This window comes from Oryzias latipes, chromosome 7, assembly GCF_053564925.1.
Source record: "Oryzias latipes strain Hd-rR chromosome 7, Olatipes_Hd-rR_3.1".
Lineage (NCBI taxonomy): Eukaryota > Metazoa > Chordata > Actinopteri > Beloniformes > Adrianichthyidae > Oryzias > Oryzias latipes.
Window position 1 is genome coordinate 28169288 of NC_136243.1, and position 111334 is coordinate 28280621.

A 111334-nucleotide genomic window follows, 5' to 3' on the forward strand; every position below is an offset into this window, starting at 1 on the left:
GTTGAACATTTTAATAGTTGAATGGTTAAAATAGGTGAAAAATTGTAGCCGTAAGACGGCAAAAAGAAAAAATAAAGAGAAACAGGAAAACAGCATTCAACAGCATGCCCCTTACACTACAAAAAGTCTGCTTTAAAAAACAAGAAAAAAAAGTACAAAAATAAGGTAAATATAACTTAAAATAAGAAAAATTATCTGCCAACAGAACAAGAAAATGTGGCTTATCTAGACTTTTCAAAACAAGAAAAAAAATCTAACCTCATAGGATTCACATATATCTTAAAATTTGTATATTTTTACTAATATCAAGCAACTTTCTACTGATATAAATAGAATTTATAAGATTATTTTTCTCAAAATGTTAAAAAAATATTCTTTAATTAAGATTTTGCTAGAAAGGTTTTCTTGAAATTATCCAAACCACTAGGGATGCATTTCTTGAAACCATCCAAATATACTACAAAAAACTATAGTACTTTTCTGAATACTAAGGGAACAGTTAACACTATTCTTTTCTCATTATACATAATAATTTACTTGAAATTCTTGAAATAAGGCAAAATACCTGCATTTATATTGACCATAAAAATGTCGCAAATGTGTTTAAATGACGATATGAATCCAGCTCCTTTTAACTGCTTTACTGTAGAGAAGCACATGAATGGAAAGAAACATGCTTATTGCTTGTCTAGGTTGAAAGACAGACATATGATGACTACAAACAGGGCTGTAAATAGCATAAAATGAGTATCACACAGGAAAGTTTAAATTGATACTGTGAAATGCCAAACAGGCCACATTTCAACACAGTTACATTGTAATATAGTCGAAGTCTACTCAGTAAAAAACTTTTTCCACTCTGCAATAGCTTCTTTGTAAGAGGAAGTCATGTCTTGAGCATGGATAGTGTCCATAAGAACTTATGTCTGCGGCACAGATAGGAGTGTTGCACTTGGAATACGTCAGATGAAAGGTGTAGTAACATGCCATGATATACATCACACTATCAGATATGTCCTCCTTTGGGAAGATCAGCACAGGCATGGTTCCAATGGCTACTATGCAGTTTGTTTCAAAGACTATCACCACGGGACTCAGGAGAGGTCTTGATTGAAGAAAGGTGTTGGGGTGTTCTGCAGACTGAAACACAAAAAGAAAAACAATGCAAAAAATAAAATAAAAACTATAAATCAAGTAAGACTAAAACCTGTTGTTTACCCATAAACATCTTACCTCTAGGATGTGAAGCATCACCTCACTCGACTGTTCTAACTTCTTGGATGAAGCGACAGGTGATGGGAACATGTCTGGCAAAGCCTTCATCAAGGCAATCGTTTGATTTACTGTGAAAAACAAACAGCATCATTTCATTTAGTGCAAAAAAAAATACAAATATAAAAAACAAAATAAAATTAAGATTTAAGGATGTTACACTAAACACATTTAGCCACCAGTTAATAAAAACACTGGTTTTACCACACATTTTTATACAAATATTTTCTATAAAACAAAATGACTGCTGCACATATACAACAGCACATAACTGACACTGTCTATGAGTACAACTGTGGTTAAGCTTGCAATTACCTTTATGTCCCTTTGGAGGCCTCATCATTTTTTTGAAAACTTTTGCAGCGATTCTTGAGTTCAGGAATGATGGGGGGCTTTCCTTGATTGAGGCTCCGATGCACATCTGACATAAAGAAATAATATATACATTTTATTTCAATCAAACTCCTGCTAATCATTAACTTATTAACATAATTGTCAAAATCCTATGACTTTTATAAACAAAATTCCAACATTTTACGATGAGTACGACTTATTTTACTAATGCAAACATTAACCATCTGAAAATCATTTGCTCACATGATCTAGATCTCTGAAGCAGGGATATGCCTGAAGAATTTTGGTGGTTCTGTCCTTTTCCTTCATAACATCAGGGTCAATGTAAACCCGTCTCGATTGGTATTCAAGGTCCAGCAGCTGGGCTACATCCTTTTTGTTGGGTGTGGGCCTAGACTTGTAAAGCTCCTGCAGAACTTTGTTATGTCTTGCCTGGTTCTGTCGGCTGTCAGGTTTTTCACACTCTTCTGATGAAATGAAATTACAAATCTGTGTTTCTGTTTGAAGAAACAAATGTCTACAGTTTTAAAATACAACAACTATTATTCCATTTTTAAAATCAAACGTGATTAAAACTGGGCTGAAGTTGTTACCATAGCAAAATTAATGCAAAATTAATTTAATGATCAAAAGTAATTGATAATACAAGTAATACAAGTAAAGTAAAATCTTGGTATTTGATTTGTAGTGAGTCAAACACACATTACCCCCATTTTTAGATGATAAATCTTTATTTAGTTGGTTGATGGTTAATGATCTATTATTAACAAAGCTATGAAGCTGGCCAGGAAAAAAAAGGTTTATATTAGCATACTTACTTATGATATATTTTTAAACTAGGTTTTAATAGATGAAATTGTAAAATGACACACATTTCCCTTGTCAACATTAGTTTTAGTTGTACAACAAAACACAATATCAATATGTGATCTTACCAGCCATCTCCGTAGCCTCTGGACTGCTTCTTGATTCTGGGGGTGATCTTTCCAAGATCAAAGTAGAGCCACTTGACTCTGTGTCATCAGCAAATGTCTCCTGACTGCTGCTGCTACCAAGACGTATGTCCCGGCGCCTCTTTCTTAATGGAGTTGCTCCCTGTTTCTTTTTGGTAGGATTCACATTCTGGACCCTTTTCAAAAGCTGCTTCTTGACAGATTCCTAACAAAAACACAACATATTGTTTAAAAATAGTTTGATTCTAAACGAAATTAACGAGCACTGATCTAGAATAAATCATATGATCCTACCCACTCGGCCCCATAAGCTGCAGATTTGTCCTGCAGCTTTGGAAAATACTCAATGAGACGTTTAGCTATCACGGTTATCTCATGGCTGCATGGATACTGGAAGTCATCTCCTGCAGCTCTTTTGATTTCGATCATGCTTGTTACTGTATTTCTTATTAAGCGACAGCAAAGTTCTTTAGAGAGTGTATAGTCTCCTTCTTGGCCATCCCTCTGCTTTTCAAAATAAGTGAATCTTGCATGTTCCAGCTCTGTGTAAGTGTACACAACATATCTCACAGATTTGACTCACAAGCTGAACAGTTCTGCTGATGCCATGTTGGTCTCTTGAGTTTGAAGATGGGTTAATGATGGAGGATGAAGACAGGCTTGAAACAGGGTTTGTTCCAGATGAAATAGTGCTGGCATCGCAAAGTCCAGAGGAGGTGCCTGGTTGGACCTGGTCTGACTCTTCACCCTTAAATCTCACAGAAATTACAAGTAAATGGCAGTGTTCTAAAAACATTCAAAGGAAAAGCTTCACTGACATTATATATGCCATGATTAAATATCACCACAACATTAAATTAAAATATCACCTCATTTTCAACATGTGCCATTCTCCAAATGGCTCTCCTTCTGAAAAAGGGCTCTGGCCCAGGAAAGAGATCAAGCAAGTCCTCTTCAGACAGACTGGGAAGCATGTCCGTGATAATATTGGCAGCTAGAAAACACATAGAACCATATTGAAAATAATGTCTAAACACCTCTGAAACAGGAACAGACTTAAAGATCAAATCTGCCTGCCATTTACATTAAATGTATAAATCTGATTTTATATCAACAATGCTAACAACTGATATTTAAATAGTTTCTGTTCAGTTGAACACATGCAGACACATAAAAGCCCCCCTCACACATCCATATTTTGACCTCAGTGGCCATACTTCAGTCTGTCTCTGTGGCTTCAGCTTCCAGGCCGTCCAAAAAGAACTCAATTTGTTTTCTGGGTGCACTGATTCCCATCAAAAATATTCCTCAAATTTTTTTTTCCAGGTTATCTATTTGTTTTAAAAAAATTTCCTTATGTCACTAAAAAAGATATTTTTAAGTATAGTTTGATCTAGCTGGATTTCAGGTGATCTGCTTAGGAATCTGCTCACAGGTGGAGGCGTGTCTGCCTCCTCCTCTGTTTGAACTGCACGTCTCCCCCAACGGCAGCGGGCCGTTCTTCGCGATGAACTGTGGCGTTTCCCCAATATTAGACAGCGCTGGTGCTCGTTGTTCTAGAAAAATCCTGTGGCTTGCCATCCCAAAATTAAATAAAGATGCTTCATTGCACCTTATTGTGAAAAACGCGTTTCCCCTCGGCGGCACAGCACGACGCGGCTCAGTCTATTGGCGGAGGGATACAGAGCTGGAAGTTCCTTCTTTCTACCTTAAAAAGTTTTACAACAATTAAAAAGTATATATATATACAACTTTGGAAGCATGGTTGTTAACGTACATTTATTAGCAAGGGATACCCATATCACGGGCTGACCAAGTAAAACACTTCAAACTAGCATGTGATGCCCGTAGCTTACTAGCTAGCTTTCTAAAGTCCATCCCCTAAGACAGAAAAAAATCCACATTACCTTTAAATATTGCTGTAGTTGTAGGATCCATATTTAAAAAAAACGTTCTTTCATCTCCATCCATGGCACCGGGAATGTGGACCTTTCTCGCGCTTTTTGATTTTGGAACGTACCATGTGATAAAATTGGGGTAACATACATGTTATGAACATTTTCAAACCAGAGAATATTAATAACGTATAGAGTGAGAATTCGAAATCCATACAGTATATAAAAATATAGATTATTGTAACAAATTAATCCCATATTTATTTTAAAATTGTAAAAAATTAAAAGTTAATTTGTTAAACTGCCCTATGCTGTTAGATAATGTAGTGACTTAACATTAGAATTTCCTTGACCCCCCCCCCCCCCCACCCCTCCCATCTTCTACAGAAACAGGTGGTGAAGTATAGCCAAACCTAGTTTGTACAGGTAAAATACTATCTTGGAGATGTAATAGGATTGTATAGCAGTGAAGACTCGTTTTGTGTTTCAGACATCATGACTTGATGAATTGTTCTTAAAGTGGTTTGCAGTTTGAGCTTTGAAGATCATAGAAAACATAAATATTTTATTCTCTGAATTTTATTTTAAATTTTACACAAATTAAATGTTAAAATGTTAAGTGTCAATTTACACTATTACTGTACTACTATTCATATTTAGTATTGTTGACAGTAAAACAATGGACTAAATATGTTTATTTTCATTACATTTTGGAAGAGACAGTTTTGCCAATGTCACAAATTCTTACTTTTTTGCTTGAAACAAGAAAATAATACTTTGAACATACAGTTTTGTACCATAATGTTACTTTGTCGCTATTGAGATTCTAGTTTCAAGTGTTTTTTTACTCATAATAGGTGATGAAATCTTAGTAACAAGATTTAATATCTTATTGAGATAATCAAGTATCATAACTCTTAAAATAAGAAAAATTATCTAGTATGAAAGCTACTGATTGAGAAGAATTATCTTATCATTAAAAAATAAGCATGTATATGCTTGATTCAAGATATTTTATCTCACTTAGATTTCAGTTTTTGCAGTGTACTTGAACTCAATTATTTTGGATTACTGGAGTTATAGGTGAAACTATTAATACATTTTGTGTTAGGTCAATTAAATGTAGATACATTCTTTTAAAATAAATATTTTTAAATAAAACAAACAGAATTTTATTGTGTTACATGAAAGAGGGGCTTGAATCATTGAGTGATAAAAAAACATTGAACCATTCAAATTTTCCTCCCCTCTGTTCTCTTTCTTCCTCATACAATTACCAATGACACAACACAAAATGTGCTCCACTGATTCTTCCTCTTTCCTGCAATCACAGCTGCAGTGACAAAGGTGAATCAAATGCACGGGCTCAATGTGGGCGGGGTTAACATTCCACAGCGTGTTCACATTCCTCAGCATTCCACTATGTTGACCAATTCTGCAGTCTGCAGCCAGGGCTTACTCGTTTAATTTGGCTGTTGGGCCTCGTTAAAAGTTCTGGAGTTCATTGAACGCATCAAACAGAGATCTGATTGGCCCTCAGTTCTGTCGCTCAGCCTGTTGTTAGGTAATTAGGCCCAATGGGGTTCAGCTATGGGCCGAATAAGGGAAATGGGAGGGCAGGAGCAGGTGAATATAAAGTTGGGAGAAGCGCTCTCGTCTCGGCGGGAGAGATTCAGGAGTTGCTGAATTAATTGTACGTGGTTTGTTGTGGTCTGCAGTAACCAGAATAAAGAACCCTAAAAGAGGTTAAGTCTCCGTGCTTCAGTGTGGGAAAGGGACACTACATTATTGTATGGCTCTTTCTAAATTACATTTTAAAATATGTGGCGTTTATGGCTCTCTCAGCCAAAAAGGTTCCCAACCCCTGTCTTAGAGTGAACCAGGGTTTTTGAGTAATGCAAGTTGTAGACGCGTCCTTATCTTCTCACTTTAGGACTTTTTCCCCAAACAACTCAAAGGCAGACAAACATAAGAAAACTGTACTAAACCAGCTTTTCTGAAAATGGGAAAATTTTGGGAAACAAAAGATACTTACCAATCTTCCATTATTCTGAACATCTGTCCCTTTCCGTTCTCCTCATATATGGTTTTAACATTTATGTCATGGTTTGGGTTTCTTTTGTAAAGAAAGAGTCCAAGGCTTAGGACTCCTCGCCGGTACCTGAACGGCCAACGCATCCTGACTTAGCCACACTGGCCCCAGACTTTATACCGGACCCGTCTCATCTGTCTCGCCGAACTGCGCGGCCTCCCGGCCACCTTACTGACCTGCCACGCCGGACTGCGCTGCCTCGCGGCCGCCCTTCGAGCCTGCCTCGCCGATCAGCGCTGCCTCCCGGCCGTCCTCCGGACCTGCCTCGCCGGACAGCGCGGCCTCCCGGCTGTCCTCTGGACCTGCCTCGCCGGACAGTGCGGCCTCCTGGTTGTCCTCCGGACTCATGTTCTCGGTCTCACTGGTGTGCCAGGCCCGGCCTCCTAGGAATCTGTTGCCTGTCAGTTTGTCTTACAGGCCCCCTCCTCTTTGGTTGACTCTTTGGTTGGAATTTTTTCAACAAGTGTCAATTTGCATGAGCCATGTTTACACAGAGGCACCTCGCTACAGTTACTTGTAGTTGTTTCTTTAACTTTTGACAATTTTTCAGTGCGGTTCCTTGAGCCATGTTTACACAGAGGCACCTCACTACAGTTACTTGTAGTTGTTTCTTTAACTTTTGACAATTTTTCAGTGCGGTTCCTTGAGGGGAGGGGTACTGTCATGGTTTGGGTTTCTTTTGTATTGGTTTTTCCTTTATATCTTGTTCTGTCATGTTTGAGTTCTATTTCCTGTTTTATTTTGAAAGGTTTCCTGTTTTGTCATGTTTTTGAGTTTTACTTCCTTTGTTCCAATTTGTCCTGATCATGTTCACTTGTGTCTCGTCTGCCCTGTCTGTATATAAGTCTTGTCTCTGCCTTCCTCTTGTGCTGGTCCATTAACGTCATTAATGTCTCTTCCATGTACGTCTTCTGCCCTGTTTATCATGCTATGCCCACAGTGAGTTTTTGTTTTTGTTTTGTTACCCTGCTCTGCAGAACTTTTTGTAAGTCATTAAACCCTTTGTCCTGGAACCGTGTGCTCCTGTCTCTGCATTCTGGGTCCTTCACGCTACCACAGCCCCCCCAACCTGACAATTTAACACAAAAACGAAACAGTACGGCAACACATTTTCATTCATGCTTATTTTGGGTCACTTATTGCAAATTAAAAGTTGTCAGAAAAAGAAGTAGCTTATCATTTAGGCATCTAGTTTTTCCATGGATTTTTGAGGACACTAACCATGGGATATTTGCAAACACAAAGAGGCTTTTTCAGCTTTGAATATTGCCTGAGGTTCTATAATTTCAGTGGAATTTTTTCAACAAGTGTCAATTTGCATGAGCCATGTTTACACAGAGGCACCTCGCTACAGTTACTTGTAGTTGTTTCTTTAACTTTTGACAATTTTTTGATAATTTGATAATTTTCTTTTGATAATTTTTCATCTTTCTGCACACAAACTTCCCATTTTGTCATTTTTAAAAAGCACAAAACTCTTGTGCTTCTGGTCAAATGGACCTAAACTTAATCCCTCTTTTCTTCAGGAAACCTTTTTACCAGGAAATAAATGCAAATTGATTTCCATGCTTTTCTTTAACTGTAACTGTGTTTATGACATCATTCCTAATTTAAGTAATTTCTATTCTAACGCAACCTGATTCATTCAGAGGAGTCTGTTAGAAAAGGGAGTCTCTAGCTGAGCTGGAATTCACGTTAGCATACCAACAGCTATAGCCATGTTTATATTGATCTTTCTTTATCTGTGTCTTCTGTGTTGTAACTTGCATGCAGAGACTGAATGCTTCCCCAAATCCTCAGAGTTTAAAATGAAAGGAGATTACCTGCTTGGTGGACTTTTTGGTGTTCATTACGCCTTTTCAACTCTCCATCAGAACATCCCAGAAGCCATCATCTGTTCCAGGTAAGTTTTACAAAAATATGTAATCTGAAAAAAATATCATGGTGTTCTGAAAAAGGTCATTTAATTGATTTTTGTTGTTGAACTCAAGTTTTTTTTTTAAGCTTACCGTGAATCTGTGTAGAACAACAACAATAAGAAAATATCAATAAATTAATCTGTAGCACTTTTCCTGTCTACAGTCAAGAGTTTTCACTGTCAAGTTACCGGAGGTTTCAGATGATGAGATTCTCTATAGAGGAAATCAATAATTCTACCAGTCTACTACCCAATGTTTCTCTTGGCTATGAAATATTTGACCATTGCTCAGACACAAAGAATTTTCCAGGTATTTTCAGCCTGATGTCTGTTGATGGTTCAGTTCAACCTTGGAAAGAATCTGTAAACTTCTCTAAAGTGATTGCAGTGGTGGGTACAGGCACAAGCACAGCAACAATGACTGTTGCACCGCTGTTCATGATGGACCTCATTCCGATGGTATGTCTGCTTTCCTGTTTGATGTTCTCATAAAGTTCTTTTTAAATTGTTAAATCAAAAGGCACATTACTTTTTCTTTTGAACAGGTGTCATTTTTTGTTTTACAGATTAGTTATGGAACCTCCAGTTCAGTTTTCTCCAGAAAACAGAATTTTCCGTCTTTCTTACAAACAGTGCATCCTAATAAAGACGTCATAGAAATAATTTTGAGGTTTTTGGAAGAGTTCAAATGGACCTGGGTGGCTTTCCTCTACATTGATGATGATTATGGAAGAGATGGCCTGGATCTGTTTGTGAAAAAGATAAAGGACACTGAAATCTGCTTGGCATTCAGTCATGGTCTCAGAGAGGACACAAATTATACTAAACTTATCAACCAGATGGAACAACACAGGATAAACGTTATAATTGTTTTTACAACTAAGTGGACAGCTGAAAGACTCATTATGTCAGCCATCCAACAAAATCTTACCAACAAGGTGTGGATAGCAGTGGATGCCTGGTCTCTTCACAAAGAGCTCCCTAAAAAAACAGGAATCAGAAATATTGGGACTGTTCTTGGGATTGCCGAGCCAAAACTAAAAATCCCAGGATTTGATGACTTTGTTTTGTCTATTAAAGCTCAAAATCAGTGTGAAAATCCAGAGCAGGATCCATTTTGTGACCAGAAGTGTAACTACAGCTGCGTGAGCGTTGAAGATATCATTACAGCAGATCCCTCTTTTAATTTTCCTGTTTACTCTGCTGTATATGCCGTTGCCCATGCCTTACATGCAGTGCTGCAGTGTGGAGCTGGCAGCTGCAACAACAGCATTAAAGTTTACCCACACATGGTAAGGAAGCAAAGATGTCTTTTCTGCATTTAAAAAAGTGATAACCAAGAAGAATTAAATAATTTTGTTATAGACTAATGAAAGTGTATATTTATTTACATTTTTTCCTTGTTTTCACCTGAAATACTCCTATTTTTCAGCATTTTAGCCCGTTAGGTGTCGATGCTTGATGAAAATATCAGCAAATAGGATATTTAAAAATGTCTTGATTCCATTGCCAATGTTTACAGTTTTGAGATTCTCTGTTATGTGTCATCAGACAAACTTTGACTTTATTGTGTTCATTACCTCATAATAACAAATATAAACATTTGATTACGGTGTTTTAATATTCTGACAGATCACTTGAATTTTGACAGATTATCGTTTTTGTTCCATAGGTCCTGGAAGAACTTAGAAAGTCAAAGTTCACACTTTTAAACCAGACAGTTCAGTTTGATAAAAATGGTGACCCCAAGTTTGGACCCTATGCCATAGTTTTCTGGAATGAGATCGGTGATGCAGAAGAGATCGGTTCTTATACATTTCACCCAAAACATAACTTTGACATTGACGAGTCTAAAATCCATTGGCATGGAGACAAAAAGGCAAGGTTTCCTTCCTCTCTCACTAGTATACAGTTTACAGCACATAAAAATGTATTCTTATACTTTAAGTCCATATATCTAAAAATAAACAGCAATTTTTATTGGACAGAAATTACTTTCTATGACGGTAAAAAAATATAGAACATATGATGCCAACTTTTGAGGGTTACTTAAAAATGGTGGAGTAAAGTGCAATGTTAGTTTTGATGGTTGCTTAAAAAGTTTAATCAATATGATTACTTTTAATGTTGTTACTCAGCTATTGGTTTATTTTGCAGCCTGAATCCTTTTGTTCTAAAGAATGTCCTGATGGATATATGAAAAAACAGGAAGGAGTCCACAAATGCTGCTTCAGTTGTACAATCTGTCCCAAAGAAACTTACCTGAACACTACAGGTAAGCTCAGCTAGTTAAAAAACAGTGAAGCTAACTTTAGCACACTAATGCTTTTTCATTTATGTCACCAGATCCTTATAAGTGCATCAAATGCAAGGACACAGAGTGGTCTGCAGAGGGGAGTACAACATGCAATATACGGCAGCTGGATTACGTAAAATTCAGCGATCCTGTGGCAATAGGTATCATGATTGGGACCATCATCTTATTGGCCTTCATTGTAGCCATATCTGTTCTCTTTGCCCTCAACTACAACACACCGGTTGTCCGATCTGCTGGAGGTCCAATGTGCTTCCTCATTTTAGGATGCCTCAGCCTGTGCAGCATCAGTGTTTTCTTTTTCTTCGGTGAGCCCAGTGTTGCGTTTTGTGTCTTAAGGTATTTTCCATTTCTGTTGTTCTATACTGTTTGTGTGGCGTGTTTTTTTGTGCGCTCCTTTCAAATTATTTGTATTTTCAAATTATCCGAAAATTTTCATAATATCTCTGGGATTTGGACTAAATATAATGTACACTGGATGTTTATTTCTGCTGCATTTTTGCTCCAGGCCATTTTACTTATCAACCGTTTTTCCCTTGACCCCCCAAAACTATTCAAACATAAATTTTACTTTGACAGAATTATACTGGGCTGTGAGCTTAATACATTTGTAGATGGCTCACTCATCTCATTTATTTTAATATTTCTAATGATTTTTCTTAGTTTAGCAGGAAAGAACTTTCCAAAAAATTACAATGAAGCCAAAACAATAACCATTTCTGTGTTATTGCTGATCGTTATCTGGGTTAGCTTTTCAACTTTGAATAATTTTGCTGATGTAAAGTTCATTGATGTTAGTCATGCTGTGGCAACACTCTTAAGTCTTTACTCTTTTCTACTTGTTTATTTTTTTCCAAGATGTTACATAATCATTTTCAAACCTGAAAAAAATACTGAGCAGTACTTTCAAGATGTCATTCAGTCCTATACCAGATCAAATAGCCAGTAATTATAAATGCACAACTCTGAGTGGTTGTTGACATGAAGCTCATGGCTTTAAGCCTTCTGAGTACCTTTAACTTTAGAATTTAGACTTTTTTCTGCTAACTGTTGTTCCCATATCGGTTTATCCCTTCAGGGGTTGCCACAGCATATCAGATTTGCAGGTGGTTTGCAGAGATTTTTACACCAGATGGTAGGTAGGCTCATGTTAGGTACATGGTAGGTACATAAGTGTACCTACATAAGTGTTTAGACTCATTTTACTCACTTTGCGTATAATTTCTTGTGTTCTTTGTTTTGTTTTCAATTTTTAATCATTTCAAATATAATAAATCTCTGTAGCTTCATCTATAGTATATTGATTGATTTACAATAAAAAAAAATATGAGCCACATATGTATTCACATAATAACCTGTATACCTTAAAAACGTTTTCAACATTTTTTTTGTCATATCTGCCTGCTGATTAACATCTGTAACATAAGAAAGATAAGTGTTCATTTATCATTTTGTTGATCTACTTTTGTCGATTAAATTGTTTTTTATTTTTTTGTCAGATAAAGCAAATGTGACACACTCAATATATACGAAAAACCGTTTTTGTGTTGGTTAAGGTACCGTTAGTTGGAGGTTTATGCCCACCATACACATGAACTATTGTTTTTTTGGGAATAAATTAGAATACAGGAATATACAGAGAAACATTTCTGTTGTTTTTTTTTTCCTTTTGACAAAGACACATCTAAAATCCTTTAGAAGATAAGTCACCCTGTGCCACACAGGATGATTACGTTGGAGCATCTGAAGTCAATGGAAAACATTTTAAACAATGCAAATCAAAAATCGCATTTTCTATTGCTTTACTTTAGGTCAGCTATAACCCTTGTGCTATCCTAGGCACTTTAACGTTGGGAGTTGGGTCATTTAGACCCACTAGACAGTGCGCTGAACCTTTTTTCTTCAATGATTTGTGATCTTCACTGGTGTCCATGGATTACATGAAATCTTTCCACCTTTATCCTCCTTTGTCATGGTAGGCAGAACACATCAATGTAAGGGTGGGTTCATCTAAGATAGCACAAGGGTTGAAAGGCCACCATAAAAACATGGGAATGAACCACAGGATCAAAATGAAGGAAAATGCAGTTTCAGCCTTTTTCCATTCATCCATCCATCCACCCCCCACCCCCATCTCCTTCCCTCTCCCCTCATCACCATCATCTAGTTTGGGGTGATGATAGCATAAGACCAACAATGGTAGGTTTAGCATTTATGAATCAGTCATGTTAAAAATTATGAGAAGGGTAATTTTTTAGAAAAATGAAAATAGCAAAAGATTTTAATTTTTTATGATATGCGTTTTTTATAAAAAGCAACGCGACTATAATAGGCCACACATACATCAACAACCACATACAAACCAAGACAAAACCCAAAATGACTGTACTTAGACAATAAAACAAACATTCTCAGCTGTCAGTATTGTACTCTGGTTTGTTTTGTTTTTTTTTTTGTTCCTTTAAGGTAACCAGAGTATTTAGGAGTCTGGTTTCAGTTAAGTTTTGTAATCTTTTTATTTTATGGTTTTGTCATGTCATTGTTAAAATATATTTTTTCAGATTATGATCAATTTTCTGTATTTGTCAAAAGCCCAGTCTACTAAAACCTGCATCCTATATCACCTTTTTGGAATAAGACACAATAAGACACAATGTTCCTTATAGGTATACTTAAACTATATGAGACAAAATGTTAAAAAAAAAATTGACAGATCTGTTACTACTTTTTTAAGAAATATTTCTATCCTCCACTCGTTAGGTTTTAGTCACAGCGGCCCTTAGGGGTGGATTCATGCTGTCTGCAGGCAAAAAATACACAAATCTATAAGGGGCATCTAAGTAGACTGCCCAGAATTTCTCGTTAAACCGGAAGAGCAAAAATGTTCATGCACAGTTTTTCTACATGCAAGTTGCAAGCCACAGGTTGTGGCGAACACTTAACATGTGTAGCCAAGTGGAGAAAAAGCAAAGATACATGGTTATGCCACTAGAGGCCGCTCCCTGCATTTTAGATGACCAGTTCAGCAAGGAAGTGGTGAACTCTGGGTAAAGAGGGAATACGGTCAGACAATTCTTTTGATCTGTGGATTCAAGACGGTTGAAACCTGTCATTAAGAGCCGTTAACAGACATTCAAAGTGCTCGATGAAGCTAATGTGGCCGGTGTTCAACTTCGCCGTCATCCCCATCACAGTTCGGGCCAGAGAGCACCCGCCCAATGATATAAGAGATTCACAGTTAAAGTTTTGTTTATGTTTTTTTTTTTTTTTATCCTCTTTATCACCCTGAGTCACTTTTTATTTATTTATTATTATTATTTGGGGGGGTTAAAGAACCCAAAGACAGTTCTGTGTCCTGTGCAGACTACACATGTAAGTGTGGTGTTCACGTTTGTGTGACATGTTTGGTGTGAAACTACCCCATCTAGTGGCAAAAAGAAATATATACTCTAACAGGTATAAAACACCGCGAGACGGTTCTAGAGAGATGTAATGAGGCGTGTTCGGAAATAAAGCCGATACTTGGTTGCAGTCCGTTGTCCGTTTTTTTTTTTTTTTAAGCATTACGGACATTACATTGGCGACGAGGAGTGAACTCTGGATACTTTTTTTTTTTCTCTCAAGAGAGCAAGAACAGCAGCATTAAAAAAAAAGCAGAAGAAAGACAAAAAAGGTGCATCGACAATGGCAGGAAACATGGCGACTCTCCTTCCTTTTGACACATAAATGGATCCAGGCACTGTTGGACCTCGTTGGACCAAGTGGGTGCAAAGGTTTGAAAACTATACTACTGCTATGAACATAACAGGAGATGCCAGGCTGAAAGCATTATTGTTGCATGTGGAAGGAGAAAGAGTCCATGATATTTACGACACAGTAGCAGCAGAAGATGATAAATATGCAGACACAAAACAAAAGTTGACAACTTATTTTTCTCCAAAGAAAAATATTTAATATCAAGTGTTCATGTTCTGAAAAGCCACACACGAACCAGTAGAAAATCTGGACAGTTATCATACAAGACTGAGAATACTGGCAAAAAATTGTGAATTTACGAACTTAACAGCAGAGATTAAAACACAAATTATACAAAGCTGCACATCATCGAGGTTGCGCAGGAAGGCTCTAAGGGAGCCTGAATTAATCTTAAATGACCTCCTTGATTGTGGAAGAGCACTCGAACTGTCTGAAATGCAAGCTACAGGCATGGGAAAAAAAACAGAAGCAGTAGTCAACAAGGTGTCTCCCAAAACATCAGCCACGCATGCTAGTGAAAGCAAGTGGTCAGCAAAACAACAGTCCAACAACCGCTGCAGGAATTGTGGATATTATCCTCACACAGGAGAGTGTACCGCCAAGAGCAAACAATGCAGAGCCTGTGGCAAATTAAACCATTTTGCAAGACAGTGCCGCTCTAAGCAGACATATACCACCTCAAAAGCACCACGATGCAGAAATGGTCAAAACTCCAGGAACATTCACTTCACACAAGCGGCTGCAACAAGTAAAGACCCGGATAATTCTTCCAGCAGTGATGATGCATACGTTTTTGCAGTTGATGCTGAGAAACTTTCACTTGCCACAAACTCAGATCAAACTGAATGGATTCACTATATCCGTTCTGATAGATTCAGGAGCCTCAGCAAACTGTCTCAGTCAAACATGTTTTGAGCAACTGAAACCACGCCCACAACTTTGCCACACTGAAACAAAAAATTATCCTTTCCGTTCTACTGTTTCCTTACCGGTCAGTGGTGTATTTAAGTGCTGCGTGGCAAAGCGTAGCAAAAAAATTATGTGCACGTTCTTTGTGATTAAAGGTGAAGGATGTAATATTCTCAGTTACAAGACATCCACAGCGCTTGGACTAATCAGTGTGGTCACTGCAGTTTCAACTTCAGGACCAGGTGGTTCGGTTGCAGATACACTTGTGGCTAGTCACCCAGAACTGTTCAAAGGCATCGGGAAACTGAAAAACTTTCAGGTAAAGCTTCACATAAATCCTGACATCAGACCCACAATAAAACCACATCGACCTGTACCCTTTCATATTCGAAAGAAAGCGGACGAAGGGCTTCACAAACTTGATGCAGATGACATCACTGAGGATGTTACTGGACCAACACCATGGGTCTCACCTATTGTCACACCACCAAAGCCCAAGGACCCCAATAAAGTTAGGATCTGTGTCGACATGCGTCAAGCAAACGTGGCTATTGAGAGAGAACGCCACATCACCCTTACCATGGATGACATAGTTCATGAGTTAAATGGAGCTACAGTTTTTTCGAAATTAGATCTGAGAGCTGGATATCATCAGTTGGAGCTAGACCCTGACAGTCGATACATCACCACATTCACCACCCACCAAGGACTCAAGCGCTACAAACGACTCAGTTTTGGAATATCATCTGCTGCTGAGGTATTTCAGAACGCCATCTGTCAGACTCTCCAAGGTCTGTCTGGTGTGAAGAATTTCAGTGATTACATCATAGTTTTTGGTGCCTCACAGGCTGAACATGATGACAACCTTAGAGCTCTGTTCCATAGGCTAAAGGAAAGTGGCCTCACTCTTAACAAAGAAAAATGTGAATTTAACAAATCCAAACCGAAGTTCTTTGGTTTCATTTTCTCTGCTGATGGTGTGTCCACAGACCCAAAAAAAGTCGCTGCTGTTCACCAGGCCTCTGACCCCAAGACTCCCAGTGACATCAAAAGTCTCCTTGGCATGGCCAATTATTGTTCCAGGTTCATCAAGGACTTCTCGTCCATCACTGAGCCACTACGCAAACTCACAAGAAAAGATGCAACTTGGGCGTGGGGCCCAGACCAGCAGATTGCACTGCAAAAACTGAAAGACGGTCTTACTAGTGACACGGTTTTGTCCTACTTCTATCCAGGCAGAGAGACAGAATTACTGGTGGATGCTAGCCCGGTTGGCCTGGGTGCCATCCTCTGCCAGCGAGATGAAACAGCAGAAAGACATGTCATAGCCTATGCAAGTAGAGGTCTCAGTGATGTTGAGACCAGATATTCTCAGACAGAGAAGGAAGCACTGGCTATTGTCTGGAGCTGTGAGCATTTTCACCTTTACCTCTATGGTCATCCATTCACACTTGTCACTGATCATAAAGCTTTGGAAGCCATATGGAACGATCCCAAGTCAAAACCACGTGCCAGAATTGAAAGATGGGGCCTGAGGCTTCAGCCCTATAACTTCAGGGTGGAGTACAGAAAGGGAGCTGAAAACCCGGCTGACTACATGTCTCGTCACCCCATGCTTTCTCCATCATGTGAGAGCACACGTGCTACTAAGGTGGCTGAGGAGTACGTGAATTTTGCCGCAACTCATTCAACACCTAAAGCTATGACACTCAGAGATAAAGGCTGAAACACTGAAGGATCCTGTGCTTCAAGAGGTTTCCACTTTCATCAGAGACAACAATTGGCATCAAAGCCACAAGTCCCTGCATGCAGATATGCTGGACCGCTTCAAACGAGTGAGTGAAGAACTGACAACATCGCCCTCATCGGACATCATTCTACGTGGTACCAGATTAGTGATTCCGGCTGCCCTACAAGATAGAGTGATTCAGCTCGCTCATGAGGGACATCAAGGAGTAGTTAAGACCAAAGCACTGCTCAGATCCAAAGTCTGGTTTCCAAATATAGACCAGAAGGCAGAGGCTGCCGTACGTGATTGCATTGCATGTCAAGCTGCTACACCAGTTACCAATTATGAACCGTTAAGAATGTCGCCTCTTCCTGAAACTCCGTTGCACCGCGTGAGTGCAGATTTTTGTGGACCATTTCCCACTGGGGAATATTTACTTGTTATTATAGATGAGTATACACGTTACCCAGTCGTTGAAATTGTGAGGTCAACCTCAGCTAACACAATCATTCCTGTCATGGACAAAGTGTTCTCGTTGTTGGGGATTCCTGCAGTTGTGAAAACTGATAACGGCCCACCATTTAATGGTGATCAGTTCTTCCAGTTTGCAAACTATCTCGGGTTTCATCATCATCGTACAACGCCACTTTGGCCCCAAGCCAATGCTGCAGCTGAAAGATTGATGCGCACGCTAGGAAAAGCCATAAGAGCAAACTCACAAGGAATTCCCTGGAAACAACAGCTAAACATCTTTCTACGAGAGTATAGAGCTACACCTCACAGCACAACTCAGAGCTCTCCTGCCGAGCTATTGTTTCAACGCCAGATGCGCACGAAGATACCTTCACTTCCTTCTTCCACAGGAAATAGTTCGGACTGTAGAGTAAGAGCAAGAGATAGTTTGGCTAAAGCTAAGATTTAATCTTATGCAGATGTGCGTCGTAATGCTACACCACATGCTCTTGCTCCTGGTGACGTTGTGCTGCACAAGCAAACCAAGCATTGCAAGCTTACTACACCATATGATACCAGACCATACAAAGTGAAGGACATCAAAGGATCCATGATCACAGCCACCACAAATGGACACTCTGTGACAAGGAACTCTTCGTTCTTCAAACGGATAACCCCACGGGTTCTGGAGATGCCACTACATCCTGATGATGATGCCCCAGAGCCCGGTGAGAACCCTTCCATCACTTCATCACCACGCTACCCTAAAAGGAGCAACAGACATTCTCCGACTTACTTACAGGACTATACTTAGCACACAAATACATTTGTGTTGTGTAGTAACATCTAATGCAGACGAACAGAAATCAAAATGTTTATCATTCCTGACTTAATTCAGTTTCTTTTTATTTTAATCACTGACTGCATAGTTTTTTTTTTGTTTTTGTTTTTTTTGTTTTTTTTTTAACTTGTCCTGTCCAACAGCTAGGCAAACAGATGAGAGCTGAGGGCCTCTTGTGTTGGACATATTTTATTTTAACAAGAGGGGTTATTCATCTTCAGACAAACCAAAGGTATGTCTGAATAAACCCCTTTTGTAATTGAGGCCAAACTTTATTAATTTCAATCATGTTTGAAAATCTTTGGTGTTGGACCGGACGGAAAAGGAAAGAGGGGAAGAAGAGAGAGGGACGTTAGAGAGAGGGGGGGGTAGGAGGGTGATAATAGGAGGGGAAGGAGGGGTAAGACCATGAAGCAGCATAGAGCAGACAGGTTTACTGGTTGTTTATCGTTACGGTACGGTTCAAATGTAGTACAAAAAGGGCGGGGCCTGTTCACACACACTCAAATATTATCAACACACCTGCTAGCCGCAAAAATGTCCACATGTCAACATGCACACAAAACAGATAGTGTTCACGAACGCATACCTATGCCTTTAAACCAACTAGTGTGAAATCTTTCATTCATTCAATCATGCAAACTATTAGTGCAAAGGTGAGCTAACACCTGTGCTCAGGTGAGTGTTTATGTTCTTCTAAAATGGATGGTGGAATGTGAAAAGAAGGAGGAGGAGCGCCCAGCCACCCCAACACCCATACCCCCGCCGCAGCAGCAGCGGCAGCCGGAATTCCCCCAACGCCACACGGGAACAGGCAGGGAACAACCGCCCCCCGGGCGACCAAGACCGCCACCCAGGCCAGGGCCAGCAGGACCGCCGCGAGGCCCCCAGAGCCAGAGAGCAGGGAGGCGCAGAGGGAAAGAGAGCGCCGCCCCAGCCCAACCAGGAGAGCAGCCCCCCCGCCGCGCCGGGAGAACCCAACGCAGAGCCCCACCGGAGAAGGACGCCCACAGCCCCAAACGAGCACCCCACCACCACCCAGGAGTTCCGGGCATCCCCCTGCCCCAACCCCAGGTACGAGCCAGGACCCCCCAAGGGAGACCCGCTCCGCACTCCAGGCAGCCATCCGCCAGGCCCACAGTTGGTCCAGGGAGGAGCGAGGCAGGGGGCCCGCCGCCCCCGCTCAGGAGGGGGGAACCCCGGGGAAAAAAAGAGGGCCCACAAGGGGTGTTATAAATATGGCCCGACCAGGCTCGGCCACAGTTGGAAATTTGGCGGGGCCCAGCACTCAGGAGCAAGGACCAGAACCCACCCCCAAGGGACCAGCCCCCCCCCCCCGGCTCAGATGTAATGTGAACTCCCCCACCGCGCGGAGAGAGCACCGCCGGGCCCAGGAAGCCGGCACCCAAGGGACACGGCCGCCATCGCCAAGGGGCCCGCACCCCCCACCAGGGAAGGGGTAGGGGACAGATGGACCCAGGTCCCACCTTCCTTGTAAAATGTGTGTGCGTGTATGGGTGTTTGAGAGGGTGTTTGTGTGCATGTGTGTGTGTTTATGTTTGAATGTATATATTGAAGGGGGAGGGGTGTGTGTACTAAGGGGGGTGCAGTTAAAATTGGCGAGTAGGGCACTAAGGGGACATCTCCTGATTACTCACAGTGATGTCCCCTCACCCTCCACACCAAGGGGCCCTAAATGTCTAAGGTGCGGTTAAAATTGGCGGGTAGGGTGCCAGGAGGACATCTGCTGCTTGCTTGCAGTGATGTCCAAGCACCCCCCCTATCAAGGACCCTACATGTCTAAGGTGCAAATAAAACCGAAAGAGGGGGGTCCCACTCCATACGGCAATCATAGGAGGGGGGCCACTCCCAAGTAGCCCCCCCCCAAGGCGCATCGCAGGCTAGACCCCCCACCCCCTCACCCTAATATGAGGTTATATAAGGAAGGGGGTAAGTTGGGGACAGCTGGTAGACTGTCCCCCGGTGGTCAAACAGCCGTCCCCCAGCCCACCCCCAGCAAAGGGGCCAGGGCCACCCAGCCCAGGGGCCCACCCCCGGAGGCGCCGACACCCCAGGCCCGGCACCACCCACCCCACACAGAGAGAGAGGAGCCAGAAAGCGTCGCCCCCCCCCCCCCCCCCCCCCCCCCCCGGAGCAAGCCCAGGCCCCCACCCCCAGACGCCGGCCCTAGAAGAGCTCTGGTCAGGCCTCGACGGGACCGAGGAGGCCAACCGGCCGAGGCAACCACTGATTGCCTCAGCGGAGACCCCGACCCGCTAGTCCCCCCGACCCGTACTAATAATGGGCCCCCCCTCCCCCCCAGAACGCCCCCCCCACAGGACAGGGCCGACAAGCCCCCCACCCCACCCCACCCCAGACCCCGCAGCCGAAGCGGGTGACACCCAGAGCGACCGGGGGCCCTGAGAGGGTTGTCCCGCCCGTCCCAGAGCCAGGGAAGGGCCGATCCCAGCCCCAGGTGCAGATGGGCAGCCCATCCGGCGCCGCTGGGCCCCCCCCACCCGAGCAGGGCCCCCCGCCAACCCCCCCCAGCACAGGCAAAGGGACCACTGACTGCATAGTTATATGTTTAGGACCATGATTTCTTTCTTTTGTCGGTTCAAAATTGGTTGTTGACTAGAATGCACACATGTTTAAGGTCACACATGTTAAAAAAAAAGAGCAATGTGGCGTTCACATTTGTGTGACATGTTCAGTGCACAAAGGGCATGTTGCTCCAATCCTCCTGATGATCTCAGGTTCTGATTGTACCTCAATAATGAACAATACTCTACGATCCTTAAAAATTCTCCACCTGGGACAGGAGCACCTTCACCCAAAGAAGATAAACTACTGGGGCTCTTTCACATGGACCCTAGTCAGATCTAGCCCAAAGAGATGAGGTGAGATCCCTTCCCCTTGGGCCCACCACCAAGAAGAGCTCAAAAGGAGCCAGTGCAAAAGGGTTTGGGTTGCAATCAAAGGCGGGTAGCTTGGAGGCTTATCACTGGTAATGGAACTCTAATCAGTTGTTCCCAGATTTTTTATTTTAATGGGAATTTGAGTCACACTCCTCTGATTCTGAGCCATAAAGCTGTTGTTGACCTGAGTAAACCTCTCACTATTGTACTATAAACCTGGGGACATTTTCTCTCACCTCATATTTCCTCTACGTCAGTGGTCTACAACCTTTTTCACGGCGCGGACCGGTATGACGTTTTCTTTAAGATGTGACAGATGATTGTTGTAGCGACGCTACTACGAAGGAAGAAAAGAAACATGACAAGACGAACTTTGAGCTTTTCTTTTGATAGGCATGTCATTGTACATTGCAGAGGTGTCATTATCCTCTCCCCTTCCCACACTCATGGTACAAAATAGAAGTACCGGTACTGTCTCTTAAATGTAGCTTTTTTTTTTTTTAAAGTCGAAGGCTCCTCTTCTATCTCCTGTCTGGGCGTTTTCCCTTTGGCAAAGAAACTTTCCAAAAACGTTTGCGTGACCAAAAAAAATAAAGACAAGAAGAGCGCCTTGGCCTGCGTCAAGAGTGACATAGACGGACGTAACAGAAAATCAGGCAATTTTTCAAAATAAAACAACTTTCAGATTCCGAAATAAATAAAACGGTAATGTTAGTTATTTATTCTTTCTGTGCGGCCCGTCACCAAATGACCCACGGACCGGTACTGGTCCGCGGGCCAGGGGTTGGGGACCACTGCTCTATGTCACATGTGTCAAACTCAGGCCCACGGGCCAAATTTGGCCTGCAGTGTAATTATAAGTGGCACACGAGATCATATAAAATGTGCATTAAAGTTGGCCCGCTGTATATACTGTACCGCTATACAAATCCCACAATGCTTTGCTAATATGTTGGGGCGCAGTCGAAACTGGCCAGCACTCCTTTTTTCTGTTGACAGTCATGCTCCAGTCACATGGACAAATTAATTTCACCCTCCACACTAATGGCCAAATGAAAGATGGACAACAAGAGCTCTCAAGAAAGGGGAGGCAGATTATCTGTTCACGAATATAAAGGACAGACCTGTTTGTCTTGTGTGCGGAGCTGACATGGCCATAAGGAAAGACTATAACATAAGAAGACACTCTATGAAAAGGTTAAATATTACATATAAGTTGCAGTTAATTTTCAATAAATGTTGAGTTTGGCCTGTGACCTTAATTCACTGCTTAATTTTGGCCCACTGAATTTGAGTTTGACGCCCGCTCTATGTGGTAAGAAATAATTCAAGCTGGCAAAAAGTAAGGTAGAAGGGAAGGGAAATTTCTTTGTGTAGCCTCCGTCTCATATTTACTAGGAAATCTAAGATCACCATAAAGTACTCTTCATTTCAGTGTTGGAGGTATTTTTCTTTGCCTTAAGATTCAAGATGATCAAACCATAAAACAGCCATGCACAAAGTGAGTTTAATATGAAGCACTGATGGGGGACCACCCTTAAATTAATTCAGTTAAGTCTATAAACTTTATCCGATTGGTCAAAAGTCTTATTCTAAATATTTAAAAGAGAGGAAAAAATAGACAGTCTCCCTCAAAAAACAAACAAAAAATCCCAATAGAATAAAGGTGACATTGCCCTTATTAGTCTACAACAACAAGAAGAAAGAGGTTGGCTCTGGAAAAAAAACTAAAAATGTAATTAAAATTCTAAAGTCATTAATCAAGATCTTTTTTGCTTGCCGTTTTGAACAATTACATTTTAAGCAGTAAATCAATAGAAATGCAAACATTGATCATGTGCTGAGGAAATTGTACAGTTATAGTACATTTAGATGTATCGGCTGGATTCCAAAACGACGTTTTTATTATTTGTTCAAAAAAATACAGGAAAACATTTGATGCAAAAGACTATGGAAAATGAATGGAGCAAGTGTCATGCCATCATGCAAAATGTAGATGTGTCACGAACGGGGGTTGAGGGAAGCAGTGACCTATGGAGCAGCACAAGAGGAAAGGAAAGACAGGACTTAAATACATACAGACAAACGAGACACGGGTGGAAACACTCAGGACAGGTGGGGACCAAAAGCTAAACTCGAGACAACAACAAAACAGGAAACCTTACAAAATAAAACAGGAAGTGAACTCAAACCAAGACAGAAAAACAAAGAACCAAAACACAAAGGCAAACAAACTGAAACTGTGACAAGATGTGCATATTCTGATCTTTTTTTTTTCAATTTGTAAAACAGAATTTTGGCATGTAAGATACAAAAGATTACGGAAAAGGAATGGAAAGAAAATGAATAAGTCAAGTATTTTGCCTTTAAGCAGCATCGAAATGTTTAAATTCTGTTTCTTTTTTCCATTTGTATATTTCCAAACCGCAAACATACAAAAAGAAGAACAAGAGGTTTCAAACTAACAGGTTTTCAAAAATACACAAAAATTATAACTCAGGCATTTATTTGAGTCAGCCTGTGCGTCATCAGTGTCTTATTCTTCTTTTTTTGGATAACCCCCGAATGTTTCCTGCATGCTGAGCTACACCAGATTTTTTTTTTTGTTTGGTTCAGTTTGGCATGTTTTGCAGTATATATAGAAATACCAATTCTATATAGTTACAAAGTATCACGGATCATGGCTTATCATCTCTATTGTCTTTATTTTTTTTGTCAGGCTGCCCAACTTATATCTGGCAGTATCCCACCCAAAGCCGTTGTGGGTACCGGATCCGGTACCCACACCGTACCCTGACACTCAGACAAATATATCCTCAGGTGTAATGTTTTCAAAGAAAAGCACAAAGCATCATTAAGCTCCTGTGTTTTCTTGTTCATATTGTGGCTTATTATTCTCTTTTTCTCATACACAGGAAGAAATCTTCCCAAAAATTATCTTGAAGTCAGAGCAATAACTTTTTGTATGCTGCATCAGATTCTTATATGGATTTTCTTTGCAACCGGATACACACTTTATCGTGGAAAGTACTGTAGTGATCCTGTCGATGTGGCTATCCTGCCCATGGCAGGAATGCATTATGGGAGTTTTCTGTCTGCTTTGTTGAAACCATGAGTGAGTTGGGTATCTCCAGTAAAGACATTTGCAATGTTGGTCTGTTCTGTTTAGTTCTGAAAAGGCCTAATAAATGGTTAATCTGAGGACATTGGACTCTGCCATTTCATTTGTGCCTCCTAAAATAACAGCTGCCTGGGGTCGTGCGGTGTAAGGGGCACGGGTCAGCTCACTTTTTAGCCTGCTAAAACAGTTTAGGCGACAGGCACTAGCACCTTGCTAGTTAGCATAGCTGAGTTCTGCTCCATCCTGACCTACGTGAGAGAGAGCAGCCGCCACATTGGTGTCAGAAGTGGGATTTTGCTGCTGTCAGAAAGACGCAATGATGGAGCAGATAGCTAGTGATATAGAGCGACTTACCCTGGAGAACAGCTTGCTTCGGGAACGCCTGCGACAAGGCACAAGACAAAAGGCCTCGGTACACCGTCAACCGGATGGTACCAGTACTCCCCGCTTAGCACACCCGGTGACTCGAGCAAGACCTCAAGAAACCTCAATGACTGTTCGAACCCCTCCGGTTGCAGAGCTGAGGAGCAGCATTACTCAAACCCCGGCAAAGCTACCGAGATTTAGCGGCCTGACTCCTCTTGAGCCTTTCCTTGCCCAAGTGGATTTAGCTGCCTTGCATGATGGACGGAGCAGCAGAGAGACGGCTATCCACCTGGCCCTTGCTCTGGAGGGTCCAGCACTTCAGGTCTTAGTAGACTTGTCTGCAGAAGTACGTAGTGACCTACAAGCCATTACTGGGGCCCTAAACAGAAGGTTTGGCCAAAGAGTGTCCAGTGAGCAGAGCAGAGAGCAGCTGATCAGACGACAGCGACGTAGTGGAGAGAGTCTGGGAGCTTATGCCGCTGACATTCAACTACACATACGACATGGCTACCCTAACTTTTCAAGTGCTGCCAGGGAAGAGCTAAGCCTTCATGCATTTCTGCGGGGTCTGACACCTGAACCTCTGCGCCAACACGTGCGTCTCTCCTTTCCCACTAGCCTGGGGGAGGCGCTGAAAGGAGCTGAACAGGCGGAGGACGTTTTGTGTGCTGGGTCAACTGAGCGATCTCCACTGGTGAGGGCTGCTGACCATGAGTTGGAGGACTCTGCGCAGGACGAGCTCAGTCAAGCTCAAGCTGTTCGAACCCAACGGCGCCGGATGCCGCCCAATTGCTGCCACCGCTGTGGAGAACCAGGACATTTTGCCAGAGACTGTCCAGCACCCAGTCCCAGAGCCAGACCTCAGGCCCTTCAGGGAAACACCAGCGGGGTGAAGCAGTAAGGGGATCCTCACCCCAAACCACAACCCCCCTTGGAACCATCACTCCAATGGTAGGTCGCTGTGGCCCAACACGTGGATTATATTTGGACTGTTCCATTGGTGGCCAGCCCTGCAGTGCATTGGTGGACACAGGGTCCACCATCTGTCTTGTGAAGAAGGGACTATTGCCAGGGACATCAGGCTCTTTCCCAGAGGGTTGGATTCATACTGAGACTGCACTGCTCACAGTGACAGGTGAGCGAACCATCATGCCAGGGAAGAAATTGTTGTCGGTGGCAGTTGGGGCTATTAAGTCTAAACATGAGTTTTGGCTGGCTGACATCCAAGATGACTGCATTATAGGGCTTGACCTCCTTGGTCGCTGGGGGGCATGCGTTGATGTCCCACAATCCTCACTCTACATCAGGGGTGGGCAATTCCAGGCCTCGAGGGCCGGTGTGTCTGCATGATTTCCAGATAGTCTTGCCCTACTCATGGCTGATTACCTGGTTCAGGTGTGTCCATCCAATTAGAACATGCCAGAGCAGGGTATGCTGGAAAACATGCAGGAATGCGGCCCTCAGTGCCCACCTCTGCTCTACATAGACACTGAGGTCATTCAACTGCGACCCGGAAGAGACCACAAGGGAGAGCAACAGAGCACTGCAGCCCAACACAGCGGGACACAGAAGGAGCAGCTTGGGTGCTTACTCCAAGAGTTTTGGGACATCTTTGCTGCTCGTGAAGAGGATTGCAATAGAACAGGTCTAGTCCAGCACCACATTAACAACCTTGAGGCTAATCCAATCCGCCTTCGCCCTCACCGTCTGCCGCTAGCAAAGCGCCAGGCGGCTGAAGAACTGATCAAAGACATGGCAGCTAATGGCATTATCGAGCCCTCTGACAGCCCCTGGGCTGCACCAGTGGTCATGGTGCGCAAGAAAGGCGGAGGATGGCGTCCATGTGTGTGGCGGGGCCCAGCACTCAGGAGCAAGGACCAGAACCCACCCCCAAGGGACCAGCCCCCCCCCCCCCCCCCCCCCCCCCCCGGCTCAGATGTAATGTGAACTCCCCCACCGCGCGGAGAGAGCACCGCCGGGCCCAGGAAGCCGGCACCCAAGGGACACGGCCGCCATCGCCAAGGGGCCCGCACCCCCCACCAGGGAAGGGGTAGGGGACAGATGGACCCAGGTCCCACCTTCCTTGTAAAATGTGTGTGCGTGTATGGGTGTTTGAGAGGGTGTTTGTGTGCATGTGTGTGTGTTTATGTTTGAATGTATATATTGAAGGGGGAGGGGTGTGTGTACTAAGGGGGGTGCAGTTAAAATTGGCGAGTAGGGCACTAAGGGGACATCTCCTGATTACTCACAGTGATGTCCCCTCACCCTCCACACCAAGGGGCCCTAAATGTCTAAGGTGCGGTTAAAATTGGCGGGTAGGGTGCCAGGAGGACATCTGCTGCTTGCTTGCAGTGATGTCCAAGCACCCCCCCTATCAAGGACCCTACATGTCTAAGGTGCAAATAAAACCGAAAGAGGGGGGTCCCACTCCATACGGCAATCATAGGAGGGGGGCCACTCCCAAGTAGCCCCCCCCCAAGGCGCATCGCAGGCTAGACCCCCCACCCCCTCACCCTAATATGAGGTTATATAAGGAAGGGGGTAAGTTGGGGACAGCTGGTAGACTGTCCCCCGGTGGTCAAACAGCCGTCCCCCAGCCCACCCCCAGCAAAGGGGCCAGGGCCACCCAGCCCAGGGGCCCACCCCCGGAGGCGCCGACACCCCAGGCCCGGCACCACCCACCCCACACAGAGAGAGAGGAGCCAGAAAGCGTCGCCCCCCCCCCCCCCCCCCCCCCCCCCGGAGCAAGCCCAGGCCCCCACCCCCAGACGCCGGCCCTAGAAGAGCTCTGGTCAGGCCTCGACGGGACCGAGGAGGCCAACCGGCCGAGGCAACCACTGATTGCCTCAGCGGAGACCCCGACCCGCTAGTCCCCCCGACCCGTACTAATAATGGGCCCCCCCTCCCCCCCAGAACGCCCCCCCCACAGGACAGGGCCGACAAGCCCCCCACCCCACCCCACCCCAGACCCCGCAGCCGAAGCGGGTGACACCCAGAGCGACCGGGGGCCCTGAGAGGGTTGTCCCGCCCGTCCCAGAGCCAGGGAAGGGCCGATCCCAGCCCCAGGTGCAGATGGGCAGCCCATCCGGCGCCGCTGGGCCCCCCCCACCCGAGCAGGGCCCCCCGCCAACCCCCCCCAGCACAGGCAAAGGGACCACTGACTGCATAGTTATATGTTTAGGACCATGATTTCTTTCTTTTGTCGGTTCAAAATTGGTTGTTGACTAGAATGCACACATGTTTAAGGTCACACATGTTAAAAAAAAAGAGCAATGTGGCGTTCACATTTGTGTGACATGTTCAGTGCACAAAGGGCATGTTGCTCCAATCCTCCTGATGATCTCAGGTTCTGATTGTACCTCAATAATGAACAATACTCTACGATCCTTAAAAATTCTCCACCTGGGACAGGAGCACCTTCACCCAAAGAAGATAAACTACTGGGGCTCTTTCACATGGACCCTAGTCAGATCTAGCCCAAAGAGATGAGGTGAGATCCCTTCCCCTTGGGCCCACCACCAAGAAGAGCTCAAAAGGAGCCAGTGCAAAAGGGTTTGGGTTGCAATCAAAGGCGGGTAGCTTGGAGGCTTATCACTGGTAATGGAACTCTAATCAGTTGTTCCCAGATTTTTTATTTTAATGGGAATTTGAGTCACACTCCTCTGATTCTGAGCCATAAAGCTGTTGTTGACCTGAGTAAACCTCTCACTATTGTACTATAAACCTGGGGACATTTTCTCTCACCTCATATTTCCTCTACGTCAGTGGTCTACAACCTTTTTCACGGCGCGGACCGGTATGACGTTTTCTTTAAGATGTGACAGATGATTGTTGTAGCGACGCTACTACGAAGGAAGAAAAGAAACATGACAAGACGAACTTTGAGCTTTTCTTTTGATAGGCATGTCATTGTACATTGCAGAGGTGTCATTATCCTCTCCCCTTCCCACACTCATGGTACAAAATAGAAGTACCGGTACTGTCTCTTAAATGTAGCTTTTTTTTTTTTTAAAGTCGAAGGCTCCTCTTCTATCTCCTGTCTGGGCGTTTTCCCTTTGGCAAAGAAACTTTCCAAAAACGTTTGCGTGACCAAAAAAAATAAAGACAAGAAGAGCGCCTTGGCCTGCGTCAAGAGTGACATAGACGGACGTAACAGAAAATCAGGCAATTTTTCAAAATAAAACAACTTTCAGATTCCGAAATAAATAAAACGGTAATGTTAGTTATTTATTCTTTCTGTGCGGCCCGTCACCAAATGACCCACGGACCGGTACTGGTCCGCGGGCCAGGGGTTGGGGACCACTGCTCTATGCCACATGTGTCAAACTCAGGCCCACGGGCCAAATTTGGCCTGCAGTGTAATTATAAGTGGCACACGAGATCATATAAAATGTGCATTAAAGTTGGCCCGCTGTATATACTGTACCGCTATACAAATCCCACAATGCTTTGCTAATATGTTGGGGCGCAGTCGAAACTGGCCAGCACTCCTTTTTTCTGTTGACAGTCATGCTCCAGTCACATGGACAAATTAATTTCACCCTCCACACTAATGGCCAAATGAAAGATGGACAACAAGAGCTCTCAAGAAAGGGGAGGCAGATTATCTGTTCACGAATATAAAGGACAGACCTGTTTGTCTTGTGTGCGGAGCTGACATGGCCATAAGGAAAGACTATAACATAAGAAGACACTCTATGAAAAGGTTAAATATTACATATAAGTTGCAGTTAATTTTCAATAAATGTTGAGTTTGGCCTGTGACCTTAATTCACTGCTTAATTTTGGCCCACTGAATTTGAGTTTGACGCCCGCTCTATGTGGTAAGAAATAATTCAAGCTGGCAAAAAGTAAGGTAGAAGGGAAGGGAAATTTCTTTGTGTAGCCTCCGTCTCATATTTACTAGGAAATCTAAGATCACCATAAAGTACTCTTCATTTCAGTGTTGGAGGTATTTTTCTTTGCCTTAAGATTCAAGATGATCAAACCATAAAACAGCCATGCACAAAGTGAGTTTAATATGAAGCACTGATGGGGGACCACCCTTAAATTAATTCAGTTAAGTCTATAAACTTTATCCGATTGGTCAAAAGTCTTATTCTAAATATTTAAAAGAGAGGAAAAAATAGACAGTCTCCCTCAAAAAACAAACAAAAAATCCCAATAGAATAAAGGTGACATTGCCCTTATTAGTCTACAACAACAAGAAGAAAGAGGTTGGCTCTGGAAAAAAAACTAAAAATGTAATTAAAATTCTAAAGTCATTAATCAAGATCTTTTTTGCTTGCCGTTTTGAACAATTACATTTTAAGCAGTAAATCAATAGAAATGCAAACATTGATCATGTGCTGAGGAAATTGTACAGTTATAGTACATTTAGATGTATCGGCTGGATTCCAAAACGACGTTTTTATTATTTGTTCAAAAAAATACAGGAAAACATTTGATGCAAAAGACTATGGAAAATGAATGGAGCAAGTGTCATGCCATCATGCAAAATGTAGATGTGTCACGAACGGGGGTTGAGGGAAGCAGTGACCTATGGAGCAGCACAAGAGGAAAGGAAAGACAGGACTTAAATACATACAGACAAACGAGACACGGGTGGAAACACTCAGGACAGGTGGGGACCAAAAGCTAAACTCGAGACAACAACAAAACAGGAAACCTTACAAAATAAAACAGGAAGTGAACTCAAACCAAGACAGAAAAACAAAGAACCAAAACACAAAGGCAAACAAACTGAAACTGTGACAAGATGTGCATATTCTGATCTTTTTTTTTTCAATTTGTAAAACAGAATTTTGGCATGTAAGATACAAAAGATTACGGAAAAGGAATGGAAAGAAAATGAATAAGTCAAGTATTTTGCCTTTAAGCAGCATCGAAATGTTTAAATTCTGTTTCTTTTTTCCATTTGTATATTTCCAAACCGCAAACATACAAAAAGAAGAACAAGAGGTTTCAAACTAACAGGTTTTCAAAAATACACAAAAATTATAACTCAGGCATTTATTTGAGTCAGCCTGTGCGTCATCAGTGTCTTATTCTTCTTTTTTTGGATAACCCCCGAATGTTTCCTGCATGCTGAGCTACACCAGATTTTTTTTTTTGTTTGGTTCAGTTTGGCATGTTTTGCAGTATATATAGAAATACCAATTCTATATAGTTACAAAGTATCACGGATCATGGCTTATCATCTCTATTGTCTTTATTTTTTTTGTCAGGCTGCCCAACTTATATCTGGCAGTATCCCACCCAAAGCCGTTGTGGGTACCGGATCCGGTACCCACACCGTACCCTGACACTCAGACAAATATATCCTCAGGTGTAATGTTTTCAAAGAAAAGCACAAAGCATCATTAAGCTCCTGTGTTTTCTTGTTCATATTGTGGCTTATTATTCTCTTTTTCTCATACACAGGAAGAAATCTTCCCAAAAATTATCTTGAAGTCAGAGCAATAACTTTTTGTATGCTGCATCAGATTCTTATATGGATTTTCTTTGCAACCGGATACACACTTTATCGTGGAAAGTACTGTAGTGATCCTGTCGATGTGGCTATCCTGCCCATGGCAGGAATGCATTATGGGAGTTTTCTGTCTGCTTTGTTGAAACCATGAGTGAGTTGGGTATCTCCAGTAAAGACATTTGCAATGTTGGTCTGTTCTGTTTAGTTCTGAAAAGGCCTAATAAATGGTTAATCTGAGGACATTGGACTCTGCCATTTCATTTGTGCCTCCTAAAATAACAGCTGCCTGGGGTCGTGCGGTGTAAGGGGCACGGGTCAGCTCACTTTTTAGCCTGCTAAAACAGTTTAGGCGACAGGCACTAGCACCTTGCTAGTTAGCATAGCTGAGTTCTGCTCCATCCTGACCTACGTGAGAGAGAGCAGCCGCCACATTGGTGTCAGAAGTGGGATTTTGCTGCTGTCAGAAAGACGCAATGATGGAGCAGATAGCTAGTGATATAGAGCGACTTACCCTGGAGAACAGCTTGCTTCGGGAACGCCTGCGACAAGGCACAAGACAAAAGGCCTCGGTACACCGTCAACCGGATGGTACCAGTACTCCCCGCTTAGCACACCCGGTGACTCGAGCAAGACCTCAAGAAACCTCAATGACTGTTCGAACCCCTCCGGTTGCAGAGCTGAGGAGCAGCATTACTCAAACCCCGGCAAAGCTACCGAGATTTAGCGGCCTGACTCCTCTTGAGCCTTTCCTTGCCCAAGTGGATTTAGCTGCCTTGCATGATGGACGGAGCAGCAGAGAGACGGCTATCCACCTGGCCCTTGCTCTGGAGGGTCCAGCACTTCAGGTCTTAGTAGACTTGTCTGCAGAAGTACGTAGTGACCTACAAGCCATTACTGGGGCCCTAAACAGAAGGTTTGGCCAAAGAGTGTCCAGTGAGCAGAGCAGAGAGCAGCTGATCAGACGACAGCGACGTAGTGGAGAGAGTCTGGGAGCTTATGCCGCTGACATTCAACTACACATACGACATGGCTACCCTAACTTTTCAAGTGCTGCCAGGGAAGAGCTAAGCCTTCATGCATTTCTGCGGGGTCTGACACCTGAACCTCTGCGCCAACACGTGCGTCTCTCCTTTCCCACTAGCCTGGGGGAGGCGCTGAAAGGAGCTGAACAGGCGGAGGACGTTTTGTGTGCTGGGTCAACTGAGCGATCTCCACTGGTGAGGGCTGCTGACCATGAGTTGGAGGACTCTGCGCAGGACGAGCTCAGTCAAGCTCAAGCTGTTCGAACCCAACGGCGCCGGATGCCGCCCAATTGCTGCCACCGCTGTGGAGAACCAGGACATTTTGCCAGAGACTGTCCAGCACCCAGTCCCAGAGCCAGACCTCAGGCCCTTCAGGGAAACACCAGCGGGGTGAAGCAGTAAGGGGATCCTCACCCCAAACCACAACCCCCCTTGGAACCATCACTCCAATGGTAGGTCGCTGTGGCCCAACACGTGGATTATATTTGGACTGTTCCATTGGTGGCCAGCCCTGCAGTGCATTGGTGGACACAGGGTCCACCATCTGTCTTGTGAAGAAGGGACTATTGCCAGGGACATCAGGCTCTTTCCCAGAGGGTTGGATTCATACTGAGACTGCACTGCTCACAGTGACAGGTGAGCGAACCATCATGCCAGGGAAGAAATTGTTGTCGGTGGCAGTTGGGGCTATTAAGTCTAAACATGAGTTTTGGCTGGCTGACATCCAAGATGACTGCATTATAGGGCTTGACCTCCTTGGTCGCTGGGGGGCATGCGTTGATGTCCCACAATCCTCACTCTACATCAGGGGTGGGCAATTCCAGGCCTCGAGGGCCGGTGTGTCTGCATGATTTCCAGATAGTCTTGCCCTACTCATGGCTGATTACCTGGTTCAGGTGTGTCCATCCAATTAGAACATGCCAGAGCAGGGTATGCTGGAAAACATGCAGGAATGCGGCCCTCAGTGCCCACCTCTGCTCTACATAGACACTGAGGTCATTCAACTGCGACCCGGAAGAGACCACAAGGGAGAGCAACAGAGCACTGCAGCCCAACACAGCGGGACACAGAAGGAGCAGCTTGGGTGCTTACTCCAAGAGTTTTGGGACATCTTTGCTGCTCGTGAAGAGGATTGCAATAGAACAGGTCTAGTCCAGCACCACATTAACAACCTTGAGGCTAATCCAATCCGCCTTCGCCCTCACCGTCTGCCGCTAGCAAAGCGCCAGGCGGCTGAAGAACTGATCAAAGACATGGCAGCTAATGGCATTATCGAGCCCTCTGACAGCCCCTGGGCTGCACCAGTGGTCATGGTGCGCAAGAAAGGCGGAGGATGGCGTCCATGTGTGGACTACAGACGCCTCAATGCAGTGACTCGTAAAGACTCATATCCCTTGCCCCGCATTGATGACGCACTGGATTATGTGACTGGCTCATGTTGGTTCAGCTCATTGGATTTACGCAGCGGGTACTGGCAGGTGGAGTTGGCACCAGAGGCCCGGCCTAAAACAGCATTTACCATTGGCCAAGGACTATGGCAGTTTAAAGTAATGCCATTTGGGCTGTGTAACGCCCCGGCTACTTTTGAGAGGCTTATGGAACGGGTTCTTAAAGACATTCCCCGCACACGCTGTGTAGTATACCTGGATGACTTGCTGGTCCATGCCCAGAACTTCACAGAAGCAGTCCACAATCTGCGTGAAGTATTTCTAGCCATTCGCCAGGCTGGGTTACGACTAAACCCAGCCAAGTGCACCCTTTTGGCCCGCCAAACACAGTTCCTAGGGCATGTCATCAGCGAGAGTGGAGTGGCAACTGACCCTGCTAAGGTCGTCGCAGTAAGGGATTGGCCCACACCATCAAACACCTCAGAGCTACGAAGCTTTCTTGGCTTGGCGTCGTACTACCGCCGCTTCGTAAAGGATTTTGCCACCATTGCCAATCCCTTGCACCGGTTAACAGACAAAGGCAAGCGTTTTGAATGGTCTGAGGGGTGCGCAGCAGCCTTTCAGCGGCTAAAGTCTGCCCTTGCTGATGCTCCTGTACTGGCTTATCCTGACCCTGGTCAGCCGTTCACTTTGGACACTGATGCAAGCAACGTGGGGGTAGGAGCCGTACTCTCCCAGCAGCACGAAACTGGTGAACGGGTTGTGGCCCACTACAGCTTCAGCTTAAGTCGGCCCGAGAGAAATTACTGCGTCACAAGACGGGAGTTGCTGGCTATAATTTTGGCAGTGAGGCACTTTCGGCCTTACCTCCTTGGCACAAAGTTCACGCTTCGAACTGACCATGCCAGCCTTACCTGGATGTTAAACTTTAAACAGCCCGAGGGCCAGGTGGCAAGGTGGTTGGAGATCCTGCAGGAATATGATTTTGAGGTCCAGCATCGCCCAGGACGTCAACACAGCAATGCTGATGCTCTCTCCAGGCGCCCCTGCTTCACTGATGAGTGTCGCCATTGCCTTCGTCAAGAGGAACGAGAACTGGGACCCTTGGCAGCTGCAGCCTATCCAGCTATCACCATCCCTGAAAGGGAACCATTTTCTATAGAACAGCTCAAAGAGCAGCAAAAGGCTGATCAGGTGCTGGCCGAGGTGAGGGGTTGGCTGGAGGCCCAGAGGCGACCAGACTGGCAAGCTGTGTCTTTCCAAGGACCAGAGCTGAAAGTATTGCACTCCCAGTGGGGCAGTCTGGAGCTTCACAACGACGTTCTCTACAGGCGGTGGCAGGCACCAGGTGCAGGTGTTGACCGTGTTCAACTCCTGGTGCCCCGCAACCTTCGCCAAGATGTCCTCCATTGGATTCATGGTGCAGCTGGGACAGGGCATTTTGGAAACAACAAAACAGTGCGACGGCTCAGACAAAGGTTTTACTGGCCAGGTTGTCGACAAGATGCTGAACTGTTCGTCCACTGCTGCGACACCTGCACTGCGCAGAAAGGACCTAACCAGCGTTCCCGAGGGGCCCCTACAGCAGTACTTGGTGGGAGCACCAATGGAGAGGGTTGGTGTGGACATTTTAGGCCCTTTTCCTACCACTGAGACTGGCAACCGATACGTCCTGGTAGCCATGGACTACTTCACTAAATGGCCAGAGGCATATGCGGTCCCAGATCAGAGTGCCACCACGTCTGCACAAAGGTTGGTGGATGAGATGTTCTCCCGGTTTGGAGTTCCTGAGGAGCTACACAGTGATCAGGGACGGAACTTTGAGAGTCGGCTGTTTGCTGAAGTGTGCCAGCGCCTGGGGATTAAAAAGACTAGGACCACACCTCTTCATCCCCAAAGCGATGGGTTGGTGGAGCGGTTTAACCGCACTTTGGCCACTCAACTTGCTATTCTTACCAGCCGTCACCAGAGAGACTGGGACCAGCACTTGCCCCTTGTGTTGTGGGCTTACCGCACTGCTGTTCAGGAGTCCAGTCAGTGCACTCCAGCGGCCCTAATGTTTGGAAGGGAACTACGAACACCGGTGGAGTTGGTGTTTGGGCCTCCAACCTCCGAGCCTGAGATTGCGGGTGGCCCTGAACTGGATTATTTGCGGCGGTTGAGAGGGCGGCTTGATGAGGTGCATCGAATGGCGCGAGAGACTCTACAGAACACTGGAGCTCGTCAGAAGCGGGCGTATGATTCCAGGGCACATGGACCATCTCTTGCACCTGGGGACCAAGTCCGGGTATACTGCCCAGTGAGGAAACGGGGGCTTTCCCCCAAATTGACACATCACTGGCAGGGACCTGGGGAAATCATGGGCCAGATCTCTGATGTGGTGTTCCGGGTCCGCCTGCCAGGTCGTGGACGGCAGGTGGTTCTCCATAAAGACCGGTTAGCACCATACAGACCCATGGCCCCTCTGCAGCGGACTGACGGGGTTGTTGAAAGCTCCATGCCCCTCAGCATTGATGCAGAGAATGGTGGAAGCAGACTCAGGGCTGGTCCTGGTGACACACCAAAGAGAAGACCAGTGCATGTTCGCCGCCAGCCTGTATACTTACAAGATTTTGAACTTGATGACATTTAAGGGTTGTGAGGACACTTAACCCTCTGAGAGGGGGGCTGTGTAGTGATCCTGTCGATGTGGCTATCCTGCCCATGGCAGGAATGCATTATGGGAGTTTTTTTTTATTTTTTTTTCTTAACTTGTCCTGTCCAACAGCTGGGCAGACAGACGAGAGCTGAGGGCCTCTTGTGTTGGACATATTTTGCTTTAACAAGAGGGGTTATTAATCTTCTGACAAACCAAAGGTATGTCTGAATAAACCCCTTTTGTAATTGAGGCCAAACTTTATTAATTTCAATCATGTCTGAAAATCTTTGGTGTTGGACCGGACGGAAAAGGAAAGAGGGGAAGAAGAGAGAGGGACGCTAGAGAGAGGGGGGGTAGGGGGTGATAATAGGAGGGGAAGGGGGATAAGACCATGAAGCAGCATACAGCAACAAGTTTACTGGTTGTTAATCATTATGGTAAGGTTCAAATGCAGTACAAAAAGGGCGGGGCCCGTCCACACACACACTCAAATGCTAGCTGCAAAAATGTCCACCTGTCGACATGTACACAAAACAGATAGTGTTCACACACGCATACTTATGCCTTAAAACCAACTACTGTGAAATATTTCAGTCATTCAGTCATGCAAGCTATTAGTGCAAAGGTGAGCTAACACCAGTGCTCAGGTGAGGTTTTATGTTCTTCTAAAATGGATGGTGGAACGTGAAAAGAAGGAGGGAGAGTGCCCAGCCATCCCCACCCCAAGACCCCCACCGCAGCAGCAGCGGCAGCCGGAATCCCCCCAACGCCACACGGGAACCGGCAGGGAACAACCGCCGCCCGGGCGACCAAGCCCGCCACCCAGGCCAGGGCCAGCAGGGCCGCCGCAAGGCCCCCAGAGCCAGAGGCCAGGGAAGCACGGAGGGAAAGAGAGCGCCGCCCCAGCCCAACCAGGAGAGCAGCCCCCCCGCCGCGCCGGGAGAACCCAACGCAGAGCCCCACCGGAGAAGGACGCCCACAGCCCCAAACGAGCACCCCACCACCACCCAGGAGTTCCGGGCATCCCCCTGCCCCAACCCCAGGTACGAGCCAGGACCCCCCAAGGGAGACCCGCTCCGCACTCCAGGCAGCCATCCGCCAGGCCCACGGTTGGTCCAGGGAGGAGCGAGGCAGGGGGCCTGCCGCCCCCGCTCAGGAGGGGGGAACCCCGGGGAAAAAAAGAGGGCCCACAAGGGGTGTTATAAATATGGCCCGACCAGGCTCGGCCACAGTTGGAAATTTGGCGGGGCCCAGCACTCAGGAGCAAGGACCAGAACCCACCCCCAAGGGACCAGCCCCCCCCCCCCGGCTCAGATGTAATGTGAACTCCCCCACCGCGCGGAGAGAGCACCGCCGGGCCCAGGAAGCCGGCACCCCGGGGACACGGCCGCCGTTGCAAAGGGGCCCGCACCCCCCACCAGGGAAGAGGCAGGGGACAGATGGACCCAGGTCCCACCTTCCTTGCAAAATGTGTGTGCGTGTATGTGTGTTTGAGAGAGTGTGTGTGTGCATGTGTGTGTGTTTATGTTGGGATGTATATATTGAGGGGTGTGTGTACTAAGGGGGGTGCAGTTAAAATTGGCGAGTAGGGCACTAAGGGGACATCTCCTGATTACTCACAGTGACGTCCCCTCACCCTCCCCACCAAGGGGCCTAAATGTCTAAGGTGCGGTTAAAATTGGCGGGTAGGGTGCTAGGAGGACATCCGCTGCTTGCTGGCAGTGATGTCCAAGCACCCCCCCTACCAAGGGCCCTACATGTCTAAGGTGCAAATAAAACCGAAAGAGGGGGGGCCCACTCCATACGGCAACCATAGGAGGGGTTGCCACTGCCTAGTAAACCCCCCCCCAGGGCTCATCGCAGGCTAAGCCCCCCACCCCCTCACCCTATTATGAGGTTATATGAGGAAGGGGGTAAGTTGGGGACAGCTGATAGACTGTCCCCCGGTGGTCAAACAGCTGTCCCCCCCCCCCCCCCCCCCCCCCCAGCAAGGGGGCCAGGCCCACCCAGCCCAGGGGCCCCACCCCCGGAGGCGCCGACACCCCAGGCCCAGCACCACCCCCCCCACACAGAGAGAGAGGAGCCAGAAAGCGCCGCCCCCCCCCCCGGAGCAAGCCCAGGCCCCCACCCCCAAACGCCGGCCCTAGAAGAGCTCTGGTCAGGCCTAGACGGGACCGAGGCAGCCAACCGGCCGGGGAAACCGCCGATGGCCTCAGCGGAGACCCCGACCCGTCAACCCCTGGGTGGGAGTTTTCTGTCTGCTTTGTTGAAACCATGAGTGAGTTGGGTATCTCCAGTAAAGACATTTGCAATGTTGGTCTGTTCTGTTTAGTTCTGAAAAGGCCTACTAAATGGTTAATCTGAGGACATTGGACTCTGCCATTTAATTTGTGCCTCCTAAAATAACAGCTGCCTTGGGTCGTGCGGTGTAAGGGGCACGGGTCAGCTCACTTTTTAGCCTGCTAAAACAGTTTAGGCGACAGGCACTAGCACCTTGCTAGTTAGCATAGCTGAGTTCTGCTCCATCCTGACCTACGTGAGAGAGAGCAGCCGCCACAGTACTTTCAGATTTTCAGTGTTTTTACAATGCTCTTCAGTCTGTACACTTATTTATTTAATTATTTTATTTCCAAATGTTACATAATCATTTTTAAACCTGAACGAAACACTCAGCAGTACTTTCAAGATCTTATTCTGGATTATTCTATGCATTCATCTTAGCTTGTACCGCATCATATTAAAATCATTTTTACAGTAGTTGGTGACTGGAATAAACTGTTTATTTTTAAGATAAAGATTTCCAACAAAATGTTTTTAAGTACTCAAAAAGGTTGAAGCAATCAGGCAACAACAACACAGAAACATCATAACAACCTAACGGGAAAACAAGAATGTCAGAGAAAGAGTTCTGACAAAAGCATGAAGACTTGACCTCCAGATGAGACACACTTGGATAATTTATAAAGGAAAGGGTAGCCAATGAAAAATAGGGTGGGGAGCGGGGTGTCTTACAATAACGCACACTTTGACTCAAAAGTTTTAAATGAGTTCAACACTGGAAAAACTACAATAAAAAAATCACTTTTACAAAATAAATTAACTCAAATCATATACAGTGTATTTAGGATTTGGAATATTGCAGTGTTCCCCCCACCTCAAAAATGCTTTGGCCCGGCTTCCACCAGTCAGCCTGAATTGATCATCTCAATCATTTGGGTTAGGGTTAAGGTAGACCTCGTCAAATGTCTGCACCCATGGAAGAAATGAATCCTTGAATAGGCAGCTTGATAAAAATGTTAATGCCTGATGGATAACTGCTGTAGGGTTTGCAGAGGCAGACAAGGACAGTCAATAAAGTACACACAATATCAATTTCTTGGTAAATAAAAACAAAACAAAAAATCCCCAAAACATCACAAGAACTCATTATTGTTACTCCACAGAAATCCCCAATATCATTAATCTTTATCTTAGAGTGAATGGCTGCTTGAGTAATGCAAGTTGTAGACGCGTCCTTATCTTCTTAATGTAGGACTTCAACTTTTGTACTAATACTAACATGAGCATCACGTCTGGCTGAAGTACAGAGAGATGCTTAAAGTATTTTTTTCTCCAAGCAACTCAAAGGCAGACAAACAAAAGAAAACTGTACTAAAACCAGCTTTTCTGAAGATGAGAACATTTTAGGAAAAAAAGATACTTAACAATCTTCAATTATACAAATTATACAATATACAATTATAAACATATTTTCTATTGCATTCTCATCATACGGTTTAAACATTTAACACAAAAAAGAAACAGTAAGGCAACACATATTTTCATTAATGCCTATTTTGGGTCACTTTTTCAGCAGGTAGTTTTTCCATGGCTTTTTGAGGACACTAACCATAGAATATTAGCAAACACAAAGAGGTTTTTTCATCTTTAAATATTGCCTGAGGTTCTATAATTTTGGTCAAAGTTTTTCAACCTGCGTCAATTTGCATGAGCCATGTTTACACAGAGGCACCTCGCTACAGTTATTTGTTGTTGTTGTTTTTTTTACTTTTGGTGTTTTTTCATAAACTTTCTGCACACAAACTGCCCATTTTTGTCATTTTTAAAAAGCACAAAATTCTTGTGCTTCTGGTCAAATGGACCTAAACTTAATCCCTCTTTTCTTCAGGAACTCTTTTTTTATCAGGAAATAAATGCAAAATAGTTTGCATTTTCTTCTTTCACTGTTACTGTGTTTATGACATTGTACCCAATTCAAGTCATTCCTGTTCTAACAGAAGCTCATTCATTCAGAGGAGTCTGTTAGAAAAGGGAGTCTCTAGCTGAGCTGGGATTCACGTTAGCGTACCAACAGCTATAGCCATGTTTACATTGATCTTTGTTTATCTGTGTCTTCTGTGTTGTAACTTGCATGCAGAGACTGAATGCTTCTCCAAAACCTCAGAGTTTAAAATGAAAGGAGATTACCTGCTTGGTGGACTTTTTGGTGTTCATCATGTCAGTGCAACTCTCCATCAGAACATCCCAGAAGCCATCATCTGTTCCAGGTAAGATTTACTAAAATATGTAATCTGAAGAAAATATCATAGTGTTCTGAAAAGGTCATTTAATTGATTTTTGTTGTTGAACTTAAGTTTTTTTTTTTAAGCTTACCGTGAATCTGTGTAGAACAACAAAAATAAGAAAATATCAATAAATTAATCTGTAGCACTTTTCCTGTCTACAGTCAAGAGTTTTCACTGTCAAGTTACCGGAGGTTTCAGATGATGAGATTCTCTATAGAGGAAATCAATAATTCTACCAGTCTACTACCCAATGTGACTCTTGGCTATGAAATATTTGACCACTGCTCAGACACAAAGAATTTTCCAGGTATTTTCAGCCTGATGTCTGTTGATGGTTCAGTTCAACCTTGGAAAGAATCTGTAAACTTCTCTAAAGTGATTGCAGTGGTGGGTACAGGCACAAGCACAGCAACAATGACTGTTGCACCACTGTTCATGATGGACCTCATTCCGATGGTACGTCTGCTTTCCTGTTTGATGTTCTCATAAAGTTCTTTTTAAATTGTCAAATCAAAAGGCACATTAGTTTTTCTTTTAAACTGGTGTCATTTTTTGTTTTACAGATTACTTATGGAGCCTCAAGTTCAGTTTTCTTCAGAAAACAGAATTTTCCATCTTTCTTACGAACAGTGCATCCTAATAAAGATGTCATAGAAATAATTTTGAGGTTTTTGGAAAAGTTCAAATGGACCTGGGTGGCTTTCCTCTACAGTGATGGTGATTATGGAAGAGATGGCCTGGATCTGTTTGTGAAAAAGATAAAGGACACTGAAATCTGCTTGGCATTCAGTCATGGTCTCAAAGAGGACACAGATTATCCTAAACTTATCAAACAGATGGAACAACACAGGATAAACGTTATAATTGTTTTTACAACTGAGTGGACAGCTGAAAGACTCATTATGGCAGCCATCCAACAAAATGTTACCAACAAGGTGTGGATAGCAGCAGATGCCTGGTCTCTTCACAAAAAGCTCCCTAAAAGACCAGGAATCAGAAATATTGGGACTGTTCTTGGGATTGCCGAGCCTAAAATCACAATCCCGGGATTTGATGATTTTATTAATTCCTTCAAAGCTCAAAATCAGTGTGAAAATCCAGAGCAGGATCCATTTTGTAACCAGAGGTGTAACTGCAGCAGCGTTAGCGCTGAAGATATCATTACAGCAGATCCCTCTTTTAATTTTCCTGTTTACTCTGCTGTATATGCCGTTGCCCATGCCTTACATGCAGTGCTGCAGTGTGGAGCTGGCAGCTGCAACAAGAGCATCAAACTTTACCCACACATGGTAAGGAAGCAAAGATTTTTTTTATCTGCCTTTAAAAAAGTGACAACCACAAAAAAATAAAAAGTTTTTGCTTAGACTAATGAAAGTTTATATTTATTTATACTTTTTTTTAACTTTTTTTCACATGATGTTTTCCTATATTTCAGTATTTTAGCACATTAAGTGTAGATGCAAAGAGAACATCAGCAAATAGGTTATTTAAAAATGTCTTGATTCCATTGCCAATTTTTACAGTGTAGAGATTCTCTGAAATGTGTCATCAGACAAACTTTGACTTTATTTTCATTACCTCATAATAACAAATATAAACATTTGCTTAGAGTGTTTTAATATTCTGACAGAGATCACTTGAAGTTTGACAGATCCTTGTTTTTGTTCCATAGGTCCTGGAAGAACTTAGAAAGTCAAAGTTCACACTTTTAAACCAGACAATTCAGTTTGATGATAATGGTGACCCCAAGTTTGGACCCTATGCCATAGTTTTCTGGAATGAGAGCGGTGATGCAGAAGAGATCGGTTCTTATACATTTCACCCAAAACATAACTTTGACATTAACAAGTCTAAAATCCATTGGCACGGAGACAAAGAGGCAAGGTTTCCTTCCTCTCTCACTAGTATAGAGGTTACAGAACATAAAAATGTATTCTTATACTTTAAGTCCATATTATTATTATTATTGGACAGAAATGACTTTCTATGATAGTTACAAAATGTAGAATAAATGATGCCTACTTTTGAGGGTTACTTAAAAATGTTGAGGTAAAGCGTGATGTTAGTTTTGATGCTTGCATAAATATTTTCATTATTGTGATTATTTTTAATCCTATACTCAGTTATTGGTTTATATTGTGGTTTTATGTCTTGCAGCCGGAATCCTTTTGTTCTAAAGAATGTCCTGATGGATTTATGAAAAAACAGGAAGGAGTCCACAAATGCTGCTTCAGTTGTACAATCTGTCCCAAAGGAACCTACCTGAACACTACAGGTAAGCTCAGCTAGTTTAAAAACAGTGAAGCTAACCCTAGCACACTAATGCTTTTTCATTTACGTCACAAGATCCTTATAACTGCATGAAGTGCAAGGACACAGAGTGGTCTGCAGAGGGGAGTAAAGCATGCAAGCCACGGCAGCTGGAGTACGTCCAATTCAGCGATCCTGCGGCTATATGCATCATGACTGGGACCGTGATCTTATTGGCCTTCATTGTAGCCATATCTGTTCTCTTTGCCCTCAACTACAACACACCGGTTGTCCGATCTGCTGGAGGTCCAATGTGCTTCCTAATTTTAGGATGCCTCAGCCTGTGCAGCATCAGTGTCTTCTTTTGTTTTGGAAAACCCACCATTGTTTTCTGCATCCTGAGATACACCCCCTTTTTTTTGTTTGGTTCAGTTTGTCTGGCATGTCTTGCAGTGCACTCATTCAAAATTATTTGTATTTTTAAAATATTTGCCAAATTACCAATTCTACAACGTTATTGGAGAAAGTATCACAGATCCTGGCTTATCATCTCTATTGTCTTTTTCATTCAGGCTGCCCAACTTATTTCTGGCACTATACTTTCCCCCCCAGAGCCGTACCCTGACACATTTTGGTACTCAGACAAATATATCCTCAGGTGTTATTTTTTCAAGAACCACAAAGCATCATTAAGCTCCTGTGTTTTCTTGTTCATATTGTGGCTTATTACTCTCTTTTTCTCATATACAGGAAGAAATCTTCCCAAAAATTATAATGAAGTCAGAGCAATAACTTTTTGTATGCTGCAGCAGATCCTTATATGGATTTTCTTTGCAACCGGATACACAATTCATCATGGAAAGTACCTTCAAATTTTCAGTGCTTTGGCAATGCTCTTAAGTCTGTACTCTTATTTATTTAATTATTTTATTAGCAAATGTAACATAATCATTTTTAAACCTGAACAAAACACTCAGCAGTACTTCCAAGATCTTATTCTGGATTATTCTATGCAGTCATCTCAGCTTGTAGCACATCATTTTTACAGCTGTCTGTGACAGGAAGTAAATAGTTTATTTTTATTATAAGGATTTCCAACAAAATGTTTCTAAGTAGTCAAAAAAGGCTGAAGCAATCAGGCAACAACAACACAGAAACATCATAATGTCTGCAGACATAAAATCGAAGAAAACTATAAACTCTGTTTCCAGAAGAACGGCTATAAATCAGCAGAAGGAATACCGACCTTGGTCATTCGACAGATTATGGACCCTTTTTTTTATTTCACACCTTATTGTAAAAAGAAGTTTAATCAGTTATAGAAAATGGTTAAATTGATTGATCTTAATGATATTACTTTACATGCTCCAAAAATTGATTCATGATTTTTCCTAATGTAATATAATTTTGCACATATTTTAATTTTTGATACTTTATCAATTTTTGCTATGAAAATTTTTGAAACAGTGTAATGTCTATTTTACTGACATAGTATTATTTTTTGAATCATATACATGATTTTTATCATTAATATTATCTTCATATATTTTGGTTAACAGATCTGCATTTGCCATGATGATTTCTAAAAGTTATTTTTTACATGATTTAAGTAATTCATCTTTTTCATGCGCTTTATTGATATTTCAGGATTCTTGATTCTGTCTGATAAAAGTTATGAACCGGATATTGATAACTCATGTGATAAAATTGTTACGGTAGAACAGGGGTGGGGTTATATAAGTTTGCTTCCGTCCACTCCCTTTCAAGCAATATTTAATAATATGTCTAATTAACTTAAGTTTGATTTGTCATTGTATGAATGTATAACTGATGATTGTATTGCTTTTGTGTATTATTTTTATTTTTTATTGCTTGAAATAAACCATTTCAAATCAAATCAAATCAAATAAGAACCTAACGGGAAAACAAGAATGTCAGAGAAAGAGTTCTGACAAAAGCATGAAGACCTGACCTCCAGATGAGACACACCTGGATTCTTTATAAAGAGAAGGCTGGTCTTCTCGCGTGGCGTGCCTCTCTGCGATTACAACTATCTTCAAATTACTTAAAAAGTTGATTTTTCTCCAAAAAAGAGAGCTGACCATGCCCCCGAAGAAACCCCAGGAATATGAAGAACTCAAAAAGTCTCTTGACATTATTCAAGAAACGCTGAAAAGTTTTATGGATCAAGTCTCGGCTAAGCTAACACCGCTCTGGGATATGATGGAAGAGTTCCGAAGATTTCGGGCTCAAAACGAGCAGCGAGAAAACCAGGTCGGGATTCTGGAGAAAAGACTGGACGATGTGGAACAGCAAGTAAGGATGAATAATGTCATTCTCACTGGATTACCGATCAAGCCTCAAGCCAGCACTGCTAATGCTAGCGCTAGCGTAGCTGGCAGTGCTAATACGGAGGTCAGTGGAGAGTCTCTGGAACAGCAAATACATTCATTTCTCACATCTAAAGGGATTTCCCTGGATCTCAATACCATCGAGACCTGCCACCTGCTCCCCAGGAGAAAGGAGACGGATAAACCAGCTATCCTCATCAGGTTTGTGAATCACAAACACAAGCTAGCTCTGATGAATCTACGCAAAAACCTCAGAGGATCTGCTGTTTATCTGAACGACCATCTGACTAGAAGGAATGCTGAAATCTCAAAACATGCACGGCTTCTCAGGAAGCGTAAGCAGATTGAGAACACTTGGGTTAAAGGCTGCAGGATTTATGTCAAACCACTCGGTCCAGAGGACCGGACCAAGGTTCTGGTCGTGAACACCATGAAGGACTTTGAGAAGTGCTTGATTACGGTTGTCTGAAACAACGTGGAGTAATAAACCAAAGAGCCAAATAATTTCAAGAAATATGACACCAGGATTCATCACTTTCTCCATCGTCTGACGTAACCTGAATAACAGCAGAGTTCTGAGCTGCAGACAACTTGACCTCAACTTTCACCGCAGCTGATATCAGCTGAAGAAGGATATGGACCTGAATCTAATGTCTGCAGTCATAACATCGAAGAGAACTACTAACTCTGTTTTGAACCCAGGAGATCAGCTGTTATCAGTAAAAGAAGAAATACCAACCTTGGATAATCGACAGTTATGGACCCTTTTTATTTTTCCCCAACAGCATTACTTTATTATAAAAAAAATAAAAAAATAAAAATAAAAATATATAAAAAGAGTAAAACAAATGATTAATCACTTTTGAAAATTGTTAAATTGATTGACTTTTGATGATATTACTTCACTAGCTCCTAAAATTGATAAATTGATTCAAAAATCTTTCCTAATGTAGCATAACTTTACAAATGTTTTTAACTTTTGATACTTGATGAAATTTTGTTATGACAACTCCTGAAACAGTGTTGTGTCTATTTTACTGGTATAGTATTATTTTTTAAAGCATATGAATGACTTTTAAAAGTAACATAATTTGCATATATTTCAGATGCTGCATTTGCCATGTTAATTTCTAAAATAGTTATTTTTGACGTAGTACTTAAGTAATTCATCTTTGGCATGTGCTTTATCGATACCTTATGATTCTTAATTCTGTCTGATAAAACCTAGGAACCGGATATTGATAAATCATGTAATAAAATGGTTATAGTATAACGGGGTGGAATTATATAAGTTCGCTTCCTTCCACTCCCTTTCAAGCAATATTTATTAATTATGTCTAATTATCCTAAGTTTGATTAGTTACTGTATGAATGTATAACTGATGTTTATATTGCTTTTGTGTATAACTTCTATTTGATTGCTTGAAATAAACCATTTCAAATCAAATCAAATCAAATCAAGGCTAGCCAATGAAAAAACATGGTGGGTAAATGGTGTATACTTAAATAGCGCTTTCTACCTTCTTTTGAAGGCCCAAAGCGCTTTACAGTCACAGTCCCATTCACCCATGCACACACACATTTACACACTGGTGGTGGCTCCACTGCCAAACACTGGTGCCAACCTCCCACCAGAGGCAAGGTGGGGTTCAATGTCTTGCCCAAGGACACTTTGACACATGGGCGTGCAAGGCGGGAATTTAACCTGCAATCTTACGATCATGGGTCGACCGCCCTACCGCTGCACCATGGTCGCCCCAGGGGAGGGGGATGACTTACGTTAACACACACTTTAACTCAAAAATTTTAAATGAGTTCAACACTGGAAAAACTACAATGAAAAAATCACTTTCACAAAATAAATAAAATCAAATCATATATTTATGTTTTGGAATACTGCAATGCTCCCCCCACAGCAAAATTACTTTGGCCCAGCTTCCACCAGTCAGCCTGAATTGATCATCTCAATCATTTGGGTTCCCTTGAGGCTTCACCGAAAACAAAGCTGAATAAACGTTTTAAATGAATTCAAAGGTAGACCTCAAATGTCTGCACCCATGGAAGAAATGAATCCTTGAATAGGGAGCTTAATAGAAAAGTCAATGCCTCATGGATAACTGCTGGAGGGTTTGGTTTTGTTGAACACATTTTTTACAGAACTTCGTGTTTTCAAGTGCAAAATGTCCCAATGTACCCAATTCTTTAATGAGTAATGTACACATACTTGACGCACAACATACTATGTACTTAATAACACACACTCTGATTTTTCTGAGCTAACTGTGCAGCATATCTGAGGGTATTTTTAACCTTCAACTTAATGCATGTCTATTGAACTGTTTGAGATTAAATCCCAAAAACAATAATGCTGGTATTAATTGTTTTCCAGCAATGCAAGTCAAATGATAAGTAACAAGCTATCCAAATAAAGCTTTAAAAACATGGTGTTCCAGTGCTTCATTCTGCTGAAATTCCTGCCCAGTTCAGAATCCTTTGTTGAGGAAAACTGATACTTTGTGTTTGCAGAACTGCAATACTGCAGAACGTGTTGATAATCAGTTTGTAGTGAAATGTGCTTGCTTACAAGTTTATATTTTTTGTTTTAAAATTTCTCATCCTAGTCATATTGAAAAAACGTAGATCTACAAAGTAAAAAAAAACAAAAACTGTTTGTTTAACACGTTATTTTTGGCATTTATTGGCAACTTTTAAAAGTATGATCATTAAGAATCCCCTCCAAGAAAATCATGTTTTCTGTGTTTTCAACATGTTCTGTGACATTTCTTTATTTACATCATTGTGAGTCATGAACATACAATAAATACCGTTTAAAAAAAGCTTGCAACTGTGACTTACTATAGAAACTACAGGTGGGGGGCCACAGGTTCCGTGCTCTGCTCCTTTCTGATAGATCCACTTGTACAAAGACATCCATGTACACTTTCATTTTCCTCGTCTCAGCTGGCATCTAGCTCAAAGGTGTATCACTGGATAGCTCCAATATTGCACAACATTTTGTTGCACCGGTAATGTTAGGTTGGGGGTGTGAGGAGCTGTAAACTGGTGCGACAGAATGTAAAAACAGATGGATGATGTGAAGTGTGAACTCCATGCCAATGGTCCCTCCCAAAACTCAAAAGGGAAATATTTCTAATGAACTACTGCCTCTCTGCAAAGACTATGTCCTAGAAAACAACACTTTTTTTTCAGCAAGCACTGCATAGTTGATGAGAGTGGGACTTTAAGTATGGAAAGGGGTGGGGGGTGGAGTCATTAATAGACTATGTGGTTTCAGAATGTAGCTGGAGTTGAAGCTCACAGACCCACTTCTGATTTGAGGAACTGATTAAGTGGTATGGCAGTGGCAAAGGGAGGCTTTAGGTTGTAGAGGTCCAGGTGGTGATCTGTCGTGGGGCAAGAAGCAAGTTTGAGGAGAATCTAATATATGATGATCCAATTCCAGGAGAGGGGAGATGGTTGAGAAGATCTGGTCTAAGATATAAATTCAAAACAGCTCTCAGTCAATGCAGAGGTAGGGGGTAATCCTGAAAATGGTCAGCGACAAACATTCCAAAAACCTAAAGAAAAAGAGATTGACTGAGACCTGGAGCAAAACAGTCCAAAAAAGCAAAGAACTGTCAGGCTGGGCACTAACCTCATACATCTGCTCATGAAAACTAAGAGAAAATGCAATCAAAAGTTGAACAGTCACAATTTGTCTGTGACATGTTCATGTTCCGTGTCCCTTTTGTTTATTTGTTCATCACAATATCTTCAGCCTGCTTTGTTCTGCCTACTTACGTTATCCACAAACATAACACGGCTGAGGAAGTATTACTTATTGTACAGCATGAACTGATTATTTTTGTTTGTTGTGATGCAGAAAGCAAGGTACAGTCAGTTTCTTGATAAATAAGATCTGCCTGTTCTGAGCTGTGAATTTTCCTTGATACTTGTGAAGCTCATTATTGTTCAATTAAACACCACAGAAATCCACAATATCATTAATATTTCTCTTAGAGTGAAACAGGGTGTTCGAGTAATGCAAGTTGTAGACGCATCTTCTCACTCTACAGTGGTGCTCATAACATCGATTGCGATCGACCGGTCGATCTTCTAGGACAGTGTTTTTCAACCTTTTTTGAGCCACGGCACACTTTAACCTATCAAAAAACAGAAAATTGTGGCCGGAAAAGCAGAAAGTTGCGGCTGTTTTTTCTAAGAGATGAAATGAAAGTTAAATTAGAAAATTTAGAAACTGTTTGTTTGTTGTGGTTTCAAGGCGTTTCGCAAGGACAACTCATTGCGCGCTGGGACACTGGCCCTTTAAGCCAATGCATCATGGGAGATGTAGTGTGAAAACTGCCGAAAACTTGCAGAAAGACTCGCGTCTCTGAGCTTCATTGTATTGTCCACTTGTTTCACGGTCTGATACCGGATTCTGTGGAAAGCTACACCGCTAAAGACGAGCTTTAGCTGGTATTTTTGTTAGAACTGAGAGACTTTATCAGCAGAATTAAGAACAAGGAAGTGGAGACTTTAAGCACTTCTGATTGGTCAGACTGATGACATGTGATTAAGCCTTCAAGAATGATTGGTGGAGACAGTTAAAGGGACGGGACTTTTCCGCAAACTGTCATAGCTGCAGGTAAATCGCAGTAATGTCATTCTTATCAAAATTTCTTTAATAGAATTAAATAAACACAAAGAAAAAGTAATTTTAAGATCTTTTATATTCCTAACTACTCAGTGTTTTATCAGGGCCTGTTTGGATGAACAAAGAGCTGATATCCTGGAGATGGGAAATGTTTTTAGATCAGTGAATGATTAATGAGGGCAATTTCTCCACGGCACACTTGACCATCTTCCACGGCACACTAGTGTGCCGCGGCACACTGGTTGAAAAACACTGTTCTAGGACATGAGGGTAGATCGATATGAAAGTAAATATGTTCCAAAAAGAATGCACTTGTAGATTTGATCTGAGAACTTGTATTATAGAATGTGAGAACTTGAACACCAAAAATCTGCATCTGTGTGTAAAAATCTTCTGCTGTGAACTGACAAATTCCCATTTGCATGTGTTCATTTAGATCTAATCTATTTTTTCAAATGTTAACACATATGATTTATAATGAAGGTGCTCAATAGCCCTGGCCCTATTGTCCTGCTACAACAAAGATGATTTTCCTGCTGCTGACGGTCCGTTGGTAGCTGTCTTGATGCATGTCTGCATTTATTTATTTATTTTTTTTTTTTTACCTGTCCTGTCCAACAGCTAGGCAGGCAGATGAGAGCTGAGGGCCTCTTGTGTTGGACATATTTTACTTTAACAAGAGGGGTTATTAATCTTCAGACAAACCAAAGGTGTGACTGAACAAACCCCTTTTGTAATTGAGGCCAAACTTTATTCATTTCAACCATGATTGAAAATCTTTGGTGTTGGACCGGACGGAAAAGGAAAGAAGGGAAGAAGAGGGAGGGATGTCAGAGGGGGGGGGGGGGGGGGGGTGATAGTGAGAGGGGGGGGTAAGACCATGAAGCAGCATAGAGCAGACAGGTTTACTGGTTGTTTATCGTTATGGTACAGTTCAAATGTAGTACTAAACGGGCGGGGCCTGTTCACACACACTCAAATATTATCAACACACCTGCTAGCTGTAAAAAATGTCAACATGTACACAAAACAGATAGTGTTCACGAACGCATACCTATGCTTTTAAACCAACTAGTGTGAAATCTTTCATTCATTCAATCATGCAAACTATAAGTGCAAAGGTGAGCTAACACCTGTGCTCAGGTGAGTGTTTATGTTCTTCTAAAATGGATGGTGGAATGTGAAAAGAAGGAGTAGGAGCGCCCAGCCACCCCCACACCCAGACCCCCGCTGCAGCAGCAGCGGCAGCTGGAATTCCCCCAACGCCACACGGGAACAGGCAGGGAACAACCGCCCCCCGGGCGAACAAGACCGCCACCCAGGCCAGGGCCAGCAGGACCGCCGCGAGGCCCCCAGAGCCAGAGAGCAGGGAGGCGCGGAGGGAAAGAGAGCGCCGCCCCAGCCCAGCCAGGAAAGCAGCCCCCCCGCCGCGCCGGAAGAGCCCAACGCAGGGCCCCACCGGAGAAGGACGCCCACAGCACCAGACGAGCACCCCACCACCACCCAGGAGTTCCGGGCATCCCCCCGCCCCAACCCCAGGTACGAGCCAGGACCCCCCAAGGGAGACCCGCTCCGCACTCCAGGCAGCCACCCACCCGGCCCACGGTTGGTCCAGGGAGGAGCGAGGCAGGGGCCCGCCACCCCCGCCCAGGAGGGGGGAACCCCGGGGAAAAAAGGGTGGCCCACAAGGGGTGTTATAATTATGGCCCGACCAGGCTCGGCCATGTTGGAAGTTTGGCGGGGCCCAGCGCTCAGGGGCAAGGACCAGGACCCACCCCCCAGGGACACGAACACCCCCGGCTCAGGTGTAATATGAACCCCCCCACCGTGCGGAGAGAGCACCGCCGGGCCCAGGGAGTCGGCACCCAAGGGACACGGCCGCCATCGCCAAGAGGCCCGCACCCCCCACCAGGGAAGGGGTAGGGGACAGATGGACCCAGGTCCCACCTTCCTTGCAAAATGTGTGTGCGTGTATGTGTGTTTGAGAGGGTGTGTGTGTGCATGTGTGTGTGTTTATGTTGGAATGTATATATTGAAGGGGGAGGGGTGTGTGTACTAAGGGGGGTGCAATTAAAATTGGCGAGTAGGGCACTAAGGGGACATCTCCTGATTACTCACAGTGATGTCCCCTCACCCTCCCCACCAAGGGGCCCTAAATGTCTAAGGTGCGATTAAAATTGGCGGGTAGGGTGCCAGGAGGACATCTGTTGCTTGCTTGCAGTGATGTCCAAGCACCCCCCCTACCAAGGACCCTACATGTCTAAGGTGCAAATAAAACCGAAATAGGGGGGGCCCACTCCATACGGCAACCATAGGAGGAGGGCCACTGCCAAGTGGCCCCCCCCAAGGTGCATCGCAGGCTAGACCCCCCACCCCCTCACCCTAATATGAGGTTATATGAGGAAGGGGGTAAGTTGGGGACAGCTGGTAGACTGTCCCCCGGTGGTCAAACAGCTGTCCCCCCCCCCCAGCAAAGGGGCCAGGGCCACCCAGCCCAGGGGCCACACCCCCAGAGGCGCCGACACCCCAGGCCCGGCACCACCCACCCCACACAGAGAGAGAGGAGCCAGAATGCGTCGCCCCCCCCGGAGCAACCCCAGGCCCCCACCCCCAGACGCCGGCCCTAGAGCAGCTCTGGTCAGGCCTTGACGGGACCGAGGAGGCCAACCGGCCGAGGCAACTACTGATTGCCTCAGCGGAGACCCCGACCTGTTAGCCCCCCCGACCCGTACCAATAATGGGCCCCCCCTCCCCCCCAGAACGCCCGCCCACAGGACAGGGCCGACAAGCCCCCCACCCCAGACCCCGCAGCCGAAGCGGATGACACCCAGAGCGACCGGGGGCCCCGAGAGGGTTGTCCCGTCCCGTCCCAGAGCCAGGGAAGGGGCGATCCCAGCCCCAGGTGCAGATGGGCAGCCCATCCGGCGCCGCTGGGCCCCCCCCCCCCGAGCAGGACCCCCGCCAACCCCCTCCAGCGCAGGCAAAGGGACCACCCCCCCAAGCCAAGCCAGACCACCACCCCACCCCCCCACCACGCACCCCCACACCTAAGCCCAGTGGACCACGCAGCGCCACAGCCCGCCCCACCCAGGCACCGGACCCGACCCCCCGACCAACGGAGCCCCCACCGCCCCCGCCAGGCACCGGAGGCCCCGACCCCCACCCCAAACCACGGCAGAAGGGCAAGGAGCAGCGACGACCAAGCCCCCCACCCCCTAAGTCATGGAGTCAACCACAGGAGACCAGAGAGACTGAATTCTTTCAAAGTTACTTGAGCTTTGGGCTGACATTTTTTCCAAGCTGATTTGATCAAACAGCAGATTTCTGTGTTGACCTATGTTTATATTTTTCTTGTTTTTCCAATTTATTAAAATAGTTTTTTTGGCAATACAAAGAGTTGTGAAAATGATAGATGCTAATCCTTCTTCTATATCGATGGCACTCATGTCACCAAGCACACAAAGTGACGGTGAGGCCGTGATTGAAACCTTAAGCCAGACTGATAAATCGGCACATACCTGCTGCCAGAGAGCCTGGACAGGAGTGCAGAACCACAGTGCGTGCATGTAGCTGTCGGGTAGATTATTATCACAGTGCTCGCAAATGTCTGAGTTACTGAGACCCATCTTGAACATCCTCTGTCCAGTGTAGTAAATTCTGTGAAGAGTTTTGAGATGGATTAGCTGCAGATTTGGACTTTTTGTCAGTTTAAAGGTGTTTAGACAGAGTTCTGACCAGAAGCTTTCATCTGTGCTGATGCTCAAATCTGCATCCCATTTTTTTTTTTGGAAGGGCAATATTTTTATCTAAATTACATAAAAGTTTGTACATTTTGGAGAGAGTTCTATTCATTGAAAAATTAATCAGAGTGGTAACAACATCTGGTAGCTTTAAATCGTCGTCTTTAAATTTATACTTTTTAGTAATACTTGATTTAAGTTGCTGATATTCCAAGAAGTTATTTATTCCATGTTTGTCTTGAAGTTCCTGGGGAGTTATGAATCTTCTATCAATAATTACGTGCTCTAGTTGTTTTATGCCCCCTGCTTGCCAAGCTGGGAAGTGAATCATTTTTTTGTTAATAAGGATGTCTGGGTTGTTCCAGATGTGTGTCATTTTGCACGGTTGAATTGATGATTTTGATATTTTGAGAAATTCCCACCAGGTTTTTAAAGTGGCATTTATATTAATGCTTTTGAAACAATCCTGTTTTTTAACTGTTTGGCTAATAAATGGTAGCTGTGACAGGTTGATCTTTCCACATAACGCCTGTTCCAAGTCTAACCATGAGTTGGTTTCTGGATTATTTTTTAACCATTTTAAGATGTATTGCAATCTATTTGCAAGAAAGTATTTGTGGAAGTTAGGTAATTCTAATCCTCCACAGCTTTTTGCAGATTTTAAAGTTTTTAGACTAATTCTTGCAGGTTTGTTGTTCCATAGAAAGCTTGATATGGATGAGTCTAATGTTTTGAACCATTTTAATGGCGGTTGTGTGGGAATCATTGAGAAGAGATAATTAACCTTGGGTAAGATTTTCATTTTAACCGTGGCTACCTTGCCCATAAGTGACAGAGGCAGGTTGGTCCAGCGTGTTAGATTGTCCTGTATGCTTTTCAGTAATGGGGTGTGGTTTAGCTGCACCAGTTCTGATAGTTTGGGGGAAAAGTAGATACCCAGATATTTGATATTTCCTGTTTTAACTGGAATTGTGAGTCTTTGTTCCATATTCCTGTTGAGTGGTAATAAAACAGACTTATTCCAATTAATGGAATAGTCTGATATGGAGGAGAATTCATTTATGATCATTGCTGTTTCATTTACAGAATGTAAATTCCTTAAAAACAGTAATATGTCATCCGCATAAAGACTAATTTTATGATGGCTGTGTTTGGTTTTAATTCCAATAATGCTCTCATTCTGTCTTATTGCTGCAGCCAAAGGCTCAATGAATATAGCAAAAAGAGGAGAGAGTGGGCAGCCCTGTCTGGTTCCTCTTCCAAGAAAAAACCTGTTTGAAGTCTGTTTATTAGTTCTAACTTATGCATTGGGGTTGTGATATAATATTTTGATCCAATTGATGAATGCTTCTCCAAAACCAAACTTATGGAGGGCGGCAATAAGGAACTTCCAATTTACTCTGTCAAAGGCTTTTTCAGCATCCAGCGATAGTACCGTCATCTCCTGGTTTTCAATGGTGGCAAAGTCTATTATATTAACTAGTCTACGGACATTATCATCCGAGTGTCTGCCTTTGATGAATCCAGTTTGGTCGAAGTGAATTATGTGAGGAGTGATTTTTTCTATTCTCTGTGCTAGTGCTTTGCAGATAATTTTTACATCTGCATTGAGTAGAGAAATGGGGCGATAGCTTGAAGGACTAGTGGGATCTTTGTCTGGTTTTAGAAGAAGAATTATGTTGGCTGAGTTCATGTGAGGTGGCATTGATTGGCTCTCATTAATAGATGTGACCGTTTTATAAAATGTTGGTGCCAGTTGTTCCCAGAATTCTTTATAAAACTCAGCAGGAAAGCCGTCAGGCCCTGGTGCTTTACCATTGGGCATAAGTAACAGAGCTTCATGAAGTTCAGACGGCGAGAGCGGAGAATCTAAGTTTGTGATTTGATCCTCATTTAGCCTGGGTAGGTTTACATTATTAAGAAATGAGTCAATACTTTGCTCTGACGGATTGATCTGCGGTGTGTACAAGTTTTTATAAAAGTTTTCAAATTCGTTATTAATTTTGACCGGGTCATGAGTGACATTTCCTGTTTGGTCCATAATAGAGGTGATTGATGATTTTTCTCTATTAATTTTAAGCTGATTAGCCAGAAATTTGCCAGATTTATTAGAGTTTTCAAATCTTTCAAGTCGTAGCCTTTGTATTTGAAATTGTGTTCGTTTATTAATGATGTCATTTAACTGCAGCTTTAAATTTTTCAGATCTCCCAGAATGTGTTCCTGTGCAGAAGCAGCAGAAGCAGTCTCCAGGGTTTTGATTTTATTTTCTAATTCTAATAAATCTGCTTTCTCTTTGCGTTTTTTGTGCGTTGAATAAGAAATGATTTTCCCTCTCATGACTGCCTTTGCTGTTTCCCAAAGAATGCACGGTGGGATGTCTGGAGTATTGTTGCAGTCTAAGAAGGTTGCCCACTCTTTTTTAAAGAATTCAAGAAATTCCTGGTCCTTTAACAGAGACGTATTAAACCTCCAGGTTGTACCAGAGGGTGTGGATTTTTCCCTAGAAATGTTTACAGAGACTGGTGCATGATCACTGATAATAATTGGATGGATATTGGAGCTTTGAATATTTTTTAAAAGAGAGTTACTGATTAATAAATAGTCTAAACGGGAGTGTGAGTGGTGAACTGGAGAGAAAAAGGTGAACCCTTTAGTGTTTGGGTGACATGAGCGCCACGCATCGCAGAGACCCAAATCATTCATGTACTGCTTTAGAATACTTGCAGACCGCCATGTACGCTGATTTGCTGCTGTGCAGTCTGTCAAGTTCAGGGTCCAAAACAAGGTTGACGTCTCCTCCTATATTGATTGTGGAGTCAGAGTGAACTGAGAGTGAGGTGAATAATCTGTGAAAGAAGGAAGAGTCGTCAACATTAGGGCTGTAAACACTCGCTATACAAAAGTCCTTATTCTGAATGGATATATTAATGATTACAAATCTGCCTTCTGGGTCAGTAACTGTATCCTTATGAGTAAAATTAAGATTTTTATTAATTAAAACAGCAACTCCTCGTTGTTTGGAGTTGTAACTGGCAGAGTATATAACTGGAAATTGTAAGCAGCACATAAGGTGGTTCAAAGAAATCGATAAATGGGTCTCTTGCAGTAGAGCTATATCTGCTTTTAGACCATCCAGGTGATTTAACACTTTCAGTCTCTTTGGCTCAGAGCCAAGTCCACGCACATTCCAGCTAACGATGTTAAGACTGTTCATAACTGCTCTGACTGAAAAGGTGTAAAGCTAAGTAGTGTTTGTGTATCAGTCCGTGTGCGCGTGCCCGCATTGAGAAGCGCTGTGCACGTGAACGTTTTCTGGCTATGTGAGCTGCGTGTCGCGTGCGTCCTATGAGAGCCTGTGTGAGGTGTTTGCAGTATGTCGGCGTGTGTGCGGGATCGCATGTGCACGCCCGTGTGTGCGCTTCTGTGCGCGCGCCCGTTCCGTGCATAAATAAATACTTACCGAGGATGAGTTGCTTCCAGGTGATTTACATATGATGAGGGGGGAGAGGGGGGGGGGGGAGTAAAGGAAAGAAAAAAAGAGATAGAAGGGAAAACGAAAACAACAACAAAACAACAGTAGAAACATGAGTGGGACTGGGGTGAAGAAGAAAAAAAAGACTGTTTTCCTGAGATCGAGGTGTGGATTATTGATGATCCGGTTTTCCATTCATTGAAGTAAGTTTAGCGGGTTTCTTCTGGGCAGCGCAGATGTTCTCAGCGCGGATCTGAAAGCCTTCAGCACAGCCAGGGGGTGATCTCCGGGTCCCGGAACAGCCGGCCGTCCACGTAAAGTTTGTCAACGGCCACAATCGCTCTCGAACCAGCAGACGAACCAGCATGTCTGCATTTAAAGCACGAAGAGATAATTTCTCAATAAAATGCAAGAAAAAACTGACTTTTTTCTTTAGAAATGCATTTGTAGTTCACTCTCTGTGTTAGTACAAAATGATTGAGATACTTGCTGTCACATTTGAACGTTTATCAGAGGAGTTATTGAAGCAGGAAGTCAGAATCTGTGAATATCTTTCTATCTTTACTAAGTTCTCCGAATCCTTCACTCTGATTGGTTGACTTGCACTCTGATTGGTTGACTCCGTCTCCTCTAACCCTCCCTCCCCCCCTAGTTCCATTATCGGACACAGATCAGTTTTGACACAGGTTTCTCGCAAGGAATGTGTCAGTATTCAGAGCACAGTTGTAGCGCACTTGTGATTTGCGGCAGCAGATTCGAGCACACGCTGAAGCACCTTTGAGCAGTTGTTATCACAGATTTGAAGTTGTAACTCTAAATGAACACATGCAAATGGAAATTTGTCAGTTCACAGCAGGAGATTTTTACACACAGATGCAGATTTTTGGTGTGCAAGTTCTCACATTCTATATTACAAGTTCTCAGATCAAATCTACAAGTGTGTTCTTTTTGGAACATATTTACCTTCATAGATCGCAGGCCCCAAAGATGATTAACAAACAAAAAAAGTAGTTCTTAAAAATCCACCAGCCAATCAAAATCCTCACAGAGAAGTACGGGACTTGATTGACATGCAGAACGGCCAATCGGACATCTTCTGAAACATACGTCACTGCACATGGGTGTGTAAATTCACTGAGCGCAAATTCTGTCTGTTATCAGAAAGGCGTTTTACTGGGTAGTTTTTAATCATCATTACATAAACAACAATGTACAAATAAACATGTAACTAATAAACAAACAGTAAAAAATATATATATATAGATATAGATATATATAGATATATATATCAATATATCAGTGACGTGTGGTGAGGTTAATGGCTGGTGAGGCACTGACGTCATCAGTCAGATTTACAAACATATGAACCATTACCATACTGAGTAACTTATTCACCATTTGATTGACAACAGTTAACGTGTTTTGTTTAAAATATCATTTCAACATGTTTTTTTTTTCATATACAAACTGCAGCATAGAAAAAAGCACAAACCTTATTATCGTCTTACCTTTACTTGTAAATAAAGTCCATACGCCGCTCCTTCTGAAGAAAACGACTTGCCGCTTACTATCACTTATTCTATTATTTTTTAGCGTCATAATCTCAGGGCTCACCGGCGCCCCCTAACATGAGGCACGAGAACTGCTGGCCTCACCCAGCGGCTTTTTTGCCGGCGTTTAGCGCTCAGCACAAGAAACACGTCCCTCACATACATTTATTTATAAAAACAAACACTGTACATCATATACATCTGCTAAATTATGTAAACTCAGCTAATATAGTACAAGTGATTGAATCGACATACAGAGAGACAGCAGTACCGTCTGACTGCATAGGTATTGCGCAATCCAAGGTGAGGCTCAGCGGGCTGGTGCCTCATCGCACGTCACTTAGTATCTGAACGGCAAATGCGGAAATTCAGCGATTTTGAAAAGAAAAAACACCCGAAAATGGTATATTTAAATGGAAAATGACTGCAAAGCACAAATTACTGATTAAATATAATAATTGAATTTATGTTTTCTCTTTTCTTCCCATAATGACAGGTGAGGCACAGCCTCACCTGCCTCTCCTGACTGCACGTCACTGCTATATATATATATATATATATAAATGCACAAAGGTAGATCTTCAAGACATCGTCGACTTAAAAGTAGCTCACATGCCAAAAAAGTGTGAGCACCCTTGCTTTAGGTCTACAACTGTTGAACTAATACTAACATGAGCATCATGTCTGGCTTAAGTACACAGAGATGCTTAAAGTATTTTTTCCCCAAGGAACTCAAAGGTGGACAAACATAAGAAAACTGTACTAAAAGCAGCTTTTCTGAAAATGATAAAATTTTAGGAAACAAAAGATACTTAACAATCTTCCGTTATTGTAAACATCTTTTCCTTTACATTCTCTTCATATACGGTTTTTAACACTTAACACAAAAACGAAACAGTACGGCAACATATTTTCATTAATGCCTATTTTGCGTCACTTTTGCAAAGTAAAAGTTGTCAGAAAAAGAAGTAGCTTATTATCATTTAAGCAGGTAGTTTTTCTGTGACTTTTTGAGGACACTAACCATAGAATATTTGCAAACACAAAGAGGCTTTTTCAGCTTTGAATATTGCCTGAGGTTCTATAATTTCAGTGGAATTTTTTTTCAACCAGCGTCAATTTGCATGAGCCATGTTCACACAGAGGCACCTCGCTTAATTCGTAGTTGTTTTTTTTAACTTTTGATGTTTTTTCATAGACTTTCTGCACACAAACTGCCCATTTTGTCATTTTTAAAAAGCACAAAATTCTTGTGCTTCTGGTCAAATGGACCTAAACTTAATCTCTCTTTTCTTCAGGAAACCTTTTTACCAGGAAATAAATGCAAATTGATTTGCATGTTCTTTTTTAACTGTTACTGTGTTTATGACATTGTACCCAATTTAAGTAATTTCTGTTCTAACAGAAGCTCATTCATTCAGAGGAGTCTGTTAGAAAAGGGAGTCTCTAGCTGAGCTGGAATTCACGTTAGCGTACCAACAGGTGAAGCCATGTTTACATTGATCTTTGTTTATCTGTGTCTTCTGTGTTGTAACTTGCATGCAGAGACTAAATGCATCCCCAAAACCTCAGAGTTTAAAATGAAAGGAGATTACCTGCTTGGTGGACTTTTTGGTATTCATCACGTCAATGCAACTCTCCATCAGAACATCCCAGAAGCCATCATCTGTTCCAGGTAAGGTTTACTAAAATATGTAATCTGAAGAAAATATCATAGTGTTCTGAAAAGGTCATTTAATTGATTTTTGTTGTTGAACTTAAGTTTTTTTTTAAGCCTACCGTGAATCTTTGTAGAACAACAAAAATAAGAAAAATATCAATAAATTAATCCTTCGCACTTTTCCTGTCTACAGTCAAGAGTTTTCACTGTCAAATTACCGGAGGTTTCAGATGATGAGATTCTCTATAGAGGGAAATCAATAATTCTACCAGTCTACTACCCAATGTGACTCTTGGCTATGAAATATTTGACCACTGCTCAGACACAAAGAATTTTCCAGGTATTTTCAGCCTGATGTCTGTTGATGGTTCAGTTCAACCTTGGAAAGAATCTGCAAACTTCTCTAAAGTGATTGCAGTGGTGGGTACAGGTACAAGCACCACAACAATGACTGTTGCACCACTGTTCATGATGGACCTTGTTCCAATGGTACGTCTGCTTTTCCTGTTTATTGTTCCCATAAATTTTTTTTTTTTAATCGTTAAATCAAAAGGCATGTGAGGACGTTGCTTTACGGTGACCGAGAGGTGCAAGACACGCTTACATTTAAGATACAGCAACAGCAAATCCCAGTACAAATGAACAAATCACGAAACACAATGGCAAATCATGAAACACAACAGCAAATCACGAAACACAACATCAAATCACGAAACACAACAGCAAATACGGAAACACAACAGCAAATCATGAAACACAACAGCAAATCACGAAACACAACAGCAAATCACGAAACACAATAGCAAATCACGAAACACAACAGCAAATCACGAAACACAACAGCAAATCACGAAACACAACAGCAAATACTGAAACACAACAGCAAATCACGAAACACAACAGCAAATCACGAAACACAACAGCAAATCACGAAACACAACAGCAAATCACGAAACACAACAGCAAATCACAAAACACAACAGCAAATCACGAAACACATCAGCAAATCATGAAACACAACAGCAAATCACGGAACACAACAGCAAGAACTGAAACACAACAGCAAATCACGAAACACAACAGCAAATCACGAAACACAACAGCAAATCATGAAACACAACAGCAAATCACGAAACACAACAGCAAATCATAAAACACAACAGCAAATCATGAAACACAACATCAAATCATGTAACACAACAGCAAGAACTGAAACACAACAGCAAATCACGAAACACAACAGCAAATACTGAAACACAACAGCAAATCATGAAAAAAATAACCCTGTTACAAATGACCAAAACCAGAAACACAACAATGAAAGCGGAGACATGGCTTCTAACAGAAATGGACGTTATATAAAACTAATTGTGTATGATTTTTTAAATGTTATTAATTACTGTTTTCTTTATGTGGACATTTTAAATACATGAAACAGTCCTGAAGCATTCTTGCTAGAGTGGTCTTAACGGAGAGGGAATACCCTTTATACCGGAAAAGCAAAAACTTTACCTTGTTAAACGTTGTTGTAATTTTTATTGTAGTAATACAATTGAAGAAATGCTTTTGGACTTGTCTTTTGGACAATTAGTTTTATATTACGTCACTTCCGGGATTCAGGACGTTCCGTTTCAGTTAGACGCCGTTTCTCCGCTTTCCTTGTTGTGTTTCTGGATTTGTTCATTTGTATCGAGATTGTTTTTGTAATTCAGTATTTGTTAGTTTTCCCCCAAAATTGCTTTTGTGTTTCAGGACTCTGTTATTTGTTCCGTGGTTTGCTGTTGTGTTTCAGTATTTGTTAATTTGTTCCGAGATTGTCATTAGTGCTTTGTGATTTATTAGTTTGGGATTTATTGTTGGTTGTGTCCTAAATATAAATGTGTCTAGCACCTCCCGGTCACCGTAGGTTTCATGATTTGCTGTTGTGTTGCGTGATTTGCTGTTGTGTTTCATGATTTGCCGTTGTGTTTCAGTATTTGCTGTTGTGTTTTGTGATTTGTAGTTGTGTTTCGTGATTTGCTGTCGTGTTTCATGATTTGCTGTTGTGTTTCGTGATTTGTTCATTTGTACTGGGATTTGCTGTTGCTGTATCTTAAATGTAAGCGTGTCTTGCACCTCTCGGCCACCGTACTTTGCAGACCACTTCATGGGTAAAATCAATGCTATAAGATCAAACATTTCAACTATGCAATACACTGGTCTTAACAGACCTCTAGCATTGTTTTTACAAGAAGAAACACTGGGGAGGTTTGTCCTGGTTGATGCGGAGATGCTTGGTCGAGTTGTATCCCAAGTAAACTACAACCTTCCCCCCATGCCTCCCTGCTCTCTGGCTCTGGGGGCCTCGTGGCGGCCCTGCTGGCCCTGGCCTGGGTGGCGGGCGTGGGCACCCGGGGGGCGGTCGTTCTCTGCCTGCTGCCGCGTGGTGTGGTGGTGGCTGGTTGCCCCCCCTCCGTCTTTCCACATTCCATCATCCATTTTAGAAGAACATAAACACTCAACTGAGCACAGGTGTTAGCTCACCTTTGCACTAACAAATTGCGTGAATGAATGAAATATCTCACACTAGTTGGCTTGTAGGCATAAGTATGCATGTGTGAACACCATCTGTATTGTGTACATGTTGACATGTGGACATTTTTGCAGCTAACAGGTGTGTTTATAACATTTGAGTGTGTGTGTGGACAGGCCCCGCCCCTTTGAGATTTGTATTCTATCTGTACCTTACCGTAATGATAAACATCCAGTAGCTTGTTGCTTTATGCTGCTTCATGGTTTTACCCCCCTCCCCCCTCCTATGATCACCCTCCTATCCCCCTCTTTCTAACATCCCTCTCTCTTCTTCCCTTCTTTCCTTTTCCGTCCGGTCCAACACAAAATAATTTCAAAAATAATTAAAATGAATGAAGTCTGGCCTCGATTACAAAAGGGGTTTATTCAGACATACCTCTGGTTTGTCAGAAGATTCATAACCTCTGTTGTAAAAGTCAAATATGTCCAACACAAGAGGCCTTCAGCTCTCACCTGTCTGCCCAGCTGTTGGACAGGACAAGTATAAAAAACAAAGAAACAAAAAAAAAGTAAACACTACAACCTGCCTTTTAGATCCCATTCCCACTTCACTTTTTAAAACACTTTATGGATTCTTTGAGTCAGACCTTTTAAACATAATTAACTGCTCTCTTTAGATGGGGGTCTTCCCCTCTGCCTGTAAGACGGTGGTGGTGAGGCCCCTTCTGAAGAAGAGTCAATTAGATTAAAAAAAATCTGGATAACTAAAGACCCGTATCCAACTTACCATTTTTAAGTAAAATTATAGAAAAAAGTGTCGCTACTCAACTGCATGAGTTTTTAAATGCCCAAAAAATTTTAGAAAAAGATCAGTCTGGTTTTAGGACAAACCATAGTACAGAGACGGCCCTTTTAGAGATAGTTAATGATCTTAAATTAAACTATGACTCACAGAAGTTTTCTGTTCTGGGGCTACTGGATCTTAGTGCCGCTACAGTAGATCACCAGATTTTGTTAGACAGACTTAGGAGTCTAGTGGGCCTCTCTGGAAATGTTCTTAAGTGGTTTTACTCTTACTTTACAGATCGACACTTTTATGTAAGTATGGATACGTGCTCTTCAGTAATCCATGAAACAAGTTGTGGGGTTCCCCAAGGGTCGATTTTAGGGCCAATACTGTTTAATGTTGCCTCTTGCAGAGGTCATCAGGAGACACGGCGTTGATTTTCACAGATATGCTGATGATACACAGCTTTACATCGCCGTGTCTCCTGATGACCTTGAACCTGTTAACACTCTTTTAAACTGTATTTTAAATATAAAGTCATGGATGGCAGAAAATTTCTTACAGCTCAACCAGGACAGAACTGAAGTTTTAATCATCGGTTCTGAAGACGAGAGAGAGATGATTTTACCACATCTTTATAATTTTAAACCTTTTCAATGTGTGAGAAACCTGGGCCTACTTTTTGACTCTGAGCTAAATTTTATCCAACACATTAAAAATGTCGTTAAGACAGGATTTTATCAACTCAAAAACATTGCCAGAGTCCGCCCGTTCCTCTCTCTTGCCAGCAAAGAGGTGCTGATGCATGCTTTTATTTTCAGTCGTTTAGATCATTGTAATGCCCTGCTCTCTGGTTTACCCAAAAAGTCGATCTCAAATCTACAACTTCTACAGAACTCTGCGGCACGAGTTCTGACAAGGACCAGAGGGCGGGAACACATTACACTGGTTTTAAAATCGCTGCATTGGCTCCCTGTGCGTTTCAGGATTGATTTTAAAATTATTTTAATGGTTTATAAATGTTTTTATGGTCTTGAGCCTTCTTATTTAAATGATATTATTTTAAAATATGAGCCCTCGCGGACCCTGAGGTCCTCCAGTGCTGGCCTTTTAGTTGTTCCTAAGGTGAGGACCAAGACACACGGTGAGGCTTCGTTCTGCCAATCCGGTCCCCGCCTGTGGAACAGCCTGCCGCAGAACCTCAGGGCCATAGAGACTGTAGAGGTTTTTAAGAAGAGGCTCAAGACCCACCTTTTTAATTTAGCTTTTAGTTGATTTTAACTGCTAATTTATTCTATTAGTTTTAGTATAGGCTATTTTATGTATTCATTTTCATTTTATGCATCTTATTCTTAATTTTATGTTTTTATAAACATCTTATGTTTTTAATTTTAGTATCTAATCTTGATTTTAGCCCCAGTGTTTCTTGTGGGGATCTTTTCCTCCAGGGCTTGCCGGCTTGGTCAGCGGTTGTTGCTGCAGTTCTTGGCCTTGCTGGGGCAGCTGGGGTCTAATTTTGCAGCTTCACGGCTGTGAAGTGGACCCCAGTGTTGTCCCAGTCTGGGTGGGTGCTGTGGCGATGTTCCAATGGCCAAGCTCGCTCATGGTATTAAAGGATTCCCAAATACTGTTTCCTCACAGCAGAGCCAAGCCATACTTGTTTGTTTGTTTGCTTATTTATTTATTTAAAGTTACATAGTCATTATTCTTTGTACGTGGGGGCCATGGGTCATGTGTTTTAATGGAGGGGAGTGGGAAGGGTGAAGGGTGGGTTGGGTTTTTACTGTAATATTGTGTGTTTTCTGTTTTTAATGCTAAGGCGCTTCGAGCTGTACAAAATGCATGAGAAGCGCTATTTTATTAATAAAGTTTGATTTGATTAGTTTTTCTTTTGAACTGGTGTTATTTTTTGTTTTACAGATTAGTTTTGGAGCCTCCAGTTCAGTTTTCTCCAGAAAACAGAATTTTCCATCTTTCTTACGAACAGTGCATCCTAATAAATACTTCATAGAAATAATTTGGAAGTTTTTGGAAAAGTTCAAATGGACCTGGGTGGCTTTCCTCTACATTGATGATGATTATGGAAGAGATGGCCTGGATCTGTTTGTGAAAAAGATAAAGGACACTGAAATCTGCTTGGCATTCACTCATGGTCTCAAAGAGGACACAGATTATCCTAAACTTATCAAACAGATGGAAGCTCTAAGGATAAATGTTACAATTGTTTTTACAACTAAGTGGACAGCTGAAAGACTCATTATGTCAGCCATCCAACAAAATGTTACCAACAAGGTGTGGATAGCAGTGGATGCCTGGTCTCTTCACAAAGAGCTCCCTAAAGAAAGAGGAATCAGAAATATTGGGACTGTTCTTGGGATTGCCGAGCCAAAAATAAAAATCCCAGGATTTGACGACTTTGTTTTTTCTTTCAAAGCTCAAAATCAGTGTGGAAATCCAGAGCAGGATCCATTTTGTAACCAGATGTGTAACTGCAGCAGCTTGAGTGCTGAAGATATCATTACAGCAGATCCCTCTTTTAATTTTCCTGTTTACTCTGCTGTATATGCCGTTGCCCATGCCTTACATGCAGTGCTGCAGTGTGGAGCTGGCAGCTGCAACAAGAGTATTAAAGTTTACCCACACATGGTAAGGTAGCAAAGATTTCTTTACTGCCTTTAAAAAAGTGACAACCACAAAAAAATAAATAGTTTTGTTTACACTAATGAAAGTTTATATTTCTTTACATTTTTTACTTTTTTTCACCTGATGTATTCCTATTTCAGTATTTTAGTACATTAAATGTAAATGCAAAGAGAATATCATTTAAAAATGTCTTGATTCCGTTGCCAATTTTTACAGTTTTTAAATTCTTTGTAATGTGTCATCAGTTAAAATGGCGCTGCCCTGTGCGGCTGCATGTAGTAGCAGCTCCCGGCTACTTTGTCATATTTTTCTCTTTTTTCTATGTGTTTATGTACGTCTAGTCATTTTTTGTTTTGGCACCAAGCTAGCTTTTTATAACCATCGAAGCACCCATCCAACATCACTGGAGATTTCTGGATACGTTTTCCCTTTTCCCTCCTTTTCCGCCCTCTGGGGCCTGGACTAAATCATGGCCCCCCACAGCATGCTTAGAAAGCCCCCTACATAGTTTACACAAGCGATCAACTCTTGGGTCTAAAAAATCCACCTACGTTCATAATTGAAGAGAAAATTTTACTCCCGGAGGAACTAAGGAGGAGACGACGAGGGTGCAATGCAGGAGTTAAAAGGCGGACGAAGAAGAGGCCTTTTTAAACCCTGCATCCCCGCGATCATCACTGGGAATGTCAGATCCTTGCCTAACAAGATGGATGAGCTGGAGTCTCTCGTACGGACCCAGCGGGAGTATCGAGAGGCCAGTATCATGTGTTTTACTGAAACGTCCCATCACGAACTGACACCAGACACTAACGTGACGATATAGGGCTTCCATACAGTGCGAGCGGACTGACACACCACCGCAAGCAGCAAGAAGAAAGGAGGGGGGCTCGTTTTACTCGTAAAGAACAGGTGGTGCAAACCGGAGCACATCCACTTCAAGGAACGTGCAATCCCGACGTGGAGCTTTTTGCCATCGGACTTCGCCCATACTACTTGCCACTCGAATTTACAAACGTGATCGCCATCAACGTCTATATTACTCCGACCGGCAAAGCAGACAGGGCCTGTGACGTCATCCACTCGGCTACTGCCGACCTGCAAACTAAACACCCTGGTGCCTTCATCTTCATCACAGGGGATTTTAACCATACCTGCCTCTCCTCCACTCTCCCTACATTCCATCAATATATACAGTGCACAACAAGGGACAAATAGACTTTGGACTTACTGTATGCTAATGCCACCAATGCATACACATCCACTGCACTTCCCCCACTGGGCAAGTCTGACCACAACCTCATCCTGCTCTCCCCATCATACACACAGGTGGTTAAACAGAAACCAGTCACTGTGAGGACCGTTATAAAATGTTCTGACGGTGCCACGGAAAGCCTGCGTGATGCCCTGGAAACCACAGACTGGTCTGTTCTGTATGAACCTCATGGTGACGATCTGGATGGACTAACAGACTCTGTTTCGGATTACATCAAATTCTGCATGGACAACTCCATCCCATCCAAGAGGGTGTGATGTTACCCAAACAACAAACCCTGGGTTGCCTGTGAGCCAAAAGCCCTTCTGAATGAGAAGAAGAGGGCCTTTATGGCCGGGGACCCCATAGAGCTCATTAGAATCCGGAAGGAGCTGAAATGCAGCCTGAAGGAGTGTAAAGACGCCTACGGGAGGACGCTGGAGGAGAGACTACAGAGAAACCAGACCAGGGATGTGTGGAGTGGCATGAGAGTGATCACTGGCCTACAGAAGAAGGGAAAATGTGCATCTGAAGGAAATGTGGATCGAGCTAATGAGCTGAACAAATTCTTTAACAGTTTAGATTCCAACTCCCCCTCCTTCAGCTGTCCCCCCACTCCTCTTTTGACTGATCAACAGTCTTCCTCTCACCTTCCAGGGCCATTAACACCTCTGCTTTCCCCACCTCCCTTCCCCAGCTGTCCTGCATGGCACCTGAACCAGTTTTTAAACAGGATAAACTGTACTGGTCCACTGACACTGAGGCGGTTTACAAGAAGGGCACGAGCAGACTTTACTTCCTGAGGAGACTCAGGTCCTTCTAGTTGGCGATAGGATGCTCCACATGTTCTACCAGTCTGTCACGGCGAGCACCATCTTCTTTGCTGCAGTGTGCTGGGGTGCTGGCATCAAAACAAAGGACGCCAACAGATTGAATAAACTCATCAGAAAAGCAGGGTCTGTTATTGGCTCCAAGCTTGTCAATCTGGAGGAGGTAGTGGGGACAATCCCTCCCATCCCTTCTTCAGGGAGGTGGACAAACTGAGAAGCAGTTTCAGCGGCAGACTTATACACCCCAGCTGTGCCAGAGAACGATAGAGAAAGTCTGCCATCAGCCATTAGACTTCACAATTCATCTGCCAGACTTGGATGTGCATAAGATTTTTTGAGAGTTCTAGAGTTTTCGACTGTATAGTTATTTTATTTTGATTTTTCTCCTTTCTTCCCTGTATATTTTGTGTCTCGTGTTAATCTTTATCCCCGTATTTCCGTGGTTTTGCTACTACAACCACATTTCCCTTCGGGGATTAATAAAGTTGATCTTGAATCTTAAATCTTGAATCAAACAAACTTTGACGTTATTTTGACATGTTCGTTACATCGTAATAGCAAATATAAACATTTGCTTACAGTGTTTTAATATTCTGACAGATCACTTGAATTTTGACAGATTATTGTTTTTGTTCCATAGGTCCTGGAAGAACTTACAAAGTCAAAGTTCACACTTTTAAACCAGACAGTTCATTTTGATGATAATGGTGACCCCAAGTTTGGACCCTATGCCATAGTTTTCTGGAATGAGAGCGGTGATGCAGAAGAGATCGGTTCTTATACATTTCACCCAGAACACAACTTTGACATTAACAAGTCTAAAATCCATTGGCATGGAGACAAAGAGGCAAGGTTTCCTTCCTCTCTCACTAGTATACTGTTTACAGCACATAAAAATGTATTCTTTGACTTTAAGTCCATATATCTAAGAATAAACAGCAATTTTTATTGGACAGAAATTACTTTCTATGAGAGTAACAAAATATAGAATAAATGATGCCAACTTCTGAGGGTTACTTAAAAATGTTGAGGTAAAGCGTGATATTAGTTTTGATGCTAGCCTAAAAAAGTTTCATTATTGTGATTACTTTTAATCCTATACTCAGCTATTGGTTTATATTGTGGTTTTATGTCTTGCAGCCTGAATCATTTTGTTCTAAAGAATGTCCTGATGGATTCATGAAAAAACAGGAAGGAGTCCACAAATGCTGCTTCAGTTGTACAATCTGTCCCAAAGGAACTTACCTGAACACTACAGGTAAGTTCAATTTTTTTCTTAAATGGTAAATTCAACAAACTAATGCTTTGGCATTTATGTCACCAGATCCTTATAATTGCATCGAATGCGAGGACAAAGAGTGGTCTGCAAAGGGGAGTACAACATGCAATATACGGCAGCTGGAGTACGTCCAATTCAGCGATCCTACGGCTATAGTTATCATGATTGGGACCGTGATCTTATTGGCCTTCATTGTAGCCATATCTGTTCTCTTTGCCCTCAACTACAACACACCGGTTGTCCGATCTGCTGGAGGTCCAATGTGCTTCCTAATTTTAGGATGCCTTGGCCTGTGCAGCATCAGTGTTTTCTTTTTCTTCGGTGAGCCCAGTGTTGCGTTTTGTGTCTTAAGGTATTTTCCATTTCTGTTGTTCTATACCGTTTGTGTGGCGTGTTTATTTGCACGCTCCTTTCAAATTATTTGTATTTTCAAAATATCACCAAATTTCCCAAATATTTCTAGGATTTGGACTAAATATAATATACACTGGATATTTATTTCTGCTGCATTTTTGCTCCAGGCCATTTTACTTGTCATCCGTTTTTCCCTTGACCCCCCAAAACAATACAAAGATAAATTTTACTTTGACAGAATTATACTGGGTTGTGAGCTTAACAAATTTGTAGATGACTCACTCATCTCATTTATTTTAATATCTGTATTAATTTTTCTTAGTTTTTGTTTCTCATATGCAGGAAAGGACCTTCCAAAAAATTACAATGAAGCTAAAGCAATAACCTTTTGTATGTTACTACTGATCCTTATCTGGGTTACCTTTGCAACTTTTGCCACAATTGTTCATGGAAAGGACATTGATGTTAGTAATGCTGTGGCAACACTCTCAAGTCTCTACTCTTTACTACTTGTGTATTTTTTACCAAGATGTTACATAATCCTTTTCAAACCTGAAAAAAACACTGAGCAGTACTTTCAAGATCTCATTCAGTCCTATACCAGATCATATAGCCAGTAGATTATAAATACACAACTCTTAATGGTTGTTGACATGAAGCTGATGGCTTTAAGCCTTCTGAGTACCTTATACTTTATGATTTTTAGACTTTTTTCTGCTAACTGTTGTTCCCATTTCAGTTTATCCCTTCAGGGGTTGCCACAGCAGATCAGATTTGCAGGTGGTTTGCAGAGGTTTTTACACCAGATGCTCCTTCTGACACAACCCTGTATTATATCAGGGCTGAGGACCGGCAAAGGGGATAAATTGTGGCATGTGGCTAAATTTGTCCAAGGATCCATGTGACCTAGCCCGCAAAAACATGCAGGAGCTGGTTTACAAACCGAATTACCCTGTGAAAAATGCAACCAGTCTGCATAATCTTTTTTTGCATGTTTGCTTTGATGAACACGCAACACGGGTGTTTTTGTGAGAACATGCTCAAAACAGGAGAACACACATGCGAATAGAAAATATAGTATCCTCAAGTGAATTTGCTACATTTGAAAATCAAAAATTGCTGATGGTAAATTTATATTTTGTATGTTTCTGAAAGACATCTGCAAACTGGCAAGAAGAAATTGTTAAGACAACGAAGGAAACAAATCTTTTCTGCTTGTGTTAAACTTTTGAAATGCCAGAGACAAAGTTTACAGACATAGCTGGTAATGCCAAGGTAGTTTGCCATCTCTGGGCGGGTGGAGTGTCCCTGCCCCAGGTGGAGGAGTTTAAATACCTTGGGGTCTTGTTCACGAGTGAGGGAAGACCGGAGCGTGAGATTGATAGGCGGATCGGAGCGGCGTCCGTAGTTATGCGGTCGCTGTATCGGTCCGTCGTGGTGAAGAGAGAGCTGAGCTGAGCCAAAAAGCAAAGCTCTCAATTTACTGGTCAATCTTCATTCCAATACTCACCTATGGTCATGAGCTAAGGGTCATGACTGAAAGAACGAGGTCCCGAATACAAGCGGGTGAAATGAGCTTCCTCCGCAGGGTGGCTGGGCGCTCCCTTAGAGATGGGGTGAGAAGCTCGGTCACCCGCGGAGAGCTCGAAGTAAAACCGCTTCTCCTCCACATCGAAAGGAGCCAGTTGAGGTGGCTCGGGCATCTAGTCCGGATGCCTCCTGGACGCCTCCCTGGAGAGGTGTTTCGGGCATGTCCCACTGGGCGGAGGCCCCGGGGAACACCCAGGACACGTATCAAGTGATGCAATTTAGAGCTATAATAAATGTGCAAATTAGCCACCTTGTCATAATTGCTATATAAAAATAATAAACATTTAAAAGTTGTTTTCATCATGCTATAAACATCTCTTGGTTTGTACTCTGACATTAACACAGGGGATTCAACATGAAACTTTTTTGTTCCCTTTTTGTTTTATTATTTTTCTTCTGGCATTAAATGTGAACCAATATGAAGCATGTGCTGCTCCCTTTCAACACCAGCCTCTAGTGGTCTTTTGTGGAACAGCAACATTTAATACTACTTGTTTTGTGTCAGATGAGGGAATGATTATACAAATAATTATTTTTACTTGGATGGATTTGTTTTCTTCACTTTCTGCAGGACAAAACTAGTTTCTCTAAGAGGGAGCCATCAGGGTTCCTCTCCTTAGAATGTTGCAAAGTCGAAGCATTCTCATGTCAGAGAGATTGTTTGTGGCTTTAAAGTCAAAATGCTTCTGCATTTAGCAAAATGTGCGGTAGTTGAATTTTAAACTGTCATGACCCTGATTTATGATATCAAATGTATCCCAGTAAACAAAATAACAAAATACAAACATTTCCTCACAAAATATTTTAAAATAATAATATTCTACAAAACATTATTGCAATTGTCATGTTTGCATCGCCATCTAACAATCCATCTTTTTATATATTTAAAGAAAGTGTGATTTATTTATATTTCTCGTTTCATCTAAGAGAATCTAGGCTTTTGACGTCAATAACAAGTTATAGGAAGATGTATTGAGCTGTCATCATTTCCTTTTGTAAAATACCAAAGTCCTTTGTTTTGTCATACATGTCAATTTAAGTAGAAACTTCAAACTCAAACCTTGATGAGGCTTTGTCTTATCATCTGTAGTCATCTGCAAGTCCATGAGTGTCTGCAAACAATCAACCAAAGTTAAATGAATCTTCATTTGTTATCAAATTTTTGACATAGTCCTACAATACACCCACACTTTATCAATATTAAAAAAAACACATTCTCTATCTATAATTTGAAAAGGTTTCCCAAATGAAGAGAAATTATATTGTTATGTCACAAAATCTTGAACTTTTTTCATTTTTTTCTTATCAAGTTTTAAATCATTAAATTTATGTATATTCTTGCATTTAGCAATATTTAGGTACAGAAGTGTTTGGACTCCTTTTACTCACTTTGTGCAAAATTTGTTTTCTTTGTTTTTTTTTAAATTTTCAATCATTTCAAATATAATAAATCTGTGTAGCTTCACCCATAGTATAGTGATTGGTTTACAGTAAAAAAAAATAATAAAAAGTATAGTCCACATATGTATTCACAAAATAACATGTATAACTTAAAGATTTTTTACAACATCTTTTTTTGTTATATCTGCCTGCTGATGTACATCAATTTCAAAAAGATAAACTTTCATTTCTCTTTTTGTTGATCTACTTCTGTCGATTAAATTTTTGTTTTCATTTTTCATTGGGTTTTTCATTGGATATTCTAGGTTGTGAAAAGATGAACAAAACCCCCCCCCTCAAAAAAAAAAAAAACAACTAAAAAGTGGGTGGTTGTAAACCAGATTTGACAAAACCTCTTTTAGAGTTTTAAAGCTTTACTGTAATTTATGCTCTTTTTTATTGTAATTTCCTTTGTTTTTTTGTTTTGTTTTAGCATATTCCATGCAAGAATGTATTTGTAGATTTAAAATTTACATATGGTTTTAAATACAGCAAATGTGATGCACTCAATATATACAAAAAATAGTTTTTGACCAGGTTAATGTACGTCAGTTTGAGGTTTTTGCCCACCATATACATGAGCTGTTGCTTTTTTGGGAATAAATTAAAATGTAGAAATATATAGAGAAACATTTCTGTTGTTTTTTACTTTTGACAAAGACACATCTAAACTCCTTTAAAGGATAAGTCACCCTGTGCAACACATGATGATTACATTGGAGCATCTGAACTTAATGGAAAACATTTTAAACAATGCAAATCAAAAATTGCATTTTCTGTTGTTATACCATCCAGCCATTCTTCTATCCATCCGGTCATCCATCCATCCATCCTATACTAATCCCACAATGCTTTGCTAATATGTTGGCGTGCAATTGAAACCGACAAACGCTCCTTTTTTTCTGTTGACAGTCATTGACAGCCATGCTCTAGTCACATGGACAAATTTCAAGATTCAAGAGGTTTTTATTGCCATATTCTGTGTAGCTACACAGAGTAGGAATTTGTTTCGGTGCAAATGTGCAACATAAAACAGAAGAACAGTAAACAACAAAATTTTTACGCAATGGACAGAACAAAAATATAAATAGAGTCAGTAGTGCAAGGAGTGACAAAACAGTGCAAACTGAGAATGTTCAAGGTGCAGGTAGTGGGCTGGTGACTGATTGGACATTGAAGTGAAATTGGGGGGGGGTTACAGGGCGTTTAAGAGTATGACTGCAGAGGGAACCTCCAGATGTCTGGAGGTTCTGGTCCTGATGGACCTTAGCCTCCTGCCTGAAGGGAGTGGTTGCAGTAGGTAATGTCCAGGGTGAGAAGGGTCGGCAGCTATCCGGCCTGCATGTCCCCGGGTTCTGGAGACATATAGTTCCTGGACAGATGGGAGGCTGCAGCCGATCACCTTCTCTGCTGAGCGCACAATACGCTGTAGCCTGTTAATGTCCCTGGTTGTGGCACTAGTGTACCACACGGTGATGGAGGAGGTGAGGATGGACTCAATGATGGCCGTGTAGAACTGCACCATCATCTGGGCCGGCAGCCGGGCTTTCTTCAACTGCCGCAGGAAGTACATCCTCTGCTGGGCCTTTTTGAGGAGAGAGCAGATGGATGGCTCCCACTTGAGGTCCTGCGTGATGGTGGTGCCGAGGAAACGCACAGAGTCCACTAGGGTGATGGGAGAGTCTGACAGGGTGAGAGGGGGTGAGGGGGCTGTGACTTTCCTGAAGTCCACTATCATCTCCACTGTCTTCTGGGTGTTCAGCTCCAGGTTGTTGATGCTGCACCACGACACCAGCCGGTCCACCTCCCTCCTATAGGCAGACTCATCATCATTAGAGATGAGTCCGATGAGGGTGGTGTCATCTGCAAACTTGATCAGTTTGACAGAGTCATGGCTGGAGGTGCAGCAGTTAGTGTACAGGGAGAAGAGCAGAGGGGAAAGTACACAGCCCTGTGGAGTTCCTGTGCTGATGCATTGGGTGGTGGAGACATTCTTCCCCAGCCGCACACACTGCTTCCGGTCCATTAGGAAGTCAGTGATCCACCTGCAGGTGGAGTCAGGCACGTTGAGCTGGAGGAGCTTTTCCTGGAGCAGAGAGGGGAGGATGGTATTGAACGCAGAGCTGAAGTCCACGAACAGGATCCTAGCATAGGTTCCCGGGGAGTCCAGGTGCTGCAGGATGAAGTGTATGGCCAGGATGATGGCATCGTCTACAGACCTATTGGCTCTGTAGGCGAACTGCAGAGGGTCCAGGAGGGGGGAGGTGAAGGATCTGAGGTGGGGGAGGACCAGACGCTCGAATGACTTCATGACTACAGACGTGAGTGCCACAGGCCTGTAGTCATTGAGGCCAGTTATGCGGGGCTTCTTGGGGACAGGGACGATGGTGGACAGTTTGAAGCAGGCCGGGACGTGGCAGGACTCCAGGGAGGTGTTGAAAATGTCTGTGAAGACCGCTGCCAGTTCGCCTGCGCAGTGTTTCAGGGTGGCAGGGGAGATGCCGTCCGGGCCCGGAGCCTTCCGTGGGTTTTGCTTCCAGAAAAGCTTATGCACCTCCTCTTCTGTCACTGAGAGGACAGTGGTGGGGGAGAGGTGGTCTGGGGGGGTCATACTGTCCTCAGTGATAGTGGTGGTGGAGGAATGTGGCACCAAAGTTGTTGAGGAAACCTGTTCAGTGAGGGGGGAGGAGGAGGGGTGTGGGACCTCAAACCTGGCATAAAAGGTGTTAAGCCTCTCAGCCAGTTGTAGGACGTCAGCAGCATGTTGGGCTCTGGGCTTGTAGTTCGTGATTTGCCTAAGCCCTCTCCAAACAGAGGTGACGTCGTTGACAGAGAATTGGTTTTCCAGGCGTTTATTGTACCGAGTTCTCGCCTGTTCCACCTCTTTTGAGAACCTTTGTTTCACCATCCACACAAATGGCCAAATGAAAAATGGACAACAAGAGCTCTCAACAAAGGGGAGGCAGATTATCTGTTCACGAATATAAAGGACAGACCTGTTTGTCTTGTGTGTGGAGCTGACGTGGCTGTAAAGAAAGAATATAACATAAGAAGACACTCTATGAAAAGGTTAAATATTACATATCATTTGCCATTTAATTTTTATTGAGTTTGGCCTGTGAATTTACTTCACTGCCTAATTTTGGCCCACTGAATTTGAGTTTGACACCCATGCTCTATGTCAGGGGTCGGGAACCTATGGCTCGCGAGCCATATATGGCTCTTTTGATGGTCACATGTGGCTCGCAGACAAATCTTTAATTATACTTTTTTTTATCATTAGTCCAGTCCTTCTCGGGCGCGATGCGATGCCAGAGGCGCGCAATAGTAGCGGTGCTTGGAGAGAAAAATCTGCGCCAGCGCTATCAGTTACTATTATCTATTATTTCACAGAGTTTATACCAGCTGGAAACCTGTGAATTGCCGTGCCTAAAAGTGCGCGCTCCCGTCTCTGAGAAAGAGCGCGGAGTTGCGGGGACGGGATGTGTGAGGGAGAAAGCAGGGGGGGGGGGGGGGGGGGGGGGGGGGGGGGGGCTGAGGTGTTGGGGGGACAGGCAGCAGGTGAATCGCGCAGGGATTGTAAAAACGTAAAACCCGCTGCCCGTCACTCACTGCAGCGTGTGAGTGTGTGTTTGGCTCCCCGTCTGCATGTGATCAGTCTGTCTCACATCTACAGAACATTCAGACCTACGATCACGTTTAAAGTCTCAACGCCTGCATGAAGCAGAAACTCACCACGTATCAACCAGACTAGACCATCACCAGCAAAACTACCACGAGAAATACTCATCATTTATTAGCAACAGCATAACGATGTTATTAAAAAGAATCCACAGACTTATTGTACTTTAAAAATGTTGAAATTACATCAAATGCACACATTCACTTGTATATTTAGTTTTAAACATATTGTCGCGGACTGAGTTTAACTTGGCTGTTGGGCCGCGTTAAAAGTTCTGGAGTTCATTGACCGCATCAAGCAGAGATCTGATTGGCTCTCAGTTCTGTCACTCAGCCTGTTGTTAGGTAGTTTGGACCAATGGGGTTCAGCTATGGGCCGAATAAGGGAAATGGGAGGGCTGCAGCGGGAGCAGGGGAATATAAAGTTAGGAGAAGCGCTCTCTCTCGTCTCGTGTCGACAGGAGAGATTCAGGAGTTGCTGAATTAATTTTACGGCGTTTGTTGTGGTCTACAGTAACCAGAATAAAGAACCTTAAAAGAGGTTAAGTCTCCGTGCCTCAGTGTGGGAAAGAGACACTACATTATTGTATGGCTCTTTCGAAATTACATTTAAAAATATGTGGCGTTTATGGCTCTCTTGGCCAAAAAGGTTCCCGACCCCTGCTCTATGTGGTAAGAAATAATTCAAGTTGGCAAAAAGTAAGGTAGATGGGAAGTGAAATTTCTTCGTGTAGCCTCCGTCTCATATTTACTAGGAAATCTAAGACCACCATAAAGTACTCTTCATTTTCTTCAATGTTGGATGTATTTTTCTTTACCTTAAGATTCAAGATTGTCAAACCATAAAACAGCCATGCACAAACCGAGCATCATAGCAAGCACTAATGGAGGACCACCCTTAACTTCTTTCAGATAAATCTATAAACTATAACAAATTGGTCAAAAGTCTTATTTTAAATATTTAAAAGAGAGAAAAAATAGACAGAGTGGGACTATGTGTACCTCAAAAAACAAACAAACAAAAAATCCCAATAGAATAAAGGTGAAATTTCCCTAATTAGTCTACAACAACAAGCACACAGAAAGATGTTGGCTCTAAAAAAAAAAGTAAAAATGTAATTAAAATTCCAAAGTCATTAATCAACATTTTTCTTTCTTGCCGTTTTGAACAATTACATTTTAAGCAGTAAATATATAAAAATGCAAACATTGATCATGTGCTGAGGAAATTGTACAGTTAGTTATACCTTATGCTACGTTAATATGCATCACCTGGATTCCAAAAAAACATTTTTATTTTTTTTTATTTGTTCAGAAAAAACGGAAACATTTGATGCAAAAGACTGTGGAGAATGAATGGAGCAAGTGTCATGCAATCACACAACATCAAGATGTGCATATTCTGATCAGTTTTTCTATTTGTAAAACAGAATTTTGGCATGCATGTATAAGATGCAAAAGATTACGGAAAAGGAATGGACAGAAAATGAATAGGTCTAGTGTTTTGCTTTTACACATGAGGTTTCAGAAGGTAACAAGGACTTTTTGATGAAGCAAACTAACAGGTTTTCAAAAATACCCATAAATCATAAAAAATGTTTGAGTCAGCCTGTGCATCATCTGTGTCTTTTTTTTTTTGGAGAACCCAGAAATGTTTCCTGCATGCTGAGCTACACCTGATTTTTTTGTTTGGTTCAGTTTGGCATGTTTTGAAGTGCACTTTTTTTTTAATATTTGCCAAATTACCAATTCTACAAAGTTATTGGAGAAAGTGTCACGGATCATGGCTTATCATCTCCATTGTATTTATTTTTGTTCAGGCTGCCCAACTTATTTCTGGCAGTATCAAAGCCGTACCCTGACACTCAGACAAATATATCCTCATGTGTAATATTTTCAAAGAAAAGCCCAAAGCATCATTAAGCTCTTGTGCTTTTTTCTTCATATTGTGGCTTCTTACTTTCTATTTCTCATATGAAGGAAGAAATCTTCCCAAAAATGACCAATTCAAATCAATAATGGTTTGTATGCTACAGCAGTTCCTTATCTGGATTTTCTTTGCAACGAGATACACACTTTATCTTGGAAAGAAAATTTTGTCAAATTACCAATTCAGTTATTGGAGAAGTATCACGGTTCCTGTCTTATCCTTAGCTTTTTTATTCAGGTCTGTCCAACTTATTTCTGGCAGTAATTTTTTCCCCACCCAGAGCCGTACCCTGACACATTTTGGGACGCAGACAAATATATCCTCAGGTGATATTTTTTCAAGAACCACAAAGCGTCATTAAGCTCCTGTGTTTTCTTGTTCATATTGTGGCTTATTACTCTCTTTTTCTCATATACAGGAAGAAATCTTCCCAAAAATTATAATGAAGTCAGAGCAATAACTTTTTGTATGCTGCATCAGATCCTTATATGGATTTTCTTTGCAACCGGATACACACTTTATCGTGAAAAGTACTTTCAGATTTTCAGTGCTTTGGCAATGCTCTTAAGTCTGTACTCTTATTTAATGATTTTATTTCCAAATGTTACATAATCGTTTTTAAACCTGAACAAAACACTCCGCAATACTTACAAGACCTTATTCTGGATTATTCTATGCAGTCATCTTAGCTTGTACCGCCGATATTAAAATCATTTTTACAGCTGTTGGTGACAGGAAGTAAACAGTTTATTTTTATTATAAAGACTTCCAACTAAAGGTTTCTAAGTAGTCAAAAAGGCTGAAGCCATCATGCAACAACAACACAGAAATATGAGGGGCCGTATAAGACATTATTTTTTCTGAACCATTCACATTCATACATTCTTGCTCTCACAGTCATATATTCTCTCTTTCGCATACATATATTCTCTTTCGCATACATATATTCTCTCTTGCACGTACATATATACTCTCTTTCGCATACATATATTCTCTTACGCATACATATATTCTCACTTGCACATCCATATATTCTCTCTCTCGCATGCATATATATTCTCTTACGCATACATATATTCTCATTTGCACATCCATATATTCTCTCTCTCGCATGCATATATATTACTTTGCACATACATACATTCTCACCCTCATTGTCACTCTTAAAAAAGAATGTATGTATGTGAAAGACAAGTATATATGTACGTGTGAGGAAGAGTTTATATGTGCGTGTGAGAGAGGAGTATGCATGAAACGGAAGTGACTTTGCATGAAAAGGAAGGCACTTTGAATGAAAAGGAAGGCACTTTGCATGAAACGGAAGGCAGATGATTTCTCGTGCTCTGATTGGACGAGAGGCCGCCACCTCCCATTTTGAACACACTGTAAACCCTAACACTTGTACTGACTCATAACTATTAAGGTTACACAACTTAAATGTCATTGAAAAAAGATTTTTTCAAATTTAACATAACAGTGCTAAATATTTTAAAGCTTATTTGTATCTAGCACTCAAAAATTTTAAGATCCCTGAAGTAGCGTCATGACGTCATCACGTACTGGTGGGAGGGTCTTTCGTTTTCTCAACGTTAGCTCAGGTGGCCATGTTGGATTTGCCGAATGCGAGTATGCGACGTTTGAAATTGAAAGTCGAGCATTTTATTTTTCTCCAATGCGTTGCGATTTCGTCCCGCTTCAAGACGCCCCAACCTCGGGTTTTTTTTTCCATCCGCCTCATCGCTGATGGTGCCGTCTTGTCTTCAGCCCTGATTTAATTTGGTAAGTTAAGTATCGTTCATGGTTTATTTTGAATGAATGCTTTAAAAATGCTCTTATACTACCGTAAATGTGGTTTACTGTTGTTTAAACATATGTGTGTTACGATTGTTTTAGAGCTTAATGTGGCAATGTATACATGATTAGTTTGTCATAGCAGACGTATGGCGAGCCAAACCCAAAATGCATTTCTGCCCGTAAGTTACGACAGTGATGAGTTTTTTTTTTTCAGAGGTAGAAATGATCTGTTATGCTGCAATCACACTAAACGTGATCTGCGTGTGAAATTCGCGTTGGAGGCCTCTGTCTGTGGCTAAAGTTTGCTGCTGGACATTTGTCCAAAAATGTCACTCAAAGCCTCTAACGGTTGTGTGGGAGGAGCTACCGCCAACAGTTTTAAGCCTGGTTGCTACATGGAAGCATTGGGTTTTGAATGCAGCTTTAAGCTTTTATAAATCACTGATCTCCATTATAAAAAAGGTTTTTGTAAAAATAAATTAATCAACGTCCTTGTGTTGTGTTCAGGTACCGAACTACAGAGTGTTCAGTGTTTCACCTCCAGGTAGACGCCAAGGCCAGCCAGGTAACTTGTCTCCTGATCAGTTATTTGTCTAGAGCTATTTAAAAAAAACAAAAAATGCAATAGGTTGTGTAGTGCAATAAATATTTTTTGATCAGAATATAATTGAAACATTTTTTAACATTGAAAAATCTCTTTTGGACTTTTTCAGATACTGAACTTCAGAAATTTCACCAGAAAGTCACCATTTCACCAAAATAATAGGTGTCAGTGGGTGAGTTTTATACTTATTTAATATATTCATCCTGAACTATTACCATTATTAGATTTATACGGCAGCATGGAAACATTTATGCACATTTTAACTAGCCAAAGGTCTAAATAGAGTTGAAATTATTTACAATTTAACTAAACATATTTAGATTGCAGGCTGAAGGTGGCACAATGGAATGGAGGTGCAAGTTGTGTTCTGTTACTTTGGCACTATGCAGTACTACATATAATACTGCAGTACTACATAGCCAATATTCCAAAGTGTTTCCACTGCCATGTATGTGGAGACACTTTGGAATATTGTCATGTCTTTATGACAGTATATTACAATAATAAAATGATGTTGCATTAGCACCATTCCATCATTTGAAACCATGAAAACTCATCTGTCAAGATCTGAAATGGATTTATGTAGAGTAGATGCAGTCAGAGGAAATTGTGCAGTTTTTACATGTTTGTGTAACTTAAAGCTGCCTTTTTCTGAGACTAAGTCCACCAAAACAGACAGGAACTGGCCAGCTTGGTTAGGATTTATGACCTCCAGGTGAATTTCTAATGTGCATAATTCAAAAACGGATAACAAATCATTTGTAAACAGCTGTAAGAAGCCAAGGTGTAACTTGCCTTAAAAATGACTTTGGGTCTTTGACCTGAAGTGGATCATGCCATAAACACTGTATTGTCCTCTTACTAGAAATAGACATCTAGAAAAGGTATCATTTTGTTATTTCTTAAAGTTCCTTAAATAAATATTGGAAGTGTTTGCTCTGCATTTGCTTCAATGGTAATGGATATTTCTTTTTATTCTTTTAGGACCAGCATGACGTGAACATGAGACGGGCACTTGTCTTCCTTGCACTTCCTGTTTATCTGCATGAAGATGCCTCCAACTTCTTCAAGACCTGTACAGTAAGTGCACACGACTCCCTGTCAATGGTTTTCACTAATCCTTTAATATTGATTGAGATTTTATTGAGTGACATAATAAATATGGCAATTGTTTGTAGTTTGTAAACTGAGTGATATTTTTAAATGGTTTTAAAAATGAGACGGAAGATGAAAGGCGAACATCGGGGACTCCTGATTGGAAGGAGTGGGAACCTTTTCGTTTACCTTTTCTGCTCCTGATCCATCATTATTTGAATAAAGAAAAATGAAGCTTTAGTCTTAAATTATTTTTATAAATGTCCTCCTTCAGAAAAATGCTAAAGAACTTTTTAAAAACACAATTTTAATTGGAGTTGGTCCTTAAAACATCATAGCCAGTTGATTAAAAGCTAACAGAATGTTAGCATGAAAAGATTCCCATTGACAGATGGCAGTAATGTCAGTTTTGGACATTAGTGTGATGAATATCTTTGAGGGTCTGAACTCATCTGTGTTTTTTGTTTTGTATTTTCCAGAATACCAGACCTCACAGACACTTCTGTGGGTATCTTCTCAGTTGTCGTGGTGATGCTCCTGATGCTGCCGTCAGTGGTCCCACACATCTGGCTGACTAATCTCTTCTAACTCTTCGGGGACATCTATGCTCTGGACCTACAGCACCCCAAAAAACTTGAACTTGCCTTCATATTTATTCAGAATGCTGTCTTGAGCCTTGAGGAGAGCAAACCACTGAAAGGACATTTATTGACGCTGAAGAATGTTTCGTTGAGTGAGTCTTCCAGAATGGACTATTTGTTGGTTTAAGTGTTATGTAACTAATGTGTTTTGTTGTGATCATTTGCTTTTTCTGCCGTACAATACAACACCAACTCTTTTTGTCAATATGTTGTGTGGCACTCTTATAATGCAGTTTTATTGCACTGATTGTTTCTTCATCCTCTTGATATTTGTGCTTTTTTTTTTAAAGAGCAATTAAAAAAAGTGTATTAAGCAATCACTATTGTGTGGCCTTCACGTTTGTTGGTTTTTATCAATGTTAGCTTTTAAAATGTAGTGGGGCAATATCATCTCTATCTCTGTTTAGAATACATTTTAAACTGAAGAATTTTAAATATTTTCAATGCTACACATTTAATGAGTTAGAGAATTTATAAAGCATTTGAGTGAATTTTACATATTTTATGAGTTGAGTAATATTATAAAAATATAGTTAGTTAAAGTGTTTTTTAGTTGGAAAATATTAAAAACTTTAAGTAAATAATCTCTCTTTTATAAGTTGAGGAATCTTAATATTTTTTATATGAAATAATACAAATTTAAGCCAACTGACAATATGAATTTTAATAAATGTTAAGTTATATTATTAAAACTTTTAAGTCAACTGTAGCGTAATCTGTTACACAATAATTTTTAAGTTCAGTCAACTCGCTAGGGATTACAGCGCAGACGCTAACATGAACAAGCAAGAAATCCCAAATTAACAGACTTGTGGTGTGGAAAGGTATGTTTTTCAGCTAGCAGTAATAATCAAAGTATCCTTTCTCTGTTTCAAAATGAGATTGCCACAAAACCATATGTTATCTCATACTGGAACAGCTTTGGATGTAGAATTCAGTGGGAAAAGGTTTGGACCCTGCCACAAAAGTATTTCATCACCAATAAAATCAGAGAAATTTCTTTCAAAATTCTTCACAAATTTTATCCAGTGAAACATTTCTTTACTAAGTTTAAAAAAGATCTGGACATAAACTGTTCATTCTGTCATTCCTCACCAGAAACTGTGCCTCATCTTATTTGGTTTTGCTATTTCACTCAACTAATTTGGAAAGATGTGATACATTTTATAAGAACTTATCTATGTGAAGATTATAGACTATTTTACGAGCATATTATTTTTGGATATTTTACACAAGGAAGATTTAATGCAGAAAAAATATATGTAGTTAATTTACTTATAATTATGGCTAAATACTTTATACACAAGTGTAAATATGCCAACAAAAAAACAGTGTTTTATGTTTTTCAGAAAGAAATGCTTTTGTATGTGAACAGTATTAAATCTTCCACTTACAAAAAAGCTGTCAGAACAGTTGAAACATGGTCTCTCCCGAAACTTTAACAGATTCCTTTGCCTTATTATTTTTGTTATCTTTTTGCATAACCTGTTTTACATGGTTATCATTATGTTTTTTTTGTTCATTCTCATGGCGAACGTGAAGATTGTATTCTGCACACAGTGGAGTTTTGTGTTTGGTATTTTGTATGTGCAAGATAGTGTTAATAAAGTTTATTTTTAAAAAAACGAACCGACAAGAAGGAACCACGGGGGTCCTGCAGCCATCGGAACCTTAACAAATATTTCATCTCCACCTCACCGTTGCCTTTTTTAAGAAATGACAGCTGGTTTTCCCACATTTATATGTAGTTATGGATCGAAAACAAGAGGAATTTAATGTAAATGCGTGTTCCGGCGTCTACAGGAAGTGTCGCCCATAATTCACGCAAAGGCTCATGGGGGCTAGGAATAAGGTGGATACGGATTTTCTGTTTCGGTGGCACTTCTTTTACCATTATTGGTATTTGAGACATTCCTTTGTGTCTCTAGAGATGCAGACAGATTTGTGACCACTTGAGGTGAAGATAAAATATTTCTTAAGGTTCCGATGGCCTTCTTATTGGTTCATGTTAGCGTCTGTTCAAAATGGGAGGTGGCGGCCTCTCGTCCAATCAGAGCACGAGAAATCATCTGCCTTCCGTTTCATGCAAAGTGCCTTCCTTTTCATTCAAAGTGCCTTCCTTTTCATGCAAAGTCACTTCCGTTTCATGCATACTCCTCTCTCACACACACATATAAACTCTTCCTCACACGTACATATATACTTGTCTTTCACATACATACATTCTTTTTTAAGAGTGACAATGAGAGTGAGAATGTATGTATGTGTAAAGTAATATATATGCATGCGAGAGAGAGAATATATGGATGTGCAAGTGAGAATATATGTATGCGAAAGAGAGTATATATGACTGTGAGAGCAAGAATGTATGAATGTGAGAGAGAGAATATATGGATGCGTAAGAGAATATATGTATGCGAAAGAGAGTATATATGACTGTGAGAGCAAGAATGTATGAATGTGAGAGAGAGAATATATGGATGCGTAAGAGAATATATGTATGCGAAAGAGAGTATATATGACTGTGAGAGCAAGAATGTATGAATGTGAATGGTTCAGAATAAATAATGTCTTATACGGCCCCTCATACAGAAACATCATTTTCTGTTTTCTCAGCTTAATGATGGCTCCTTTCACCTGCATGGAGAGCTCCTTTGACTGCATGTTGTCTGTTCACAGCAAAATCTTCCAAATGCAAGCACGAGTCCTCTAATCAACTCCAGGCCTTTTATCTGCTTCACTCATAATGACATAACAAGGGAATTGCCCACACCTGCCCATGCAATGGCATGGAAGTCAATTGTCCAATTATTTACAAGCCCATGAAATGAAGGGATAGTGTTTAAAAAATGTTTTAGTTTTTCACATTTTTATGCAATCTTTTTGTTCAACCCATGGAATAAAAGCTGAAAGTCTGCACTTCAATGGCATCTGAGTTGTTTTATTTAAAATTCACTGTGGTAATTTACAGAAACTAAATTAGAAAGAATGTGTCTCTGTCCAAGTATTTGTGGTCCTGACTGTACACGGTTTAAACATTTAACACAAAAAGGAAACAGTATGGCAACACATTTTCATTAATGCTCATTTTGCGTCACTTTTGCAAAGTAAAAGTTGTCAGAAAAAGAAGTAGCTGGTTATCATTTCGGCAGGTAGTTTTTCTGTTGCTTTTTGAGGACACTAACCATAGAATATTTGCAAACACAAAGAGGCTCTTCAGCTTTGAATATTGCCTGAGGATCTATAATTTTGGTCAAAGTTTTTCAATTTGCATGAGCCATGTGTACACAGAGGCACCTCGCTACAGTTATTTGTTGTTGTGTTTTTTTAATTTTGATGTTTTTTCATAAACTTTCTGCACACAAACTGCCCATTTTGTCATTTTTAAAAAGGACTAAATTCTTGTGCTTCTGGTCAAATGGACCTACACTTAATCCCTCTTCTCTTCAGGAACTCTTTTTTATCAGGAAATAAATGCAAAAAAATTTGCATGTTATTCTTTTACTATAACTGTTTTTATGACATCATACCAAATGTAGGTAATTTCTGTTCTAACAGAAGCTCATTCATTCAGAGGAGTCTGTTAGGAAAGGGAGTCTCTAGCTGACCAGGAATTCACGTTAGCGTACCAACAGCTATAGCCATGTTTACATTGATCTTTGTTTATCTGTGTCTTCTGTGTTGTAACTTGCATGCAGAGACTAAATGCATCCCCAAAACCTCAGAGTTTAAAATGAAAGGAGATTACCTGCTTGGTGGACTTTTTGATATTCATCATGTCAGTGCAACTCTCCATCAGAACATCCCAGAAGCCATCATCTGTTCCAGGTAAGATTTACTAAAATATGTAATCTGAAGAAAATATCATAGTGTTCTGAAAAGGTCATTTAATTGATTTTTGTTGTTGAACTTAAGTTTTTTTTTTTTTTAACTTACGGTGAATCTGTGTAGAACAACAAAAATAAGAAAATATCAATAAATTAATCTGTAGCACTTTTCCTGTCTACAGTCAAGAGTTTTCACTGTCAAGTTACCGGAGGTTTCAGATGATGAGATTCTCTATAGAGGAAATCAATAATTCTACCAGTCTACTACCCAATGTGACTCTTGGCTATGAAATATTTGACCACTGCTCAGACACAAAGAATTTTCCAGGTATTTTCAGCCTGATGTCTGTTGATGGTTCAGTTCAACCTTGGAAAGAATCTGTAAACTTCTCTAAAGTGATTGCAGTGGTGGGTACAGACACAAGCACCACAACAATGACTGTTGCACCACTGTTCATGATGGACCTTGTTCCAATGGTACGTCTGCTTTCCTGTTTGTTATTCTCATAAAATTATTTTTTAAATCATTAAATTAAAATGCATATTAGTTTTTCTTTTGAACTGGTGTTATTTTTTGTTTTACAGATTAGTTATGGAGCCTCCAGTTCAGTTTTCTCCAGGAAACAGAATTTTCCATCTTTCTTACGAACAGTGCATCCTAATAAATACTTCATAGAAATAATTTTGAGTTTTTTGGAAAAGTTCAAATGGACCTGGGTGGCTTTCCTTTACAGTGATGATGATTATGGAAGAGATGGCCTGGATCTGTTTGTGAAAAAGATAAAGGACACTGAAATCTGCTTGGCATTCAGTTATGGTCTCAAAGAGGACACAGATTATACTAAACTGATCAAACAGATGGAAGCTCTAAGGATAAACGTTGTAACTGTTTTTACAACTAAGTGGACAGCTGAAAGACTCATTATGTCAGCCATCCAACAAAATGTTACCAACAAGGTGTGGATAGCAGTGGATGCCTGGTCTCTTCACAAAGAGCTCCCTAAAGAAAGAGGAATCAGAAATATTGGGACTATTCTTGGGATTGCCGAGCCTAAAATCACAATCCCGGGATTTGATGATTTTATTAGTTCTTTCAAAGCTCAAAATCAGTGTGAAAATCCAGATCATGATCCATTTTGTAACCAGAATTGTAACTGCAGCAGCGGGAGCGCTGAAGATATCATTACAGCAGATCCCTCTTTTAATTTTCCTGTTTACTCTGCTGTATATGCCGTTGCCCATGCCTTACATGCAGTGCTGCAGTGTGGAGCTGGCAGCTGCAACAAGAGTATCAAACTTTACCCACACATGGTAAGGAAGCAAAGATGTCTTTACTGTCTTTAAAAAAGTGACAACCACAAAAAAATAAATAGATTTGCTCAGACTAATGAAAGTTTATATTTCTTTACATTGTTTTACTTTTTTTCACCTGATGTTTTCCTATATTTCAGCATTTTAGCACATGTGTAAAGTGTAAATCCAAAGAGAATATCAGCAAATAGGATATTTAAAAATGTCTTGATTCCATTGCCAATTTTTACAGTTTTGAGATTCTCTGTAATGTGTCATCAGACAAACTTTGACTTTATTTTCTTTACCTCATAATAACAAATATAAACATTTGCTTAAAGTGTTTTAATATTCTGACAGATCACTTGAATTTTGACAGATTATTGTTTTTGTTCCATAGGTCCTGGAAGAACTTAGAAAGTCAAAGTTCACACTTTTAAACCAGACAGTTCATTTTGATAAAAATGGTGACCCCAGGTTTGGACCCTATGCCATAGTTTTCTGGAATGAGAGCGGTGATGCAGAAGAGATCGGTTCTTATACATTTCACCCAAAACATAACTTTGACATTAACGAGTCTAAAATCCATTGGCATGGAGACAAAAAGGCAAGGTTTCCTTCCTCTCTCACTAGTATACTGTTTACAGGACAGAAAAAAGTATTCTTTGACTTTAGGTCCATATTTGTAAGAATAAACAGCACTTTTTATTGGACAGAAATTACTTTCTATAAGAGTAACAAAATATAGAATACATTATACCAAATTTTTAAGGTTAGTTAGAAATTTTGAAGTAAAGTGCGACGTTAGTTTTGACGGCGGCTTGAAAATTTGTATTGATGTAAGTACTTTTATCTTGTTACTCAGCTATTGGTTTATAATTGTGGTTTTATGTCTTGCAGCCTGAATCCTTTTGTTCTAAAGAATGTCCTGATGAATATATGAAAAAACAGGAAGGAGTCCACAAATGCTGCTTCAGTTGTACAATCTGTCCCAACGGAACTCACCTGAACACTACAGGTAAGTTCAATTTTTTTTTCTTAGATGATAAAATCAACAAACTAATGCTTTGGCATTTATGTCACCAGATCCTTATAACGTCATCAAATGCAACAAAACACAGTGGTCTGCTGGGGGAAATACATCATGCATTGAACTGCAGCTGGAGTACGTGAAATTCAGCGATCCTACGGCTATAGTTATCATGACTGGGACCGTGATCTTGTTGGCCTTCATTGTAGCCATATCTGTTCTCTTTGCCCTCAACTACAACACACCGGTTGTCCGATCTGCTGGAGGTCCAATGTGTTTCATAATTTTAGGATGCCTTGGCCTGTGCAGCATCAGTGTTTTCTTTTTCTTCGGTGAGCCCAGTGTTGCGTTTTGTGTCTTAAGGTATTTTCCATTTCTGTTGTTCTATACTGTTTGTGTGGCGTGTTTTTTAATGCGCTCCTTTCAAATTGCTTTTGTTTTCAAAATATCAGCAAAGTTCCAAAATATCTCAGGGATTTGGACTAAATATAATTTACACTGGATATTTATTTCTGCTGCATTTTTCCTCCAGGCCATTTTACTTATTGTTCGTTATTCCCTTGAGCCTCCAACAAAAGAGAAATATTACTGTGATAGAAATATAACCGTTTGTGATCTTAAAAAATTTCAAACAGACTCACTCATCTCATTTATTTTAATATCTGTAATGGTTTTTCTTTGTTTTTGTTTCTCATACGCAGGAAAGGACTTTCCAAAAAATTACAATGAAGCTAAAACAATAACCTTTTGTATGTTTCTACTGATCCTTATCTGGATTAGCTTTGGAACTTTCGCTCATGTTCTTGATGGAAAGAACATTGATGTTAGTCATGCTGTGGCAACACTCTTAAGTCTCTACTCTTTACTACTTGTGTATTTTTTACCAAGATGTTACATAATCCTTTTCAAACCTGAAAAAAACACTGAACAGTACTTTCAAGATCTCATTCAGTCCTATACCAGGTCATGTAGCCAGTAGATGATAAATACACAACTCTGAGTGGTTGTTGACATGAAGCTGATGGCTTTAAGCCTTCTGAGTACCTTTTACTTTGGAATTTAGACTTTTTTCTGCTAACTGTAGTTCCCATATCGGTTTATCCCTTCAGGGGTTGCCACAGCATATCAGATTTGCTGGTGGTTTGCAGAGATTTTTACACCAGATGCCAGTATTTTATCTGGCCTGGGGACCACCAATTGGGGACACAAAGTTAGGGTTTTGTTGTGGCTACATTTGCCCAAGGGCCCAGCTCAGTGGATCAAACTCTGATTTTCCGCATGCCAGACTTACATTCAACCAACTAAGCTATCCAGCCGCTTCTAATGTAATTTTTTTTTTTAAAGGAGCAATACATTTTTTAAATAAATAAATGCAACATTAAAAAAAATATCTGGGCATTATTTACGCTTTATGTGCCTAGTTTAATAATAGTTTACAAGTTAAAATAGGTGCTAAAATGACAGCCCGGCAAAAACATACAGGAGTTGGTTTACAAACTGAATTGCATCGTGAAAAATGCAAATCAGTGTGTACAACCCCTTTTGCATGTTTGCTTTGATGAACATGAAATACGGGTGTTCTTGTGAGATCATGCACAAAACAGGAGACCACACATGCAAATAGAAAATATAGTATCCTCAAGTGAATTTGCTAAAATGTTTCTGAAAGACTTCTACAAATTGGCAAGAAGAAAGTGTTAAGACAACGAAGGAAAAAAATCTTTTCTGCTTGTGTTAAACCTTTGAAATGTCAGAGACAAATTTTACTGACACATATCTGGTGATGCAATTTTGAGCTCTAATAAATGTGCAAAAAAGCGCCCTTGTCATAATTGCTAAATAAAAATAATAAACATTTAAAAGTAGTTTTCATCATGCTATGAATATTTTTATTCTTGGTTTATACTCTGAAATTAACACAAGGGTTTTCACATGAAGCTTCATCTCCTAAGAATGTTGCAAAGGTGAAACGTTTTCATGTCAGAGAGATTGTAAGTGGCTTTAAAGTCAAAATGTATTTAGCAAAATGTAGTTGAATTTTAATCAGTCATAATAATAATAATAATGGATTGGATTTTTCTGCGCTTTTCAAGACACCCAAAGCGCTTACATTATGTCCATTATTCATTCACTCCTCATTCATACTTGGTGATGGTAAGCTATGTTTGTAGCCACAGCTGCCCTGGGGCAGACTGACAGAGGCGTGGCTGCCATTTCGCGCCTACGGCCCCTCTGACCATCACTGGGACATTCATACACCAGTGGAGCCACACTGGAGGCAAGGAGGGTGAAGTGTCTTGCCCAAGGACACAACGACATTTTGGCTGGTGGGAGCGGGGATCGAACCGCCAACCCTTCGATCATTGGACGACCCGCTCAACCACCTGAGCCACTGTCGCCCCAAAGTCATGACCCAGATTTACGGTGTCAAATGTATCCCAGCAAAAAAAATAACAAAATACAAACGTTTCCTCATTAAATATTGCCAGACAATAATATTCTACAAAACATTATTGTCATTGTTTCTGTCGTGTTTGCATCACCATTAAACAATCCATCTTTTTATGTATTTAAAGAAAGTGTGATTTATCAATAGTTCTCAGTTTATCTAAGAGAATCCAGGCGTTCAATAACAAGTTATAGGAAGGTGTGTGGAGCTGTCATCATTTTCTTATTTCTGTCATCAGTTTATCACAGTAAGTTTAAGACACTTTTGAAAACTCATCTTTTTACTCCAGTGAGTGGATCTAGTGGGCCGGCGTGTTAATTTTGTTAATTTTATTAACTTTTATTATTTCATTGTTTTATTGCTTTTATTGTACATTTGATTTAATTGTTTTGTATTGTTATTGTTTCTTTATTGTATCATATTGTTTCAGATTTTATTTGGTTTTATGTTAAGCACTTTGGTTGCCTCTGCTGTAATAAGTGCTATGCAAATAATAAATTGTTTGATTGATTGAAATATAGGCTACATATGTATTCACAAAATAATGCCTAACTTAAAAATGTTTTCAAAATCTTATTTTTTCCCCACATATGCCTGCTTTGTGGATCTGAAGCACATCAATTACATTATAAGTTTTTATTTCTCTTATTGTTGATCTTTTTTTGTCGATTAAATTGTTTTTTCTTCTTTTCTCATTGAGATGTAAAGTATGTGTGCTGAACTGTGAAATGATGAACAGGATGCCAAATGAAAAAATACTAAAAAAAAGTGGGTGGTTTTATTGTTAAATGCTTTCTCTATTTTTTTCTCAATGTCTTTGTAGATTTAAAATGTATATATTGTTTTAAATTCAACAGATGTGACACACTCAAGATATACAAAAACAGTTTTTTGACTAAGGTAAGGAGGTTGGAGGTTTTTGCCCACTGCCACCAGCTGTTGTTAGTCCGACAGTTTCTATTTATGACTTTAACAATTAAATTCAGTTCAGATTTAATTATGTAACCCAATATTGCAACACAGTTGTCTCAATGGGCATTTTATCAGTTTGACTTTTGGTTTTCTTGGTTTGTTGCACTCTGCCTCTGATGTGAAGTCATTACAATTTAATATCTAAGAAACATAACTTTGCTTTATTGATAGATGTTTTTTTAAGTAATTTTGAACTCTCCTTTGTTCTGATCTTTCAAATCTGGATTTGGTGTGGTTACAAAGTTCTCTAAATATTGTTTGATTCTGTTTTTCTAAAATAAACTCCTGTTGCATCCTTGTCAATGTAAAAACATTTTTTTTTCATTAATTATGTGAAAAACCTCTTTCTGTCACGGTTGAGTTCTAATAAAAACGAGCCAACAAAGCCAAACATTTAGCCGGATTAATTATTCGTATGATACGTTTGTATTAGATCGAGTGGTTGTGCTAGCCCAATTTAAGAGAATTAATGCAAGTTCCTGGAATTGTATGTACATTTTTCAAAATTTGACCAGAGTTTGTAATATTTTGAAATTTCTGACCCAGAGATTACATCACATCTGTCTAACTTTGTCCATGTCAAAGAGATTTTATTGTTATGTTTGTTGAACCCTGTCAGTCAGAACAACAGCGGTTGTAATTCTTTTGCATACTGATTTGTAAATTCTTTGCAAAGAATTTTATTAATACTCATTTTAGTTCCAGCAGCATGGAAATGATGGGGCTTAACTATCATAAATGCCCTTCAGCTGGATAAAAGCTGAAACTGAAGCTCTTAGATTTCACAGAAGACATATAAACTCAAAGAACCAAAATGAAAGTCTTCCTGACTCTCCTGTATTTGTTTGAGGGTTTCCTGCAGGCTGCAACTCAGAGCACCGTTCAGACCTCAGAGTTTCATCTGAGAGGAGATTATTTGATAGGTGGACTTTTTAACATTCATTATGTCGCCGCAGCTAATTTTCAAAGACCACAAGCCATCGACTGCTCCAGGTGGGTTTGTCATAAATGATATATTACATCTATCCATTTAAAGTTAATGATTTCAAAAAACCGTTGTAGAGAAGACATAATATATGAAATGAAGAGGTTTCCAACAAAAGTAGAATGTTGAATTTATATTGTTGTGTCCTATACTTTTATAAATGTTGCATTAATTTGATTATTTCAATTTAAAATATTTTTGCAATTTGGCACATGCAAAGTATTGTTTGTCTTTTTTTTTCTCTCTTCCAAAGTAAACTTTTCATACTCCCAAATTATCGGAGGTTTCAGCTGATGAGATTCTCTGTGGAGGAAATCAACAACTCCTCCTCCCTCTTGCCCAACATATCTCTTGGCTATCAGATGTTTGACCACTGCTCGGATATACACAGCTTTCCAGGGATTTTCAAACTCCTCTCAGTCAATGACTTGATCCGACCCTGGGAAGACGCTTCCACGGGTTTGCCTAACGCGATTGGAGTGGTTGGTCCTTTCACAAGCACTCATGCCCTCTCCATAGCCCCTATTTTCATGACAAATCTCTTTCCTATGGTAAATATTGTTTTTTTGTATTTTAGAAAAAAAAAATACTTTGAAATTTTTTTATGTTTCCAAGTAGAATTTGTTGTAACAACTAAAAACCAATTTCTCTCCTTTCTCTTTAATAGGTCAGTTATGGATGCTCCGGCTCAGTGTTTTCCAAAAAAAATCTTTATCCCTCTTTCCTGAGAACAGTGCATTCTAACAAAGATGTTATAAATTCCATTGTTGGGATCATACTGAACTTTAATTGGCGCTGGGTTGCCTTCTTATACAGTGATGATGATTTTGGCAAAGATGGGCTGGAGCAGTTTAAAAACAAGATTGAAGACAGTGAAATCTGCCTGGCATTCTACAAAGCAATCAACGTTAATACAGATTACCTACAAGTGTTCAAGCAGATAGAGGAACAGAACATAAAGGTCATTGTTGTATTTGCTCCAAAAGTCTATGCTGAAGCTGTTGTTGAGTCGGCAGTTCAGCTGAACGTCACAAATAAGGTGTGGATCGCAGACGATGGTTGGTCCTTGAACAAAAAGCTGCCGAGCATGAATGGAATCCAAAATATCGGGACGGTACTCGGCGTGGCTCAACCAGTTGTGACCATACCTGGTTTTACTGATTTTATCTATTCTGCAATAAGTCAGACAGACGGTGGAGACACAGAACAGAAAATGTTTTGTAATCAGAAGTGTAACTGCAGTAACCTGAGTGTAAAAACTCTTCTTAATGCCGATCCATCTTTCTCTTTCCCCGTTTACGCTGCTGTTTATGCCATTGCACATGCCCTACACAACACTTTGAGGTGCGGTTCTGACAGGTGCCATAAAAATATTACAGTTCACCCACACATGGTGAGTATAATTACTCCTAAAAGAAGAAGGTTTTCTTGGTTATGAATTATGTGTTAAAGGCAAAAGCATTTTAATTTGATAATTGTTTGTATGCAACTAATACCGTATTTACTGACATTTTATCAAGAATTTGATCTTTTATCAAAAATTATATAAAGATTGCACTCTCATGAAAATATATCTGCCTTTTTGAATAAACTGTGACAGATTCTGGAGGAGTTGAAGAAATCCAACTTCACCCTGCTAAACCAAACTGTGCAGTTTGATGAGAATGGGGATCCCAAATTTGGATCCTTGTCAGTAGTTTTCTGGAACAGCAGTGGGAATGCAGAGGAAGTCGGCTCTTATCATTTTCAATCATCGATCCATCTCTCCATCAATAAGACCAAAATTAAGTGGTTCACAAATGGAGAGGTGAGTAGTTCTTCTAGTAATTTTTAAACGTGAAGATAATGTTTGTGCAGTGTTGATCTAGGTTGTTGTCATTTTGGGCTTAGTTTCAAAATAATTAAAAAATAACTGTTTTTCTTCATCTCTTATAATTATGTATATATTGTTTGCTCTCTGGAGACAAGTTCTCCATGTCCCTCAACCTTCCCTCTGATTTTGTGCAGGTACCGACTTCATTGTGTTCCCCAGAGTGTCCAGCCGGATATGCAAAAAAGCCAAATGGAATGCACAAATGCTGCTTCACTTGTGAAATCTGTAAAACTAATAACTACGTAAATATTTCAGGTAAACTGGTTTTTTGGGGAAAAAAGATTTGTTGAAAGAATAGTTTCCATTTTTCATGTGAAAAGAAGGCTAAAAAAGAATAGGAATCGCTTTTTTTTCCCCTTCAATTAGACAGAGAATCCACACCTTCCATCACAAAACATTGAGTGTAATCAGTAATTTAGATGGTTGTGTTTTTTTGACTGCACTACTTTACCTTTTTATTTTGTTATAGCACAGAATAACCTTCACCCAATTTCTAACCTTCCCTTCATTTCCAAACTACTAGAGAAAATAGACTCATCCCAACTTCATGATCATGTAACGCTTGTGCTATCCTAGGCACTTTAACATTGGGAGTGAGGCCATCTAGACCCACAAGACCTTGAACCTTTTTTCTTCAATGATTTGTGATCTTCACTGGTGTCCATAGATTACATGAAATACTCTGCACCTTTATCCACCTTTGTCATGGTAGGGAGAACACGTCAATGGTCATCTTGACCCTATAGGATAGCACAAGGGTTAAAGCAAAATAATCTTCTTAAACCTTTTTAGTCCGTTTCTGTCCCTTATACAGCACTGAAACTGCTCTGATGAAGATTCTGGCCTCCTCACTATCCTCATTCTCCTCCAACTCAGTCCGGCCTTTGACGCCATATCTCTCTCCACCCCCTCCACAGGCTCTATTCTCTCTGTAGGTGACACCAAGCTCTATTTGTCCAGTAAACCTGATTCCTTTCATCCCTCCTCTTGTTTGTCTGCACTCAAAAACTGGTTCACCTTAAACTTCCTTAAACTCATTAGGGATAAAACTGAATTTCTTGTTGTTCTCCCTCTCTGCAGGTTAAGAGTTTGAGTGTCATCCTGGACAGTTCATCCTTTTTTTCAGTCTAATATCAATAAAGTTGCTGGGTCAGCCCATTTTTACTTATTAAATATTTATCGTCTTCATCCCTCCCTTATTGTCCGCTCTGCTTCTGTTCTTGTTCACAGACATGTCACTTCTCATCTCAATTACTGCAATACACTCTTTGATCTACCTGAAAAAACCCCTCAATAAACACAAACTGGTCCAAAACTCAGCTGCCAGCATCATCTCCAGAACCCCATCTTCCTTTTTACCTTAAAGACCTCTTTCTTTCCTTCTCTATATCATACCCCCTCTGAGCTTCCAAATGAAATGGATTATTATTATTATTATTGCAACTAATATTATTGTTATAGTTGTTAGACTATGTTTTGTTATCTAAGAAATTTAAGAAAATGTAATTCTGTTGTAGTCTTTCATTCATCAACAAACTGTCTGTCTGTGCTTTTAAACAGAAGATCCCTTCAAGTGCATCAGCTGTAAAGACACCGAGTGGGCTGCAGAAGGAAGTACATCATGCCTCCCAAGGCTGCTGGAGTATGTGTCATTGACAGACATTGGTGCTGTGTTAACCATGGTTTTGGAGGGGCTCCTGCTGGGCCTCACAGTAAGTGTGTCTGTTGTCTTCGCCATCAACTACAACACACCTGTGGTCAGATCCGCCGGAGGACCGATTTGCTTCCTGAATCTTGGTTGCCTCAGCCTGTGTAGCATCAGTGTTTTCTTTTACTTTGGTGTTCCCACACCTTCTTCTTGTGTATTAAGATACCTTCCGTTTATTTTGTTTTACACCGTCTGCTTGGCATGTTTTGTGGTGCGCTCTTTTCAGATTGTCTGCATTTTCAAAATATCTGCACAAATCCCCAACATCCACATTTGGTGGGTAAAATACCACGGACAGTGGCTTCTCATCAGCGCGGCGTTCATGTTCCAGGCACTCTCACTTACCATTAGCTTTTGCTGTGATCCTCCACGTCCCTACAATGAAATGTTGTGGTATCCAGAGCAAATAATACTCAGCTGTAACTTGAACATTCAAGCATCTTGTTTTTCTTTGTTTTTACTTGTGTCACTGTGCTGTCTTTGCTTCATTTTCTCTTACATGGCGAAAGATCTCCCCAAAAATTACAACGAAGCCAAAGCGATAACTTTCTGTCTTCTCCTTCTCATCTGCACCTGGGTCATCTTTATAACCGAGTACATGCTTTATCGCGGGAAATACATCCAGATTTTTAATGCTCTGGCAGTTCTATCAAGTCTGTACTCTTTTCTGTTGTGGTATTTCCTCCCAAAATGTTACATCATTATCTTTAAACCCGACAAAAACACACAGCAGTACTTTCAAGGCCTTATTCAGAGTTACACCAAAACAATTAGCCAGTAGGTGGGATTTTTTACACCTTTACTAAAAAAAAAAAAAAAAAGTAATTTTTGTTCAGTTTGAAATTCCAGCTTTTATTTTTAGAGGAAGTGTTTTTATATTGTACCATTAGTGCAAAACAAGTTTTAATAGATGACATTTCCTTCTTTTTTATTATTAAAATGGCTTGTATCATGCAAAACCATCTTTTTCTTTGTTCCTTTAACCAAATTAAAATGTTAATTTCTCACAAAAACACCCAGAAAGCGGTATTTTGCTCTATTCACGCATCTTTGAGTATTCCTCCACAACCTGCTCTCTGAGCATCAGCCCCCTCCCAATCCTAGAGATGATCAATTCCCCACGTTCATGAGTATGAAAGTGAGAAACAGCCTACAAGGAGCGAAGGCCAGTGCTTCAGAGATCAAGTTGTCTTAATCCGGGTAGGAAAAGGAGCTCGTGAAAATAACTTCTTTAGTGATGTCATCTTCAACACAGCTGTTGTGCAGAGGAAAAACTGAATAATGTAAATGTCACTTATTATAGGTTATGTCTGTTCCTATTTGTAAACCATTGAATGATAATGTATCTTGCTAATTTTATTACATGTAAAGTTTTAGAAATAGATAGTATTTTTATGTTGATGTACAATTCAAATGTGATAGCTTATTTTGTGTTATGTAAAAAAAATTGCAAAATGTATGAATTATCCTGTTTAAATAATGTTACAATTAAAGTAACTCAATGAAATGACAGAGTAACCCCTTTCTTTTTCATTACCGTCGATTCTTTTGACATTTTTATAGACCACACTGAAATCAAAGTATGTGCTCAGGCGTCAAACTCTAGTCCTCGAGCTTCAGTGTCCTACACACATTAAAACTGACCTCCCGTTGTAGCTTCTTATTGGCAAAATGGCTTAATCAAAGTAATCAGCAGCTGGTTTTTTAACAAATCTGCAGGATGCCGTCCCTTGAGGCCAGGAGTCTGGTACCCCCCTTCAAAAGAGGATTTTTTTCAGAGCCCGATGCTGATCTTTTGTAAACACTATAACGTTTTGGTCTCTTTTATATTTCAGAGATTTGTGTGATGATTCAACATAAAGGGAATCTGTTGATTAATAATTATTATTAATGATTAATAAAAAAAACACTGCTGTGATGATGGTTTACTATCACAATTATTTATCAAAAATTGAACACACCCGAGTTGCTTTTAATGTCATGGCCTGTTAGCGCTTTAATGTATGCATATGTTATGTGTTACACAAAAACTACTTGTTTTTTCAAAATTCGTGGATATATTGTTGGGTCATCTGGACCCCACAAGACAATGCGCTGAACCTTTTTCTTCAATAATTTGTGATCTTCACTGGTGTCCATGGATTACATAAAATCCTCTTCACCTTTATCCACCTTTGTCATGGTAGGGATACATCAATGTAAGGTGGGGTCATAGGATAGCACGAGGGTTAAAGATTGGCGAGACCTTGACTCTTCCAGCATGACCATATGTTCCATCCTTCCACCAGGTGATGACGTGGATTCAAATATTGGTCTTAAATCACTTTCATCTGCCGTGTCGTTGCAAATTTTTCTCTCACAGATGGCCCGTGTGGTCTTGTGTTAAATTGTGCGGAGATTATTTGTAAAAGGAGGGGATCTTTGTATTTAAATAATTTCTCTTCAGCTGAATTTGTTTGCATGGATTTGTTTGTGATGCTTAAAAGAGAAAGGGAAATACATTCATGGAATAATGTGTGTGGCTTTAGAGAAAAAGAATCCGCAGTGAACTATGGGTGGGATATAAAGAGAAGAAACATTTTAAAATAAAGAGAAACAAATACATTTTCCCTTGAATTCTCTTATGTTTCTTTCGACTTTTCAAATGACTTACTCCCCCATCAGTGTCTAAGAATGTAAACAAAAGGTGAGGAATTTGCAGTTGACAGGGGTGCTGAACTGAAACATCTGACTTTATCAGTATATTTGATTAGATGGAAAATGTAATACAAATTTGATTCAACTTTTTTTAATAGCTTTGATTTAATAGAGTTTTGAACACTTACATTCTGGAACTTTTTTCATAGTTTTCTGGTCACTAGAATGAAGGAGATTTTTTTTTCTTATGTTGAAGAATGAATCATTGGAGGGGATTTTTAAATTTGCCATTTAAAGACAAAAGATCCCACTTTAACCACAAAAAAAGAGCTCTAAAATGCATTTTATTTTCTTGGAATCCTAATTAATACTTTCAACTGTGCAGTGGTCTCAGAGAATATTTTTTTTTTTTTGGTGAACTTTATTTTAGAAAAATGAAAAAGCTCTTTTGAATAATGATTTGTTAGCATCCTCCAGCCTTTTACAGGTAAGTATTTGTCAAATGTCACAGTATTCCTGATGCATGAAGAAGACAACAAAGCCTAACCAAATCTAATGGATCTGTAAATGATAAATTTCATTGGAGAACAGGATCACACAACAGATGGGTTCCAACTGCAAGAATGAAACCCTTTCTTGCTTCCCTGTGCCTGCTGGGATTATTTTTGACTCAGTGTAGGTCAGAGTTTAATCTGAAGGGGGATTTTATAATTGGTGGACTTTTTGGTATTCATGATGCCAGTGACACAGTTCATCATGACAGACCCGAAGCCATCAACTGCTCCAGGTGAGTTTTTAATTCGAATGCAGTGATACTTTTAGCTTGATTACTGTTAAGAGCACATGAATGACCTCATTCTCACATTTGCAAGCACTTTTGGAGTAAAGTCCTCTTTCTGCTGCATTAAAGTTTTGAAATTAAACATTTTCTATTTACATTTCGATTGTTTTTGTTTTTTTTGTTTTTTTTTGTGAACAATTTTTTAGTGCATTTCGATTATTTTTGTATTTAAACCTCCACAGCAGTGCACAAAAATAGTTTTTACAAATTTTCTGACTGTCCATTCTGCAGTCCTGACTTCTCCTTTTCCTCAGCCATCAGTTTAGTGCCTCGAATTATCGGCGGTTTCAGTTGATGAGATTCTCTGTGGAGGAGATCAACAACTCCACCAGCCTTCTTCCAAATGTGTCCCTTGGTTACGAGATGTTTGACCACTGCTCAGACGCACTCAGCTTTCCTGGAGTTTTTAGGCTCATGTCAGTCAATGGTTCAATCCAACCATGGGCAGAACCAAACGACAAAGTTTATAAAGTGATAGCAGTGATCGGTCCTTTCACAAGCAACCAGGCAATGACTGTAGCCCCGTTCTTCATGCCGGACCTCATTCCTGTGGTAGGTCGTCTTCTGATCACACAAGACAGTCTTATTTCTATGTTTTTTTGCTTTATAAATTACATCTCTATTCTTTCATGCAGGTCAGCTACGGTTCTTCAAGTTCCGTTTTTTCAAGTAAAGTGAAGTACCCATCTTTCTTAAGAACAGGGAACCCTAATAAAGACGTCATAGATGTGATTGTGACTATGGTGCAACACTTCAACTGGAGCTGGGTTGCTTTCTTAAACAGCGATGATGCTTATGCCAACGACGGCCTGGAGCTGTTCATGAGGAAGATAAAGACGACAGAGATATGCCTGGCTTACACCAAAAGTGTCAACCAGAACACAGATTATTCTCAGATCTTCAAAAACATTGAAGATCAAAGGATAAACGTCATTATTGTGTTTGCGTCAGAAGTGGCTGCTGAAGCTCTCATTGAATCTGCTGTTCAGCTAAATGTTACAAATAAGGTTTGGATAGCAGCTGACACATGGTCTCTGAAGAAAAGGCTCCTCAAGATGAATGGAATCAGGAACATTGGAACTGTTCTTGGGTTGTCTCAGCCTGCTCTGACAATAGCTGGTTTCAGTGAGTTCATCACTTCTTTCGAAACCCAAAGCCGATATCCGGAAAATAAGCCACAGAAATTTTGTAATCAAGTTATTAACTGGGACACTTGGAGGGCCAAAGACATCCTTGATGCGGACCCATCTTTCTCTTACCCTGTTTATTCTGCTGTGTATGCCATTGCTCACGCCTTACACAAGGTCTTACAATGTGGCACAGCTGGATGTAACAACATCATAGTCTACCCAAACATGGTAAGTTTGAAATTAAGTCAGTTTGGGCTAAAACTCAGACTATTCTTAAGCATTATTCTGGCACATTGGTCAGTCTAGGTCAAATAAGATTTTTTTTCTCCTTTTGACATCAGGTTTTAGCAGAGATCCAGAAGTCCAATTTTACCCTGCTGAACCGCACAGTTCTGTTCGACGAGAACGGTGTCCTCAGGTCTGGACTGTTCTCTCTGGTTTTCTGGAACAGCAGTGGTGATGCAGAGGAAGTTGGACTTTACAGTTTTTACCCAACGGTCACTTTCTTCATCAACATCTCCAAAATTAATTGGCATACAGATGGGGAAGTATGTATTTTTACTCCTATTTTGTTCATATTACACTAAATGACATGCATAAAAATGTCAAAATAAAAAAAAGGATTCTTAAGGAGTGTTTTTGTTGAGCTTCTTTTCACTGCTGCTGTTTGTTCTGTGTAGGTGCCTGCATCTGTTTGTTCTCCAGAATGTTCTAAAGGATATGCGAGAATACAAAACAGAATCCATAAATGCTGCTTCACCTGTGAAATTTGTCCTGCTGGAACATATGTCAATGTTGAAGGTAATCAAGTACTATGACTTAAATACCCACTCTGATGAAAATTGAGTTTTTAACAGGTTATTGTGGCATTGTTCTTATGGGGGACATATATAAAGATAATTAAGCTTAAAATTTCATTTCCAATGTTTCTTTATTCAATTCATTGTGACAAAAAAATGCTGTTTGAAAATGAGCTCATTTGTGATATAGATAATAAGCTGAGCTGGCCAAAAGCTCCCTGCTCTGCTCTATTTTGATGAATCCACTTGTAGATGAATAGATCCATGTGCGTGTTTGTTTTCCTCACCTGAACTGGCATCTGGCTAAAAACTGTATGGCTGGATAGCTCCAATATAACTTGCCATCTTTGTTGCACCAGTAATGTTAGATTGGGGGTATGAGGGGATGTAAGCTGGCAGTAGAGAGAACAGATGGGAAATTGAGGCAGACTTGCCCGCACTAACTCAGCGGAACATTTCTAATGAAACTCCTGCCGCTCTGCATAATCTGTCCCTGAAATTTATTTATTTATTTTGCTGAAAACAGCATATTCATAAATAAAAAGACCACTGGGAATGCTTTTACAATAGATCAAAAGATGAAGGGAGTAGGACTTTACTGTAGGTTCCAGTATGCGGAAACCTTCTTAAAGTGTCAGCTGTCATTGCAAATTCAGACTTAATTTCTGGTGTTCTATCTCTTTGACAGAAAATCCCTACAAGTGCGTCCTCTGCAAGAGCACAGAGTGGTCTGAGGAAGGAAGCACATCGTGCAATCTGCGTCAGCTTGAGTACATACAACTTACAGACACTGTTGCAATAGCAATCATGGTCACCACTTGGGTCATAGTGGGCCTCACGCTAAGTGTGTCTGTTCTCTTTTCCATCAACTACAACACACCTGTAGTCAGATCTGCCGGAGGACCAATGTGCTTCCTGATTCTGGGCTGCCTCGGTTTGTGTAGCATTAGTGTTTTCTTTCACTTTGGTCTGCCCACACCTGCTTCTTGCATCTTGAGGTATTTCCCATTTATTTGGTTCTATACCGTCTGTTTGGCATGTTTTGTAGTTCGTTCTTTTCAGATTGTCTGTATCTTCAGAATTTCTGCAAAGTTCCCCAGTCTCCTCATCTGGTGGAAAAAATATCATGGACAATGGCTGCTCATCAGCGCAGCATTTGTTGTTCAGGCAGTCTTACTTCTCACCTTTTCCTATGACCCTCCACGACCTTACAATGAAACATCCTGGCGCCCAGAGCAAATAGTGCTTTTCTGCTACATGAATCTTAAAGCAACTTCTTGTTCTCTTGTTTTACCAATATCGTTTGCATGTCTTTGCTTTGTTTTCTCTTATATGGCAAAAGACCTCCCAAAAAATTACAACGAGGCCAAAGCGATAACTTTCTCCCTCCTCCTACTGACCTTCACCTGGACCATCTTCATAACTGTATATATGCTTTACCGTGGAAAGTACATCCAGACTCTGAATGCTGTCACTGTTCTCCTGAGTCTGTACTATTTCCTGGTCGGGTACTTCCTTCCAAAATGTTACATCATCCTTTTTCAACCCAATAAAAACACACAGCAATATTTCCAAAGTCTCATTCAGAACTATACCAAAACAATCAGTCAGTAGAACTGCCCTCTGTGCTTGAACAATTTTCTTGTTGTTTATCTTCAGCATGAACCTTATTGAGAAGATAACTCTTTAACCTTGGAAACATTGTTAGAAATGAGTAAAAACAACCTTTTCATCTTATGAGTCTTGGGAATATGTTGCAATGGTTTCTCTGTGACATTTGTGCCTAAATGACGTGGTTCCTTTCTGTGCAAAACGCCGTGGGACTTCTCTGAAAAATGTTAAATGAGCCTTGGCTCATTCTTTAATTCTTAAGAATTAAATCTGAAACACAAAAATATATTTAAATAACTAGTTTTTCTCAGATATATTGTAAAATATTTAAAAGCTATTATTGCATTTCCTATTTGTTTTATGTCTTTTTATTCTTTGTGTGCTTAAATCGAATAAAGACTACTAGTTGGTAACGTGGATTTCCACAATTTCCTATGTATTTTCTTACTGTTATATGCTGCTGCTTTCCTTCAAGTGTTTGTTTTCATTGTATTCATTGTTATTAAGCTTAATATGGCCACTAGATGGCAGCCTTTCACAGTGGTGCAGAAAAACTGCCCAATACTTCCACCGTGTGGCTTCATTTGTTTGTTGTCAAGGAATAAATCCTCCTTACTACCAGGGAAAAAAAAATCCAGTCAACGTTTTTAACCCTCGTGCTTTCCTATGGGGTCAAGATGACCATTGACGTGTTCTCCCTACCATGACAAAGGTGGACAGGTGGATAGGATTTCATGTAATCCATGGACACCAGTGAAGATCACAAATCATTGAAGAAAAAAGTTCAGCGCACTGTTTAGTGGGTCTAGATGACCCAACTCCCAATTTAAAAGTGCCTAGGATAGCACAAGGGTTAATCTACCAAGATCTACAACTCCCAGTGACCAATCCCTTCACATTTGGGATAATTGAATGTCCACAAATTTCTTTTGTAGATAAAAAAAAGAAGTTTATGTGTGCAGTGATAAGAAGATATTCAAGAAATGTCCTCTACAGAGTATACATTTGTCAGGAGTATATATATTTATTTAAATGAAGAATAGTGTTCCTTCACTTTCTTATTTGTGCTACTTCTAAACAAATGAGAGGACTAACCAAAGTAATTTAGACTTCTATTTGTTATTGAACAGACTTTAAAAAATAAGTTTTAGTTGTTATCACAAAATTTGCGCTGGGAGTGGGTATAGTAACGGGTTTTCTTTACTTTGATTTGTTTAAAACATTGTGCTAAATTTGAATCTATGCATAGCTTTACACTACAGGTTTTTTCTGCATGAATAAAAAAACCCAGCCTTCAACTAGCTGTAATATTTTTCATTTTTGTTACTTGCTTTTGTGTCAGTTATTCTGGGCAAAGTGGATCCTGAAGTGACAGATAATTAAACAAAAAGTCAATTACATTATACTTTTTTTCGGTTTCAGGTGGTAACTCTTGCTGTTTTAACCACGCTGTGAATGAACTGCGCCCTGTACGATAGTTTTAACTTTTGGATTAATAGTAGTAGTACAGATGCACAGACTAACATTTTTGTATAGGGTACTACCTCTGAACGTTCATCAAAATAAACCTCTTCAGTTAACAGTGTTCCATCTGCTTTTTTTGTGCTTTGGCGTACTCTGGCCCTCATGATACAGAGGTGTCTTTGGGTGACAGGTTTGCACATCACTGATGAAGAAAAGAAAGCAGGTCTGTTCAGCATTCCCTCTTTCCATTTAAAAGTCTCATGCCGTGACGCTCAGCAGTGGCTGGCTTGCACCCCCAAGTGAGACGGAAGGAGCTGTGCCGCGGGGGGCTTGCGCAGATTCCTGTGCGTAAATTGCCGTTTTGTTGTTGCTTTTCAGCTTTCGGGTCCAAATAGAGAAGAGGATGGACCGTGAAACCAGGAACGAATTGGAAAGAAGTGCCACTTAGTATGGCATATGGCGCGTTTGGAGAGGAGAAAGTTGACACCAACAAATTGACTTTTTCCTACCCATGTCAAAGTCTTATTTACCACACACGATGCCAGGCAGATCAAAATTTGTATATTCTAATTCATGTAAGAGTAAAAAATGAGCTTTTAAAAAAACGCTTTAAACAAAGAAAATTCAGACCTTTGGATGATTCAGCACAGACCAAGCCCTGATCTATATACGAAAACAATACCACTTTGTAGTATTTCTGTTAAGGTTTCATTTCTTTTATACAAGACATGGAGCGAGAAAAATCAGAGAAACGCCCCAGGTTTTTAGCCTGTTGCTTTCAATTTTACACATTGCTCCAACCTAAAACGGGTTTCCCCCCTGAACTAAAACAAAGCACAATCAAAAATGAATTTAGTTTAACTGGCTCTGAATGTTGCTTAAATTAAGGTAAAAAAGTATTTCACCTGTTGCATATTGTTTTGTGATAAAATTGATAGTTTTGGTGCTGAAACAAAATCGACGCATTTTGTGACTATTTTTAAACGTATCTGTTCAAAGTTTACCAATTCTTGAGGCAATTCTTGAGGTCTCACGAGGTTCAAATCTGTCACATCTGGACAACTTTCAAAAGCTTCAAATAAAGAGCTTGTTTGAAGCTGTACAAAATCCGATGCTTGTTTGTCTTTTGCTTATTTTTCTCAACATCATTTGTTGCCACAAATGTAACCCTGGTGTGTTTTTATTTTTTGACTTTGTATTGTTTTATTCTCCCGTTTCTTCAACCAAATGTGCCGTTTTAAGTCGCTTAGATGACTGTTTTACGCACGACTAGAGACAGTGCGCCCAAGGCAGCTTCCTTATTCTCATTCAAATCTGGACCCGCTCGTTCAGAGTAAATGGCAGATGTTTTGCAATTCAAGGCGCATCACTACCCATGCGCTTTAGTCCTCAACAAAAGCACGCTCCTTTTGTTAGACTCCCACGTCTCTCAGTTCGGAGTCGAACAAAGGATTCATCCTCCAGCGAGTTATAAAGTTACTTTCCAGCCAGTTCATTTCGGCCCTTGAGAAAACCTTAAGCGATGTTAATGTGCGCCTCTGCTCCTTTCATGCGCTAACCCCGGCACACAGACAAACAGCGGCCATTGTGCTCCAAAACCAAAGTAAGAAGTCTTTAAATAACCCGAAGTGCAGTCTATAGAAATTCATGACATTATTCCTATTTGATGTTTAATCAGAGCGACGTCGAGGCGACCGTCGCGTGTCTTTGAGGCGCACCACGACAACATTTCTGCTACTTTTGTGCACCTGCGCGTACCTGGTAGTTTGTAACTGAGGCCTATCGCGAACGCATTGTGTTCTTTGGCCACACCAGAGCTCCGTTGAGTGCAACTGAATGGAAGGCGGTTAATCGATTTGCTCCGCTCATGGTGAGCCAAATTATAGCTCTGGTGTTTGCATATTAACAAGCTGAGCTCAAACGCGTCACGGGCACATAATGCCCGTATAAATAAACCGACTGAACACCGAAAATACAATCAAATAAAGCCTCAATATGGATCTCGTTAAGCCCCATAAGTTTACAGAGTTCTTGACATATATTATACATTGGAAAATCCCTTGATATTTGAGAGGAACATCTGGATGTTTGACCAGATTACACGTTTTCCGTGTTCGCCTGTCCATTTGCTTGCAAATGCGTCCATTTCCTCTTAGAGATAAATGAGTTTATTGCAGTAATTGTATAATTGCCTCACTAATTGTTGTTAACACGTTTCCCAACGGCCCAATTACCACAACAGCACTGCCGGGTACCCTCCGGCAGGAGTCCAGCACAAAGGTCCGGCTGGGTTAATGAATGACCCTAAGGCTGAAGAGGGAAAGTGGGGAAATTTGCGCGCTCTCCTTCAGAAAGATACACTTAACTTGTATTTTGATGGGGCTCGCCTTTTTTATCTCCATTCAAGGCGCACAAGCCTCTTGCTGTGCTTTTCTTGAGAGAGAGAGGATGGGATAAGACGTCCTGGCAGGAGTGAGGCGGCTGTCCCATTCACTCTTGACATCCCTTACTTTCTCTCTGCAAAACTGCTGTTAATGATTTCTTTCATCCTGAAGGAAAGAAGCGGCGCTAATTGAAATTATAGCGACTAATCGGCGGTGAAATTTCTCCTGTCGTGCAGAATAGCGTGGCAGGCTACGATTCCACGCTGACATCAACCCTCCACAGTCATCCGCGCCACAACTGAGCGTGAAAAGAGCAGCTAATGTGGTGCACAAACGGGACAAAAGGCGACAGAAAGAGCAGTCACGTCTAGGCATCAGGCACAGATTTCATACCGTTTCAATTCTCCTGCGCAGCATCTTAAACATGGCAATTTTTCGGTAGTTACGCAATTAGTGTTTTTAGAACACAAGCATGACGCGTGCGTGAAAGGCTCCACGGAGACTGGTATTAAAAGCGTGTTAAATACATTTAGTATTAATATGCGTTGACATTAAAATGAAGCCAAAACAAATAAAAAAAACACTAAATTGATAAATATGATCAAATCTATCTTTATTTAATAAATTTTCCTTAATTTTCTCAAGTGATTTGTAGACACACTCAAAAGTAAAGAGAAATACAAAAAAACTTATATGTAACTGTATTTTGATTCTATGTATTTATTTTTGCTAATGTTTACTTTTTGTTATTTATGTTTTTGTCAAACTAGTGTAAATAAACGATTTCTTCGTTTTACAACTTGGAAAACCAAATTACTTTTGTAATTTATGGCACATTAGCAAATTTTTTAATTCAAGAAATCCTATGAACAACACAAATTTTATATATATATAGGTTTTTTTTGCCATTTTTCAAATCGATAATCAGGAGCAGAGAGCATTTTTATTTAAACCCCCTTTGAGATATATATTTTTTATTCTGTGGACACAAGATGCGCGGAGTGAGCCTCAAAGTCACTTTATTGTTTCTGCTGCTTTTGACTTTCCCAAGTCTTAACTCTTTTCAGGGGGAAGTGTGGAAAATCAGGAGGCGCGGGACCAGGGACAGGGGGCGGCCCTCAATTCTCCTCGGTGCCTCACTGAGCTCGCTGTGAAGACAAAAAGTGGTGGCGCACAAAAGCAAAGGAATCCCAAAGGCGTAAAAGATGTTTGAAAAACATTTCAACTTTTCCGAAAATGCTTATTTTTTTCCATTTTTGGCATATTTTTATGTATTTATTTGATGAAGTCAACACAATTTTTTACCAAGATGCAGATGCAGAAAGTTGAACCACCGGCCCCCAGAAAATTGAAAGGCTGTGGAGACATGAGGAGAATTACCACGGTGCTGCCTTCGACCTGGTGGCGTGAAACTCACTTAGAAAAGATTAAATAAGCGAATCAGAAGAGCCCACGACGCACAGAACCACCACAACGGAGAGTTTTACGCTTCTCTTGAGGTCTCAGTGCCCCACACGTTGACCGCTGTCTTAGGCTCCCATCATGGGTGCGCTGTACAACTAATTCATGTAAAGGCAGTACAAGCACGTTTTCTTATTCAGAAACACACATCCAAATGTAGGGCTAAATTGACAGAAATTTTGAAATAAGTAATAAAACAAAGTGATAAAATATCCTGGAATTTAAACTATATCCATTAAAATATGAGCTTTCTGGCAGTAAAACGACGCGATAAAGCTCATTAAAGCGCAGCAGACAGGCGGCCCTCTTTGCATTGAGATGTTAAGTGGGTGTCTCTATATAAGTCCACTCGGGGCCAGCCAGCTCCCTCATTTCGGTGGCAAAGGAGCTTAACTTTAAGAAACCCCCTCCCAGAAGAAACCAGGATGGTAGCGTCAGCAGACTGTGTGGGAAAACCTAAACCCCCCAACAAGGTTTGCAAAAACAGTTGGAGAAAATTATTTGCAACATTGGATGGGGATGGTCAGTGGACTTCTCTCTTGTGCAGGTGTCGAAACCCCTAATGGAGAAGAAGCGGAGAGCTCGGATTAACCAGTGTTTGGATGAGTTGAAGTTTCTCCTGGAGAATTATTACAGCAGCAGCGTGAGTATGCAGCGACAAAAATGGCAAACCTCTTCCACATATATTTGCTTATTTTGGACACTTTATGGATAAAACGTGGTTGTTGTGAGAGGAAAAACCTGACTGAAGTAAACATTTCACATAGATCCGAAAGCGCAAACTGGAAAAGGCCGACATTCTGGAGCTCACAGTGAAACATCTGAGGAACCTCCAGAAGATCCAGAGCTGTAAGTTCCCCTTATTTTCCTATTAAGTCAGGAATTACAGAAAAGCTTTGTCTGATCAGATTTAACGCTTCATTTCTTGAACAAATCTTGACGGATTTTAGGCGCTGTGGCTTCCGATTGTCCTGAATACCAAACCGGATACCGTAGCTGCTTAGCAAACGTCAATCAGTTCCTGATTACCCCCGACAACATGAACCGAAGCGGGCGTTGGATGCTGTCACAGCTGTCCCACAAACTGTGCCGCTCCCTGAGGAAGGGGGAAGCCTCCAGCACCTTGGACAGCGCCGCGCGGCTGGCTGAGGCACAGATGGAGACGCGGAAATGTCTGCCAGCATCAACCCAAACAGAGGAGGGCATCAGCCCCGACCAAGGAAAGAACCCACACAGCGCAAGCTCGGCCCCATCAAGTCAAGACTCAAAGCAATCAGAGCCTAAGAAACCTCACATTTCTGCAGCGCAAAGACAGAACACCAGCGTCTCCTTTCACCAAGACTTCGACTGCGTCATCAGACAGGACATGAAAGCTGCAAACGCGGCGAGCAGCGTGTGGCGGCCCTGGTAGAACATAATCTGAGTCACATCCCACTGAATGTTGATGATTGCACTGTACAGTAGTAGATCTTGACTGTGTGTTAATTAGAGATATGTCTTTTAACAATAAAAGCAATGCAAGAGGGATTGTGTTAAAGTGATGCAGTTTTTCAGGAGGAGGCCAAGGTGCTCCATAAACATTTTGTTGGCAAAAGTCAAAAAGTTTTTCTAATTTCTCTGTTGAACACGAACATTTTTTAGCAAAACATTTGGGAAGTCGCTCCTCCAGTCTGTTTACCGCAAACAAGTTTGGAACAGTTACAAAGTCACGACCAGTTTTTGTTTTCAGAGACGTTTTTCGGAGCCATGTGGTCCGAAACTGATTATGCCCCCTGAAAGTTTAA

At 41.3% G+C, this 111334-nt stretch overlaps 11 protein-coding genes and 1 long non-coding RNA gene across 12 annotated transcripts; 11 read left to right on the forward strand and 1 right to left on the reverse strand.

Annotated features, from left to right (window-relative positions):
• Positions 1-626: 626 nt before the first annotated feature.
• On the reverse strand, positions 627-4593 carry LOC111947650 (uncharacterized). Its single transcript, XM_023956486.2, has 8 exons — positions 4487-4593; positions 3449-3573; positions 3163-3327; positions 2562-2784; positions 1870-2093; positions 1588-1693; positions 1234-1343; positions 627-1140 (listed from the first exon to the last, which is right to left on the reverse strand). The coding sequence occupies exons 1-8, from the start codon at positions 4548-4550 to the stop codon at positions 838-840; spliced, it is 1320 nt and encodes a 439-aa protein (XP_023812254.1). The 5' UTR covers positions 4551-4593; the 3' UTR covers positions 627-837.
• A 1295-nt stretch (positions 4594-5888) lies between these two features.
• Positions 5889-10563, forward strand: LOC110013327 (taste receptor type 1 member 1-like). Its single transcript, XM_020701092.3, has 4 exons — positions 5889-8469; positions 8649-8943; positions 9051-9776; positions 10157-10563. The coding sequence occupies exons 1-4, from the start codon at positions 8285-8287 to the stop codon at positions 10502-10504; spliced, it is 1554 nt and encodes a 517-aa protein (XP_020556751.1). The 5' UTR covers positions 5889-8284; the 3' UTR covers positions 10505-10563.
• A 38-nt stretch (positions 10564-10601) lies between these two features.
• LOC101157424 (uncharacterized) lies at positions 10602-41538 on the forward strand. The gene is made up of 4 exons (XM_004085629.5): positions 10602-10759; positions 10831-11106; positions 40829-40958; positions 41138-41538. The coding sequence occupies exons 1-4, from the start codon at positions 10609-10611 to the stop codon at positions 41463-41465; spliced, it is 885 nt and encodes a 294-aa protein (XP_004085677.5). The 5' UTR covers positions 10602-10608; the 3' UTR covers positions 41466-41538.
• A 1423-nt stretch (positions 41539-42961) lies between these two features.
• LOC144993926 (taste receptor type 1 member 1-like) lies at positions 42962-45113 on the forward strand. The gene has a single exon (XM_078949918.1). It carries the CDS (start codon positions 43337-43339, stop codon positions 44282-44284), a length of 948 nt encoding a protein of 315 aa, XP_078806044.1. The 5' UTR covers positions 42962-43336; the 3' UTR covers positions 44285-45113.
• Positions 45114-65797: 20684 nt separating this feature from the next.
• Positions 65798-69724, forward strand: LOC144993950 (taste receptor type 1 member 1-like). The gene is made up of 2 exons (XM_078949985.1): positions 65798-66601; positions 69321-69724. The coding sequence occupies exons 1-2, from the start codon at positions 65798-65800 to the stop codon at positions 69666-69668; spliced, it is 1152 nt and encodes a 383-aa protein (XP_078806111.1). The 3' UTR covers positions 69669-69724.
• Positions 69725-69791: 67 nt separating this feature from the next.
• LOC101159325 (taste receptor type 1 member 1-like) lies at positions 69792-71586 on the forward strand. The gene is made up of 2 exons (XM_078949920.1): positions 69792-69938; positions 70005-71586. The coding sequence occupies exons 1-2, from the start codon at positions 69860-69862 to the stop codon at positions 70931-70933; spliced, it is 1008 nt and encodes a 335-aa protein (XP_078806046.1). The 5' UTR covers positions 69792-69859; the 3' UTR covers positions 70934-71586.
• An 8253-nt stretch (positions 71587-79839) lies between these two features.
• LOC144993927 (uncharacterized) lies at positions 79840-83408 on the forward strand. The gene is made up of 3 exons (XR_013657224.1): positions 79840-80733; positions 81256-82432; positions 82927-83408. It is a non-coding gene; the product is annotated as an uncharacterized LOC144993927 (long non-coding RNA).
• Positions 83409-87452: 4044 nt separating this feature from the next.
• On the forward strand, positions 87453-88259 carry LOC144993951 (taste receptor type 1 member 1-like). Its single transcript, XM_078949986.1, has one exon. It carries the CDS (start codon positions 87453-87455, stop codon positions 88257-88259), a length of 807 nt encoding a protein of 268 aa, XP_078806112.1.
• A 732-nt stretch (positions 88260-88991) lies between these two features.
• Positions 88992-90659, forward strand: LOC101155274 (taste receptor type 1 member 1-like). The gene is made up of 2 exons (XM_078949921.1): positions 88992-89223; positions 89292-90659. The coding sequence occupies exons 1-2, from the start codon at positions 89145-89147 to the stop codon at positions 90212-90214; spliced, it is 1002 nt and encodes a 333-aa protein (XP_078806047.1). The 5' UTR covers positions 88992-89144; the 3' UTR covers positions 90215-90659.
• A 2811-nt stretch (positions 90660-93470) lies between these two features.
• tas1r2a (taste receptor, type 1, member 2a) lies at positions 93471-98003 on the forward strand. The gene is given in 6 exon segments (NM_001104858.1): positions 93471-93649; positions 93895-94192; positions 94309-95034; positions 95242-95448; positions 95649-95769; positions 97075-98003. Coding segments are annotated over 6 exon segments (2460 nt in total).
• A 2479-nt stretch (positions 98004-100482) lies between these two features.
• tas1r2b (taste receptor, type 1, member 2b) lies at positions 100483-104244 on the forward strand. The gene is given in 6 exon segments (NM_001104723.1): positions 100483-100646; positions 100955-101252; positions 101336-102058; positions 102172-102378; positions 102511-102631; positions 103319-104244. Coding segments are annotated over 6 exon segments (2439 nt in total).
• A 5602-nt stretch (positions 104245-109846) lies between these two features.
• Positions 109847-111097, forward strand: her3 (hairy-related 3). Its single transcript, XM_004070637.5, has 4 exons — positions 109847-110023; positions 110098-110193; positions 110318-110399; positions 110501-111097. Exons 1-4 carry the CDS (start codon positions 109976-109978, stop codon positions 110959-110961), a joined length of 687 nt encoding a protein of 228 aa, XP_004070685.1. The 5' UTR covers positions 109847-109975; the 3' UTR covers positions 110962-111097.
• Positions 111098-111334: the final 237 nt, after the last annotated feature.

Coding starts and splice junctions, on each gene's coding strand:
- LOC144993950 (XM_078949985.1), top strand. CDS start 65,798: ATGAGAAGCGCTATTTTATTAATAAAGTTTGATTTGATTAGTTTTTCT. Junction 66,602..69,320: donor TTAAAGTTTACCCACACATG/GTAAGGTAGCAA, acceptor TTTGTTCCATAG/GTCCTGGAAGAACTTACAAA.
- LOC144993951 (XM_078949986.1), top strand. CDS start 87,453: ATGCATATTAGTTTTTCTTTTGAACTGGTGTTATTTTTTGTTTTACAG.
- LOC111947650 (XM_023956486.2), bottom strand. CDS start 4,550: ATGGATGGAGATGAAAGAACGTTTTTTTTAAATATGGATCCTACAACT. Junction 3,328..3,448: donor TGGCACATGTTGAAAATGAG/GTGATATTTTAA, acceptor GTGAGATTTAAG/GGTGAAGAGTCAGACCAGGT. Junction 2,785..3,162: donor TCAGCAGAACTGTTCAGCTT/GTGAGTCAAATC, acceptor TGTTTTTGTTAG/GAATCTGTCAAGAAGCAGCT.
- LOC101157424 (XM_004085629.5), top strand. CDS start 10,609: ATGTTGTTACTCAGCTATTGGTTTATTTTGCAGCCTGAATCCTTTTGT. Junction 10,760..10,830: donor AACTTACCTGAACACTACAG/GTAAGCTCAGCT, acceptor TTATGTCACCAG/ATCCTTATAAGTGCATCAAA. Junction 11,107..40,828: donor CAGTGTTTTCTTTTTCTTCG/GTGAGCCCAGTG, acceptor ACTTGCATGCAG/AGACTGAATGCTTCTCCAAA.
- LOC101159325 (XM_078949920.1), top strand. CDS start 69,860: ATGAAAAAACAGGAAGGAGTCCACAAATGCTGCTTCAGTTGTACAATC. Junction 69,939..70,004: donor AACTTACCTGAACACTACAG/GTAAGTTCAATT, acceptor TTATGTCACCAG/ATCCTTATAATTGCATCGAA.
- LOC101155274 (XM_078949921.1), top strand. CDS start 89,145: ATGAAAAAACAGGAAGGAGTCCACAAATGCTGCTTCAGTTGTACAATC. Junction 89,224..89,291: donor AACTCACCTGAACACTACAG/GTAAGTTCAATT, acceptor TTATGTCACCAG/ATCCTTATAACGTCATCAAA.
- LOC110013327 (XM_020701092.3), top strand. CDS start 8,285: ATGTTTATATTGATCTTTCTTTATCTGTGTCTTCTGTGTTGTAACTTG. Junction 8,470..8,648: donor GAAGCCATCATCTGTTCCAG/GTAAGTTTTACA, acceptor TCCTGTCTACAG/TCAAGAGTTTTCACTGTCAA. Junction 8,944..9,050: donor TGATGGACCTCATTCCGATG/GTATGTCTGCTT, acceptor TTTGTTTTACAG/ATTAGTTATGGAACCTCCAG.
- her3 (XM_004070637.5), top strand. CDS start 109,976: ATGGTAGCGTCAGCAGACTGTGTGGGAAAACCTAAACCCCCCAACAAG. Junction 110,024..110,097: donor AACCTAAACCCCCCAACAAG/GTTTGCAAAAAC, acceptor TCTCTTGTGCAG/GTGTCGAAACCCCTAATGGA. Junction 110,400..110,500: donor CCTCCAGAAGATCCAGAGCT/GTAAGTTCCCCT, acceptor GACGGATTTTAG/GCGCTGTGGCTTCCGATTGT.
- LOC144993926 (XM_078949918.1), top strand. CDS start 43,337: ATGAAGTGCAAGGACACAGAGTGGTCTGCAGAGGGGAGTAAAGCATGC.